At 45.5% G+C, this 144,179-nt stretch overlaps 1 pseudogene; it reads left to right on the top strand.

Annotated features, from left to right (window-relative positions):
* The first annotated feature begins 39,336 nt into the window (after nt 1-39,336).
* On the top strand, nt 39,337-115,787 carry LOC146863327 (uncharacterized; annotated as a pseudogene).
* Nucleotides 115,788-144,179: the final 28,392 nt, after the last annotated feature.

Raw genomic sequence — 144,179 nt, 5'->3', positions numbered from 1 at the left:
TGCATATGTAAAAAAAGAGGCTTTTACAGCTGCACACAGGTGTAGATTTTATAGAAAGAAATAATGTCTGCTTACGTAAACAAAAGGGATTTTACTGCTGCACACACAGGTGTAGATTTTTTACAAAGTATTAATGCCTGCGTATGTAAACAAAGGGGAACTTATGCACATATTGTTGTAGATTCTATAGAAAGTATTAATGCCTGCGTATGTAAACAAAGGGGCACTTATGCACATATTGTTGTAGATTCTATAGAAAGTATTAATGCCTGCGTATGTAAACAAAGAAGCTTTTACAGCTGCACACAGGTGTAGATTTTATAGAAAGTAATAATGTCTGCTTACGTAAACAAAAGGGATTTTACTGCTGCACACACAGGTGTAGATTTTTTACAAAGTATTAATGCCTGCGTATGTAAACAAAGGGGCACTTATGCACATATTGTTGTAGATTCTATAGAAAGTATTAATGCCTGCGTATGTAAACAAAGAAGCTTTTTCCTTTCTCTCTTCTCTTTCTCCGGCTTTCTGTTTGCTTTCTGTCTTAGTGCCGGGACACTCTTTTGAGTAGCTGTGCGCTCTATAAAAATACTTTAACATAACATAACTTTTACAGCTGCACACAGATGTAGATTTTATAGAAAGTAATGATGTCTGCTTACGTAAAAAAAGGGATTTTACTGCTGCACACACAGGTGTAGATTTTATAGAATGCATGAATGCCGGCATATGTAAACAAAGGGGCACTTACTGCTGCATAAATAGGTGTAGATTTTATAGAAAGTATTAATGCCTGCGTATGCAAACAAAGGGGCTTTTACTGCTGCACACACAGGTGTAGATTTTATACAAAGTATTAATGCCTGCTTATGTAAACAAAGGGGCATTTACTGATGCACACAGTTGTACATTTTATACAATTCATGAGCAAAGGGGCGTTTACTGCCGCACAAGGATGTATTAATGCCTGCATATGTAAACAAAGGGAATTTACTGCCACACATATAGTTGTAGATTTTATAGCCTGTATTAACACACGCATGCAATATCTTTACTTGCCAAAATAATGAAAGTATGCACGTGCCATCAGTATGGTTGGGTGGGGGTTAATAACAGGTCTAGAAAAGTGCATTGTTGAGTTAAGTGCTTGCTGGTAAAATTAAGACCACAAAGTCTTTGATTCGCCAGCAATACAATCTTTAAAAATGTATCAAGGCCTTTTTAAGAGTTTTAAAAGACTTTCTGACTTGTAAACGAGCATTTGCGATCCATTGCGAATCGCAAATTGGAGGGGCTGTGAAAGGCGTCCTCTTTCTATTTGGCATTTTCAGTGGAATGTATTGCAAAGGCCCACTGCCTGCTCCTGGCGATGCGTTCCCAATCGAGAAAGATTTTGTTAAAGCAGTGCCTTTCCCTTTATTGGACACAGGCTGCTTCTAAACCCTGCTTCCCTGCTTGGGCAGGCAAATGTAGGGACAGAGGTTTGCTGTCTTTTACGGGCTTCGATTCTTGCATTCGCAGCCAATCACTTGTAATCTGCCTAATTAATATTGAGCGGGCAGGTCCTTTTGTGACCACCTGAGAAAGTACAATTTACAGGTCGGGATTAGTACATCAGGTACATCAGTACATCAGGGCCCGGCTGTGATCTGCAGATCATGTGTTTGAATCTGGGCAAAGCCAAAACACCTTTTCATCTTTCCGAGGTTGATTAATCTTATGCCACTGAGCTGACCAAAAGCAACACCTATTGCGCTCTTGAGGCCTGATTCACAAATGTACACTCACACTTTTGTGTAAGTTTACATTTGCTTTGGAATTCTCAAATTCTGATTTAATAGTAAATTTAATGACTGCGGAGCCATATATATTTATATATATATATTTACTGAAAAAAATCAGAGGTTACAGAGATGTTATAGTTAGGCTCACATTTCACTCATACAAAACCAGTGAAATTCAGTAGTTTTAGTTACCTGAGCTAAATATAACTTATGCCCCGAAATGCACTACTTATGACCTTATATATTATATCACCCATGACACTGCCAGCAGTGACATCACTAATGACATTCAAATGACATCACTGATGACCTCATTCAGTGAATGCAAGTGTTTTCTAAAAGTTTATTAGCATTATATATATATATAACAAGGTACTCCAAAAGTTAAAATAGGATACTTTCTGTAATACTAATGAGTGATACTATTTGTAACATCTAATGTGAGTGGCTATGTGACTGTGTGTGTATCTGTGTGTGAGTGGGTGTGTGAGTGGCTGTATGGGTGAGTGGCTGTGTAAGGGGTTGTATGGGTGGGTGAGTGGGTGTGTAAGTGAAAGGATGGGTGAGTGAGTGGGTGTCTGGATGGCTGTATGAGTGAGTGACTGGCTGTATTGTAGAGTAAGTGTCTGTAAATGGATGTATGGGTGAGCGAGCGAATGTGTGAGTGATTATATGGATGTGTGAATGGGTATATAAGTGGTTGTGTTGGTGTGTGAGTGCTTGTATCGGTGAGCAGCAGGGCCAGACTGGGAACAAAAACTGGCCTGGCAAAGTGCTCAGCCAGCCCCTAGGGGGTTGGGGCCGCAGCTGAGCACTTCTGCCAAGGCCGGTTTTGGCCGATTTTGTTACAGGGACCAATATTGCAGCTATGCTGCAAAAATGGTCCTGTAACAAAAATGGCCCCCAGGGGCCCAAAACCGGCCCCTGCCCTGGCGGCCCGACGGGGATATGCCCGGTGCCCGCGTTCGGCCTGTCCGGCCCTGGTAAGCAGCTCACTGTGTTGATAGGCCTATGGGTTAGTGAGTGGGTGTGTGAGGTGCTGTATAGGTGAATAAGTGGGTGTGTGAGTAGCTGTATGGGTGACTGTGGCTCTGTGAGTGGCTGTATGGGTAAGTGATTGGTTGTATGAGTAACTTTATGAGTGAGTGAGTGGTTGTGTGAGTGCCTATATGAGTGAGTGAGTGGGTGTCTGATTGACTCTGTGGATGAGTGAGTGGTTGTGTGAGTACTTGTGTGGGCCTATGAACAGGTATGTGAGTGGTTGTGTGGGTGTGTTAGTGAGTGTTTGAGGGGTTGTATAGGGGTGTGAGTGGGTGTGTCAGTGCTTCTGTGGATGAAGTCATCTGTGACATCATTTGAGATGTCATCAGTGATGTCATGAGTGATATTACTGACCATGTCATGAGTGATGTAATATGTGAGGTCTTCAGCAGTGCATTGCAGGGGCATAAGTTATAGCTAGCTCATGTAACAATAACTGCTGAATTTCGAGTGAAATGTGAGCCTAACTATAACGTCTCTATAACCTCTGTTTTGTTCAGTGAATTTCAAAGATGTTTTTAATTCTTTTTCCTATCTGTAACCTTTAAAAATGAGTGTGTGAGTGAGTGGGTGTGTAACCGAGTGTGTGAGTGTCTCAGTGGGTCTTTGAGTGGGTGTGTGAATGTCTGTGTGGACCTGTGAGTGGATAAGTGGGTCAGTGAGTGTGAGTGGTGAGTTGCCAGGCCACATTTGAATGGTGAGGGGAGGCTCGCAGCCCCCATCCTTGGGCTGATTTTAGCACCGGACACCCCATCTCCTGGGGGCTTGGCCACAATAGAATGGGGTAGAGGGGCCATGCGCTCCCCCATACCCTGGGTCAATTTCGGCCTTGTGAACCTCATTCCCTGGGGCCCAGACTTTTGAATAATTTATTTTAAATAGGGGATGCGGCCCACACAGCCCCTCTACCTGAGCTGATTTTGGCCCCGGGGGACCCTATTCCCAGGGTCCGGCTATTAGACTAAGGGGATGGGGGCCACACAGCTCTCCCCTCCCCGGGCCAATTGCAACCCTGGGTACCCATATTTTAAATAGGGGAAGGGGGCCATGTGGCCCCCTTCACCTGGCCAATTTTGGCCCCAGGGACTCCTTCCTGTGGGGCCCAGATATTTGTACTGGGTGCCCCCAGGGCACCCAATGTGCTATTGAACCTCGGGGTAGCTTCAAGGCCCCTGCGGTGCCTGCTGGCTCCTCGCCTCCTGCGGGAGCCAACATTGCTTTCACACACAAGGAGTTGCTAAGCATGCAGCCCCTGTGTGTTAAAGCAATCCTATCCTCTGTTTCCCTGCACGCTTGACGGCAGGAAGGGAAACAGACAAAAGCTCTGCTTCCAGCAAGTGAGAGCATTTCTCCACTCTCATTTGCTGGAAGCTGTGTGTTTGGTGTGTTTTGGCGGGAGCGGTCAAAGCTCCCACAAAGCCACAGTAAACAGCCCTGTCCAAGGATGGCCACCCCGGGACATAGCAAGATTCGGCCCTGGGAGGTGGCGGTCCCCAGGGCCATTATTGGCTTTAGGAGGGGGGCAGCACGACCCTCTCTTATGATTTAGTAGGGCCTGTCCCGGGGAGGTGGTGGTCCCAGGGGCCGAGAACGGTCCGTGTGGGGGCCATGTAGCCCCCTCCCATTTTAAAAGTTTAATTTGACTCCGGGAAGTGGTGGTCCCCGGGGCCCAAGGTGGTCCATGAGGCTCCCATTACAAAGAAAATAGCCCCATGGAGGTGGTCCATTTGGGCTGGGGGGTCCGTGCATCCCCCCATGCACATGCCCTAGAAGGGGGGCCAGTGCACCTCCCCTCCTTTAATTTTGTCTTAGCCTGCATGCCCCTAGGACCTGGCCCACCCTGGGGCTAATTAGTAGAGAAGCGCGGGTGCCCGAAATTCTTTTTCTTTTTGATATTTTTGGCATGAGACGTAGATCCAGCTCAACTCCCGCTGAAAAAGAAGCTTTTTGCTCAGGCGGAGTCCCTGCGGGACCCCCAAGAGGCCTAGGTGGTCCGAGTATTTCTACCCTGCCCCCTTATCTTTTGTTTAAAGGTTTGTTTGGGGATTCAGCTGAAGCCAAGTCCCAAGAGAACTGCCAACACTTCCCAGTTGAAGTGTTGGCAGCCAATTAGATATGACCTCAGAACTATCGAATTTCCGTCCCTGTGTATATATATATATATATATGCTTTTCCTCCTCGCCCGCTGGGAAGTGGAAGGATGCGCTCGATATTCATATATATATATCTATACACATTTGTATTTCCCTTAGTATTTCCAAGATGAACAAACAGATTTACACCAAATCAGAAAAAGTCACTTCTATGGACCAATATCTACATTTTTGCCTAATTTGGTGTAATTCCGTTAAGCAGTTCAAGCTGTAGCTGTGTCTAAAATCCCCGTGGGAAATTAAATGGCGAAAATAAGTTTTGGGACCTCCCTTTGTCTCGGCCACCGCTTGACGGATTACCCAAGACAGCAGCTGAAGTGGCAAACTAGTTTTGAAAATCTCATGAGGATTAATCAAACTGCACCAAAGTTATTAGTAAAACAAAAAATCTTTTTTCTATGGAAACTAGGTCCTAATTATAACTACCTATATATATAAATGTGCGCCCTGCTTGGTGTGAGACTTTGCATCTGAGAAGCTCACTCATGAAGTCAAGACAGACTACATGTCCCACAATGCCACTGGACTCTCTTGCGATTTGTATTGGTAATGGACATCTTAGATTCATGGAGTTCAAGTGCCTTGTGTTTTAGAGGATTCCTTGCTGTCAATTGAGATACATAGTTGCTGGGGCCAGACACTTTTTGTGAGAAGTGGAATTTAAAGAATCATCTCCTAGAGTTAACAAAGACTTTCTGGATACAGAAAGATATTCTAGGACAAGACTTGTGACCAAAGATTTAGACTTGATACACACTATTTCTGAAATCATCCTTCCAACGGACGTGAACTCTAACTTTGCACTTGTCCCCATTCGCTTTTTAGACTACCTGTTTATGGAGTTCTACCATCAGGGAATTTCACCACCTGAGTCTCACTTACTGTGAGCTCTGCTCTAATAAATTGGAAGTGCTAACCCACAGTGTCTGCCTTATAAGATAAGATCTGCTGCTGGGAAGCTAGGTTAAGAGAATCTGGGCTGGTTTCATGCGAAAACATGCACACACATGTCTGTCTCCTAACTCAGTCCAGTATCTGAGCACAGGTAGTCTCTTGTAGAACAGACACTTCAATGATTGGCACTGACCTATACAGGCCTTATGAGTTTGTCATCAATAGTGTGAGAATGCATACCTATAGTGTAGTATTGTAAACTATGGGTGAAATCTGCACCAATATCTAGTTTCACCATAGTTAGGCAAGGAGACTCAGATAAAGCACCCATATTATGAAACATCAGGCTACCAAATGCAGATCTGATTATAATTTCTCCTTATCCACACTCCTTGAAAGACCTCAAGATTCATCATTCTTATCTGACTTTGCTCCAAATAAGTGTCAGAACTCTGATTCATTGCCTGGGCCAAGAAAATTAACCTGCTGGCCAGCTGGAGGATCAAAGGCCTCTACACACAATATGCTCTTTGGCTAGTAAATTAGGACTGTGCCTTGAAGAGAAGAGTGTGGGGATGGAATCTACATGTGCCAAATACACAGAAAAAAAGGGTAACCAGACTTCTGGAGCCAGTCACAGGAGGGGCTGCCCTTTGACGTTTTGGAGGGAAGGGACCAGGCGGTTGTGGCAGTGAGGTGCAGGTTCAGGCTCCCAGGATAGGTTTTACAACAGCAAGCTTAATGCTGCCATCTTGGACATTTCCAAAATGCTATGCAGGATGTGTTGGGCAGGGGTTGAGTGATGATGTGTAACCCTATGATTGGACAGTGGTACCTAGTTTCTGGAATGTGCCACTCCTACAAAACAACCTACACAAGGGAGAGAGTTGAAAACAGTTGGACCTGGACAAAGCAACTGTGGGGGGCAAGCCCAGCTGGAGGAGGGAAGACACCTGACCCCACGGCATTGATGAACTCAGGAACTTCTGATTTCAATTGGCACCCAAGGACTAGGACTTCTTTCTCCAGGAGCAGCGGCACTGCCCTCCCCACTCCACCCCTTCTGGGGCACAGTAAGGAGATAAACCTGCTGGGAGGATCCTAGAGGATACCTCTTCTGTGGAATGGAGCTGCAGGAGTGTGACCTCCGGATGGAGTTTGCTCCTGACTTCCACCCACCCCGGTGATCTGCAGGTGGGCCAAAGGAGGCAGTGGGATCTGCCTTGGGTTACTGGGGGTGATGCTGAGGAAGACCCTAAGCTCAAATGTTATAGTTAGGCTCCCATTTCACTCATACAAAACCAGTGAAATTCTGTAGTTTTATTTACCTAGGCTAAATATAACTTATGCCCCAAAATGCACTACTTATGACCTCACATATTACATCACTCATGACATCGCCAGCAGTGACATCACTAATGACATTCAAATGACATCAACGATGACCTCATTCAGTGAATGCAAGTGTTTTCTAAAAGTTTATGAGCATTATACAGATATATAACAAGGTATTCCAAAAGTTAAAATAGTATACTTTCTGTAATACTAATGAGTGATACTATTTGTAACATATAATGTGAGTGGCTGTGTGACTGTGTGTGTATCTGTGTGTGAGTGGGTGTGTGAGTGGCTGTATGGGTGAGTGGCTGTGTGAGGCGTTGTATGGGTAGGTGAGTGGGTGTGTAAGTGAAAGGCTGGGTGACTGAGTGGGTGTCTGGATGGATGTATGGGTGAGCGAGCGAATGTGTGAGTGATTATATGGATGTGTGAATTAGTATATAAGTGGTTGTGTTGGTGTGTGAGTGCTTGTATGGGTGAACAGCAGGGCCAGACTGGGAACAAAAACAAGCACTGGCAAAGTGCTCAGCCGGCCCCCCAGTGGGTTGGGGCTGCAGCTGAGCACTTCTGCCAAGGCTGGTTTTGGCCGATTTTGTAACAGGGGCCAATATTGCAGTTATGCTGCAAAAACGGTCCTGTAACAAAAATGGCCCCCAGGGGCCCAAAACCGGCCCCTGCCGGGGAAACGCCTGGTGCCCGCTTCTGCCACTCCAGCTCTGTAAGCAGCTCACTATGTTGATAGGCCTATGGGTTAGTGAGTGGGTGTGTGAGGTGCTGTATAGGTGAATAAGTGGGTGTGTGAGTAGCTGTATGGGTGACTGTGGCTATGTGAGTGGCTGTATGGGTAAGTGATTGGTTGTATGAGTAACTTTATGAGTGAGTGATTGGTTTTGTGAGTGCCTATATGAGTGAGTGAGTGGGTGTCTGACTCTGTGGATGAGTGAGGGGTTCTGTGAGTACTTGTATGGGTCTATGAACAGATATGTGAGTGGTTGTGTGGGTGTGTTAGTGAGTGTTTGAGAGGTTGTATAGGGGTGTGAGTGGGTGTGTCAGTGCTTCTGTGGATGAAGTCATCTGTGACATCATTTGAGATGTCATCAGTGATGTCATGAGTGATATTACTGACCATGTCATGAGTGATGTAATATGTGAGGTCTTCAGCAGTGCATTGCAGGGGCATAAGTTGTAACTTTTAAAAGTGAGTGTGTGAGTGAGTGGGTGTGTAACCGAGTGTGTGAGTGTCTCAATGGGTCTTTGAGTGGGTTTGTGAATGTCTGTGTGGACCTGTAAGTGGATAAGCGGGTCAGCGAGGATGAGTGGTGAGTTGCCAGGCCACATTTGAATGGTGAGGGAAGCCTCACAGCCCCCATACTTGGGCTGATTTTGGCCCCGGAGACCCCATCTAACAGGGGCCTGGCCACAATAGAATGGGGTAGAGGGGCCATGCGCTCCGACACTCCCTGGGTCAATTTTGGCCTTGTGAACCTCATTCCCCGGGCCCCAGCCTTTTGAATAATTTTTTTTAAATAGGGGATGCGGTCCACACAGCCCCTCTCCCCGAGCTGATTTTGGCCCCGGGGGCCCTATTCCCAGGGTCCGGCTATTTGACTAAGGGGATGGGGGCCACACAGCTCCCCCCTCCCCGGGCCAATTTCAGCCTTGGGTACCCATATTTTAAATAGGGGAAGGGGGCCATGTGGCCCCCTTCACCTGGCCAATTTTGGCCCTGGGGACTCCATCCCGTGGGGCCCGGCCATTTGTACTGGGTGCCCCCAGGGCACCCAATGTGCTTTTGGACCTCGGGGTAGCCTCAAGGCCCCTGCGGTGCCTGCTGGCTCCTCGCCTCCTGCGGGAGACATTGCTTTCACACACAAGGAGTTGCTAAGCATGCAGCCCCTGTGTGTTAAAGCAATCCTATCCTCTGTTTCCCTGCACGCTTGACAGCAGGAAGGGAAACAGACAAAAGCTCTGGCTCCAGCAGGTGAGAGCATTTCTCCACTCTCATTTGCTGGAAGTTGTGTGTTTGGTGTGTTTTGGCGGGAGCGGTCAAAGCTCCCACCAAACCACAGTAAACAGCCCTGTCCAAGGATTGCCATTCCAGGACATAGCAAGATTCGGCCCTGGGAGGTGGCGGTCCCCAGGGCCATTATTGGCTTTAGGAGGGGGGCAGCACAACCCTCTCTTATGATTTAGTAGGGCCTGTCCTGGGAGGTGATGGTCCCAGGGGCCGAGAACAGTCCGTTTGGGGGCCATGCAGCTCCCTCCCATTTTTAAAGTTAAATTTGACCCCGGGGAGGTGGTGGTCCCCGGGGCCCAGGGTGGTCCGTGAGGTTCCCATTACAAAGAAAATAGCCCAATGGAGGTGGTCCATTTGGGCTGAGGGGGTCCCCATGCACATGCCCTAGAAGGGGGGCCAGGGCATCTCCCCTCCTTTTATTTTGTCTTAGCCTGCATGGCCTTAGGACCTGGCCCACCCTGGGGCTTATTAGTAGAGAAGCGCGGGAGCCCGAAATTCTTTTTCTTTTTGATATTTTTGGCATGAGATGCAGATCCAGCTCAACTCCAGCTGAAAAAGAAGCTTTTTGCTCAGGAGGAGTCTCTGCAGCCCCCCCCCCCCCCCAAGAGTCCTAGGTGGTCCGAGTATTTCTACCCTGCCCCCTTATCTTTTGCTTAAAAGTTTGTTTGGAGATTCAGCTGGAGCCAAGTCCCAAGATAACTGGCAACACTTCCCTGTTGAAGTGCTGGCAGCCAATTAGATATGACCTCCGGGACTATCGAATTCCCGTCCCTGTATATATATATATATATATATATATATATATATATATATATATATGTATATATATATATATATATATACACATTTGTATTTCCATTAGTATTTCCAAGATGAACAAACAGATATACACCAAATCAGAAAAAGTCACTTCTATGGACCAATATCTAAATTTTTGCCAAATTTGGTGTAATTCCGTTCAGCGGTACAGGCTGTAGCTGTGTCTAAAATCCCAGTGGGAAATTGCATGGGGAAAATACGTTTTGGGACCCCCCTTTGTCTCGGCCCCCACTTGATGGATTACCCAAGACAGCAGCTGAAGTGGCAAAAAAGTTATTAGCAAAACAAAAAATCTTTTTTCTATGGAAACTAGGTCCTAATTTTAACTACCTATATATATAAAAGTGCGCCCTGCTTGGTGTGAGACTTTGCAACTGAGAAGCTCACTCTATGCGAAATAAACAAATGAAGTCAAGACAGACTACATGTCCCACAATACCACTGGACTCTCTTGCGATCTTAGATTCATGGAGTTCAAATGCCTTGTGTTTTAGAGGATTCATTGCTGTCAATTGAGATACATAGTTGCTGGGGCCAGAGACTTTTTGTGCGAAGTGGAATTTAAAGAATCATCTCCTAGAGTTAACAAAGACTTTCTGGATACAGAAAAGTATTCTAGGACAAGACTTGTGACCAAAGATTTAGACTTGATACACACTATTTCTGAAATCATCCTTCCAACGGACGTGAACTCTAACTTTGCACTTGTCCCCATTCGCTTTTTGGACTACCTGTTTATGGACTTCTACCATCAGGGAATTTCACCACCTGAGTCTTACTTACTGTGAGCTCTGCTCTAATAAATTGGAAGTGCTAACCCACAGTGTCTGTCTTATAAGATAAGGTCTGCTGCTGGTAAGCTAGGTTAAGAGAATCTGGGATGGTTTCATGCGAAAACATGCACACACATGTCTGTCTCCTAACTCAGTCCAGTATCTGAGCAGAGGTAGTCTCTTGTAGAACAGACACTTCAATGATTGGCACTGACCTATACAGGCCTTATGAGTTTGTCATCAATAGTGTGAGAATGCATACCTATAGTGTAGTATTGTAAACTATGGGTGAAATCTGCACCAATATCTACTTTCACCATAGTTAGGCAAGGAGACTCAGATAAAGCACCCATATTATGAAACATCAGGCTACCAAATGCAGATCTGATTATAATTTCTCCTTATCCACACTCCTTGAAAGACCTCAAGATTCATCATTCTTATCTGACTTTGCTCCAAATGAGTGTCAGAACTCTGATTCATTGCCTGGGCCAAGAAAATTAACCTGCTGGCCAGCTGGAGGATCAAAGGCCCCTACACACAATATGCTCTTTGGCTAGTAAATTAAGACTGTGCCTTGAAGAGGAGAGTGTGGGGATGGAATCTACATGTGCCAATTACACAGAAAAAAAGGGTAACCAGACTTCTGGAGCCAGTCACAGGAGGGGCTGCCCTTTGACGTTTTGGAGGGAAGGGACCAGGCGGTTGTGGCAGTGAGGTGCAGGTTGTAGGCTCCCAGGATAGGTTTTACAACAGCAAGCTTAATGCTGCCATCTTGGACATTTCCAAAATGCTATGCAGGATGTTTTGGTCAGGGGTTGAGTGATGATGTGTAACCCTATGATTGGATAGTGGTACCTAGTTTCTGGAATGTGCCACTCCCACAAAACAACCTACACAAGGGAGAGAGTTGAAAACAGTTGGACCTGGACAAAGCAACTGTGGGGGCAAGCCCAGCTGGAGGAGGGAAGACACCTGACCCGACGGCATTGATGAACTCAGGAACTTCTGATTTCAATTGGCACCCAAGCACTAGGACTTCTTTCTCCAGGACCAGCGGCACTGCCCTCCCCACCCCACCCCACCCCTTATGGGGCACAGTAAGGAGATAAACCTGCTGGGAGGATCCTAGAAGATTCCGCTTCTGTGGAATGGACCTGCAGGAGTGTGACCTCCAGAAGGAGTTTGCTCCTGACTTCCACCCACCCCGGTGATCTGCAGGTGGGCCAAAGGAGGCAGTGGGATCTGACTTGGGTTACTAGGGGTGATGCTGAGGAAGACCCTAAGCACAGAAACCAGGTCCAGGTGAGGAAGGGAAGCAATACAAATCAGGTTGGTCCCCCAAGAATAGCACTGTTTAAAGGCCAGGAGACCTGAAGAAATAACTCTTGGTGAGTGAAGTGTACTATCAGGAGCAAAACACATATTTCCCGGTGCTGTGAAATTTTACAGGCACAAATGAATATCATTGTAAGAGGGCACCATCCTTTGTGGTTTTAATGGCGTTGCATTGGTTTATCATGACATATTTCTGCTTCTCTTAATGTGGTGACACTCTGACAAATCAGCTGGCCTTCCTTTCGATAATTACACCTCATTATATTGTATCAGGTGTATGTGGTGAATATCATGTTGTTAAGGTTCAGGGCTCGCTAGGCGTCCAAACTGTTAGGAGTATGTCACAATAGTTATTTGCACCTGACATCATGTATATGTTTGTAAATTCATGCAGAGTATCATGTATTGAGAGTCAGGTGCTACAGGGAGGTACTTGGTTGCAGATTTATCACTTAAGAAGGACCCACGTCCTTCTTAATTAGTAACCCACTGTCTTACACCCCAATTCGCCTTGCCCCTTTTTGCTCAATCTTTATGAAAGCTGACATTCCTACACTGGCTTTAACTTGATAACTGCCTACAAATCTTCATGCCAGTTCTTCAAAAAGCACCAATGTTTTGTGCCCATTTTAACTCTGCCCTTCCCCAGTTGAGAGATCAGAACAAAACCTGCCACACCCACAAATAACTAAGAGCCCGATGTAGAGTTTGGCACACAGATTACTCCCCGCAAATGTGACGGATATCCTATCTGCGCCATTACAACCGCCACAGGATATAATGCACTTGGAGTAAGGTGGACGGGATATCTATCACCTTTGTGAGAGAGTAACCCAACAGCCAAACTGTAATTAGTCCCAAAATGTGTTAAATGCCTGCCAAAGTTCATGCAGGTTCATCAAGCAAACAAACAATGTTTCTCCCCTTTTTGTGCCCGCCTTGACGAATCTGCGCAAATTTAGAAGTACCAAAAGTAAGCTAAGCATCTGCTAAACTGCATGAAAAGTTGTTGACCTGCGCTAAAGATAAAGGCTATTAAATAGAACAGCTTTTAAAGCTTTCAAGCTATCGCTAGCTTTTTAATGATAGATTGAGAAAAATCAATTTCCCAGGTGGACTCTTGCAAGAAGGGTCTCTGTGCAATGGCCCCCTTTGCGCACACCTTAAAACATCTCTGGTCACATCTGGGGCTGAGCTCACTGGGTGCTGGTCATGGCCGAAGTCCAAGGCTTGCATCAAAGGCGCTGAGCACAGCTCAGGGTGGGTGGTGCTGAAGCTTCAGATTGAATCGTTGTAGCGGTCGGTGCCGGGTGTTCCCGATTGTGCTTCTGATCTAGATTCTATGATTTATTCCAGCTCTGGATCCTGTTTGGATGAGGATACTGATTGATCCATATCACGTTCTTTAACCATGAACTCATTTTCTTTTTGCATATTGGGACACTTAGGGTCATCTTTACTATTATTTCACACAACGTGGAGCAGCAGGGGAAAGAAACGGTGGGAGCAGAAATGCTCCATGTTTACAAAGATACGGACCATTCCAGCTCTCTCCTTGACCAGGAGCTGGTGCACTGTGTGCTGCCTAGCGCCAATGCAAGCACCCCTGCACTGAAGTGCAAGCGTGACTGTGTTACAGACAGGACTGTTTTTGTACAAGAAAGGATACCTTTATGGACATAAACAATCCACAGGGGCATTTTCCTCTTTCCATGCAGAACGCATCACACATAAGTTTAAAGAAAAGTTTATTGGGTAGAAGTATAAATTACAACAGTAATACAATACAATATATAATAATAATGCAGAAATAGAAAATATGCTATGTATAATAAAGAAGGAGAAATAAGAAGGAGAAAAGTGAAAAAGAAAAAAGAAGGAAAGATGGAAAAAAGGGGGGGAGGAGGAAGAAAAGTAAAAAAGAGTTAAACATCATAGTACTACAATTGAAAATATTGTTCCAAAAAATATAACATATATATCATAATGAACTCACTACTACAAACTTAAGTAAATAGTAAGAGCAAGCACAAAATATGACAATATTTAATTAACTATAATCTAAGGAGGTTTGGAGACTTCCTCTATAGCAGGAGAATGAGAAGGTAGTGATTGAGCGGATACATCTAGGAAATTAGTGACAGGTAGCCACAATAAATCACGCTTAATGGCCAATGTAATCGGGTGAACATAAGCTCTATCTAATCGATGGTTATAACAAACACCATACCACCAGGCCTGAAAAGAAACGTTTGAGGCATTTTTCCATGATTTAGTAATTTGTTGAAAAGCAACAGCTATAAGTAAATCAATAATGAGAGTGTTGAGGGATGTGGAAGAAGACCAAACTTCTGCAACACTACCTAGAAAAATATGAGAAAAAGAAAAAGGGATACAAGTGTGAAATATTTTGTTAATTTGGTGCCAAACCTGAATCCAAAATTGATGAATAACTGGACATGTAAATAGCATATGTTTAAGATGCGCAACAGGGGCTGGACAAGACCAACAGGTAGAGGGGAAAAAGATGATTAATCTGATGTAATTTGGCAGGAGTGAATAAAAGTCTATTGTATATGAAAAATAATGTTTGTGTGGTATTTGCTGCCCTAGAGGATTTCCTCAACTCAGTCCAAACTTTATCCCTTATTAAGGTGGAAAAGGAAGTGTCCAAATCAGATTCCCAGCTAGATTCAACTGCAGATTTAATCCGAGGGTGGCCAATGAGTCTCAATTTATTATAAATTTGAGAAGCTGAAGTGTTCACTGTTAAGGATGAAATTGGAACCGGAGAAGGAGCAATCTGTGAGGAAGAAGTCAGGAGTTTATCATAAGAACTCTGAGCAGCTAGGGTCAATAATATATATTTAGGATTGCAATATAGAGAAGGGCAGGCAGGTATCACCTAGAAAGAGCTGATGGGTCCATTTAAGACCAAAATTGAACCAATCTTTCCAAAAAAGAGTCCGATTTGTTATCCTAATGTGATTATTATACCAAATTGGCGATTGCAAGAAACGGTTCCGATCATCTAAACCATCTAGCATAAGAGGATGAAAAACTTTACGAGTATGCTTAAGGATGGGAAGAGAAAATGTTTGGGGGGTAATAGAGAAGGATACAAATTCCTTAAATGAAAAAGGATAAATAAAGTGAGATTCTATCTCTACCCACAAAGGTAAAGACAACAGATCAGTCGCATTTTGAGATAATAATGAAGAAGAATTCTTAAGAAAGAAGGAAGTATGATAAGATGCGAAATCAGGGAAATTAACTCCACCTGTGTTTAGGTTATTTAAGTTTGGAAAAAGACATCCTAGATTTTTTGTTCTGCCACAAAAATTTTGATAAGATAGTATATATTTTTTTGTAGCAGGCTTTGGGAATGTTAACCGGGAGATTAGACAAGAAAAATAAAATTACAGGGACCAACATCATTTTTATAGAGTCTAACCTACCCCACCAAGATAAAAATAAGGGGTGCCATCGCACTGTGGAAGTGGTTAACGTTGACTGAAGATTCTTAAGATTGAGAGCTACAGTATCTTTAATAGAAGGAGTAAACCATAAACCTAAGTACTTAATCTTAGTAGGACTCCAGTGAAAAGAAGATGAAACAAAATCAGCATGAAAACAATATTTATTTAACAGAAGAATTTCGCATTTGTCTACATTGAGTTTGTATCCTGAGACTGAGGAAAAAGAAGAGACTTCTGAGAGAAAAGCCGGTAAAGAGGACTGTGGATTAGAAAGAAATAAAAGAATATCATCGGCATATGCCGAGATTTTTAGATATTTATATCCATAAGGGAAACCAGTAATATTTTTGTTCATCCGGATTTTAGATAAGAAGGGTTCTAAAGCCAAAATAAACAAAAGGGGAGAAAGAGGACAACCTTGCCTAACACCTCGAAGAAGTGGGAAAGAAGAAGAAACAAGTCCATTAGCTAAAATAAATGATCTTGGAAAGGAGTAAAGTAGTGAAATATAGGAAAGAAATTTAGGACCAAAACCAAACCAAGTAAGAGTCGAAAATATAAACTGCCAGTTAACTCTATCAAAAGCTTTCTCAGCATCTAAAGCCACGGCTGCTAACAAAGCTGTATGGGAGTGAGATCTACTAAGAACATTGAAAAAGAGGTGAGTATTATCAGAGAGATGGCGACCTTTAATGAAACCACATTGTTCTTTACCAATTAAATGAGGTAGAACATTGTCCAGACGGAGCGCAAGAATCTTCGCAAACATTTTATAATCCAAATTGATTAAAGAAATAGGCCTATAATTCTTACATAACGAATGATCTTTACCTTCTTTAGGAAGAAGGAAAATCAGGGCCTCTTGAAATGAACCCTCAGAAATCCGGGAAGAAATGAAAAACAGGAATAACCTAAGTAATTTGGGGATGAGTAAGTTGGAAAAGTGAATGTAAAACTCTATCGTAAAGCCATCCGGACCTGGACCTTTCCCTTTCTTAAGTGACTGAATAGCGTTGAGAATATCTTTAGTATTTATATCAGACTCTAGAGAGGAGAAATCTACATCTAAAGAAGAAGGAGGAGGAGGAATAGAGGCTAAATATTGATCAATATCAGATGAGAGGGGTGTAGATTCTGGGGTGTATAATGATTTGTAAAAATTGGAGAATTCCAAAAGGATGTCTTCATCTTTATGACGGACAATATTCGCTGAAGATGTGATAGATTCCATTTTAGTACGTTCTTTTTTAACTTTGAGATAATTAGCAAGGAGATTACCAGATTTGTTTTGTGCACTATAGTATTTAGCGCTAGATTTAAGTAGATATAAATTTGCAGAATCGGTAGAGACCTTATTAAATGAAAGTTTGGCGCTAATGAGTTCTTTTAAGGTGGATTGGTTTTTTGACAAGTAATAAATGTGTTCCAGATTTTTAATTCGAAGATTAAGTGTCTGAGAGGAGAGAGAAGCCGCACGTCGCTTCTGGGCAACAAAGGATATGATAAAATCTCTAGATGCAGCTTTAAAGGAATCCCATACAAGTTGAGGAGATAGTTGAGGGGATTCATTTTCTTCAAAAAATAAGGAGGCAAACTCGAGAAAGGCTGGCGTGAATTTAGGGTCCAATAAAAGAGAGTTATTAAATCTCCAGCGTCTAGTGCCTTTAATGGGAGGAAGTAAGTCCAAACTCAAGGAAACCGGGGCATGATCAGAGATTAGTATAGAGCCTATGTCTGAATGAGAAATGTGCTGAAGTAAAGCCTTGGAAATAAAGAGGTAGTCTATTCGGGATTGCGAAGAGTGAGCAGGTGAATAATATGTATACTCTTGTACTGTGGGATGACAGATTCTCCAAGAATCTACAAGAGCTCTTTGAGAAATAGTGGAAGTGAATTTAGAGTGTATAAAAGAAGGGATACATTTGGAGTTGGAGTGTCTGTCAATAAAGGGGTCTACAACCATATTACAATCCCCCCCAAAAATCAAATATGCATCAGTACATTGCATTAAAAGTGAAAGAATTTGGGGCCAAAATAATTTATCCTGTGCAGTGGGAGCATAAACATTAAAAATAGTGAGAGGAATTTTGTTATCCAGTAAGGAAATCACCACCCATCTACCATCAGAGTCATTATCCTGTCTTATAAGCTGAACATCTAAGCATTTATGACAGAGAGTAGCAACGCCACTACGTTTTCCAGAGCCCGGTGATGCAAAAACATGGCCTACCCAGTTCCGTCGTAATTTAGTTATTTCACTATCCTGTACATGAATTTCCTGTAAAAGAGCAATATCCCCCTTTAAATTTGCAATATGTGACAAAACTCGTTGACGTTTGATAGGAGAACCCAAACCTTTAACATTCCAAGAGATAATATTTAACGACATTTAAATCTTATATAAAACTTATTCAAAACATTTCAAAAAAGCAGTTATCATGCATGCAAGCCACAATAAGATGAAGAATGTATCAAAATAAACACTCATTAATGTAAAGAGATAGCAGTGAGAAATACAAAAGATCATGAAACAGCAGAAAAAGTAAGGATACAGAAAAAGATGGTTTAAATGAGAAATATAGGAGACAAGCTGAAAGTATAAATGAAACAGGGGGAAAAGGAGAAAAGAAGGAAAGAGAGAAGATAACAGAAAACAAAAAACAAAAAGACAAAACAAGATTGCTAACAAAGGAGAAGACAATATGATAATAGAAAAACATACCACAAAAGAACAATCAGGAAGGGGTAGGTGGCACCACATGGAGAAGGTCAGACGCCGGATGAGAGACCGCAGGACGAGAAGCACACGCAGAGCATCATCCAGGCAAAACGAAAAGAAGACGGAAGAATAGGGGAACACAGAGACTGCAACCTGTTAAAAGGAAAAATAAGAAGAAGAATTAACATGGAAAGTGATAAAAACATGAAAGGTGATAATAACACCAACGTTTTCACATATGACTAAGACAAAAGAGAATCACAATGAAGGGCAAGCAAGTAACAAACAGTGAACATATGGAGCTAAGGCATTCGTATCAAATTATGATTTAGAAGTATCCATAGAGACTCCTCTACAAGAATCCAAAAATTTTTGAAGCACATCAGGGTCTTCATAGTTGGTTGTTTTGTTGTTATAAGTTACTTTGAAAAGACAAGGATGGAATAAGCCATAGCGAGCGTTCATGCTGCGAAGGATTGGCCTCATGCCCAAAAACTTCTTGCGACGATCAGCAGTAACTTTGGCATAGTCTTGAGCAAAGAAGAGATTAGAACCATTCCAAGATATCTTTCCTCTCTGCTTGGCAGCGTGTAAAACTTTAAGAAGGTCCGTATACTCTAGAAAGTACAGAATTACCCCACGAGGTTTCGATGAGGAAGTTGAAGAGCGGGAAATCTGACCCAGACTGTGTGCACGTTGAATATTTAATGACGGAGCTTCCGGAAAACCAAGAAGAGTTGGGAGAAAAGATTGAAAATAGGATATTGGGTCAGAACCTTCAAGTCCTTCAGCGCAGGCCATAAATGCGTAGATTATTACGCCTATCGCGATTTTCTAACTGCTCAACTTGTTGCTTGAGATGGTCAATTTCTCTGTGGATATGAGGAACTTGAGCAGTGAAGTTCTGAACCGAATCAACACGTTTCTCCAGAACATCAACCCCTTGTTCAGTATGAGACCAATTGTCTTCCAAACTCTGCAAACGAGTATTAGTTTCTTCCATATATGATTTGAGAGCACAAATCTCTTCAAGGATAAGTTCCAACGAAAGAGGCGAAGAAGGATTAGTGGGAGAGGGCGGATTCACTTTTCCTCTTTTTCTAGGCATGGAGGAAGCCGAAGACGGTATTTTGGATCCTTGTTTGGAGCCTAGTCGAGTTGTAGAGGAAAGGGAGCCCTTCGTAGGAACAGAGTCACTAGGAATATCATCCGCGCCATCCTGAAGGATATTAAAAGGATTGAAATCCTCTAATGTAGCGTCATTGGATAGCAGAGCGTCCTCAAGGGTAGACCGAGACGTTGCCATGACTAAGACGAGAAAAAAGTGTTGCTCAGCAAAATTCCAGTCAGAAAAATACAGCAATATAAAGTCACTGAAAGCAGAGTAACACACGATCCACTCTATGTGTTATATATGTAAAAACAGTACCAAGCTCTTTATTCAGAAAGCAGTATCACGCACAATAAGCGGACAGTAGCCGGGCGCTAAAGAATAGCATTACTGCCAATTCAAACTCCAAAACTGAGGGAATCCGTTATGCTCCAGACGTAAAAAGCAGCAAGCCTAAAAGGAGCCTCATGACAAACATTGTATCCACAAGGCAGTAGAGGAGCTGCAATAAAGTGCCTTAGACTCTTCGTTTTATAACCATCCCAGAAGAAAAATGCATTATTTGGAGAGAAACGTCGAAAAGTTCGAAAATCTCATTATGAGGAAAAAACAAAATGGCGGCCGCGAGCAAATCGCGACCTTCAAGGAGTCGAAAAAGGTCTTTTACGCTCACCATAAAAATTTTGATAAGATAGTATATATTTTTTTGTAGCAGGCTTTGGGAATGTTAACCGGAAGATTAGACAAGAAAAATAAAATTACAGGGACCAACATCATTTTTATAGAGTCTAACCTACCCCACCAAGATAAAAATAAGGGGTGCCATCGCACTGTGGAAGTGGTTAACGTTGACTGAAGATTCTTAAGATTGAGAGCTACAGTATCTTTAATAGAAGGAGTAAACCATAAACCTAAGTACTTAATCTTAGTAGGACTCCAGTGAAAAGAAGATGAAACAAAATCAGCATGAAAACAATATTTATTTAACAGAAGAATTTCGCATTTGTCTACATTGAGTTTGTATCCTGAGACTGAGGAAAAAGAAGAGACTTCTGAGAGAAAAGCCGGTAAAGAGGACTGTGGATTAGAAAGAAATAAAAGAATATCATCGGCATATGCCGAGATTTTTAGATATTTATATCCATAAGGGAAACCAGTAATATTTTTGTTCATCCGGATTTTAGATAAGAAGGGTTCTAAAGCCAAAATAAACAAAAGGGGAGAAAGAGGACAACCTTGCCTAACACCTCGAAGAAGTGGGAAAGAAGAAGAAACAAGTCCATTATCTAAAATAAATGATCTTGGAAAGGAGTAAAGTAGTGAAATATAGGAAAGAAATTTAGGACCAAAACCAAACCAAGTAAGAGTCGAAAATATAAACTGCCAGTTAACTCTATCAAAAGCTTTCTCAGCATCTAAAGCCACGGCTGCTAACGAAGCTGTATGGGAGTGAGATCTACTAAGAACATTGAAAAAGAGGTGAGTATTATCAGAGAGATGGCGACCTTTAATGAAACCACATTGTTCTTTACCAATTAAATGAGGTAGAACATTGTCCAGACGGAGCGCAAGAATCTTCGCAAACATTTTATAATCCAAATTGATTAAAGAAATAGGCCTATAATTCTTACATAACGAATGATCTTTACCTTCTTTAGGAAGAAGGAAAATCAGGGCCTCTTGAAATGAACCCTCAGAAATCCGGGAAGAAATGAAAAACAGGAATAACCTAAGTAATTTGGGGATGAGTAAGTTGGAAAAGTGAATGTAAAACTCTATCGTAAAGCCATCCGGACCTGGACCTTTCCCTTTCTTAAGTGACTGAATAGCGTTGAGAATATCTTTAGTATTTATATCAGACTCTAGAGAGGAGAAATCTACATCTAAAGAAGAAGGAGGAGGAGGAATAGAGGCTAAATATTGATCAATATCAGATGAGAGGGGTGTAGATTCTGGGGTGTATAATGATTTGTAAAAATTGGAGAATTCCAAAAGGATGTCTTCATCTTTATGACGGACAATATTCGCTGAAGATGTGATAGATTCCATTTTAGTACGTTCTTTTTTAACTTTGAGATAATTAGCAAGGAGATTACCAGATTTGTTTTGTGCACTATAGTATTTAGCGCTAGATTTAAGTAGATATAAATTTGCAGAATCGGTAGAGACCTTATTAAATGAAAGTTTGGCGCTAATGAGTTCTTTTAAGGTGGATTGGTTTTTTGACAAGTAATAAATGTGTTCCAGATTTTTAATTCGAAGATTAAGTGTCTGAGAGGAGAGAGAAGCCGCACGTCGCTTCTGGGCAACAAAGGATATGATAAAATCTCTAGATGCAGCTTTAAAGGAATCCCATACAAGTTGAGGAGATAGTTGAGGGGATTCATTTTCTTCAAAAAATAAGGAGGCAAACTCGAGAAAGGCTGGCGTGAATTTAGGGTCCAATAAAAGAGAGTTATTAAATCTCCAGCGTCTAGTGCCTTTAATGGGAGGAAGTAAGTCCAAACTCAAGGAAACCGGGGCATGATCAGAGATTAGTATAGAGCCTATGTCTGAATGAGAAATGTGCTGAAGTAAAGCCTTGGAAATAAAGAGGTAGTCTATTCGGGATTGCGAAGAGTGAGCAGGTGAATAATATGTATACTCTTGTACTGTGGGATGACAGATTCTCCAAGAATCTACAAGAGCTCTTTGAGAAATAGTGGAAGTGAATTTAGAGTGTATAAAAGAAGGGATAAATTTGGAGTTGGAGTGTCTGTCAATAAAGGGGTCTACAACCATATTACAATCCCCCCCAAAAATCAAATATGCATCAGTACATTGCATTAAAAGTGAAAGAATTTGGGGCCAAAATAATTTATCCTGTGCAGTGGGAGCATAAACATTAAAAATAGTGAGAGGAATTTTGTTATCCAGTAAGGAAATCACCACCCATCTACCATCAGAGTCATTATCCTGTCTTATAAGCTGAACATCTAAGCATTTATGACAGAGAGTAGCAACGCCACTACGTTTTCCAGAGCCCGGTGATGCAAAAACATGGCCTACCCAGTTCCGTCGTAATTTAGTTATTTCACTATCCTGTACATGAATTTCCTGTAAAAGAGCAATATCCCCCTTTAAATTTGCAATATGTGACAAAACTCGTTGACGTTTGATAGGAGAACCCAAACCTTTAACATTCCAAGAGATAATATTTAACGACATTTAAATCTTATATAAAACTTATTCAAAACATTTCAAAAAAGCAGTTATCATGCATGCAAGCCACAATAAGATGAAGAATGTATCAAAATAAACACTCATTAATGTAAAGAGATAGCAGTGAGAAATACAAAAGATCATGAAACAGCAGAAAAAGTAAGGATACAGAAAAAGATGGTTTAAATGAGAAATATAGGAGACAAGCTGAAAGTATAAATGAAACAGGGGGAAAAGGAGAAAAGAAGGAAAGAGAGAAGATAACAGAAAACAAAAAACAAAAAGACAAAACAAGATTGCTAACAAAGGAGAAGACAATATGATAATAGAAAAACATACCACAAAAGAACAATCAGGAAGGGGTAGGTGGCACCACATGGAGAAGGTCAGACGCCGGATGAGAGACCGCAGGACGAGAAGCACACGCAGAGCATCATCCAGGCAAAACGAAAAGAAGACGGAAGAATAGGGGAACACAGAGACTGCAACCTGTTAAAAGGAAAAATAAGAAGAAGAATTAACATGGAAAGTGATAAAAACATGAAAGGTGATAATAACACCAACGTTTTCACATATGACTAAGACAAAAGAGAATCACAATGAAGGGCAAGCAAGTAACAAACAGTGAACATATGGAGCTAAGGCATTCGTATCAAATTATGATTTAGAAGTATCCATAGAGACTCCTCTACAAGAATCCAAAAATTTTTGAAGCACATCAGGGTCTTCATAGTTGGTTGTTTTGTTGTTATAAGTTACTTTGAAAAGACAAGGATGGAATAAGCCATAGCGAGCGTTCATGCTGCGAAGGATTGGCCTCATGCCCAAAAACTTCTTGCGACGATCAGCAGTAACTTTGGCATAGTCTTGAGCAAAGAAGAGATTAGAACCATTCCAAGATATCTTTCCTCTCTGCTTGGCAGCGTGTAAAACTTTAAGAAGGTCCGTATACTCTAGAAAGTACAGAATTACCCCACGAGGTTTCGATGAGGAAGTTGAAGAGCGGGAAATCTGACCCAGACTGTGTGCACGTTGAATATTTAATGACGGAGCTTCCGGAAAACCAAGAAGAGTTGGGAGAAAAGATTGAAAATAGGATATTGGGTCAGAACCTTCAAGTCCTTCAGCGCAGGCCATAAATGCGTAGATTATTACGCCTATTGCGATTTTCTAACTGCTCAACTTGTTGCTTGAGATGGTCAATTTCTCTGTGGATATGAGGAACTTGAGCAGTGAAGTTCTGAACCGAATCAACACGTTTCTCCAGAACATCAACCCCTTGTTCAGTATGAGACCAATTGTCTTCCAAACTCTGCAAACGAGTATTAGTTTCTTCCATATATGATTTGAGAGCACAAATCTCTTCAAGGATAAGTTCCAACGAAAGAGGCGAAGAAGGATTAGTGGGAGAGGGCGGATTAACTTTTCCTCTTTTTCTAGGCGTGGAGGAAGCCGAAGACGGTATTTTGGATCCTTGTTTGGAGCCTAGTCGAGTTGTAGAGGAAAGGGAGCCCTTCGTAGGAACAGAGTCACTAGGAATATCATCCGCGCCATCCTGAAGGATATTAAAAGGATTGAAATCCTCTAATGTAGCGTCATTGGATAGCAGAGCGTCCTCAAGGGTAGACCGAGACGTTGCCATGACTAAGACGAGAAAAAAGTGTTGCTCAGCAAAATTCCAGTCAGAAAAATACAGCAATATAAAGTCACTGAAAGCAGAGTAACACACGATCCACTCTATGTGTTATATATGTAAAAACAGTACCAAGCTCTTTATTCAGAAAGCAGTATCACGCACAATAAGCGGACAGTAGCCGGGCGCTAAAGAATAGCATTACTGCCAATTCAAACTCCAAAACTGAGGGAATCAGTTATGCTCCAGACGTAAAAAGCAGCAAGCCTAAAAGGAGCCTCATGACAAACATTGTATCCACAAGGCAGTAGAGGAGCTGCAATAAAGTGCCTTAGACTCTTCGTTTTATAACCATCCCAGAAGAAAAATGCATTATTTGGAGAGAAACGTCGAAAAGTTCGAAAATCTCATTATGAGGAAAAAACAAAATGGCGTCCGCGAGCAAATCGCGACCTTCAAGGAGTCGAAAAAGGTCTTTTACGCTCACCATAAGCCATTAAAAGTACCCTGGTGACCAGAGCAGCACTTCCAACGATGCCTGCAGCAGTCTCCGTATTCCAGCGTCGAACGAAAACAGCCTGGAATAGCCGCGTCACCTCACGGCACCGCGGAGCTTTCAAAATCGGCGGCCATCTCCTAAGGCGCCGAAGCCACACCAGAACGCATCACACATAGAAAAAGTAAATAATGATAAGGGGAAAAAAATCGTTTTTCTGTGTTACGCTGTCTGCGGGGGGGACAACTCTGCCAGCCAACGACAATGGGAGCCTGTCCCACAAAGCTACTTTGTCTTCTAACCAATTAACGGCCCTGCCAAAATTTAGGTTCCAGAGTTCTTGCATATCTCGGCTAATCCATATACCTAAATATTTCACTGTGTCGTTTTCCCACTTTAGCGGGAATTCCGAGGTGACTGCCTTAGTGTTATCTGTGAGGGGAAATATCACCGATTTATTCCAGTTTATTGATATGCCCGACATGCCGCCAAATTTGATAAACTCCCTCAACACCACATCCAGGTTGCGTTCCGGGTTCAAGATGTACAGTGTGACGTCATCTGCGTATAGCAATATTAGCAGACTACGAGCGCTAAAGCCAATCCCCTTATCAGTATGATGTTGTCTAATGCGCGCAGCCAGCGGTTCCATCGCTATGGCGAATAGTAATGGGGACAGCGGGCACCCCTGTCGTGTGCCACGCGTAATCAGAAAGGGGTCTGAAATAAGATTATTAACGCGTACCCGGGCTGATGGTTTGGTATACCGGGTTGGAGAAACTTAAGTGCACATGTGTGTTTGGCTGGCCAAACACACATGCGTACTTAAATGTGCTCACCGCTCCTCCTCCTGCCATGCCTCTCCAACAGGATTGCCTGGCCTCGCCCTGCCTCAGTGAAGACTCACTGGTTAGCTTTTAGGCAAAAATGAAATGATAATCAAAAACTTTTATTCTCATTTAATTTTTCCTCTATCAGCAGGGGTGCTGTGTTCCTCCACCATTATGGAGAAGCTGCCCCTATGTTTATGAATATTTTAGTTTCAATTTTTTATGTTGTTTTAAAAAAATATTTTATAATGATTATGATATCTTTTTGTCAAGACTTAGGGCCTGATTTACGATGATGGGGACCGCCATGGCTTTTCGGAGGCCCTCTCGCCCGCTTCTTTTGGAGGTACGACCGCCCAATCAGGAAGTGGGCAGGAACGCCGCCTCAGGACCAGTTTGTCTCTGAATGAGTTATTTCTTCTAAATGTAATGCAAGGATTGGAGCCAATCCACTTTTCCATGTGCCCATCTGTTAGAAGGATATGCCAATTCCTTTTCATAATCCGTTGTATTTCACTTGATTGATCCCCAAATGTAGTGATGAATCTAGGTTTATCGTCCATCTTACCACGGTCTTTGAGGAGAAATACTAATTCACTGCAGTCTTTCTGAACCACCCTTATACTCACTTCTGCCAACACCCATACAGGATATCCTCTAATCTGATATCTCTTAATCAACTCTGATTGTTCCGTGCAGGGCCGGCTTTAGGGTGGTGCGATCGGTGCAGGTGCACTGGGCGCTGACCTGTGGATGGGGCTCTGACCTCAGGGGGGTGCGCTGTGTTTAGTAAAAAACTTATTATTGGAGAGATGAGGGGCACTTTTGCCAGTGTTAGTGATAGAATCTGAGGAGCTGGTCATGGGGCGTGGGGGCACCAAAAATGAATGTAGCACCGGGCACGACCAGCACTAAAGCCGGCCCTGGTTCCTTGATAAAATCCTTACCTGAGCTACAAATAAGTTTGATACGTGTTAGATTTGGGGGTCTATAGTTGGCATAGGTAGGTACCTGTGACAAATAGGGACCCTTGCGTCTAGTCAGCTTGCGTCTAGTCAGGGTAAAGGGGTAAATTCCTAAAATAACCCCTGCTCACCCCCTTGGTAGCTTGGCACGAGCAGACAGGCTTATCTCAGAGGCAGTGTGTAAGGCATTTGTGAACACATACAGTAATCAAGTGACAACACTACAGACGGACACCACTCAAGTTTTATATCAAAGATAAGTATTCTTTATATAGAAATATCACAAGACCACAAACGACAAAAATCCACAATACTGTTACTTTAAAATGGTAGAATTTAGCTTAGTTCTCTTAAGATGGGAAATGCGACAATCAGAGTTCAATGTACCTGAAGATGCGTAACGCAAGACAACGAAAGTGTTGCAAGGACTGTGATACGTTGAAGATCCGGTGCAAAGAAACAAAGATGGTGCTTCCTTCTTGACGCGACACGCTTCCCGGTGATGCGGCGGCGCCTGATGCGCCGTCGAATCTCTTCTCCGGCGATGCGAGATGTTTCCTCACGATGCGAGCCGCGACAGGCCCTGCGACACACTTCCCAGTGATGCTGCGGCATCTGATGCGATGTCGATCCTCTCCCCTGACGATGCGAGTTGCTTCCACAACGATGCGAGCAGCAACAGGCCCTGCGACATTCTTCCCGGTGATGCGGCGGCATCTGATGCGACTTCGATCCTCTTCTCTGGCGATTAGCCGTGACAGGCCCTGCGACACGCTTCCCGGAGATCCCATGGCGTCTGATGCGACGTCGATCCTCTTCTTCGGCGATGCGAGGCACTTCGGTGGACCTGCGATGACTCAACGATTCTTCTGTGACACGCTTCCCTGTGATGCGGCGGCATCTGATGCGACATCGATCCTCTTCTCCGGCGATGCAAGGCGCTTCGTGTTGTGAAGCGGCAGCGGCAGTTCTTCGACACGATTCTTGTTCGTGAGTCGCGCTTCCAGCTCCTTGCAACACGCAGTCCTTCAGAAAGCCTCGCAAAACAGCAGTCACTTCCAAAGAATTCTTGGGGAGCTAGTGGGTGAAGTCTGTTGTCCCTGAGACTTCAGCAGGAGGCAAGCTCTTTTCCAAGCCCTTGGAGATCCTTCACAAGCTGAATAAAGTGCACACAAAGTCCTTTCTCCTTTCTTTGGCAGTCAGGCAACCACTGTAGGCCAGTCCCTCAAGCTTAGGGATAGTCTCTCCTCAGTCTCTTCTGGTTCCGCTCCTCAGCAAAGGTTTCTTCTTGTTTCCCAAAGTGATCTAAAGTTCTGGGGTCTGGGTCCCCTTTTTTTACACAGTTTCTCTTTGTTCTATGAAGGCAGAGAGGCCTTTGCCTAGTCCAAACCAGTTCTGGTCAGTCCTGGAGCACTTTGTTGACATGACTCCTTCTTTCCTTTCACAGTGCTGAGCAGAGACATCAGACGCACCACAGGAGGGGGAGCCAGCATGGTGAAGGGAAAGCACAGCCCTATTCAGGTCCCAGGTGCAACTCCTCCCACCTATCTACATGGAGATCTCTCTATTTAGCCCTGTGTTGACTCACCCTGTCTCCGTGAATTCCCCAGCCCCCTGGAATTCCCCAGCCCCTGTCACTCAAACTCCAGACAAGGAATACACAACGTAGCAGAGGCAGTTTTGGATGGTTAGACAAGAAAATACCTACTTTCTAAAAGTGGTATTTTCAAACACAGAATGTTAAAACCAACTTCACTAAAAGATGTATTTTATCATTCTGAGTTCAGGCATACTAAACTCGAATTTCTACCATGTTCCCTGAGTCAGTTAGGATTATAAGATGTAATAGTCAAACTGCCCATTCTGGCCTATGGGGAACAGGTAACCTTGCAATAGTGAAAAACTAAAATGGCTGTAATTCACTATTAGTACATGCCACACACACCAGGGCATGTCCTACCTTATACTTACAATGCACTCTGCTCTTGAGCCTACCATTGCGGTGTCTGATATGAAGAAAAGGGAAGGTTTAGGTACTGACAAGTGGGTGCACTTGCCCAGTCAGCATGGCAGTACCAGACTGCGCACAGGCTCTGCAATGGCAGGCCTTAGACACACTTTTACAGGCTGCTTCTGTGGGTGGCACAACCAGTGCTGCAAGCCCCCCAGCAACATTTGGATTACCAGCCCTGGGCACTCCTGGTGCACTGTACTAGGGTCTGACAGGTAAACCAAATTAGCCAATCATGGAGTCACTAATTCATACATCAATTTTCCATAGGGAGAGCATTTGCACTTTAGCACTGATCTGCAGTGGCCCAGAGTCATAAAACAGCCAACAACAGGTCAGAAGAAATACAGGAGGAAGGCAAAAAGTTCAGGGATGACCCTGCAAAAAGGGCCAAGTCCAACACAACCCCCTTCCAGCCAAAACGCAGGGTAGACCAATCACTACCTTGATGGGCTTCCCTGCTTTGGGCGATAGAATATGGACCTGTCCCGCAACTGCAGGGGCATATTCCAGTTCTATGCAAATCTGAACACATTTGGATCCCTCTGTCCATACTCTCAGGGCCCACCAAGCTAATCCATGGGGAACCCTTCTCCTTACCTGTGGACACCACCTGTGCAGCACCTAACCTTAGCTTGCTCACAGGTGTGTCCCAACACAGTGGCCACTGACTGTAGTCAGGGATGAGACCCAGGCCTTATGCCTCTCAGGGCTCTCAAACCTCTGTGGCGTCAGAGAGCGGGGGGCAGTAGCCCCAGGTGCTTGGCACCCTTTGTCCATTCTCCCTCCTGTCAGGTCAGGTATGACATCCTGGCGCTGACCCACCAGCCCCAGGCCTATACCCGGTGGCTAGACAGGAGACTGGGGTAGGCTTTCCCACACCTAGTCATCCTCCTCCTTGTTGGGGCTCTGTACCCTCCCACCTGGAGTGGTACCCCCTTCCAGAATTGCCATGGCACCTGTGGCAGGTGTCCTGCTCAATTTGCCCACCAGTTCAGGGGTTCTATCCTGTAACTGGGCATCCAGGTCAGGGGGGACACTCTGAACCTGACCCTCCAACCTAGGGTCTAAACCCTCCAGTTGAACCGGGGTCAGAGGCGAGGACTCCCTCCCTCTGCACCCCGTCCCAGAGTGCTGTACCCTCTCACCTGGGGTGGTACACCTGTAAGACCAACCGGTCAGGACACTGTTTGCAGTAGTCCCTCCCTCCAGGTCAGACAACACCCAAACGTGGCTCTCCAACCTAGGGTCTAAACCCTCAGGCTGCACCGGGGTCAGAGGCGAGGACTTCCTCCCTCTGCACCCCCTTCCAGAGTGCTGTACCCTCCCACCTGGAGTGGTACACCTATAAGCTACATCGGTCAGGACACTGATTACAGTTCCCCTTCCTCCAGGTCAGTCAACACCTGAACCTGGCTTTCCAACCCAGGGTCCATCCCATGTGGTTGAACACTCGCCCGGCACACCAGGACTTCCTGGGGAGGATGCATGCCCCCCCTGAGGGTAACACATAACTCATGTGTTGTGTTATAGTCTGCCTGGCGCAGATCTCCCGACTCCTGTCCATCTGACAGTGCGCAGAGATCCCCCAGGACAGAAGTGGTGTCACCATGGTCATTCACTGGTGATGCAGCCCTTCTGGCTGGCCCCTGACCCACTGGTTCTTCCACTGGGGACTCTTTCCCCCTCTCACCCCTCAGTCTGGAGTTCTGCACCCTCCTCTTAGGAGTGGCACTGCCAGACACCAGAACTGATGGAGTCCTGCTTACAGACACTCGCAGTTCACCAGACACTAGGGGATCCAGCACAAAGGGCATCTCCTCAGGACAGACTATGCCCCCCACCTGGTGTTCCCTTAAAGAACCATCCAGGCTCTGAGACTGGGTTTCGGGCACCTTGGGACACGCAGCCCCACACTCACTCCTTCTCCACTGAGATAGGACGTGAGTCCCTACACCCCTCCCACTACACTGGGACCTAGCTGGGCTACACTGAACCTCTTCCCCCACTCTGGGTTAGAAGATACCTGAACCACTCTTCTTGGGATCACTCCCCAATGCTGACCCAGACCCTCTGGAATCCACCAAAAGGTCTGCCTCCAGTGTGAGCTCCCTGCGGTCAGAGAACTCACTCTTCAACAGGTGTTGGCATAGCTCTGGAAAACAGGGACTTACAATATGCTCCCACAATTGGATCACACAGCCCCCTACAAGGGTTAACCAAACTATCCTTCACCCCACAATCCAGTGCCTTGCACACGTACTCCACACCACTCTCCTGAGACTGGCAAGACAGTATCTGACTGTCTCTGTCACTCAACCCACACTCTTCTAGGCGGTCTTCACACTCACACATCAGGACTTCAACCATGGGGGAACCCCTCTCCCTGCACCTCTCATCTAGAGTCAGTAGAGTGTCCCTCCTGCCACTAGGACTATGAACCCCTGTGCCAGTTCCCCAATCCATCCCAGGGACACTGCGCACCACTGGAGCTACATCATATCCTTGAACCTCCTGGTGTAAATTAAACCCCTCCTTCAAGTCAGGCGCCACATCTCTGGGTGTGTGTACTACTCTCTTAGCACTAGATAACTCTATATTGCTGCCACCATCTGAGTTGGATTCCACCTCCTACTCAGCAAAGCTCACTCTCTTAGTTATACATATTTCTTGTTGCTGGCCTGAGACACTCATGGCCTGAAGCCTCTCGAGCTCTAACTTTAGCTCCCTCATTCTGAACTCATGCTCAAACTTTATTCTATTTTCCTCTAGGTCTAATTTCCTAATTTGCAATTCAAATTCAAACTGCCTGTTTAACTTGAGCTTGGTCAGCTCCATTTCGTGCATCCTACACTCTTTCCTGCCCTCCAACTCCTCTGGAGACAGGCCTTTGGCAGAAACACTGCTACCTGTTGGGGAAGATACTCTCCTCCCCCTGGACCCACTGGCCCACACAGCTGCTCCTCTGCATTCTCAACCTCTTCCTCATCATCAGAGGTATTTCTAGTTGCGACCCAGGCCCTCAGCGCCTTCTGGTACGCACAGTGGTCGAAGAGGGCGGGATCAGCAGGGCACGGCGTGCCCCTACTTTTTCAATTCCATGGATTCCGTTCCCCTACTTTTTTTATTTTGAAAATGCGTCCCAGGATGCAAGAAATCACCATCGCCTTTAAATAAAGCTCGGCGTTCCTGGCGTTCGTTGGAGGACGGGCGACAGACAAGTAACAGGACTCTGTTGTTTCCTTCTTGCCCAGAGAAGAAAAATACAGTGTTCCCTTTTGCTCTGCCGTTTCAGTTGCCCCCTCCACTCTTTCCTTCTTCCCTCTTTTTCTGTCTAGCATTTCTTCTCTTACTGAAAACCGTGACTTCAAGACGAAGTTCTCACTCTCTTTCCTCTCCTTTCTTTTATTTGCTCCCCTGTGAAATGGACCCAAAAAAGAAAACATTTTTGCTGGAAAATGTCGTATTTTTAATTCCAAAGTGCAGCATCTGGAATAAAAGGTTAAACATATGAAAAATAACTAAATAAAGTGAGACAGAGTCGTAGCAAACTGGCCAGATTCATTTTATTCATACCCAAACACATTAGGGCCACTTTTACAGAGTTTGCCAGTGAAGCACTATTTTTTGGTTTTCTTGTCTTTGTTTTCCCTGGGCTTGCAACTAGGGCACCAATCCTGGAGGTACTGCAAAGTGTGGATTGGAAAACAAAATGTGTACTGCGGCTCTGCGTCCAGTGATGTGGTCTTTTTACCATACTGCTAACGTTTTGTAAGGATATAAGCAATGGACATTGAAATGGGTCAATTCAGGGCCCTGTAGTCATGTAATTAACTTTTCAGGCAAAAGCACTCACTGATTTCTGAATAGTGAGTGTAAAAGCGTTAAGGTAACCATGTTGTTCCTGCTTACATTTCACATGGTTTGCTAAATTTTACATTCCCTATGAGTGTTTGCTTTTTCCAGGTGTTTATAGCCGGCAGCAATTGGGTTGCAGTTGAAGGCAGTGTGAGTTTTTCTCAGTGGGGCAGTATGGTGTTCAGTGGGGGAGAGGATGTGGCACTATGGCCAGAGCTGCTGAATTTGGAACTGTGGAACCAGGTTCAGCCTTAATAACTAGTCCGCCAGACCACTCTCCTGAGAGAGCACTATCTCATGCTGGACCTTAGAAGGCTTCGCAAGACATTAAAAGCCCCGGTGTCGTAGCACCAGCAGGTGGACCCTAGCATGACAAGTTTAAGTTAACCTTCAAGGTTTGTCCACCACAATCCATACTGAAGTTCACCTCCAGTCTTGCGGGCAGGCCTATGAAGCAGCACACCCCAGAACAACAGTGACTCTGTCACTGAGGTCACAGGACCCTTGAGAAGGGCCAGCTCTAGGGCAGTGCAACCAGTGTGACCGCACCGGGTGCTGACTTTGGGTGGAGGCATTATGTTTGCAAATATATTAAGGTTTTAAAAGCGCTTGCTGCCTCCTTCCTGGCCTCGAGCAATTTTCGGCAACAATAAAAATGTCATGATGACTCTGGTGTTTAATGTTCTTCCTAGAGAGAGATTATTTTGTCTAGTGGAAGTTTTGATTCATGGAAAGGTAGCTCAGAGGGTTAATGTGCCTGCTGCAAAGAACATGTACCATGCAGATCACAAAGTGCACATAATGTAAATAGGCCAGTGGGCTACTGCTTTTGTCAGAGAGATCCTTTTGTTACTTGCAGTTTATAAGTTAAAATTCTAACGTAGAACAGTGCGCTATTAACTTTCATCTAAGAGCTGCATACAAACTGCAAGGTATAAATTAGAGCGTTATGTTTTTTCCCCCAGTCTTTGATTATCCTAATGTTTCAAAAAGTGTTCTTTTAGACAGAAATCAATTCTGATTATTAAAGAGAACCCCCAACCATGGTATTACGTTTTAAATTCCGAGTTTGTGTTTCTCCAGACCAATCACTATTAAACTATACGGCCTACTAGTATGGTTGTCATGTGACTCCTACACCTTGTAGTTCTTAGTCTTATGTAACATTTTCTATACAGTGATTTACACACAAATTGATTGTCTCTGAGTAATGTGTGTGATGTAAAGTGCTCTGACACCCTACACTGGTATGAGTGGCACTGTAAATCAAATTCAATGCATCTGAGGGAGAGTGTGGATATGGAGACTTGAGGGGCACTTTTAAAGGGTGGTAGTGAGGGAATCCATGGCAGAGGTGGTCATTGGGGGGGCAATAACAAACATTAATACACAGGACACCACAAGTGCTAAGGCCGGCACTGCCCTTGAGGCCAGTCTGCCTCACCTATAGGTAGCTCCATTGGCCTTGTTACAGCAGTAGTAGTTGCAACTCACCAGGGATTGGCAATGCAGAATTTGCACGCACACTAAACTAAGTTTGTAAACTTCACAGTCTCTCGGCTTCATTCACAAGCACTTTTAACATGTGCTGCTTGCTGTGGGGCAACTGAAATTAATTATGCAGCAAAGGAGGACAACATTATGCCTCAGTGTTGACTAAATTATGCATTAAAAAAAAGGCTGCAGTGTAATTCAGTATATTTTCTGATATTTTATTCTTTTGACATGTGTACACATGCTAAGTCTTTGGAAAGATTTTGCCTTATTAGTACCAGTGTAACATACAAATGCAACAGTGAGAAAGGTGATCAGTCAACCTTTGCAATAAGTCATCCACTCCGCAGCAAAACAAGTCACATTTTGTTATTAACTTTTGATACGTTTGAGCTATAAACAATTTATTAGTTTAAATGGTCAGATCATGCATCAGATCTTGCATTAGGAGGCAAATATGGCAGAGCAATATTTATATAGAAAACATTTGCAAACTAGGATATTTTGCCATTCATGTTTAAACTGCTGTTGTGGAAAAAGAGAGAAGTGCTGATGACAAACTCCATGGCTCGGTGACAAATGGCTTGTGCTTCCACATTTTATCGTATTTGGGACATTCTTTGATTAGAAGCATATCCCACTTTGTGAATGTGTTAATGTCAATAACTCATTATAACCTTAAATAATCATGTGTATCCATTGGTTGATTAAACTGGGCAGTGAAATGGCAAAGAAATACAAAAAATTGGGATGTTTGCCACACCTCTGGCTCCGCCCACTGATCCAATCCTTGTGTTATTCCCGCCCTCTGATTCTCCGCCCACAGTTCCCCTACGTTTTCTCCCCCACTTCGACCACTGGGTACTCATCCATCTTGGAGAGACCGGTCATTGCAACTTTGAATTTCCTGCAAAAGTGCTTCAGCTGTCTGACAGTGTAGCATTCCAGTTTCTCCTCTTCCCAATCAAGATCAACAGATACTATGGATGCTGCTTTCTCAATGGTGGTTAAACTTGGCAGTTCTTTGCAAAAATAGAAAGTCTCAGAAAAACAATCTACCAAAAAGTATGCACTCGCTAGTAGTGTTCACCAATCACTGTACATGAGTCACAAATGCAAGTCCAAATCCTCACCGCTGGCCACCAATGTTAGATTTGGGGGTCTCTAGTTGGCATATGTAGGTAGCTGTGACAAATAGGGACCCTTGCGTCTAGTCAGGGTAAGGGGGTACACTCCTAAAATAACCCCTGCTCACCCCCTTGGTAGCTTGGCATGAGCAGACAGGCTTATCTCAGAGGCAGTGTGTAAAGCATTTGTGAACACATACAGTAATCAAGTGACAACACTACAGATGGACATCACACAAGTTTTATATCAAAAATAAGTATTCTTTATATAGACTTATCACAAGACCACAAACGACAAAAATCCACAATACTGTTACTTTAAAATGGAAGAGTTAGCTTAGTTCTCTTAAGATGGTAAATGCAACACTCAGAGTTCAATATACCTTAAGATCCGTAACGCAAGACAACGAAAGTGTTGCAAGAACGGGGATGCGTTGAAGATCTGGTGCAAAGAAACGAAGATGGTGCTTTCTTCTTGATGCTACACTCTTCCTGGTGATGCGGCGGCGTCTGCTGCGACGTCGATCCTCTTCTCCGGCGATGCGCGATGCTTTCACACGATGCGTGCCGCGACAGGCCCTGCGACACGCTTCCCAGTGATGCGTCAGCGTCCGCTGGGACGTCGATCCTCTCCCTTGGTGATGTGAGTTGCTTCCACAATGATGCGAGCCGTGACAGGCCCTGCGACACTCTTCTCGGTGATGCGGCGGCGTCTGATGCGACGCCGATCCTCTTCTCCGGTGATTAGCCACAACACGCCCCGCGACACACTTCCCGGAGACGCGGCGGCGCCTGATGCGACGTCGATCCTCTTCTCCGGCGATGAGACGCGACAGGCCCTGCGACACGGTTCCTGGAGATGCGGCGGAGTCTGATGCGACGTCGATCCTCTTCTCCGGCGATGCGAGGCGCTTCGGTGGACCTGCGATGACTCAACGATTCTTCTACGACACGCTTCCCGGTGATGCGGCGGTGTCTGATGCAACGTCGATCCTCTTCTCCGGCGATGCGAGGCGCTTCGTGTAGTGAAGCGGCAGTTCGGCGACACGCTTCTTGTTTGTGAGTCGCGCCAATCCCCCAAGCAGCACTTTAGCTTAGGGATAAACAAATGTTTATTGTTACCCAACTCAATGGTACTCATTTTATCAACCTCAGAAGTATGAAAGGCTGAGTGGACCCGCCGGGATATGAACATGTGACCATGAGGTCATGTGACCATGAAGTCGAACACAGTGTCCTACAGTAGACGCATTAGTCCACTAAGCCAAAAGACCCAGCTGTCTGCTCTGTGTCCACTGTGCTGTGCAAGGATAGCGCCTATCCCGACTGGGCTAGCATCAACAACAACCTCTGTATAAAGCTTCGGATTGAAGTACGCCATTTCTTTAGCATTCTCAATGGATTGTTTGATTCTTTTAAAGCTTTTCTCAAGTTTAAGTGACAAATAAAATGAAGCATTCTTTTTCCTAACTCTCTCAACCGAGCACTTACAGTGGCACAGTCTTGTATGTATCTGGAACAGTAACTAGCTTGTTAGTCCTTCAGTCTTTTGTTTTAGCTTACTTTTCACCCTCATGACAGATTCATTCTGGGCACCTCCGGCCTCCGTGTCACCAGCTTGTCTATCCGCACACTCTTCAGCCATTAACACTTCCTCCAGACTAAGAGTTTCTCTCAGCATTCATGAATGAATCTGACAAGCATTATGTCAAAAACTCTCAGACGCCTAGCTTCTTTATCATTAAATTCATTAAACTTACAATGTCTGATGAGCGTCAAATCTCTTCACAAATTCATCAGTGGTTTCACCAACTTTCTGGTGTTCTTAGTTGAAGTTCATAATCAGCACTTGGTATTGATTTAAACTTAAGATTTAATACTTCTTTAATCTGAAGATATGTGACTTCTTCATCAGTTCGCAGCATTTTCTTTATGACTTCTTTTACCCCATCACCAGCAAGATGTTTTAGATACTTAAACTGAACTGAACAGATACTTGATAATATTTTGTTCTCAGTCTCTTCAAGTGCATCAATGAAATCATCACATGTCTCTACTCAAGCAGTTCATCTTTCACCAATATTTTGCTTTTTTTTTGCTTCGAATGGTGGTGGTGGGTTCAGGAGAGCGGCTGTGTTGTAACCATTTCTGAGAGGGGTTGATATTGAAGGTGGAGCTCTCTCCCGCTCCCTCCGTGATTCATCTTGAAACGGTTCGTGTGAGATGTGCTGGCCTCTGGACTATCCTTGATGACTTTTAGAAAGATGGCCTTAGTCTTTGCCTACATTGGAAAAACAGAGTTTCACTATTCCAAAGGTTTCGGAGTCTTTGATGATTGTCGCGCACCTGTCAAACACAACCCATGTGCTTGGTCTGGGTTGCGGCCCCTGATGCCGAGGTCGTACTAGCTCACTTTACTCAGGTTCTGGTGAGTAAATAAGTGTTTTACTCTTTGGCATCTGTTTGCATGCACTTTGTCTTCACTATTTTCAAATTGTAATGTTATCTTGCAACTTGTGTATGTTAATAGCTGCTCTTTGAAAACCTGGTTGTAACTGCCTTCAGCGTTAGTGCCCCGAATTACATATGACTGTCTATTGCGCAGCAGCGCTGTACCTTTGTATACAGTTTGACCATCAGGTTCTCGGTCACCGATATGTGGATTTCTTTACAATGCTCTTGTTGTTTTCAACTTCTTTTTTTTTTTTATTTAACTTTTTATTAAACAATCATCGGCATATCATCATTTAAGTCAGTACAATACAAATATATGTATGACAATCAAGGCAGTACAATAGCAAATTACATGCAGTGAAGACTTTCAAGGGGGAAGCAAATCGTCAAGCTCGATACTTTGTGGGGGGATGCAAATAGCTCCACAATAGGAGTTCCACTGTGACCAAATGCGGGCCCATTTTTTGGGGCAGCCTTGGGCTGTAAACACTGTCTTTTCTCTGAACATGCACCAGTCCATATTGTTCTCCCACATGTCCAGAATAGGAGGGGCTGCCGCTCCCCAGGCCTGAGCAATGTTTCTCTTTGCCAGCATGAAGCCCGAAGTTGGCCATTGTGTTTGGTAAATGTTAACATCAGTCGGCTCCCATATGTTTAGTAGGCATCTACGTGCCTCCGGACGGATAGGGACAGTCAGTACCGCGCTCATCGCTTTGTGTACTTCCTTCCAGTACCTTTGGAATAGGGTGCATTCCCACATAATGTACATGAACGTGCCGGTGAGGCCACATTTCCTGCGGCATTCCCCTATTTCGGCTCTCCCCATCATCACCAGCCGAGGGCCAGTCATATATACTCTGTGCAGGATTTTAAGCTGGACGAGCCGTAATCGGGCCGAAATGGCCACCACCCAGGGCGAAGAGACAGCTTCCTGCCAATCCTCATCGTCCAATTCTATCCCATCAGCTACCCATTTCCCCCTCAAAGCTAAAAGAGGATCGTCCATGTGGTTTATTAATTTATTGTTCTTTAGCAAAATGGTCTTGTCTGGAACATGGCCATCTAATATTCTGTCCTCTAACGGGGATGAGTCGGGAAGGGATGTGCCTCTAGGGATGAGAGAATGTAGTGCATGGCTAACCTAATTGTATCGAAAGAGCTCGGCATCAGCAAGTTCGTACTGAGTCTGAAGGGCAGCGAAGGCTTTTACTCCACCCTGTACCCACAGATCCTTGACTTGTGATATGCCGATCAAGTCCCATTTATCAAATCCTTTTGAGGACCACAGATTGCCAAGTTGTGCAGAGTCCCATAAGGGGGTAGCCAATGTATTTTCAACTTCTTTACAGTGACTGGAGTTGCGCTTTAATTCCTCATGCATTAAGCATTGATTTCATACTTCGACTGCAACACACATGTCATGCACGAGCAGTTTGCTTGCACCACTGCAAGCTCTCTGGGAGAGCACTGCTGATTTTTGGGTTACTTATCCCCTAACTCGTCGCCAATTGTAGCGTCTTCCCCAGACTGGGTACCTGCCACAGGCCGCGGAGGCAAAGGGGCCCTGCTAGGGTCCCCTAAAGTCTTTTTCTGACAGCCTTTATGTGTCGAAAAGGACAGTACGGAAAGGCTGTTTGAACATCTTAATCCCGACGGCGGAAACGCCATCCATAGGCGATTACTTTGTGGGTCCGAGGGCCGGAAGACTCCAAGAGCCGGTCGGAACTGCGTTGGAATGACCTGCCGGTTTACGCTCCGACCGCCGACATCGTAATTCGGTGGTCGGACTGCAAACCGACTATGTCGGACAGAAAGCCTCCGGCCACGATCAGAAAGTTTCCGACTAGTGGTCAGAGGCTTCCCAATCAAGATCGTAATTGAGTCCCAAGTACTTTCTCAAATCCAATGTGCGTACAAATTTATAAAGTTCAATTCTTACATCAGTATATACATTACCCCTGCTTGGGCAAAAAGAAAAACCTAAATCCAAGGGGACAGATTTACAAGCCCCTTGCAACACTTTTGCGCCACTGTTGCGTCACTTTTGTGATGCAGTGGCGGCGTAAAAAATGCGGCCACTTTACACCTGCATCAGGTATAATGAATGCAGGGTGGGAGTTCCCACGCAGGAAAGCGTCGTAAAAGTGACGCAGTGAAATCTACAACATTTTCAGGACGCCATAAGGAGTGATGAAGTGTAGTGGGAATAGGCCTCAAAATGCATTGCTGTTCATTTGTTTGCATTAAATATTTTGATTGATTTAACTATACACACCCGTGTTTAAATTGTCTTCTGGAAGATTTCTCAAAGTATAAATAAGTTGATTCTAATTTTGATTGTTCACAAGTCAGTCACCAGTGTTGGGGTTGACCCAACAAATCCACTATGTGACAGCTTACCCTGCTACCCGTGTCATACTGCTGATATTGGAATTTGTGTTACTGCAATGATTAAGCTGATTGCTGTATGACTTGTAACATGCTAAAATCCAATAAAAAGGTTTTATAAAAAAAAACAGTGTTGGGGTTGACAATAGATTGACTCAAGCAATTGGTATTGTGAATACAGCATATCCATGATGAAGCGAGGGTTTCTCAGGTTGTCGCAGGGAAAGTGACACATCTCTACAGATGCGTCACTTTCTTGTAAATCTGCCCCAAGGTGTCCAACTCATCCTTAGTTAAACATCTGTTGGATAGGTTGATTACCGTCAGGTTATCTATCATTTTCTGTCCTTGCTGGACCTTGTTTGTATTCCCACTAGGGCTTTGTTTCCTTCCCTTCCTGCCTCTCCTGCTTTTCTTGATTTTCCTTGTCCTTTTCCGCCTCCATCTTATGGGCGGCCTCTCTTCTGTTTCGATTGAGTTCTACCCTTGCTTAAGAGAGTGAGCTCCTTAAAAAAAAAATGGGGATCTCCATTCTCCTTTCCCAAACCAGTGGTGGAAGGTTCACTGATGTCTGATACATCACTCTCCTCCCATGTATCTGACGTTGCTTCTGTGGTAGAAACAACATTTTTCTCCTTTGTTGAAATAGTAACTTTTGTTTGTAAATGTGGCCATATTTCCTAGAAAAGATCAACCCACATCCAGACTCATTATCATGAAAATCATGCAAAAAATGTCTCAGATTCTTTGCCTTGATCTCTGCCTCATATACATCTAACCGCTTGTACATATCCTCTTTAATTCCTCTACTGTTCTCTAATCCATTCGTTTTTGGAATTCCTGCAAAATTTAGGCTGAATACACATTCCAAAAAGAATCTCTGCAGCCATTTTCCTCTTGGCCTTCCGCCATGTCAAAATATACCCACGTATGTATTCCAATAGTCCACTGATGGTACTGCTGTCACCCTCAAAACTACTAAAAGGGCACCCGCCTTCCTCCGCCAGTTGAAGCTTGGCTTACCCAATCCTTATTTGCTTCTCGTTGGCGTTCTCCAACCCCTGGGGAGCGCTTTCCTGGGGGATGCCGCTGTGTAGACACACACTCGCGTATAAATCCTGCGGTGCTTTGTCTTCGGTCCTTGTTGACACAAGAATTCATCCAATGAGAGATGGGTCTCGGGATGGAAAACTGCTCATCATTCAGCCACTGTTAGGCCTTCCCATAGTCATCGCACTGACCCTCACTGCCAGGGTGACCAACTGGCATAGGTGCCAGTTCAGGACGGTGAGTGTAAAAATTCAGGACAAAGGGTCAAAATTCAGGACAAAAATTCAGGACAGATGGTATGTTTTGCAGACACGTCAGAGAAGGTCACTCATTAGTAAATAAGTAAGTAAATGGATAACAAACATAAGTACAGGGGTGCAGGAGAAAAACAGTGCTGTTCTCTATCGGACAAGCACAATCACTAAGTATGTGCTACTCTTGCCCATTAATTCTGTCCTAGCATTACAAGGTGATGGTTCAAACCCGGGTACAGGGTAAAGGAGCAGTGCTTTACAGAGATGGTTCAAACCCAGGTACAGGGTAAAGAGAAGTGCTTTACAGAGAGGGTTCAAACCCAGGTACAGGGTAAAGGAGCAGTGCTTTACAGAGAGGGTTCAGACCCAGGTACAGGGTAAAGGAGCAGTGCTTTACAGAGATGGTTCAAACCCAGGCACAGGGTAAAGGAGCAGTGCTTTACAGAGATGGCTCAAACCTAGGTACAGGGTAAAGGAGCAGTGCTTTACAGAGATGGTTCAAACCCAGGTACAGGGTAAAGAGAAGTGCTTTACAGAGATGGTTCAAACCTAGGTACAGGGTAAAGGAGCAATGCTTTACAGAGATGGTTCAAACCCAGGTACAGGGTAAAGAGAAGTGTTTTACAGAGATGGTTCAGACCCAGGTACAGGGTAAAGGAGCAGTGCTTTACAGAGAGGGTTCAGACCCAGGTACAGGGTAAAGGAGCAGTGCTTTACAGAGAGGGTTCAGACCCAGGTACAGGGTAAAGAGAAGTGCTTTACAGAGATGGTTCAAAGGAGCAGTGCTTTACAGAGAGGGTTCAGACCCAGGTACAGGGTAAAGAGAAGTGCTTTACAGAGATGGTTCAAATCCAGGTACAGGGTAAAGGAGCAGTGCTTTACAGAGAGGGTTCAGACCCAGGTACAGGGTAAAGAGAAGTGCTTTACAGAGATGGTTCAAATCCAGGTACAGGGTAAAGGAGCAGTGCTTTACAGAGATGGTTCAAACCCAGGTACAGGGTAAAGGAGCAGTGCTTTACAGAGATGGTTCAAACCTAGGTACAGGGTAAAGGAGCAGTGCTTTACAGAGATGGTTCAAACCCGGGTACAGGGTAAAGGGGCAGTGCTTTACAGAGATGGTTCAAACCCAGGTACAGGGAAAGGAGCAGTGCTTTACAGAGATGGTTCAAACCCAGGTACAGGGTAAAGGAGCAGTGCTTTACAGAGATGGTTCAAACCCAGGTACAGGGTAAAGAGAAGTGCTTTACAGAGATGGTTCAGACCCAGGTACAGGGTAAAGGAGCAGTGCTTTACAGAGAGGGTTCAGACCCAGGTACAGGGTAAAGGGAAGTGCTTTACAGAGATGGTTCAAATCCAGGTACAGGGTAAAGGAGCAGTGCTTTACAGAGATGGTTCAAACCTAGGTACAGGGTAAAGGAGCAGTGCTTTACAGAGATGGTTCAAACCTAGGTACAGGGTAAAGGAGCAGTGCTTTACAGAGATGGTTCAAACCCAGGTACAGGGTAAAGGAGCAGTGCTTTACAGAGATGGTTCAAACCCAGGTACAGGGTAAAGAGAAGTGCTTTACAGAGATGGTTCAGACCCAGGTACAGGGTAAAGGAGCAGTGCTTTACAGAGAGGGTTCAGACCCAGGTACAGGGTAAAGAGAAGTGCTTTACAGAGATGGTTCAAATCCAGGTACAGGGTAAAGGAGCAGTGCTTTACAGAGATGGTTCAAACCTAGGTACAGGGTAAAGGAGCAGTGCTTTACAGAGATGGTTCAAACCTAGGTACAGGGTAAAGGAGCAATGCTTTACAGAGAGGGTTCAAACCCAGGTACAGGGTAAAGGAGCAGTGCTTTACAGAGATGGTTCAAACCCAGGTACAGGGTAAAGGAGCAGTGCTTTACAGAGATGGTTCAAACCCAGGTACAGGGTAAAGAGAAGTGCTTTACAGAGATGGTTCAGACCCAGGTACAGGGTAAAGGAGCAGTGCTTTACAGAGAGGGTTCAGACCCAGGTACAGGGTAAAGAGAAGTGCTTTACAGAGATGGTTCAAATCCAGGTACAGGGTAAAGGAGCAGTGCTTTACAGAGATGGTTCAAACCTAGGTACAGGGTAAAGGAGCAGTGCTTTACAGAGATGGTTCAAACCTAGGTACAGGGTAAAGGAGCAATGCTTTACAGAGAGGGTTCAAACCCGGGTACAGGGTAAAGGAGCAGTGCTTTACAGAGAGGGTTCAGACCCAGGTACAGGGTAAAGAGAAGTGCTTTACAGAGATGGTTCAAACCCAGGTACAGGGTAAAGGAGCAGTGCTTTACAGAGATGGTTCAAACCTAGGTACAGGGTAAAGGAGCAGTGCTTTACAGAGAGGGTTCAGACCCAGGTACAGGGTAAAGGAGCAGTGCTTTACAGAGATGGTTCAAACCCAGGTACAGGGTAAAGGAGTAGTGCTTTACAGAGAGGGTTCAAACCTAGGCACAGGGTAAAGGAGCAGTGCTTTACAGAGATGGTTCAGACCCAGGTACTGGGTAAAGGAGCAGTGCTTTACAGAGATGGTTCAAACCCAGGTACAGGGTAAAGAGAAGTGCTTTACAGAGATGGTTCAGACCCAGGTACAGGGTAAAGGAGCAGTGCTTTACAGAGAGGGTTCAGACCCAGGTACAGGGTAAAGAGAAGTGCTTTACAGAGATGGTTCAAATCCAGGTACAGGGTAAAGGAGCAGTGCTTTACAGAGATGGTTCAAACCTAGGTACAGGGTAAAGGAGCAGTGCTTTACAGAGATGGTTCAAACCTAGGTACAGGGTAAAGGAGCAGTGCTTTACAGAGAGGGTTCAAACCCAGGTACAGGGTAAAGGAGCAGTGCTTTACAGAGAGGGTTCAGACCCAGGTACAGGGTGAAGGAGAAGTGCTTTACAGAGATGGTTCAAACCCAGGTACAGGGTAAAGGAGCAGTGCTTTGCAGAGATGGTTCAAACCTAGGTACAGGGTAAAGGAGCAGTGCTTTACAGAGATGGTTCAAACCCAGGTACAGGGTAAAGGAGCAGTGCTTTACAGAGAGGGTTCAAACCTAGGCACAGGGTAAAGGAGCAGTGCTTTACAGAGATGGGGCAGTGCGCGCTACGAAATTCGTTTTATTTATTTAATTGTTTACTTACCTCCAATTATCCATGTTCCAGTGTTTAGTACCCCCCACCCTGCCCCCGCCCCGCCTTTCCGCCCCACGGAACTCCCTCCACGGACCGCTGCTGGGTTCAAACCCAGGTACAGGGTAAAAGAGCAGTGCTTTACAGAGAGGGTTCAGACCCAGGTACAGGGTAAAGAGAAGTGCTTTACAGAGATGGTTCAAATCCAGGTACAGGGTAAAGGAGCAGTGCTTTACAGAGAGGGTTCAGACCCAGGTACAGGGTAAAGGAGCAGTGCTTTACAGAGAGGGTTCAGACCCAAGTACAGGGAAAGGAGCAGTGCTTTACAGAGATGGTTCAAACCCAGGTACAGGGTAAAGGAGCAGTGCTTTACAAAGAGGGTTCAGACCCAGGTACAGGGTAAAGAGAAGTGCTTTACAGAGATGGTTCAAATCCAGGTACAGGGTAAAGGAGCAGTGCTTTACAGAGAGGGTTCAGACCCAGGTACAGGGTAAAGGAGCAGTGATTTACAGAGATGGTTCAAACCCAGGTACAGGGTGAAGGAGAAGTGCTTTACAGAGATGGTTCAAACCCAGGTACAGGGTAAAGGAGCAGTGCTTTACAGAGAGGGTTCAAACCCAGGTACAGGGTAAAGGAGAAGTGCTTTACATAGATGGTTCAAATCCAGGTACAGGGTAAAGGAGCAGTGCTTTACAGAGAGGGTTCAGACCCAGGTACAGGGTAAAGGAGCAGTGCTTTACAGAGATGGTTCAAACCCAGGTACAGGGTAAAGGAGCAGTGCTTTACAGAGAGGGTTCAGACCCAGGTACAGGGTAAAGAGAAGTGCTTTACAGAGATGGTTCAAATCCAGGTACAGGGTAAAGGAGCAGTGCTTTACAGAGATGGTTCAGACCCAGGTACAGGGTAAAGGAGCAGTGCTTTACAGAGATGGTTCAAACCCAGGTACAGGGTAAAGGAGCAGTGCTTTACAGAGAGGGTTCAGACCCAGGTTCAGGGTAAAGGAGCAGTGCTTTACAGAGATGGTTCAAACCCAGGTACAGGGTAAAGGAGCAGTGCTTTACAGAGATGGTTCAAACCCAGGTACAGGGTAAAGGAGCAGTGATTTACAGAGATGGTTCAAACCTAGGCACAGGGTAAAGGAGCAATGCTTTACAGAGATGGTTCAAACCCAGGTACGGGGTGAAGGAGAAGTGCTTTACAGAGATGGTTCAAACCCAGGTACAGGGTAAAGGAGCAGTGCTTTACAGAGAGGGTTCAAACCCAGGTACAGGGTAAAGGAGAAGTGCTTTACAGAGATGGTTCAAATCCAGGTACAGGGTAAAGGAGCAGTGCTTTACAGAGAGGGTTCAGACCCAGGTACAGGGTAAAGGAGCAGTGCTTTACAGAGATGGTTCAAACCCAGGTACAGGGTAAAGGAGCAGTGCTTTACAGAGAGGGTTCAGACCCAGGTACAGGGTAAAGAGAAGTGCTTTACAGAGATGGTTCAAATCCAGGTACAGGGTAAAGGAGCAGTGCTTTACAGAGAGGGTTCAGACCCAGGTACAGGGTAAAGGAGCAGTGCTTTACAGAGATGGTTCAAACCCAGGTACAGGGTAACGGAGCAGTGCTTTACAGAGAGGGTTCAGACCCAGGTACAGGGTAAAGAGAAGTGCTTTACAGAGATGGTTCAAATCCAGGTACAGGGTAAAGGAGCAGTGCTTTACAGAGAGGGTTCAGACCCAGGTACAGGGTAAAGGAGCAGTGCTTTACAGAGATGGTTCAAACCCAGGTACAGGGTAAAGGAGCAGTGCTTTACAGAGAGGGTTCAGACCCAGGTTCAGGGTAAAGGAGCAGTGCTTTACAGAGATGGTTCAAACCCAGGTACAGGGTAAAGGAGCAGTGCTTTACAGAGATGGTTCAAACCCAGGTACAGGGTAAAGGAGCAGTGATTTACAGAGATGGTTCAAACCTAGGCACAGGGTAAAGGAGCAATGCTTTACAGAGATGGTTCAAACCCAGGTACAGGGTTAAGGAGAAGTGCTTTACAGAGATGGTTCAAACCCAGGTACAGGGTAAAGGAGCAGTGCTTTACAGAGAGGGTTCAAACCCAGGTACAGGGTAAAGGAGAAGTGCTTTACAGAGTGCAACTTCAGATAATTAAAATAACTGCCACCCTGTGAGATCGGCACACTTGCATACCATATTACAGTCGCGCCCCCCCCCTGCCCCCTCACGCACTATAAAATCTTTTACTTACACCGCAATTTGCGGGTCCGGGCTCACGGGGTCACGTGACGCACCGCCGCCATTTTGGATAGGTCTATGACACTTCCTGGGTTCGGGGGTTAGCGCTTTAGCGCTGTTGCACCGCCACATCGCCTATTTAAAGATCGCTTCGGCACGCAGCGGTGACGCGCAGCGGTCACGCCCTCGTTACGCCTGAGTCTAGCCAGAGTCCTGCCCGTCTGCGCCCGTCAGCGCTAAGGCAGGGCTAGGGCAGGGGACGCTAGTTTCCTCAGGATGATATCGGCCGATGCCTTGCGCAAACTGCGCTACGAGGTAGGAAGCTGCCACCATGATGCCATAGACCCTCTGAGCGGCCCTTATCAGTGCCCCAGGTGTTCCTTTAGGCTTCAAAGGCCTCAGCCAAGTTTAATAACTCGACCTAGTCCATCTATGCTGTACACAGCGGACGCTGTCGCTGAGCCTGCCTCTCGACCGTCAGTAAAAATCCTACATCTTAACGTCAGATCCTTGGTCTGCCACTATCTGGAAGTGTTCTCCCTGATTACGGATGAGAACCCTGATGTATTCTTTTTTACCGAAACATGGCTACATGATCAAGCCATGGTAACTATGAACTTAGCCCTACCTGTGGGCTATACTATGTACACGCTCCATCGTAACGCTAGATGGGGGAGGCATTGCGGCTGCGGTAAAATCATGTTACCCATGTGTTTGGCAGCCTGTCTCCATAGCGGGATGTGAGAGTGCTCAATTTAGCATCTCTATAAACCCCCATTTTACCTTTTCGGGTTTGCTCATATACAGGCCTCCTGGCCCTGATGCAGCTTTTCGTAACAGCCTCCCGGAGGTAGCCTCCTCCCTTGCGCTGAAGACGGCCAACTTCTCTATAGTTGGAGACCTCAACCTGCACATGGAGTCACTAAGTTCCAACGCTGTCAGCAGTTTTCTGGCTGATCTTGAAGCTCTTCAATTAGCTCAGCTGATTGAACAACAGACTCACACTGGCGGACATTTACTAGACCCCTTTTTGACTAATATTACTAATATTTCAGTACTCCAGCCTAAACCCATGGTCTGGACCGATCATTATCTGATCGAGATCCACATTGCTACATCTGCTCCCTCTTTTAGAAATAACATCTCTAACATCTTTAAACGACCATGGAAAAATTTAAACCTAGTGGATTTTCATCAGCTTTTGATGAAACACCACCTTCACCTCCCCACTGAAGTTACCCGTGGTTATGATAGTTTTTGTGAATGGCTAATTTTAGCTCTGGATTCGCTCATACCTGCTAGATGGTGCAGGACTCGATCAGGTCCCTCTAATCCATGGTATAACGACTCTCTTAAGCAGCTTAAATCTTCCTGTAAAAAGGCGGAGCGAGCCTGGCGTAAAGCGTACGACTCCGACCTCAAGTCAGCCTATAGGGCTTGTACTAGGTTATACCATCGGGCCATATGCAAAGCCAGAGCTACGTATTACTCGTTGGAAATAAAAAACAGCACTAATCCAATGAAGGTAATTTTTAAGGTGTGTAAAGATCTAACTAGTATAAAGACGGCAACCCCAGCTAAAGCCACCTTAGCCCACTGTGAAGATCTCGCCTCCTTTTTCGTTGAAAAAGTTGAGGCTATATATAGGTCTTTCCCTCGGTCCACCTCTTTAAATAAAACACCAGTTCATAAGCCTATTGCCTCAAAACTATTGTTATCTATTCCGGGCCCGACCTCTGAGGAGTTTAGATCTTTGGTTTCCAAAGTTAAGTCTGGTTCCCCTACGGACCCTCTAAGACCTGCTCAATTTCAGGATCTTGCAGAGTGCTGCTATCCTCCACTCCACAATCTTATTGAACTCTCTTTTGTTTCAGGTAATGTACCCACTAAGTGGAAGCAGGCCACCATCATTCCTATACTAAAGAAACCTTCCCTTGACCCCGCCAAACCCGAACATTACCGGCCCATTTCCCTTCTCCCCTGGATATCAAAACTAGCAGAAGCACATGCCAATAACATCCTCACTTCACATCTACAGAAAGCTAGCATTCTTGATCCTTCTCAGAATGGGTTTCGTGCAGAACACAGCACTGAAACCGCCCTTTTAGCAATTGTGGAGCAGATAAGGAAGATGCTAGACAGTGATCAGACGGTGGCACTGATCCTTTTGGATCTTAGTGCCGCCTTCGACACTGTCTCTCACTCGATCCTTCTCCAACGGCTTTCTGAGGCGGGAGTCGGGAAAACTGTGATGGATTGGTTCCGCTCCTTTCTTGCGGAGCGCACCTTTAGAGTCTCCACGCCACCCTACGAATCTTCTCCCCATCCTATTTTATATGGTGTTCCACAGGGTTCGGCTCTCAGCCCGACCTTGTTCAACCTTTATGTTCAGCCGTTGGCGGAGGTAGCCCGTAGGTGTGGTCTTACCATGGTGTCATACGCTGATGACACTCAGCTTGCGGTGGCACTTAATGGTGACACCACTATGGATGCTTCCGCCTTCCAGGCTGCCCTTAAAGAAGTAGCAGGGTGGATGTTGGAGAATTGTCTTCAACTTAATGCTACTAAGACCGAGGTCCTTGTCCTCGGCAAGGATACTAAGCTCTGGTGGCCATTAGAATTGGGCCCAGTCCCCACTCCCGTTACAGAGGTTCGAAATCTCGGGGTGTGGCTCGATGACAAACTCTCCTTTACTCCCCACACAAAGAGAGTGGCTGGTGTCTGTTTTGGCACTTTACAGTGCCTTCGGCCGATCTTTAAATTTTTCGACGCGGCTACCAGACAAATAATAGTCCAAGCCATGGTTCTCACCAAATTGGACTATGCTAGCTCACTCCTGCTGGGAGTGAATCAGGCAGAGCTAGCTCGCCTCCAGCGTGTCCAAAATGCGGCAGCCAGGATGCTGGTTGGCCTCCCTAAATTCTGCTCAGCCCGACGCACCATCCATGACCTCCACTGGCTGCCTGTAGGGCAAAGGATTAAGTTTAAGGCCTTATGTCTGACTTTTAAAATCCTTAAATTGGCCTCTCCTCCCATCCTTGCCCAGACTATCTCTTATTATACTCCTTCCAGAGCTCTCCGGTCATCAGGGCAAAACCTTGCCATTGTCCCACGCTACAAAAGAGCTAGAATAGGCGGACGTTCTTTTGCGGTGATGGCGGCCTCTCTCTGGAACACTCTGCCTACTTCACTCCGTTCTATACCCGATCTGTTTCTGTTTAGGAAGGCTCTAAAAACCTTCCTATTTTCCACAGTTTAAGCTCTCTTCTGTTGGAGTCTTCCCAAGGTTTGTTGTGTTGTGTCACCATCTCCTCAGCGCCGGGACGCCTCTTGGCTGCGGCATCTGTGCGCTCTATAAGATTATATAACATAACATAACATAACATAACCAGCTGGGTGCACTGAAGCTGGTCTAGTTCTCCCCACTCTTTCCGTCTCATTTCCCTCATCCCATTCTCTCACTTGCTCTCTCTTTCCTTACTCTTTTGTCCACTCTTCCTTCCTCAAACGTCTCTCACTGTTTGTTTTTCATTCTCTTCCTTTTTTGTCCCCTGCATTCTCCTTTCTTGAGTTTCCATCCATTCTTCTTCTCCTTTCTCTGTCCACTTTTCCTCCTTAACTTTTATTCTCTCCCCTGTATTCTCCTTTTATCTATCTCTCCTCCGACCACTTTTTGTCTTTCTCCTGTAGGGTCCTTTTTCACTCAGTTTCATCTTTTCTCTCTCTCCTCCATCCTCACTCTCCTTTCTCAGGCTCCTTTTCTTTCTCTCAAGCTTTCTTTCATAGCTCTGTTCTCTCCCTTCTTCCTTGATCCCTCCTACATCTTTTCTTCCTCACTCCTTTAGTCTACTTCTGCAGCAGTGATGGCATTGCTCACTATAATCTGTGGTGGGCAAGTATGTTGGCTTATGCACCCCAGCAACAAACTGCAGAGGCACAAATACACAAGAAACACCTCTGCAAAAACCACTAACATTTGACTCAAAAAAATCTGAATTTCAATTTAAAAAAAATCTAACCTCTGCTGAGAGGACTTCTTGGTCTCTCAATAGCACACAAGCGAAAATGAAATTCCTTTTTTGCTTTCTGCACTTGACGTTGAAGGCACTGAGCAAACTTAGTGCTGCACTACATCTATAATATACAAGAAATGCATTGCATTTGTTAATATCTCAGTGTTAATTGATCCAACTTTTGAGTGTCATGCTACATATATTAGCTGCAATTTCCACACTAGAAAATCGGAATTTTTCATTGAAATTATTTTTTTAATGTTTCCTTACCAGTGCTTTGATAGCCATAGTTAATTTCCCATTTAGGGCCCCTGTTCTCTTTTAAACTGCTTGTCATCGTTGGATTCAAAATAAAATCAAATAGCCCTGAGCACACTGAGCAAGTACTAAAATCTACAGAGCTCCTAAATTTAATGTGCTGTCAATGTCCATCTCACACAGGTTTTTAATTGCTGGATGGTAACCAGCTCTTAAGGAGACAGGCCTTTCGTTGTCTCCAAAGTAGTAAGGAAAAGGAGTGATGCATGCCGAAAAACACAGCCCCTGGCAACACGGAAGGTGCCTCATCCCCGGGGATTAATGTGCTTGATTTAGGTCGGGCTCTCAGTGAACAACAGGCAAATTACACAAGGCCGCAAGTTCCCCACAGTACTCTGATGGGGAAAAGCTCCTCTCCTACAGTCTTACTGGCTCCAAGTGAGTCACTGGCCTTCAAGGCCCGCACATGAGTGCGCAAGATATGTTAAAAGGCAGACGGCCCATTGTCATTGAAAATGTGGTAATCAGCTACCTGTCCACAGCCTGTGCAAGGTCGGGAGTGGCTGCGGCATCTTGTGAAGTTCAAAGAGAAGTGGGAATGGGCCCCAAGAACTTTGTAACTCCAGGGGTTTCTCGCAGGGGAACAGCACAGTTTGCTGAAATGCCCAGAATTACGGACAAAAGGCGTCCGTAAAAGGCACAACAGAAATGACACCAAAATTACGGACGGTCCGTGAAATTTGCCGACGGTTGGTCACCCTACTCACTGCAGTGGCACGCTGTAGCCGGTGGAAGAAACCAGATAGCCAATCTATGAAAAAGCACAGCCACAGACAGAAACAGCAAACTCCTGGTAGTGTCGTACATGATACATTTTATCGGCAGAAATGGTGTACCTTGACGGCTGCTGCCGATATGAAGTGGGGGGGGAGGCAGCATGTGCGGAAATTTTTTTTAAAAAAAAAAAAGTACACTTACCTTCCTGCAGCCGGCCGCCGCCGCTGTGATCCTCTGCTCCAGCACCTCGCCTCGGTGCTCCTCTGCTCCAGGAACTGCAGTTCCCATGCACAGGTTCTCAGACTCCCCTGCGGCCAATCCCGTGAGAAGCGCTGGGATTGGCCTGAGCTGGCTTGTTTTCCGCTCCAAAGGAACCTGGAAGCCTGTGCCTGCTGTTCTCTCCACCAGGCAATGTAGTTCTGTCGGGGAGATGTCAGTGCGCATGTCGGTTTGGCCGTCCTGAGACAGGCGGCCAAACCGACATGCACATTGACAGCAGTGCCCTGCGCCCACCGCTCCTACTGCTGATGGTCTCGCCCCCAAGACTTAGCTGATGGCTCATACAGGTTAAATAAAATGATAATAAAGCAGTTTTAATAATAGCCTTATTATGATTTTATTTATGTTTTGATGTACTGCTTTCAGCCGTGGGGCGATTATTCTCTGCCATTACGGAGGAGCCGCCCCTGTATGTGTATAACCCGCAAAGTGTTAGGGCAAAGAAGTCTTGGTCAAGGGTGCTCTTCAATGTCCACAAACATTCTTTTAAAGTTCACAAGATGTAGGAAATGTTCATAAACATAGGCACAGAAACCGATACTTTAGTTAAAGGAAAGAGAATGCTATTTTTGACAATGCTTATACACATTTATGTCAATGTTACAAATCTAAATTTCATAGCACATTTATAGTCTGGCGTAGTCACATTTACATGTCTAATGAAACTGTATCTCAGGATAATATTATTACTGTAATAATTCAGCCACTGTTAGCCATTGCACTTACCGTCATGGTGGTGGTGTGCTGTGGCCCGTGCAAGAAACCAGCTGGCTTATTTAGAAGAAACTGACGCATCGGCATAGATGCGTCATTTTCCCTGTGCCTGCGTGCGAAACCCTTGCGCCACCATGGATGCACTGCATTTACTATACGGTGCACCATGGCGCAAGGAATGACAGATACGTCAGAAATTCTTACGCATCGGTCAGCGCAAATAGTCACACATTGCAGGAGTCGTGTTGCAAGCACGACACAACTCCAGCAATACATCAGGAGGCCTATTCTTAATACACTCCATCACTCCTTATGCCTGCTCCAAGCAGGCGTAGGGTTTTGACGCAGTGGCGTCCTAGAAATTGCCGCAAGAGGTTCAAAGATGTTTTAATGCCATGCACTGTGCAATTTAATTTATGTGTTTGCTGTTGAGTGTTTGACGCACAGAAGGCTGAGTTCTTGGGTCTTGTGGTGCTGCTATTGTCTTGAATGTGTTAATGAAGATACTGAGGTCCGAAGACTTTCTAGTCCTTTCAAGTACATCAAGAAGGAGACTTATAAAAGATTTTTGCAGCGTGTTTGACATTTTCTGTTGTTTTTTGTGGGTTGATTTAAGCCTCTGTGGGGGATGACAAGTCACCCTAGACACTGAGGTGCAGAAGAGATCCAGTGCAAGTTCCCTTCACTGTGTGTGGGCTGTGTGATTTGCTGTTTGATGTTGGCTGTGACCAGCAGCTTCATGGCTTTTGAGGAAGCATCTTCTGGAAGATTAGAGTCACGTAGGAAGATGATGGTTGTGCGCACAGAGGCTTCCATGATAAGGGCACCTCTAAACAAACAAACACTATTCGTAGTCACTACGCACACCCATCACTGGTTCAAGGCTGAGTCTAAACCAAGCTAGGAAACCACACCACTTCGCAATCTTTCTGCAAAGGCACCAACCATATTTATGAGCTAGCACTTAATATAGCACCATCTCACATGTAAATAATGTTTCTTCCTAAAGATTTGCATCCTCAGATTGCATGCTGACACAAGAGCCTCCTCCCACTATCTTCCTAAAAACCTGCATGTCAAACTGACCTTTCCTTAAAACTTTCAGTTTTTCCTTCTCCTTTCTTCGTAATTAAGTCCTCCTTCCCTACATCCTGGGCACCCCTGCTCCATTTTTGAATAGCCTACTATAAGTCACACATCAGTCTACCTTAATCTGTTAATGTATTTCTGCAAACTGCCCACACCTCATCTCATAGGCCACAACCTCCCCTTGTTTGAAACAATATCCCTGCGACCTAGCAATGTCTAATCTCTTCTAACTTGTATATTCATCCCACCAACCATTTGCAAGAGCTCATATAGCCCCTACCTGGTGACCAAATCAATCAGTACCTGTAAAGTGCAGCTTATCACCGATAAGGGTATCCAGGTGCTTGGTGGCTGGGCTTAGCCGAAGAACCAGGTATTGAGTGTCTTCCTGAAGTTGGTCAGCGAAGGTGATGTTCGGAGGTAGAGGGGGAAGGCCTTCCAGGACTTGACAGCAAGGTAAGAGAAGAAACAGCCTTCGCTGTGGTGACAGTGGATGTGCAGTGTCTGTGCGAGGGAGTCTGAGCAGTGGTTTCTGGATGGTTGGTGGAAGTCCAGTCGGTGATTCATGTATTCGGTTCCTTGGTCATGGAGAACTTTGTAGGCGTGCATCAGTAACCTGAATTGGCATCTTTTCTGGACGGGGAACCAGTGGAGGTTTCCAAGGTGTTGGGTGATGTGGGTCTGCTTAGTCAGTTTGAGCAGTCTGGCTACTGAGTTTTGTGCTGTCTGGAGCTTTCTCATGAGTTTGGTGGTGGTTCCGGCATGTAGCACGTTACCGTATTCCAATCGACTGGTGATTAAGGCTTGTGTGACTGTTTACCTCATGCTGATGGGGAGCCATTTGAAGATTCGTCTGGGAAATCAATGAGTGTGGAAGCTGGTGGAGGAGACTATGTTCATCTGTCGTTTCATGGTGAGTTTGCTCTCCAGTATGATGCCGAGGTTGCTGGCGTGGTCTGTTGGTGTGGAAGTGGTTGCCAGAGATAAAGCCTTCAGTCATGTAAATATCGAGCTTCAGGGAGTTGTCATTCATCCAGTCTGTGACATTCTTCATTCAGTTGTGGTAGTTGGTCTTAGTGGTGGTGGGGTCTGCTGAGACTGAGACGATGAGCTGGGTTTCGTATGCATAGGGTATGAGATTGTGAGTTGTGACGAAGTGGGCTAGAGGAGTCATGTAAGTGTTGAAGAGGGTGGGGCTGAGGGATGAACTTTGAGGGACGCCGCAGATGGTGCTCTTGGTTTCTGAAGTGAAGGGAGGTAGGTGGATTCTCTGCGTTTGTCCTGTGAGGAATGATGCGATCCACTTTTGTGCATCTCCCTTGATCCCTATCTGATGCAGTCTTCTGATGAGTGTGTGGTAGAATACAGAGTCGAAGGCTGCTTAGAGGTCGAGGAGGATCAGGGCCGCTGATTTATCCCTGTCAAGTAGGGTGTGGATGTCGTCCGTGGCGGCGATCCATCTTGGTGCTGTGGTTGGCGCGGAACCCAGATTGGGAGGTATCTAGTAGGTTGTTTCTCTCAAGGTGTTTGGTAAGCTGCTGGTTGTAGGAAAGTGGGTTTCTGTTGCATTAACCCCCCCCCCACACACGTTTTGCTTGACACTTGATGCACTGTGACTTGATGTGCTCTGGGCTCCAGTCAATCAGGTTCTCAGGGCCTGTGTCTTTACCCAAAACTGTACATTCATACTCACAATTAGCACATCTCAGGCCAAAGGTAAGCCCCTTGTAAAAGGTACTATGGGTACCAAGGGCACTGTGACCAGGGAATGCCACTGAGGGCTGCAGCACCTATTGTGCCACCCTTAGAGACCCTGCACCTTAACACCCACACTTTGAAATAGCAGGTTTTGTGTTTTGGTGCATAGAAAAGTGAAGAGTCGACATGACACACATCCCTGTGTGCCATGTCTGCAATCCACTGCCTGAGGCCTAGGTCAGTCACTTCACTACAGGTGAGAGTACAGGTGCACAAGCCCTGTACCCCTACAGTGTTTAAGTCCATTGTTAGACATTGTAAGTGCAATAAAGCCATAAAAAGTATCTGGTCTGGGAATTTTTCATTACAAACTCCACAGCTCCATAATGGCTTTACTGAAACCAGGGAAGTTTGGTACCAAACTTCTCAGCACGTTAAACCCACACTCATGCCAGTGTGGGATTTAATGTAAAATGCACTCAGAAGGCATCTTAGAGATGACCCATGAAAAACGACCAGTCCTATTGGGGTTCATGAATGGCTGCCTGCCAATTGCCACCACCAGACAAGTCTCTGGACCCCTGGGTAGAGGGCCTCCTCTCTCTGGGTCCAGAAACAAAGCCCATCCTGGGTAGAGGTGTCATGCCTCCTCCCCCAGGATGGGGCGGTACAAAAGGGGGTGGTGATGGACGGAGCGTCAGAACCAATCAAACACTCACACCCAGTCAACAGATCTGGGTTTGATCAATCACCGTTCTTTAGCCCACTCTGCCACCCCAGTTCAGACATGGCCATATGCAAATCAGTCTGACCCTGTGCCTCATGGGAACAGTGCAGCCCGAACTGCCAAGTCATGCCTTCCCTGGACCGGAAACAAGCTTCCTAGGACCGGTTTCTGGCATTTCAGCCGTCTTCAGCCAGGCTTGCTTGAATCCAGTGGCAAAGTGAGCAAGGGACTCACGTCTGAGCATACCCTGCCAACTTATGGCGAACAAAGCGGTACAAAAGGGGGTGGTGATGGACGGAGCGTCAGAACCAATCAAACACTCACACCCATTCAACAGATCTGGGTTTGATCCATCACCGTTCTTTAGCCCACTCTGCCACCCCAGTTCAGACATGGCCATATGCAAATCAGTCTGACCCTGTGCCTCATGGGAACAGTCCAGCCCGAACTGCCAAGCCATGCCTTCCCTGGACCGGAAACAAGCTTCCTAGGACCGGTTTCTGGCATTTCAGCCGTCTTCAGCCAGGCTTGCTTAAATCCAGTGGCAAAGTGAGCAAGGGACTCACGTCTGAGCATACCCTGCCAACTTATGGCGAACAAAGCGGTACAAAAGGGGGTGGTGATGGACGGAGCGTCAGAACCAATCAAACACTCACACCCAGTCAACAGATCTGGGTTTGATCCATCACCGTTCTTTAGCCCACTCAGCCACCCCAGTTCAGACATGGCCATATGCAAATCAGTCTGACCCTGTGCCTCATGGGAACAGTCCAGCCCGAACTGCCAAGCCATGCCTTCCCTGGACCGGAAACAAGCTTCCTAGGACCGGTTTCTGGCATTTCAGCCGTCTTCAGCCAGGCTTGCTTGAATCCAGTGGCAAAGTGAGCAAGGGACTCACGTCTGAGCATACCCTGCCAACTTATGGCGAACAAAGCGGTACAAAAGGGGGTGGTGATGGACGGAGCGTCAGAACCAATCAAACACTCACACCCAGTCAAAAGATCTGGGTTTGATCCATCACTGTTCTTTAGCCCACTCTGCCACCCCAGTTCAGACATGGCCATATGCAAATCAGTCTGACCCTGTGCCTCATGGGAACAGTCCAGCCCAAACTGCCTAGCCATGCCTTCCCTGGCCCGGAAACAAGCTTCCTAGGACCGGTTTCTGGCATTTCAGCCGCCTTCAGCCAGGCTTGCTTGAATCCAGTGGCAAAGTGAGCAAGGGACTCACGTCTGAGCATACCCTGCCAACTTATGGCGAACAAAGCGGTACAAAAGGGGGTGGTGATGGACGGAGCGTCAGAACCAATCAAACCCTCACACCCAGTCAACAGATCTGGGTTTGATCCATCACCGTTCTTTAGCCCACTCTGCCACCCCAGTTCAGACATGGCCATATGCAAATCAGTCTGACCCTGTGTCTCATTGGGAACAGTCCAGCCCGAACTGCCAAGCCATGCCTTCCCTGGACCGGAAACGAGCTTCCTAGGGCCGGTTTCTGGCATTTCAGCCGTCTTCAACCAGGCTTGCTTGAATCCCGTGGCAAAGTGAGCAAGGGATTCACGTCTGAGCATACCCTGCCAACTTATGGCGAACAAAGCAGTACAAAAGGGGGTGGTGATGGACGGAGCGTCAGAACCAATCAAACACTCACACCTAGTCAACAGATCTGGGTTTGATCCATCACCGTTCTTTAGCCCACTCTGCCACCCCTGTTCAGACATGGCCATATGCAAATCAGTCTGACCCTGTGCCTCATGGGAACAGTCCAGCCCGAACTGCCAAGCCATGCCTACCCTGGACCGGAAACAAGCTTCCTAGGACCGGTTTCTGGCATTTCAGCCGTCTTCAGCCAGGCTTGCTTGAATCCAGTGGCAAAGTTAGCACGGGACTCACGTCTGAGCATACCCTGCCAACTTATGGCGAACAAAGCGGTACAAAAGGGGGTGGTGATGGACGGAGCGTCAGAACCAATCAAACACTCACACCCAGTCAACAGATCTGGGTTTGATCCATCACTGTTCTTTAGCCCACTCTGCCACCCCAGTTCAGACATGGCCATATGAAAATCAGTCTGACCCTGTGCCTCATGGGAACAGTCCAGCCCGAGCTGCCAAGCCATGCCTTCCCTGGACCGGAAACAAGCTTCCTAGGACCGGTTTCTGGCATTTCAGCCGTCTTCAGCCAGGCTTGCTTGAATCCAGTGGCAAAGTGAGCAAGGGACTCACGTCTGAGCATACCCTGCCAACGTATGGCGAACAAAGCGGTACAAAAGGGGGTGGTGATGGACAGAGCGTCAGAACCAATCAAACACTCACACCCAGTCAGCAGATCTGGGTTTGATCCATCACCGTTCTTTAGCCCACTCTGCCACCCCAGTTCAGACATGGCCATATGCAAATCAATCTGACCCTGTGCCTCATGGGAACAGTCCAGCCCGAACTGCCAAGCCATGCCTTCCCTGGACCGGAAACAAGCTTCCTAGGACCGGTTTCTGGCATTTCAGCCGTCTTCAGCCAGGCTTGCTTGAATTCAGTGGCAAAGTGAGCAAGGGACTCACGTCTGAGCATACCCTGCCAACTTATGGCGAACAAAGCGGTACAAAAGGGGGTGGTGATGGACGGAGCCTCAGAACCAATCAAACACTCACACCCAGTCAACAGATCTGGGTTTGATCCATCACCGTTCTTTAGCGCACTCTGCCACCCCAGTTCAGACATGGCCATATGCAAATCAGTCTGACCCTGTGCCTCATGGGAACAGTCCAGCCCGAACTGCCAAGCCATGCCTTCCCTGGACCGGAAACAAGCTTCCTAGGACCGGTTTCTGGCATTTCAGCCGTCTTCAGCCAGGATTGCTTGAATCCAGTGGCAAAGTGAGCAAGGGACTCACGTCTGAGCATACCCTGCCAACTTATGGCGAACAAAGCGGTACAAAAGGGGGTGGTGATGGACGGAGCGTCAGAACCAATCAAACCCTCACACCCAGTCAACAGATCTGGGTTTGATCCATCACCGTTCTTTAGCCCACTCTGCCACCCCAGTTCAGACATGGCCATATGCAAATCAGTCTGACCCTGTGCCTCATTGGGAACAGTCCAGCCCGAACTGCCAAGCCATGCCTTCCCTGGACCGGAAACGAGCTTCCTAGGGCCGGTTTCTGGCATTTCAGCCGTCTTCAGCCAGGCTTGCTTGAATCCCGTGGCAAAGTGAGCAAGGGACTCACGTCTGAGCATACCCTGCCAACTTATGGCGAACAAAGCAGTACAAAAGGGGGTGGTGATGGACGGAGCGTCAGAACCAATCAAACACTCACACCCAGTCAACAGATCTGGGTTTGATCCATCACTGTTCTTTAGCCCACTCTGCCACCCCAGTTCAGACATGGCCATATGCAAATCAGTCTAACCCTGTGCCTCATGGGAACAGTCCAGCCCGAGCTGCCAAGCCATGCCTACCCTGGACCGGAAACAAGCTTCCTAGGACCGGTTTCTGGCATTTCAGCCGTCTTCAGCCAGGCTTGCTTGAATCCAGTGGCAAAGTGAGCACGGGACTCACGTCTGAGCATACCCTGCCAACTTATGGCGAACAAAGCGGTACAAAAGGGGGTGGTGATGGACAGAGCGTCAGAACCAATCAAACACTCACACCCAGTCAGCAGATCTGGGTTTGATCCATCACCGTTCTTTAGCCCACTCTGCCACCCCAGTTCAGACATGGCCATATGCAAATCAGTCTGACCCTGTGCCTCATGGGAACAGTCCAGCCCGAACTGCCAAGCCATGCCTTCCCTGGACCGGAAACAAGCTTCCTAGGACCGGTTTCTGGCATTTCAGCCATCTTCAGCCAGGCTTGCTTGAATTCAGTGGCAAAGTGAGCAAGGGACTCACGTCTGAGCATACCCTGCCAACTTATGGCGAACAAAGCGGTACAAAAGGGGGTGGTGATGGACGGAGCGTCACAACCAATCAAACCCTCACACCCAGTCAACAGATCTGGGTTTGATCCATCACCGTTCTTTAGCCCACTCTGCCACCCCAGTTCAGACATGGCCATATGCAAATCAGTCTGACCCTGTGCCTCATTGGGAACAGTCCAGCCCGAACTGCCAAGCCATGCCTTCCCTGGACCGGAAACAAGCTTCCTAGGGCCGGTTTCTGGCATTTCAGCCGTCTTCAGCCAGGCTTGCTTGAATCCAGTGGCAAAGTGAGCAAGGGACTCACGTCTGAGCATACCCTGCCAACTTATGGCGAACAAAGCAGTACAAAAGGGGGTGGTGATGGACGGAGCGTCAGAACCAATCAAACACTCACACCCAGTCAACAGATCTGGGTTTGATCCATCACTGTTCTTTAGCCCACTCTGCCACCCCAGTTCAGACATGGCCATACGCAAATCAGTCTGACCCTGTGCCTCATGGGAACAGTCCAGCCCGAACTGCCAAGCCATGCCTTCCCTGGACCGGAAACGAGCTTCCTAGGGCCGGTTTCTGGCATTTCAGCCGTCTTCAGCCAGGCTTGCTTGAATCCCGTGGCAAAGTGAGCAAGGGACTCACGTCTGAGCATACCCTGCCAACTTATGGCGAACAAAGCGGTACAAAAGGGGGTGGTGATGGACGGAGCGTCAGAACCAATCAAACACTCACACCCAGTCAACAGATCTGGGTTTGATCCATCACCGTTCTTTAGCCCACTCAGCCACCCCAGTTCAGAATGGCCATATGCAAATCAGTCTGACCCTGTGCCTCATGGGAACAGTCCAGCCCGAACTGCCAAGCCATGCCTTCCCTGGACCGGAAACAAGCTTCCTAGGACCGGTTTCTGGCATTTCAGCCGTCTTCAGCCAGGCTTGCTTGAATCCAGTGGCAAAGTGAGCAAGGGACTCACGTCTGAGCATACCCTGCCAACTTATGGCGAACAAAGCGGTACAAAAGGGGGTGGTGATGGACGGAGCGTCAGAACCAATCAAACACTCACACCCAGTCAAAAGATCTGGGTTTGATCCATCACTGTTCTTTAGCCCACTCTGCCACCCCAGTTCAGACATGGCCATATGCAAATCAGTCTGACCCTGTGCCTCATGGGAACAGTCCAGCCCGAACTGCCTAGCCATGCCTTCCCTGGCCCGGAAACAAGCTTCCTAGGACCGGTTTCTGGCATTTCAGCCGCCTTCAGCCAGGCTTGCTTGAATCCAGTGGCAAAGTGAGCAAGGGACTCACGTCTGAGCATACCCTGCCAACTTATGGCGAACAAAGCGGTACAAAAGGGGGTGGTGATGGACGGAGCGTCAGAACCAATCAAACCCTCACACCCAGTCAACAGATCTGGGTTTGATCCATCACCGTTCTTTAGCCCACTCTGCCACCCCAGTTCAGACATGGCCATATGCAAATCAGTCTGACCCTGTGCCTCATTGGGAACAGTCCAGCCCGAACTGCCAAGCCATGCCTTCCCTGGACCGGAAACGAGCTTCCTAGGGCCGGTTTCTGGCATTTCAGCCGTCTTCAACCAGGCTTGCTTGAATCCCGTGGCAAAGTGAGCAAGGGATTCACGTCTGAGCATACCCTGCCAACTTATGGCGAACAAAGCAGTACAAAAGGGGGTGGTGATGGACGGAGCGTCAGAACCAATCAAACACTCACACCCAGTCAACAGATCTGGGTTTGATCCATCACCGTTCTTTAGCCCACTCTGCCACCCCTGTTCAGACATGGCCATATGCAAATCAGTCTGACCCTGTGCCTCATGGGAACAGTCCAGCCCGAACTGCCAAGCCATGCCTACCCTGGACCGGAAACAAGCTTCCTAGGACCGGTTTCTGGCATTTCAGCCGTCTTCAGCCAGGCTTGCTTGAATCCAGTGGCAAAGTTAGCACGGGACTCACGTCTGAGCATACCCTGCCAACTTATGGCGAACAAAGCGGTACAAAAGGGGGTGGTGATGGACGGAGCGTCAGAACCAATCAAACACTCACACCCAGTCAACAGATCTGGGTTTGATCCATGACTGTTCTTTAGCCCACTCTGCCACCCCAGTTCAAACATGGCCATATGAAAATCAGTCTGACCCTGTGCCTCATGGGAACAGTCCAGCCCGAGCTGCCAAGCCATGCCTTCCCTGGACCGGAAACAAGCTTCCTAGGACCGGTTTCTGGCATTTCAGCCGTCTTCAGCCAGGCTTGCTTGAATCCAGTGGCAAAGTGAGCAAGGGACTCACGTCTGAGCATACCCTGCCAACGTATGGCGAACAAAGCGGTACAAAAGGGGGTGGTGATGGACAGAGCGTCAGAACCAATCAAACACTCACACCCAGTCAGCAGATCTGGGTTTGATCCATCACCGTTCTTTAGCCCACTCTGCCACCCCAGTTCAGACATGGCCATATGCAAATCAATCTGACCCTGTGCCTCATGGGAACAGTCCAGCCCGAACTGCCAAGCCATGCCTTCCCTGGACCGGAAACAAGCTTCCTAGGACCGGTTTCTGGCATTTCAGCCGTCTTCAGCCAGGCTTGCTTGAATTCAGTGGCAAAGTGAGCAAGGGACTCACGTCTGAGCATACCCTGCCAACTTATGGCGAACAAAGCGGTACAAAAGGGGGTGGTGATGGACGGAGCCTCAGAACCAATCAAACACTCAGCCCAGTCAACAGATCTGGGTTTGATCCATCACCGTTCTTTAGCGCACTCTGCCACCCCAGTTCAGACATGGCCATATGCAAATCAGTCTGACCCTGTGCCTCATGGGAACAGTCCAGCCCGAACTGCCAAGCCATGCCTTCCCTGGACCGGAAACAAGCTTCCTAGGACCGGTTTCTGGCATTTCAGCCGTCTTCAGCCAGGATTGCTTGAATCCAGTGGCAAAGTGAGCAAGGGACTCACGTCTGAGCATACCCTGCCAACTTATGGCGAACAAAGCGGTACAAAAGGGGGTGGTGATGGACGGAGCGTCAGAACCAATCAAACCCTCACACCCAGTCAACAGATCTGGGTTTGATCCATCACCGTTCTTTAGCCCACTCTGCCACCCCAGTTCAGACATGGCCATATGCAAATCAGTCTGACCCTGTGCCTCATTGGGAACAGTCCAGCCCGAACTGCCAAGCCATGCCTTCCCTGGACCGGAAACGAGCTTCCTAGGGCCGGTTTCTGGCATTTCAGCCGTCTTCAGCCAGGCTTGCTTAAATCCAGTGGCAAAGTGAGCAAGGGACTCACGTCTGAGCATACCCTGCCAACTTATGGCGAACAAAGCGGTACAAAAGGGGGTGGTGATGGACGGAGCGTCAGAACCAATCAAACACTCACACCCAGTCAACAGATCTGGGTTTGATCCATCACCGTTCTTTAGCCCACTCAGCCACCCCAGTTCAGACATGGCCATATGCAAATCAGTCTGACCCTGTGCCTCATGGGAACAGTCCAGCCCGAACTGCCAAGCCATGCCTTCCCTGGACCGGAAACAAGCTTCCTAGGACCGGTTTCTGGCATTTCAGCCGTCTTCAGCCAGGCTTGCTTGAATCCAGTGGCAAAGTGAGCAAGGGACTCACGTCTGAGCATACCCTGCCAACTTATGGCGAACAAAGCGGTACAAAAGGGGGTGGTGATGGACGGAGCGTCAGAACCAATCAAACACTCACACCCAGTCAAAAGATCTGGGTTTGATCCATCACTGTTCTTTAGCCCACTCTGCCACCCCAGTTCAGACATGGCCATATGCAAATCAGTCTGACCCTGTGCCTCATGGGAACAGTCCAGCCCGAACTGCCTAGCCATGCCTTCCCTGGCCCGGAAACAAGCTTCCTAGGACCGGTTTCTGGCATTTCAGCCGCCTTCAGCCAGGCTTGCTTGAATCCAGTGGCAAAGTGAGCAAGGGACTCACGTCTGAGCATACCCTGCCAACTTATGGCGAACAAAGCGGTACAAAAGGGGGTGGTGATGGACGGAGCGTCAGAACCAATCAAACCCTCACACCCAGTCAACAGATCTGGGTTTGATCCATCACCGTTCTTTAGCCCACTCTGCCACCCCAGTTCAGACATGGCCATATGCAAATCAGTCTGACCCTGTGTCTCATTGGGAACAGTCCAGCCCGAACTGCCAAGCCATGCCTTCCCTGGACCGGAAACGAGCTTCCTAGGGCCGGTTTCTGGCATTTCAGCCGTCTTCAACCAGGCTTGCTTGAATCCCGTGGCAAAGTGAGCAAGGGATTCACGTCTGAGCATACCCCGCCAACTTATGGCGAACAAAGCAGTACAAAAGGGGGTGGTGATGGACGGAGCGTCAGAACCAATCAAACACTCACACCCAGTCAACAGATCTGGGTTTGATCCATCACCGTTCTTTAGCCCACTCTGCCACCCCTGTTCAGACATGGCCATATGCAAATCAGTCTGACCCTGTGCCTCATGGGAACAGTCCAGCCCGAACTGCCAAGCCATGCCTACCCTGGACCGGAAACAAGCTTCCTAGGACCGGTTTCTGGCATTTCAGCCGTCTTCAGCCAGGCTTGCTTGAATCCAGTGGCAAAGTTAGCACGGGACTCACGTCTGAGCATACCCTGCCAACTTATGGCGAACAAAGCGGTACAAAAGGGGGTGGTGATGGACGGAGCGTCAGAACCAATCAAACACTCACACCCAGTCAACAGATCTGGGTTTGATCCATCACTGTTCTTTAGCCCACTCTGCCACCCCAGTTCAGACATGGCCATATGAAAATCAGTCTGACCCTGTGCCTCATGGGAACAGTCCAGCCCGAGCTGCCAAGCCATGCCTTCCCTGGACCGGAAACAAGCTTCCTAGGACCGGTTTCTGGCATTTCAGCCGTCTTCAGCCAGGCTTGCTTGAATCCAGTGGCAAAGTGAGCAAGGGACTCACGTCTGAGCATACCCTGCCAACGTATGGCGAACAAAGCGGTACAAAAGGGGGTGGTGATGGACAGAGCGTCAGAACCAATCAAACACTCACACCCAGTCAGCAGATCTGGGTTTGATCCATCACCGTTCTTTAGCCCACTCTGCCACCCCAGTTCAGACATGGCCATATGCAAATCAATCTGACCCTGTGCCTCATGGGAACAGTCCAGCCCGAACTGCCAAGCCATGCCTTCCCTGGACCGGAAACAAGCTTCCTAGGACCGGTTTCTGGCATTTCAGCCGTCTTCAGCCAGGCTTGCTTGAATTCAGTGGCAAAGTGAGCAAGGGACTCACGTCTGAGCATACCCTGCCAACTTATGGCGAACAAAGCGGTACAAAAGGGGGTGGTGATGGACGGAGCCTCAGAACCAATCAAACACTCACACCCAGTCAACAGATCTGGGTTTGATCCATCACCGTTCTTTAGCGCACTCTGCCACCCCAGTTCAGACATGGCCATATGCAAATCAGTCTGACCCTGTGCCTCATGGGAACAGTCCAGCCCGAACTGCCAAGCCATGCCTTCCCTGGACCGGAAACAAGCTTCCTAGGACCGGTTTCTGGCATTTCAGCCGTCTTCAGCCAGGATTGCTTGAATCCAGTGGCAAAGTGAGCAAGGGACTCACGTCTGAGCATACCCTGCCAACTTATGGCGAACAAAGCGGTACAAAAGGGGGTGGTGATGGACGGAGCGTCAGAACCAATCAAACCCTCACACCCAGTCAACAGATCTGGGTTTGATCCATCACCGTTCTTTAGCCCACTCTGCCACCCCAGTTCAGACATGGCCATATGCAAATCAGTCTGACCCTGTGCCTCATTGGGAACAGTCCAGCCCGAACTGCCAAGCCATGCCTTCCCTGGACCGGAAACGAGCTTCCTAGGGCCGGTTTCTGGCATTTCAGCCGTCTTCAGCCAGGCTTGCTTGAATCCCGTGGCAAAGTGAGCAAGGGACTCACGTCTGAGCATACCCTGCCAACTTATGGCGAACAAAGCAGTACAAAAGGGGGTGGTGATGGACGGAGCGTCAGAACCAATCAAACACTCACACCCAGTCAACAGATCTGGGTTTGATCCATCACTGTTCTTTAGCCCACTCTGCCACCCCAGTTCAGACATGGCCATATGCAAATCAGTCTAACCCTGTGCCTCATGGGAACAGTCCAGCCCGAGCTGCCAAGCCATGCCTACCCTGGACCGGAAACAAGCTTCCTAGGACCGGTTTCTGGCATTTCAGCCGTCTTCAGCCAGGCTTGCTTGAATCCAGTGGCAAAGTGAGCACGGGACTCACGTCTGAGCATACCCTGCCAACTTATGGCGAACAAAGCGGTACAAAAGGGGGTGGTGATGGACAGAGCGTCAGAACCAATCAAACACTCACACCCAGTCAGCAGATCTGGGTTTGATCCATCACCGTTCTTTAGCCCACTCTGCCACCCCAGTTCAGACATGGCCATATGCAAATCAGTCTGACCCTGTGCCTCATGGGAACAGTCCAGCCCGAACTGCCAAGCCATGCCTTCCCTGGACCGGAAACAAGCTTCCTAGGACCGGTTTCTGGCATTTCAGCCATCTTCAGCCAGGCTTGCTTGAATTCAGTGGCAAAGTGAGCAAGGGACTCACGTCTGAGCATACCCTGCCAACTTATGGCGAACAAAGCGGTACAAAAGGGGGTGGTGATGGACGGAGCGTCACAACCAATCAAACCCTCACACCCAGTCAACAGATCTGGGTTTGATCCATCACCGTTCTTTAGCCCACTCTGCCACCCCAGTTCAGACATGGCCATATGCAAATCAGTCTGACCCTGTGCCTCATTGGGAACAGTCCAGCCCGAACTGCCAAGCCATGCCTTCCCTGGACCGGAAACAAGCTTCCTAGGGCCGGTTTCTGGCATTTCAGCCGTCTTCAGCCAGGCTTGCTTGAATCCAGTGGCAAAGTGAGCAAGGGACTCACGTCTGAGCATACCCTGCCAACTTATGGCGAACAAAGCAGTACAAAAGGGGGTGGTGATGGACGGAGCGTCAGAACCAATCAAACACTCACACCCAGTCAACAGATCTGGGTTTGATCCATCACTGTTCTTTAGCCCACTCTGCCACCCCAGTTCAGACATGGCCATACGCAAATCAGTCTGACCCTGTGCCTCATGGGAACAGTCCAGCCCGAACTGCCAAGCCATGCCTTCCCTGGACCGGAAACGAGCTTCCTAGGGCCGGTTTCTGGCATTTCAGCCGTCTTCAGCCAGGCTTGCTTGAATCCCGTGGCAAAGTGAGCAAGGGACTCACGTCTGAGCATACCCTGCCAACTTATGGCGAACAAAGCGGTACAAAAGGGGGTGGTGATGGACGGAGCGTCAGAACCAATCAAACACTCACACCCAGTCAACAGATCTGGGTTTGATCCATCACCGTTCTTTAGCCCACTCAGCCACCCCAGTTCAGACATGGCCATATGCAAATCAGTCTGACCCTGTGCCTCATGGGAACAGTCCAGCCCGAACTGCCAAGCCATGCCTTCCCTGGACCGGAAACAAGCTTCCTAGGACCGGTTTCTGGCATTTCAGCCGTCTTCAGCCAGGCTTGCTTGAATCCAGTGGCAAAGTGAGCAAGGGACTCACGTCTGAGCATACCCTGCCAACTTATGGCGAACAAAGCGGTACAAAAGGGGGTGGTGATGGACGGAGCGTCAGAACCAATCAAACACTCACACCCAGTCAAAAGATCTGGGTTCGATCCATCACTGTTCTTTAGCCCACTCTGCCACCCCAGTTCAGACATGGCCATATGCAAATCAGTCTGACCCTGTGCCTCATGGGAACAGTCCAGCCCGAACTGCCTAGCCATGCCTTCCCTGGCCCGGAAACAAGCTTCCTAGGACCGGTTTCTGGCATTTCAGCCGCCTTCAGCCAGGCTTGCTTGAATTCAGTGGCAAAGTGAGCAAGGGACTCACGTCTGAGCATACCCTGCCAACTTATGGCGAACAAAGCGGTACAAAAGGGGGTGGTGATGGACGGAGCCTCAGAACCAATCAAACACTCACACCCAGTCAACAGATCTGGGTTTGATCCATCGCCGTTCTTTAGCGCACTCTGCCACCCCAGTTCAGACATGGCCATATGCAAATCAGTCTGACCCTGTGCCTCATGGGAACAGTCCAGCCCGAACTGCCAAGCCATGCCTTCCCTGGACCGGAAACAAGCTTCCTAGGACCGGTTTCTGGCATTTCAGCCGTCTTCAGCCAGGATTGCTTGAATCCAGTGGCAAAGTGAGCAAGGGACTCACGTCTGAGCATACCCTGCCAACTTATGGCGAACAAAGCGGTACAAAAGGGGGTGGTGATGGACGGAGCGTCAGAACCAATCAAACCCTCACACCCATTCAACAGATCTGGGTTTGATCCATCACCGTTCTGTAGCCCACTCTGCCACCCCAGTTCAGACATGGCCATATGCAAATCAGTCTGACCCTGTGCCTCATTGGGAACAGTCCAGCCCGAACTGCCAAGCCATGCCTTCCCTGGACCGGAAACGAGCTTCCTAGGGCCGGTTTCTGGCATTTCAGCCGTCTTCAGCCAGGCTTGCTTGAATCCCGTGGCAAAGTGAGCAAGGGACTCACGTCTGAGCATACCCTGCCAACTTATGGCGAACAAAGCAGTACAAAAGGGGGTGGTGATGGACGGAGCGTCAGAACCAATCAAACACTCACACCCAGTCAACAGATCTGGGTTTGATCCATCACTGTTCTTTAGCCCACTCTGCCACCCCAGTTCAGACATGGCCATATGCAAATCAGTCTAACCCTGTGCCTCATGGGAACAGTCCAGCCCGAGCTGCCAAGCCATGCCTACCCTGGACCGGAAACAAGCTTCCTAGGACCGGTTTCTGGCATTTCAGCCGTCTTCAGCCAGGCTTGCTTGAATCCAGTGGCAAAGTGAGCACGGGACTCACGTCTGAGCATACCCTGCCAACTTATGGCGAACAAAGCGGTACAAAAGGGGGTGGTGATGGACAGAGCGTCAGAACCAATCAAACACTCACACCCAGTCAGCAGATCTGGGTTTGATCCATCACCGTTCTTTAGCCCACTCTGCCACCCCAGTTCAGACATGGCCATATGCAAATCAGTCTGACCCTGTGCCTCATGGGAACAGTCCAGCCCGAACTGCCAAGCCATGCCTTCCCTGGACCGGAAACAAGCTTCCTAGGACCGGTTTCTGGCATTTCAGCCATCTTCAGCCAGGCTTGCTTGAATTCAGTGGCAAAGTGAGCAAGGGACTCACGTCTGAGCATACCCTGCCAACTTATGGCGAACAAAGCGGTACAAAAGGGAGTGGTGATGGACAGAGCGTCAGAACCAATCAAACACTCACACCCAGTCAGCAGATCTGGGTTTGATCCATCACCGTTCTTTAGCCCACTCTGCCACCCCAGTTCAGACATGGCCATATGCAAATCAGTCTGACCCTGTGCCTCATTGGGAACAGTCCAGCCCGAACTGCCAAGCCATGCCTTCCCTGGACCGGAAACAAGCTTCCTAGGGCCGGTTTCTGGCATTTCAGCCGTCTTCAGCCAGGCTTGCTTGAATCCAGTGGCAAAGTGAGCAAGGGACTCACGTCTGAGCATACCCTGCCAACTTATGGCGAACAAAGCAGTACAAAAGGGGGTGGTGATGGACGGAGCGTCAGAACCAATCAAACACTCACACCCAGTCAACAGATCTGGGTTTGATCCATCACTGTTCTTTAGCCCACTCTGCCACCCCAGTTCAGACATGGCCATACGCAAATCAGTCTGACCCTGTGCCTCATGGGAACAGTCCAGCCCGAGCTGCCAAGCCATGCCTTCCCTGGACCGGAAACAAGCTTCCTAGGACCGGTTTCTGGCATTTCAGCCGTCTTCAGCCAGGCTTGCTTGAATCCAGTTGGAAAGTGAGCAACGGACTCACGTCTGAGCATACCCTGCCAACTTATGGCGAACAAAGCGGTACAAAAGGGGGTGGTGATGGACAGAGCATCAGAACCAATCTAACACTCACACCCAGTCAACAGATCTGGGTTTGATCCATCACCGTTCTTTAGCCCACTCTGCCACCCCAGTTCAGACATGGCCATATGCAAATCAGTCTGACCCTGTGCCTCATGGGAACAGTCCAGCCCGAACTGCCAAGCCATGCCTTCCCTGGACCGGAAACAAGCTTCCTAGGACCGGTTTCTGGCATTTCAGCCGTCTTCAGCCAGGCTTGCTTGAATTCAGTGGCAAAGTGAGCAAGGGACTCACGTCTGAGCATACCCTGCCAACTTATGGCGAACAAAGAGGTACAAAAGGGGGTGGTGATGGACGGAGCGTCAGAACCAATCAAACACTCACACCCAGTCAACAGATCTGGGTTTGATCCATCACCGTTCTTTAGCCCAGGATGGACAGGGCCACGAAGGGGATGCTTCAAAGGCCTGCCTCCTTTATAAGCTGTCCCTACCTTTTGCTCCCCCGGGAACTGGCTCCCACCTGTTCTGACCCTCACTTTGGGTGGAGAATCAGCGGGAAAACTAAGTTAGGAGGAGAGATGTGCCCACCTTTTCCAACCCCACCCGTCAGGTGTGGGAGGTGAGGTGAAGCACACTTCTGAGTCCTGTCCATCTTGAAGTTGAGGGTACCCATTCAATTAGAGAGAGACTCATGCCACCCTCCCACCGGAGGGTGGCATAATAGGGGGTGTACTCACCCAAAGGAAGGGACCTATTGGTTGTAACCTGCACACCCCTGTAACACCCCTAAATGTAGTATTTAGAGGGCAGGGCCGGACTGGCCGTAGTGGGCACCGGGCGTTTCCCCAGTGGGCCGCCAGGGTGGGGGGCAATTTTAGAACCCCAGGGGGCCATCTTTCTTACTGGGGCGGATTTGCAGCACAGCTGCAATATCGGCCCCCTGCAACAAAAGCAGCACAAAGCTTTCCACTAGCAAACCCCCCCACTCCCCGGACTGGGCGAGCTCTTTGTCAGGGCCAGTTTCGATTCCCAGTCCGGCCCTGTTAGGGGGACCCTGAACCTTCCCTCTCTAGATTCCTGCAACTTACGAAGAAAAATGACGTAAGAAGTCGCACAGCAGAGGAGACTGCAGAGAATAACTGATTTGGCTCCAGCCCTACCGGCCCGTTTGCAGTTTCTGGAGATCCTGCTCCAAAAGTCAACTTGTCCTGCAGCCAGTAACCTCCAGAACCCCTAAGAGGACTGACTTCCTTCAGCAAAGACCGGATCTCCTGCAAACAGCAGCTCTGTTCCAAAGAAACTCCAAAGAAAGACTGTAAGCCTCCTGAGGACAAAGAAACTCAATGCCTGGAACCACTACTGCACCACTCGCCTAAGGCCCGAGCCCAAGTGGCCCACTGGTCCCAGCGGGGTCTCCCTAGTGCTTTAGTGTCCAAGTCCACCGTGGGTTAACCCCTCCAAGACTCCCCGACATCACCTGCAGCCTCTGCACGGAGACCCCCCAACCGCTTGTGGCCCCGTAAGGTGAAGTCTGACCTCAAAAGGCACCTCTGCACACTAGAGAAGAAGACCTAAAGTACACATACGTTCCCCAGCCCTCCAACTTACCTACCCAGCTGTTGATTCCTCCCGGAAGACTTCCTGCACCGAGCCTGCAGCTAAAATCCCAAACCGGCAACGTCCACTGGATTGCATTGGGCTCCCGACCCCTCCTCGACACCCTGCACCTGGCCGCCTCTGCGCTGCTGGTGTGGACTTGTGTCAACCTGAGACCCCCTTTGCCCTTAACCCTAGAAGCTGGGCTCCCAAGAACGAGTGGCCTGCCCGTGAGCAGCCGCCAACCGAGGTGCCCCACAGCCCCATTTGCTAACATTGGGCCTCTGCACCCTGCACCCGTCCGCGCTAGTGCTGCTGGTGGTGCGATTTGAGTGCCTAACTGGACCTTGGAGAACTTTGGTCCTAACATCTAAAAGCCATACTTGCAGGACGTTTACTTACCTGCAAACCGATAACCTTCTTTTCCTCATAGGAACCAATGTTACCAGTTTTTGTCCCTAAAAATGTGTTGACCTGTGTTTTGTATGAAAGAAAAGTAACTTTGCTTTAAATCAAAAAGTGTCTTACTTTCCTTTGTATTGTAGGGTCCACGGTGGGATATCTAGGCATATCACACAGAGTAATCAATGTAATCCAAAAGTAATCTAAAAGTATTTCAAAGTCATCTTTATGTATTTTAAACTGTTTTAAAGGCAAATACAAACCTGCAACAATTGCAAATTCAACCACAACTGCATTTCCTTGTAAAGTCTTGCATTTGAGAATATATTTCACATACCTCTGCCAAGTCCTATTGGTCTGGATTCAGTCTCAGAGTGCGTGCCATCAGCCTTGATCGTGTGAAATACAATAAATGCTTAACACACCCTTCTGATAAGCCTAACTGTCGACCACACTACCACAAACAGAGCTGTTAGTGATCATCTAATTTAGCCTCTACGGTACCCCTGGGGTTCCACTGGACTCTGTGCACACTATACCTTACTTTGGTATAGTATATACAGAGCCAGCTTCCTACACCGGTTGATGTCTTTCTCCAGGACTTGAGCGGAGAAAGGGAGCAGCGAGGTGGCCGTTAGTTCTGGCGTTTGCTCAGGCTGGCGGAGGGTTCCTTCAGGAGGGGTTGGACTTCAGTGTGTTTCCATGCGTTGGGAAAGGTGGCTGTGGTGATGGATGCGTTGAGGATGGTGGTCAGTTGGAGGCTGATCTTGTTACTTCCTAGGTTGAAAAGGCAGTGGGGTCAGGGGTCGTGGGTGCTCCCAAATGGATGGAGTTCATGATTTCTGTGGTGTCCGGTATAGTGAGCCGTTCCCAAGCGGAGAGGCGCTTGTCGGGGGGGGCTTCAGTTGGAGTGAGGAGGCTGAGAAGCTTGGAGGGTTGGGGCTCGAAGTTCCTGGAGGTACTTTTTGTTGTGAGAGTAGTATGCGGGAGCATTGTATAGTTCCTGTGAGGAGGGAATTGTGCTCTCTGTGGCTGTGGGGCCGGAGAACTCTCTGGCGATGGTGAAGAGTTCTTTGATGTGGTTGCCGCTTGCCTCAATTCGGTTTGAAAGGTCGTCCTTTTAAGCGTTGTGAGTCTTTGGTGGTATTCGTTAAGTGCTGACCTGAAGGTGGCTCGGTCTGTAGTGTCTCTGCTGGTGCGCCAACTTCTCTCCAGTTATTTGCAGCTGTGTTCATTGTACTGAGGTCAGGTGTGTACCAGTTGGCTCGTTTGGTGGATCTGTGGGCTTTGGCTGGTTTGATGGGTGTGACTACGTGGGCGGCGTTGGACTGCTTGTTCTAGGTTGGTTGCTGCGTCCGGCTGGGTGGTGTTGAGTGTTTCCATCCACTGAGTCTGTTTCACTTTGCTCCAGCTGCGGAAGGAGGCGTTGGGGCGGTTGGTGGCGGTGCGCGATGATCCTGCAGTGGTGAACTGGACAATAGAGTGTTCGGTCCAGCTGAGTTCTGTGGCATGGCTGTATTTGACTGTGTTGCTGGACGTGAAGATAGGGTCCAGTGTGTGTCCTGCTTTGTGTGTGAGGTCTGTAACCATTTGGGTAAGGCCGATGTTGTCCATTCGTTCCAGGAGGTTGGCGGGGTTAGTGTCTGTGAGGTCAAACCTGGCCCACCTGGTCTATTAATCTAATCTACTATGAATAAACGCATGGAATGGCTTCCTTGAGAGCAAAGGCAAACTTTACTTCTAACCTTTTGTTCCAGAGGAGTGTGGCCACCGTACGTAAAGCGCCTCAACACGCTTAGTAAGCGCTATATAAATGCATTTAGAATGCAATAATAGTCAAATACCTTTATCTGCTCTCCCTTATCTGCCCGCAAAAGAGACATTAGAAACAGGAAGTGCGTCGGAATGCCTCACTTCGTATATATTGGGCAACCTCCGATACTGTACGGAGCACTTAGGAACAACTGCCCCAGCTAAAACCTGTCAGCACGTGACCTCGCGCCTCAGAACACACGGAGGGCGCGAGGCGAGGCCTTCCGCGCAGGCTCTGCGCACTTTACTGATTACACGCGCGCCTTCATTACACGCCGCATAATTCTGGACTTTCCAATCTGTGGTATCTGAGCTCCATATCTGTGGCCCTCGAGGAGAGGGCAAAGTGTACAGAACCGAATCCCTCATCCTCCCCCACCGCCGCTCCGCCCCCCAGGAGCGTTCACATCTCCCCCACCACCTGTTAATATGTAACACGTCTGCCCCCATCAAAGGGCGCATTATGGAAAATGAAGACAGCAGAAACGCCTACAGTCAAACGGAGGCCGCGAGTTTGATGGGACATTTAGGGCCGACACCACTTCAAAGCGCGGCCCATTTCCTTCCAGCCCCGGTTATTAACTTTATTTTGGCCGGAATGTTATCTCGGCCGTTTATCGGCTTCTCCCCTGCGCGGAGCTGCCTGTCCCCGGAACACCAAGTTTGCAGGCGACGTGAAGTCAGCCTGAGGTCGCTGCTTGTAAATTTGTTTTTTTCGGAAACACCACTAGACTCTCCAGTTGCTGCGCACGTTCAAGAGTTGTGTTTTGGGTGCAAACTTAGTGCCACATTCTCACCCGTTTTCCCCGCAGGCCTAGGACTCGTCACTGTGAAATATAACTTTTGCTTTTCCATTTGAACCGATTATACAAGTTCCTGTCTATTCCAATTTGTGTAGCGCGCAGTGCTATTGCTAATTAGCATCGTGACACTTTTTGATGGCATGACTTTCCTAAGGTTTCCACTGCAGACCAGTCGTTTGTTTTATAGACGTGTGCGGCCTGTAGGCTAGTGCTTAAATTGAACCGGTGTTTGCAGGTGGTGGCACCGGAACAAATTTTTCGAGACTGGCCCTTATTTTTCATCATCTGACTTTGTTCCAGAGCTGGAGAGAGAATGTCAAAAAGGGATTCCATTATTCAAAATATATTTCCCTCTGCAGATGTCCTATATGAAGTAATCTGCGATTTCTCTAGTGATAGTGTACACAGCTGACATCGGAAAAGTTGGAGGAAGTTCTGAAATCAGGAGTGAACTGCAGACAGACGCCTCATGGCTGCGTACCCTTCACTACGTATTTACACACACACACACACACACGCACGCGCACACACACACATTCAGTACACGCCCTCTCTATCCTCATCTTTGACATATATGTACTTCCCGTATATACACCTAGTCTTGGTTGTACATATACAATCTCCCTCCCTGTATTGCATATCATTTGACATGTACATGCTAGAGAGTATCTACACACACCTTTAACATGCATGTCTGCTTCCACACCCTTGTAACACACACATTCTGTAGGAATGTTCTTGGGGCACTTGTGCTCTGCTCACACTTGTTTGATGTTTGGGTTCTCCGTTTCCACTCCACACAAGACTCATCCCTGTGCTTTCCACAAATCTTTGCACTACTTGTCGCATGCAGATACCGTTAACATTCATGAACTGTGAATAAACTCCTGTAAAACACGTGTAATCCACGGATTCTCCTGACACCCTTGTGCCCTCCCACATGATGCGCGTGGACTTCTTTTACCACTGCACTGCCTCGTGCACGACAAAATCTAGATGCAGTCAATGCTGGTTGTGCCTCAATCCTCCAATGGGCGACCCCGTTGCATCCTCCCGCCCTATCAGCTGGCTGCGTTCATGGGTGCTCTGCTTCTGTCTAGACAGAAGGTCCCTGTCCTGGTGTTCATCTTCAGTGCCTTCCTATCATTAGTGCCACATGACAATCCCATGACACAGCGTGGTTTGTTGCTCCTATGGGGTCTGAAGGAAACGTTCCTATAGCGAAGGATGACGTTGGCCCATTCACTGCTGATGTCTTGCACCAACAGCTGATGTGGAGTGGACATTTTACTGCCCCAAACAATTCTGGCAAAACCATAGAGGACCCAGATTTGCAGTTTGCCTCATCATCATTTTATAGGTGATGCAACCACATCTCACCTGCAAAGAAATCCCTACACCAACTGACCAATCGAATCACGAGGAATTAGGTGAGCAGGCTTCAATGTCTCATGCCTGGCGCCCACAATAGGGCCAAAACTAGGACAAACATGTTCTCTTTCTTTGAGTTTGATACAAAGATCAGAAAAACTGCTTCTGCCAGATCACCTTAAAATAAAGGATTGATGGGATCTGATCACCTTAAAATAAAGGATTGATGGGATCTGATCTGATGGGATCTGATCACCTTAAAATAAAGGAATGATGGGATCTGACCTAGAGGTGTCTGAACTTGAAGAGTTCTGAGACTCCCAAATGCAGCCATACAGCCGCCCATTAGCTCTACTCCCGGGAAACAAACAAGTGGGCAGTGAAATGGTGGGTGAACCTCTTATTTCCCAAATATTACCATAAGATTTATCCATGCCATCTTTACCATAGCCTTTTAGGAGTCTGATACTAACTGCACCCAGGTAAAGGCTGTTTCAAATGGAATGGACTTTTACTGTCGAGAAGTAGATTTCCACCATTTACAGAGGCCCCGCAGATCTTTGGTCCATCCCTCCTGCGGAAAGAGAAGAGCACAGCAGCCTTCCTGACAGTCCTTTGTCTCTGTTTACATATGATAGCGGTGGAAGGGCGACCGCCCCTGCTCCACTCCCCTTTCCTCCTATTGGCCCCTTTTCCTCACTGGCCTATCAGACTTGAGATTGGGCGTGGCAGCTACTCTGTGGCTCCTCTCCATGTATATGAGCTTTCCTCTTTGTAACAGTCTTCTAGTGTGTGGATGCAGTGGTCCTAGGGAGGATTATGAGAACTCAAACCTGTTTGTGTCTCAGTCAGGTAAGTATTGGCGATTCCTACTGTTTTGTACCTGCTCCCGGCCCATTCAAAACATCGCACCCGTACCTGCTGCAGGAGTCGCCAGATCAAAGTACATCAGGCTCTCGCTCACTTCTCCTTTTAGACCTTGAAAGTCTCAGTGGCCTTATCTAATGTTATGTTATGTTGATTTGTATAGCACACTAATCACCCAAGGGGATATCCAGGCGCTTGCTAGAGTTACAGTGAGGCCTAAATTCTGTCTCTTTCTCGAGTGTGATGGCGCAAATCTAAAAACCTTCCTTTGTGCAAAACCCCTCTTTAATGTAGCAGGCGTGCATCACAGTTACATACATCCATGGCGCATGCCTTGCAAGCTAAGTTGGTTGAATTCACTATACACAATTGGACACCTGTCTAGAATTTACCCCTTCTCCAAAACGCCACACCTTTAACAAGTTTTACTTTGAACTACTACCCTGCCACAAGCCCCTAGGGCCACAACTATTAACCAAACCTCACCTTGGACTAATCTGAGACAAAATCCTAAACTTACTACTTTGGGTATTCACCAAAGGCATTTAATAGTAGTACAGTTAGTAGTCCTAACTTTACTACTACTAAATGCCTTCTGTGAATACCAAAAGTAGTACGTTTAGGATTTTGTCTCAGATTAGTTCTGTGAATCGGCCCCCTTGACTTCATACCTATTTCCCAACTTCCCAGGTCCCACCCCCACACTCCCTGCCCCCATGCTGATCTGCCCAACCAGTAACAAGACCAACCATGAATGCATCCTAAGAAAAGACCTTACTTAGTGAATGAGGTTTTCTCCTCTTGCCCCATTGAATGACCATCAGCACTTAATCCCCAACAAGGCAGCTGATGTGGCCCATGTCTTCCATAAGTAAAGTTCTATGACCACGCCCATGAAGCACAAGTGAACTCCATCATCTTGAAAGTATAAATTATCTTCTAAACTAATCTTTCTCCAGGCCTATACTCTCTGCCCTAAAAAACTCAGCATCTCTCTATTAACCTTAATAGCTGCCTGTTTCAATGCACCTCTCCACATTCTCTCCAAACCGTAGAGTTCCTCCAGTAAGTCTTCTTATATCTTTCTTCATTTGTTTCAGAAATGCTAAACTCTTCAACTGAACAGATCCTTCTCACCCAAATGGATGAGGAATACACCAGGGTGCCCTCCAGCCTTGAACAAACCTGCCAACAAAGGTAAACCCCAGTGCAAGCCCTTCCTACCCCACTAATGTATCTGAACTGTGGTACCATGGAATCGCTGTCTTCTAAACCGCCTCCGTTCCACCTGCTTCACTGCCCACTTCATAAAAGAGTGACCGCAAATCCACAATGAAATGACAGCGGACTCGGACCCGGCAACACTACCTAATAGAAAAAACCTTATGTCACTCACCTGTTCCCACCTACATGTTGCCTGTAACAATCTGATCTCCGCCCACCCAATCTCTGATTGGCCTCCCCCGGATCACCCCTGACACTGACTTCTGTCACTGCCCGAATGCGAAAGGAATGAGTATCAAACTCCGTTGTCGACAATCACAATTCTGCTAAGGCCATCTTGAAAACTTGTCAAATCAGAAACACCAACACGCTCTAACACTCCCCTTCCTTACCCAAAACTTGCCCAGATATTATCATGCGAAACTGCCTCAGGACAAACGTCCTTTGCTGGATAAGGGCTCAGCTTAACCGCTTTACCGTGTCCTCTCTGTTCCATCTTAGTCTTCCACAGCCACACCACCACATTGTTCCCATCAGAAAACAAACCTGTATTTCCCCTGCCCCCAACCAATTCTGGCACTCTACATGCCCAAAAAAGAGCCAAGATGTCGTGAATGACGCAAACTCCTTTATTTATCATTAAACCACACCAATAGCAAAACCCCTCGCAACCTCCTGAACAATGCCACTGTAAAGGGCAGCCTAGCCTTGCTGCCCACGGTGGCCTCCCTTGGCCATCGGTCCAAGATGCTCCTACTCATCTCTCTAGCAATCAGCCGCAACTCCTTAGCAGTTCACCATAAAAACTCCTTCCCTCCTGCTTCCCTGTAAAGGTCAGAGTGGCAAGCATTTGCCAATCATGTTCATAATAACATTCACCATATCACAACCTCCTTCAATTTCACACCTAGTGTCATCTCTCAATACTTAGCCCCTGACGTAACAAGCTCAATCCACGCTTGTCAGTATGCCTTCTTTGTCGAAACTGTCAACGACCCTTCGATCATCCCATCGCTCTCAGAGACCGAGCAACCACAGCACCTTTGGCATCTCCATCCCGAGCCAGTCCACCTTTGGGGCTAGCCCATGGAACCACTGAAATTGAGTTGGTGCATCCGTGACATCATTGTTCGCAGCAGGCACATGCCGCACCCTAAAAACAATGTTGTAGAGCAAATTTCCCAAAACCAACATCCTCAGGAATTGCCACTCCTGTAAGTCCTGTACTGGTTGTGTGCCTGCGTGCATAGGTGTACAACTGACATGTTGCCTACATTGAAATTCACCTTCTTGTTCCACACAAAATCAAAGCCACCAATAGCGAGAACTCTAAAAATACTATGCTCCTGCCTGTCACCTTCCATACCTCCAGCCACCTTTTGCACACCACTTCCTGCTGGAAAAGGCCAAAGCCAGCTCCACCCACGGCATTAGAAAGTATTTCTGTGCTCCACTCCGCTTCATTACCTAGATTTGCCATTTGTATTCCATTGAAGTCTTTCAAAAAAGTCAACCAAACTCTAAAATCTGTTTTTACACTTGCTGATAACTGAGCTCTATGGTGCCAATGCCTGTGACCTGATAAGCCAAGCCTAGTGCATACAAAAGGTTCTACATGCCTGCAGAACTCTGTAGGCAAAGTTCAAGCTGCCCATCAATATGTGGAAATATGGATTTTTCTGATCAGTTATGTCCCCTATCTTGGACCCCAACGGTTTCATGTATGAATCACAAGTACATGTATGTTCCCTCCAGTTCCAGTTATAAAGACGCAAACTCATGTGCGTCCACCGTCAACATGTCCTCTTTCAGATCCGCCATGAATAGGCTGGATATTCCATTCCTAAGTATGAAAGGCCACCGGCTTTATATGGTTCACTTATGCCATTTTACAGTCCAGGCAAATAGGCCCTGATTCTGTCATCAAGCTTTTCTTGCTTTCTGTCTCTGAAGCTCCAGTCTGAGCCTGCATCTGTGACCATGAACTTTGTCTCATTCCCTGCGCGGCTCACGATGCCTGACATCAGCCTGTTGCCTGCCAAGAAACTGTATTTCACCTTCGAAATTATCTGCTCCGCTCCCTGCCCAATGCATTCCTGTCTAGTAGTTTAAGTAAACATTCTTCCAGCTACCGAGCAAAGGCCCGGCTTCTCTGTCTTTATGCAAGTAATTCATAGCCTTATTATTATGGAAGACTTCTGCCCTCGCATCTAGTGTAGACACTTAGACGCTTGTACACGCACTAACAGTCAGTATAGTCAGTATAGAATAAGATTCTACTCTAAGAGACCTCTCTTTTGGATAACATAGTTCTTTAAACATAGGATGTTAGATATGATTTGGGATTAGGTTGACTTGACCCTCCAGACATCTGTCGCCACATGTAGAGCTAAATGTCAAGTCCCCTTCACCCCCTAGTTGCACGTCAATCACACGTCATGCTGCTGCGCGCGCATTTCTGCCAAGTATTTCTGCTAACGTTGCGAAATTCTTTCATGGAAACACCCTATTATGACATCACACTTAATGACGTTCTTTAGTTACACCCAGTTACACCTACTTTTGCTACGTATGTATGTTTTATCTACACTATCAATTGTTACGCCTCCTGCATTTGCTTCACTGTAATGCCTATTGTATAAAAGTGATTAATTATCAATAATGTATGTACTTCACTTCCTGAACCTCCGTGGTGATGGAACTTGGAGTCACCGATTCGAATCGTCCATTGGAATAAAGCCCATTCCGAACCTCTAATACCACGGATTCTGCCTCTTATTTATTGAGCTATTTTTATTATGTTTCTGTATCAAATTAAGTCCCGGTAATTAAATTATTTACCACATGAATGGCGCCCGAACAGGGACACTTTCTCATCTCACGCGCCGGAGGTGCGTTGCAGGCCCGGTCTCCTGCCACAGCTGGACGGACAACAACGAGTACCAGCAGGATTTCCTGTATCTCCCTCCGGTCAAGCGGGGGCGACTGAGGCTGCGATCAACACCCAGACGAGGCGGTGAGAAGTGCGAAGTATCCCGACCAGAGCCTAGCTGAGAGAGCAAGATCCGAGGTATACAGAGGCCCACCAGGTTTCCGATGTCCCGAAGTGTCCGAAGTTTTCGAGTCGAGTCCAGTCCGGTCCAGTTCAGTTCAGTTCCGTTCCGAGGCCTTCCGTTCCGAGCTACCCGGTGAGTACCATTACTGGGGAGGCGTTCTGACGTGCACATAGGTTGTGCCGGTCAAGACGGGTTTGGGTACACAAATCCGGTCTGCACTGTTTTAGCAGTGTATCTGTACTGTTTAGCAGTATATCTAGTATATCAAGTATATAAATTCAGAATAATTCAGTTAATGCCGAGTATTATGTTTAGTGATTAAGTTTCCTTAGATCGTCATCATCATTGTTGCTCATTTAAATGTTAAATGTTAAATGTGTTAATACGTCCTGCATATTGTGGTGTGAATGACTGTTCATTATCGTGGTTTATTGTATTAAGTTTGTTCAAGATCAAGTATCAGATCAGTTCTCAATATGCCGCTCTTTTCGAAATTAAGACAGTTCACAACTAGAAAAGGGGTACTCGAAGAAGCTGTTCCTATTCCTCCTAGGGACACTCCAGGGTACTTCATGTATCACAAACACGGCTTAGACGCTATATTATTTCTTGATTTATGGGTAGACTACACCAAGGAATTACCAGAAAGTCAGAGGTGGCCCGCAGCTGGGACCTGGGATGCAGAGTGCATCATGAAAGTAGAGGAAGAGTTATGGAAAAGGAAAGCCAGACAGTCACAGAAAGACGCCGTTGAGTTATGGCGCAAAGAATCTCATAGACGTACAGAAAAAGCACTCCGACAGGAAGAGAAAAATAAAGAGAATTCAAATAAAGTCCGAGAAAATCTATTAATTGAAGAAGGTACACGAGTGAAATCAGAACAAGTAGACAGACAAAGAAATGCCCTTATGAAGGGTATGTATCCCCTTCTGGCCGAGGGATTACCTAAGGCTACTCCGGGGATACCAAAAGACTTGCCACCCCCATTATTTCCAATAAAAGTACATCCTAAGGGGCATCCTAGAACCGCAGAAGATGTTTTTCTTTCCTCATATTTAGATGACGCAGCTCCCGAGTATGCTAACCCCGCCCCACATAGACCGTCGGCCGGGGAGGTTCAACGCCAAGATCCTGTATCTGTATCTCTACAACAACAAATCCTGACACAAATTCCGGCAAGCACATCTGTTTCCACATCTGTTCCTACAGCTACTTCTATAGCTGTGTCCACACCTATAGTTGCTGTATCGCGTTCTACGAATCCTTTCACGCCCGATACCCCAGACGGGGCTACTGGAGGTGCTACCAACATTTTTTCTACGCCACCCAGAGTAAATAAACTTATCTTTCAAGAGTCAGCACATCCACGTACCCCCAAACTCATAAATGCCCGCACGCTTAAGGAACTTCTTATAGATTGTAGATATGACCCTGTGCCCGGCAAAGAGGATGAAATGATCATGGCATCATTACGTATCAGACGAGCCGCGGTGTATTTAGGGAAGTTACCAGGAATGACTATGCATCTAGATAATATATACCATTTTGTCCAAACAGGGCGAGATTCTGAATGTATTAACAGAGCTATGGAATACCAGAAAGTGGAAATACAGGGGGAACTGTTACGTTTCCTCATAAATTGTGTAATCAGAAATCAAGATCGACCGGGGGTAGACCCGGAAACAATGGAAACTCTTACCAGATGGAGCCAGAATATATCAGAAGGGAGACATGATAGGCAAAAATGTATAATAGCCATGTGCAGAAAGATCCGTAAAGAAATAGAACGCCTACACGAAGAGAGATTAGCGGTAGACCAGTTTGAACAAAACGAGGAGGAGGAAGGATCAGGACTGCCCACAGGACAGTCAGAAACCATAGCCTATGTAGGTAGAGGAAGATCTTGTAATAGTACTAGATGCTTTACTGACCCGATACGTCCGATATGTCCAGATAATAACAGGAATTTCCAAACACCTATAATAAATATAAGGTCCCCCGAGCATTCGTTCCAAGCCGCTGACAAATTACTGCGAGAACGAAGGGGTTATCATTTACTCGATTCTATGGATGAACAAGAATTAGCCAGGTCAGCCGTTCATTGGGTTGACAGTCCCGGAAAATATGGTGATGATACAGTAGCACACACATTTTTGAACCTCACCCCAGATGAACAGCGTTTAGCTGGGATTTATATGATTCAACAACTTCTTATACTATATAAAAGCCAACATTCAGATCCTGGTCCCTTACCTGATATATTGACTGAATTACTCACGAATAGATGGAGAGGTTCAGGTACTAAGCTAATTAAAGAAATACTAGAATCAAGAAAGCAGTACATTCTTTTTGTATGTCCAGAACATGTCTCACTGCCCATCAAGGAAAGACCGATGTATTACATGGACAGACAGAATCCCTTACGAGAAGTACACCCAATAAAGGGCGAGGACAATCAGTTTAAACGTGTATTTGTATATACGCCCATATCGAAAATAGAATTGTTAGAAATGAAGAAAGTGGTACCCAGTCATGACAAAGACCCAGCGGGTTTCCACCGAGAAATTAAAGACATGTTACTCATGGGAGAGTATACCTATCCCGACATTATGACAATATTAAAGGTATTAATGCCTGCTGGCATTTATGAAAAACTCAAGGAAAAAGAGTGGGAGGTGGGAGACCAAAAGATAGATTGGACAGCATTAGAAAATGAAGAAAAGGCCCGAGGTCCAGGTTCGGGGCTTGGGGACAAAACTAAAGCACTACCAGGTTTACTAGTACAGGTACTGCCGCGTTTATTAACTACGAAAAAGGAAGACTGGGGTGCAATCTCAGCCTGTAAACAAAAGCAAGATGAAGACACTAGTGATTTCTATGCCCGATTCGAAAAATGTTTTGGTATAAATAGTGGTATAAAAGCAAGTAGCGAGTCATACCCACATCTGTTTGTGACAAAATTAGTTGAAAATTCCTTGCCCCAAGTGAAGAATAGAGTATTAAAATTCGAGAGTACCTGGCAAGGTAATACCCCATCACAAATGTTACAAATGTTACAGTACCATTACAATAGAATTAGAGAGGAACAAGAACATGAACAAAGACGCATGAAAGACACGAAAATGAAAATGCTAGTCTCTCAGACAGTTCCAGCTGAAGGACATAAAAAGGGTACGACACATTCCGGTGATTCAGCAGGACCTGTAAAAGGGACATGCAACTATTGTAAACAGCCAGGACATTACATACACGATTGCCCAGTCCTGAAGCGTAATATCGCCACAGGTAAAACACAGGAAAGACCACGGCCACCTAGACAGGATCAGAATGAACAAGGAGCCCCGCAGCATGCACAGTCCATGCCAGCTCCACAACAGTCTATACAGTTTGTGCCAGCTGCACCAGCGCTGCCGGTTGCTGCCACACAAACCACGACACGACAGCTGTACCAGACCGCACAGTATGACTATCCTGATTATCAACGATATGCATGAACCAGCCTAGAGAGGGAAGTTGACTTACCCCTTATCGAGGTCCCTGTAGACCAAGAAGGACCTTATGTACATAGTGAATTATTAGGCCAAGATAGAAAATTTTTACTTGATACAGGGGCAAGTCGAACAACAATAAAACACAGTGAAGTTCCAGGGGCACCCCTCTCAGGCTCACAGAATATTTCCCTTGGTTTTTCAGGAAAACCTATTGTTAATGAAGTATCACAGCCTCTTCCACTTACGATAGGACCCTTGACCAGAAATACAGATTTATTGCTTACTAAATCATGTCCAGAAAACTTGTTAGGTATAAAAACACTGAAAGCTCTAGGAGCTATAATATGTTGTTCTCCGGAAGGAGTAAGATTGTTTTTACGTGATTTCAAAGGTCACTATGTGTCTCGAGACATGGATCCCCGACTGCAGACTTTACCTACACATTTATGGGCACAAGGCCCTACTGATGTTGGTTGCATGAATATTACACCATATCGAGTTACACTAAGGGCAGGAGTGGTATTACCACGAATGCGACAATACAAGTTACCACCAGATGCTGTAGTGGCTTTACTACAAATCATTGACGAGCTCATTGCCCAAGGAGTGGTTGTAGAAACAGACTCCAATGTATGTAATTCCCCGATTATTCCGATTCTTAAACGAACAGATCCAAAGGCCCCGCCAGTATATCGATTGGTTATTGATCTGCGCGAATTGAACAAATGCATTGTGCCACAATTCCCTGTGGTCCCAGATATCTCGTCATTACTGACAGCTATTGATTCTGAAGCAACATTCTTTACTGTAATTGATCTCAAGAATGCCTTTTTCAGCGTCCCTATAGATCCGGAAAGCCAATACTTGTTCGGATTTAGTTTAAATGGACGTAGCTTTAAATTCACACGCGCACCTCAAGGATTTACAGAAAGCCCCAGCATCTATAGCCAAGCACTGAAACGAGAACTCGACAGTATCCACATGCCAGTAAACACTGCCCTGCTTCAATATGTCGATGATCTGCTGATCACCGCTAGAAGCGAACCTGAATGTGAGAAAGCATCACTGACAGTTTTACAATTTCTAGCCGAAAAAGGGCACAAGGTGTCCCCTTCTAAGCTGCAATTCTGTGTCCAGCGAGTTGTTTATCTTGGACACTCGCTGTCCAAGGAGGGAAGGCAGCTTACACCCGACCGCATTCAGTTAATAGCTAACATGCCAATACCCAAGACACAAAAGGAGGTGCGGGCTTTTATAGGCCTCACTTCATATTGTAGGCAGTGGATCCCTCAGTATGCATTTCTAGCAAAACCACTCATTCAATTGACAACACAGGAGGCAGCCACATCGACTGTTCTCCCTTGGACTCAGGAACATGCACAAGCTTTTGAAAGCCTAAAGAAAGCCTTATGCCAAGCACCGGTTTTAGCAACACCATGTTACAATAAACAGTTTACACTCTTTGTTACAGAACGCGAAGGTACTGCCTTGTCAGTACTCACACAGGAACAGGCAGGATCCCACAAACCATGTGCCTATTTTTCTAGTACATTAGATCCCGTAGCTCAGGCTTTGCCTGCATGCCTAAAATCAGTGGCAGCAACAGCTTTAGCAATCAGACAAAGCGATGCCATAGTGTTAGGACATCCATTGACAGTTCAAGTACCACATGCAGTAGAGGTTCTTGTGAATCGAACGCAAACACAACATTTGACTATAGCGCGACTTACAGGGTATGAATTAACATTGTTTCAGCCACATATAGAAATCAGACGTTGTAACACATTGAATCCTGCCACACTTTTACCTGTAATCGGAACAGACCCACTAGCTCATGACTGTATTGAAGTTATTACAATCACGACGAAACCCAGACAAGACTTGACAGATGTCCCATTGTCAGACCCAGACCTAACGTTGTATGTAGATGGTTCATGTATGAGAACAAGTACAGGAGAGTTAGTGGCCGCTTACGCAGTCACAACAGACACTGAAATCATTGAAACAAATTGCATAAATACCTTGTCCGCTCAAGCAGCAGAGCTCGTCGCTCTGACACAAGCCTGTATTCAAGCCACAAATAAAAGAGTCAACATATACACTGATTCACGTTATGCATTCGGAGTTGTACATGACTTCGGCGTGCTGTGGCGAGAGAGAGGTTATTTAACTTCTCACGGTGCCCACATTCAGCACGGACCCCTCATTCATGCCTTATTAGATGCAATACATCTACCCACTGCAATATCAATTATGAAATGTAAAGCTCATACGAAAGTTACTGATATCATTTCTCAAGGCAATGATCTAGCTGACAGAACAGCTAAACAGACTGCTCAAACTCAAACATCCGACATGACAAAGACAATAGTCCCGACGCCAACACATTGTATGACGATTAAAGATCCCGCTCTTGATGTAATTGACATACAGACACATGCTACTCCAGACGAAATAAAGAAATGGACTGAATTAGGAGGGATTCAAACGGACCAAGGATGGATGACAAAGGAAAAATCTGTGTGGTTCCTTCCTGATTCAATGGTCCAAGTTATTATTAACACTGTACATAGTCCAGCGCATCTAGGAGAAAAAGCTATGCTAGACAGCATTCAACACATTTGGTTCAACAAACATTTACGAGCAGCAGCCAAACAAAAAGTTCGTACCTGTATGATCTGTTGTCAGTTCAACCCAGGAAAAAGCATTCCCGTAGAACAGGGTGGATTTCAGCCTCCTGATCACCCTTTTGAAGTCCTCCAGATGGATTATATCCAGATGGAACGATGTCGAGGATTCAAATATGTTCTCGTAGTTGTCTGTGCTCTTTCCCGTTGGACAGAGGCATACCCGGTTTCAGATTACACTGCCCCGACTACTGCCAAACAGTTAGTTCGAGAATTCTTCCCACGATACGGTTTACCACGTGTTGTCTACTCAGATAACGGCCAGCCGTTCTCATCCGAATTAATGAAACACGTTTCACTTTTGTTAGGTTATCAGTGGAAGTTTCACTGTGTCCGACACCCCGAGGCAGCAGGTCTCGTGGAAAGACATAATCAAACTCTGAAAATTAGATTGTCCAAAATATGCAGGGAGAAAGGTGTCGACTGGGTAGTAGCGTTACCAGTTGCACTCTTTTACATGAGAATGGTAGCACACTCTCGAACAGGGCTATCCCCGTATGAGGTGATCTTTGGCAGACCACCAAATATGTGGGGGACGCCTCTACCACGTAAAATAACTGATATTGACTGTAATATGCTGACAGATTATTTGGCTTCCTTGATGTCTGCACTACAATCTTGTCGTTCACAGGTAGCTGCAGCTTTTCCTGACAACACTGAGGTGAAACCCCATGACGTAGTTCCGGGGGACCTGGTCTTGGTGAGGAACTTTGATCGAAAGACTCAGCTGGATCCTAGGTGGAGGTCGCCGCAACTGGTCTTGCTCACCACAAGGACAGCCGTGAAGATCGAAGGCAGGAAAGGCTGGGTACATTCAAGTCATATCAAGAAATTTCATGGACTACCATCGGATGTAAATACCACACCTCGTGTGTCTTCACCCATTGACTCAAAACTTCCTTTGGTTGAATCAAGTAGTCACGAACAATATAAACTAAAACTCAGATCTAACCAGTCGGGCAATTTGATTGTTTAAGTCCTCTCCAAGGTGAAGCGGTTGAATTTGTCTCTGACATGTATCCCTTAGACCTGAATAGAGAAAAAACCCGAAAAATGTTGAAACGACATGCATACTGTAAATCACTGCGTAGTCATTGCACAGTGACGTTATTAATTTTGTTTTTCTTAAGTCTTTTAATAATTACTGCAAGTATATTGTTGCACATATATTATCCTATTTCTAGACATGTTTATAATGTTACTGCTGAACATTCTTTTAGTGAATTACCTCCGCATGAGTTGTCTTATAGATTTGCGCTGCGCAATAATACGTTTATTAGTATGTTACATCATTCCCATCAGGTTAGCAATGCTACAAATTGTTGGATATGTGGCCGACTCCCTCCCTATCAGAATTATAAAGGAATTCTACCTCTTTTTCCATACCCATTCACACACAACGGCTCCTGTGGAGCATGGTTTAGTTTAATTAATTCCCTAGATTCAAATTCTGCAGTTTATCAAGACAACTGGGTATGGGGAAATTTGAACTTAGTTTTACTTAAAGTCTGCTACCCTAACAAGGAGGGACTTCCCAAGAGAACAGGAACTGATCTAGAAAATGAAGTTTATGGATTAGGTAATTTTACGCCTAATCTTATGATCCTAAATATCGAATCCGAAGCTACTCCAATTTTGCCCGCCATGTCAGTATTTCCAGTAAAAGGTGAATTATGTGTAAGAAAGAATGGTTCCATACATATGGGCCATAGTAGATGCACCACTGTAATAGAATTCAGTGATCAAGGCAAGTCGACATTTAGAGCTTCCCGCCATTCCTATTTTATATGTGGTCAGACCGCATATGTACGTTTGCCTCTAGATTGGGATGGTACCTGCTACATTGGATTCCTTTTGCCACCTGTTTTCCTAGCTCCTCCCGATTATCACAGAAATACTCATTTAGTACACAATAGAGAAAGGAGAGATCTCCCAATAGTCGATTACACTGAAACAGCATGGGAAAAATACACAGATTTCAATAAAGGTCTCTTTCCCTATATAGGTACCGTTACTAATAGTAAGTTGATACGAAGATTAACTAGAACCCTTGAAGCAGTAGTGAACGAAACTATTTCCGCCTTAGGCAATTTAACAGAAGAACAGTCTGCTATGCGGATTGTTGTGCTTCAAAATCGTCTTGTCCTTGACGTCATCCTGGCCGATAGGGGCGGAGCTTGTAGGGTCATCGGATCAAGTTGCTGCATTTTCATACCAGAAAATTCGCCATCTGTATATAAAGCCATAACTCGCCTTCATAAAATTGTAAGCCAGATACACCAGAATCCAGGCACCTGGACTTGGTCCGGTTGGTTTTGGAGTGTATTATCTACCTTTGGATGGAAGGTCCTATCCTTCCTAGGTATTGGCTTTCTCATACTATTCAGTTGCTGTCTATGCCTACAATGTGGACCAGCGATTTGTGGTCTGTGTGCCACATCGTGTATTCCATCACCAAGATTTCATTCGTCCCAGAAGAAAAAAGAAGAACAAATGATGCTATATGAACAGATCAATGGATTGATGAAGATTGATATCTCTTGACGGGCAAGTAGGGGACAAGGAGGGAATGTGGAAATATGGATTTTTCTGATCAGTTATGTCCCCTATCTTGGACCCCAACGGTTTCATGTATGAATCACAAGTACATGTATGTTCCCTCCAGTTCCAGTTATAAAGACGCAAACTCATGTGCGTCCACCGTCAACATGTCCTCTTTCAGATCCGCCATGAATAGGCTGGATATTCCATTCCTAAGTATGAAAGGCCACCGGCTTTATATGGTTCACTTATGCCATTTTACAGTCCAGGCAAGTAGGCCCTGATTCTGTCATCAAGCTTTTCTTGCTTTCTGTCTCTGAAGCTCCAGTCTGAGCCTGCATCTGTGACCATGAACTTTGTCTCATTCCCTGCGCGGCTCACGATGCCTGTTGCCTGCCAAGAAACTGTATTTCACCTTCGAAATTATCTGCTCCGCTCCCTGCCCAATGCATTCCTGTCTAGTAGTTTAAGTAAACATTCTTCCAGCTACCGAGCAAAGGCCCGGCTTCTCTGTCTTTATGCAAGTAATTCATAGCCTTATTATTATGGAAGACTTCTGCCCTCGCATCTAGTGTAGACACTTAGACGCTTGTACACGCACTAACAGTCAGTATAGTCAGTATAGAATAAGATTCTACTCTAAGAGACCTCTCTTTTGGATAACATAGTTCTTTAAACATAGGATGTTAGATATGATTTGGGATTAGGTTGACTTGACCCTCCAGACATCTGTCGCCACATGTAGAGCTAAATGTCAAGTCCCCTTCACCCCCTAGTTGCACGTCAATCACACGTCATGCTGCTGCGCGCGCATTTCTGCCAAGTATTTCTGCTAACGTTGCGAAATTCTTTCATGGAAACACCCTATTATGACATCACACTTAATGACGTTCTTTAGTTACACCCAGTTACACCTACTTTTGCTACGTATGTATGTTTTATCTACACTATCAATTGTTACGCCTCCTGCATTTGCTTCACTGTAATGCCTATTGTATAAAAGTGATTAATTATCAATAATGTATGTACTTCACTTCCTGAACCTCCGTGGTGATGGAACTTGGAGTCACCGATTCGAATCGTCCATTGGAATAAAGCCCATTCCGAACCTCTAATACCACGGATTCTGCCTCTTATTTATTGAGCTATTTTTATTATGTTTCTGTATCAAATTAAGTCCCGGTAATTAAATTATTTACCACAAATATCTGTGCCGTACTCTTTCCAAATTTCCCTTCTGGGAGCCTGGCCTCCCAAGTACAGACTTAGTCACAAGTTCCAGAAAGGCCAGCCTTTTAACCAGCCCCACCGTCTGCTAGGGGGAACTCCATTGTCCTCCATCAAAGCCTGAAACATCTCCTGGGCTCCTTGGCACAGTGGTTTGTACCCAAATCCTACAAAGAAGAAATCATCCAGATAATTGTAGCCATATCCCAACCTGACACGTGTGTAAATCACCATTGCAAAAAAGTGTAAGACATTGAACACCCCATAGGCAGCGCCTTGTCAACATAAAACCTCCCCTAAACTGAATACCCAACAGTTCCAAATCAGCCGGATGCACCAGCAAAAGATGAAACGCAGACCTAACATCACACTCTACCATGAAGGTGCCTACACCTGCTGTCCTCACCATCTCAAGTGCATCATCTGCTGAAGAAGAACATACAGCTGTCAACTCCTCAGAGATAAAACCATTCACTGAGGCCCCTTCTGGCCAAAACAAATGCTGAAGAAGATGAAACAGGCCCTTGTTTTTCTTGGTCAGCACGTCAATGGGTGATCAATCAAGTGCTCCAAAGACAAGCCTGGAAACGACCCCATCATCCTCCTCTCTTACTTCTTTGTCCAGTTTGCATTGTATTACTTCAGAGTGATCAGGTGCAGATTATACATTTTCTGCCCGGTGCCTAACGAAAGGACCAATTGTCATGTATGTTGAAGGTGCAGGCCTCGTAGGAGCCATCCATTGTAACCATAAAGCAGTACCTAACTCATCCCACTTAGCATAAGCATCCTCAGCCAGCCTGGCCCAAAATTCCTTCTCAAACCGCACCGACACAAACTCACCAACAGTCAGGTGCGCCTTCCTTATAACAAGGGGAACTGGAATTATGGGGGAAGGGAGGGCAACATTATTTGGCTGGGTTGACTAAATTATGCAGCAAGAAAAAGCAAATTATGCGGCATAATGCAACACATTTTGTGATAGTATTGCTTCAATATTTTGTAATTTTTACACTTGTTAACACTGCTTGGAAATTTCTTGCACCGCATTATTAACATTTAATACCCAAATACTGCAATAGGCAACAGAAAGGTTACCAGTCAATCTTTGGAAAAGGCCTTCCAGTGCGTGGCAAAGACACATGTTGCTGCATTTTTATTAACTTTTGAACTGTTTGAGCTAGAAACACTTTTTTTAAATCTGCCAATTATGCTGCAGGTGATGGATTATATGGCAACTGTAGCAAATCTATAACAATCGCATAATTCAAGTGGCTCTGCTTATAAAATCCATGTATTTAAAAAGTGCTACACTGTGCTCCAGTAACTTCTCACAATAAACTCTTTCATGTATGAGGCACTTTAGACCTTATGGTCTAAGCTCTTCCTCCTACTCTTCTTTCGCCCGCACTTCTTTACATAGTAACTTGAAAAGCTCAATATAATTCCCCTTCCAAATATTTTCTTTAGTTGACACCATCAATTGAGCCCCAAATGGCTTTGTAATACTGATGTACACAAATGTCTTAGGCTCTATGTCTTTGCTCTCTTTGTTAGCGCCTTCTCTCTCTAACTCCCCCACAGTGTTTCTGTTGCACTTCCTTGTTACCCTCACTTACCAATCACCTCACCCGTCGCAGTTTATCCAGGTCAAAATTTGCTTTTTTTAACTTTCCTTCTACCATATCCTCCCCGTCACCCTCAACCCCAATCGTGAGCCTCCACAACAATTCATGCATGTCCAATGGCGCAGTACCCAAATTCAGTTTCAGGGCCCGCTCCGAAGCCATCAGCACACAAGACACCACCCTGTCTTCCATTTCTCCTCTGGGAAAGGCAATTTTTCCTCTGCCTTTGTGCTTGTAAAACGCAAACCTCTGTGCCTTTGTTAAGCACTATGGGCCCGATATGCAAAGGTAAACTTAAACCTGAAATCTAACTTTGCACCTGAAGTCTAACTTTACACCTGAAGTCTAACTTTACACCTGAAGTCTAACTTTACACCTGAAGTCCAAGGGCCCGATTCACAAAGCCGCTGCCTTCCCTTGCCTTTCCCATTGCTGCACACTTTCTGTGGAGTTATTAACAATCTCTCTTCTTCAGCCTCCACCAGATCCTCACTATCCAACTGTGTTTCATCCACCTCCTCCATATTACTCATCACAGCCATTGCACTAAAAGTAGCAGGCAACACCCGCCCCTACTCCACCTCCCCAAAAGCGACAAGCTGAAGTAGAAAGCTGTGTTACCTTCTCAAAGAGACTTAGCCCACTGTCTGTCTGTCCTGACTTGTCGCTGCTGTTGTCAGGTTGGATGCCCGGGAATAAACCATCCCTTTTTACCAGCCTCTCCGATCTCTGTGGTCGCTGGGGAACTTAGCTTATAAACTCTGAGCCGGACCTGCCTGCCTCGATCCTAACTACCACTACCTCCATATTCCTTAACTCACCCTCTTTTGTACCTTCGCCCTCAAAATCATCTTCTAGCAACACCTATCTACCTGCTCTACTCATTGCCTCTACTGAATCTCCCCTTCTGCATGTCACAGCACCTACTCCGCCTCTTCCCTACTGCCCCCTAAACTCTGTTGGTGATTCTTTCCTACTATCCCATAAACCCATTGCCCTACATCTCTCGCTTCCCAGTCGCTTCCAAATAATCCTTGGTGTTCCACCACTATTAGTGGGTGTATCAACTCATCACCCCTTCCTCCATCTCGGTGGTCTGCTCCATGCTTGCATCGGCCCCCAGCTGTCCTTCCTATCCACTAATGCTATCCGGCACCTAACTGGTGTCTCTGAGTTCTTTTAAAATGGCCCCCTCTGTGTGCACTGTGCCCATTGACTTCTCCCCCCACCCCGCAATTGTCTGTCTCCCCTCTCTTTCTAGCGCTGCATTGCACGTCTTGGTCCCAAACGAGGGCATCATCCGCGTCAGACGCATGTGCACCACACAGAGGTGGCAGACATGCAGTGCGTTCACCAAGGACGTCACTCTGGAGGGTGGAAAGAGGCTTTCCTTGGACATCCCAGACATCCCCCTGCAGGCAGGTGTGGTCACTCACTGCACCAGCCTGTAGGGCAATCTCTGTCACCCCTTTAAGTGCAGGGTGGGTACTGCCTGCACAGTGAAAGATGGTGCGGCTGCTTCAAGCAAGTTCACATATTCCTTGATCCTGCTTAAGGTGCAAAGAGGAACAGTGCATCAGTGCAGATTAAAAACCCAGGTCATTTTTGGGAGCCCATGATACTTTCTACTGCAAGAAATGTGATGGAGAAAGACTTGAATTAACAATCTAGATCAACAGTGCTTAATTTGTAAAAGAATAAATGCTAGGGTCCAAAGTATTAACCAGAAGCCTGCGAGCACCACGGCTGTATGTCAGGTTTGTTGAATACCAAGTGTGGCTTCACCTAGTTCCAGGCCACGCCTCTTTCATGCACCACCATTTTCTCCGACCCCATTTATCTCACTCTTGCCGGTTCTTTTTCATCCCAGCTCACTTCTTCTGTCACTTCTCGCTGTCTGCCTTTCTCTCTTTTGGTCTGGGTCAAAGACTTGATAAAAAATAAATTCCGGTCCCAAAAAGAGTGCCGGTGGGCCCCACCTGCAACCACTGGCTCAAATTAAGCGCTTATTGCTCCCTTTGTTCATGCCTTTTCTGCTTTTGCTTTAGGTGGTAGGGTCAGGTGGAGTTAGGGGACGGGTGATTACCTGAATGAAGGCTAAGCAGTGTTCTCTTAGCCTCAGACATACTATGAGCCTGGAGTAATAACTTTTCTATGTAGTGCTTTAGAATGTGTCTTATTTAGATTTTTTTATATATGCTTTGCACGCCTCCCTGCAGCAAGTGTTTAACACATTCAGCTCTCTTATTAGTTTTACTAGATTAAGCCAAAAGAATCCCTGGAGCTCTGATGTTACTGATGTGGCATATGCTGAGTCCTGACCCAGTGTGCCTGAAACTCATCGTTGGGCACTCACCTTCCCAATCCTCCACGTCAAATTGTATTCAAAATATATCCCGTTTTCACTACTAGTGCTACTGTTCTTTAAATAATACATTTTTTCAGTATTTTGCAATTAAGTTTTTGGGTTATAGCTACCTATCTAGCTGCCAAACCAGTTGTTCAGAAATCCCACACAGATATGATCAAAGTTTCTGGTCCAGTGAATTTTAAAACCCACCAATCTGCACTCATTTTCCCAAACATTCTGTGGTGTAACCACATCAACTCATAAACTCTTTTTAGTACATTATTTAATATTTATTACGTTTTCATGAATATAATTGCTTTAAAATTCACAATTTGGCTCTCAATCTTCCAAACATTGCCATCAAAGGCTACCCATCCTCCCAGAATAACTTGTCCTAAAATCCCATCCAGGCTTCTGAAAGTTAGCGGTCCTGTGAGATCTATGTGAAACTAAAGAACACCAACGTTAAGACATACACTAATAAGAGACGGGAAACCCAAGATGAACACCCCTTAATAACAATTGTTTTAATTAACATTAGAGTGACTACAATGACAAAACCATGCCTGATTCTAGAAAGACAAAAAAATCAAGGCACCCTCTCTAACCCCGCTTGCACCCTTACTCTCACCGCAATGGCTGTGGTAATCCCACTCTGAATCTCAGAGTTACCCTTAACAGTAACCCAGCTATCACCTTAATCCTACATCAACAGCTGAGGTAATACCACCATGAATCTCAGTGTTACCCATTACAATACCACCTCTCTCAACCTTACTCTCACCACAATGGCTGTGGTAATCCCACTCTGAACCTCAGCGTTATCCTTAACAGTAACCCTGATATCACCTTAATCTCACACCAACAGGTGAGGTAATCCCACCGTGAATCTCAGCGTTACCCATTACTATAACACCTCTCTCACCCTTACACTCATGGTAATGGCAGTGGTAATCCCACCGTAAACCTCAACGTTAACCTTCACAGTAACTCCGATCCCACCCTTACTGTCACCGTAATGGTGGTGATAATCCCATGATCAATCTCAGTGTTAACCTTAAAAATAACCCCACTCTCACCCTTGCTCTCACCGTGATAGCTGTGGTAATCTCACCGTGAACCTCAACGTTACCCTTACCAATAACCCCTCTTTCATTCTTGCGCTCAAGCAACGACTATAGTAATCCCACCGTGAACTTCAACGTTAACCTTGAAATAACCCAGCTCTCACCCTTAATCTAACCGCAATGGCTTTGGTAATCCCACTGTGAACCTCAGCTTTAACTTTAACAATAACCCAGCTCTCATCCTTACTCTAAACGTAATGGGTGTGGTAATCCCACTGTGAACCTCAGTGTTAATTTTAACAATAACCCAGCTCTCACCCTTAATCTAACCGCAACGGCTTTGGTAATCCCACTGTGAACCTCAGCGTTAACTTTAACAATAACCCAGCTCTCATCCTTACTCTAACCGTAATGGGTGTGGTAATCCCACTGTGAACCTCAGCGTTAATCTTAACAATAACCCCGCTCTCAACCATGCTGTTATATTCTGTATTAGATAGAATGCATTCCCTTCCTATTTGCCATGATACCTGCTGCTCAGCCTCTGAGTGTGATGTCACAGAATGTTTATGTTGGTCAGTTAGAGAGAGCGGGCTGAGCAGCAGGAGGCTGCTCTTGGTGGGGCATTAATATGGCCTTTACGTGACATCTGTAACCTGTAACAAAGACAATTATCTCCTATTAAACTTCATCATAAAAACCTACCTGACCTGCCTACAGAGGATCATTCTTTGATTGCAAATATGGGAACGACTGGAGAATTTACCACCCCGTGAAGAAGGGCCAAGTCTACATGAAACAAGGTACAAAAAGGATTACAGGGTGGATAAAGACTACAGGCGAAAAAGAGATTTCAGCAAAAAAAGAAAGAGAAAAAACGCCCTGAAGTGCCATCTGCATCTGGCAGCCTGCTGTCCACTCAAATTGTGAAGGGCATTCTGGACTTTGAAATGTATGCTGACTCAGTATCGTGATTCTGGTACCCACAAGGTTGGAATTGGATTATACTACATTATGCAGCTTTGTGGTGAGTGAGCCTGCAGCCAACTGCAAAGAAGGAGGTTCGCGCTGTGAGGCAGCATTTAAAAAAAATCCGCTCTCGTTCGCAGTCTCTTTGCAGAGTACTCGCAACGTTGGCAATGTATGCATGCATGCTTTAAATTATACTGCGGGCGGAGTGTGTGCGGTCCTGTGTTGGTGATTTTACCTGGCCAGAGCTTTTGCTGGAGCAGGGTTTTCTATTTAAACCCGAATAGCAGTTTCCTGGTAGCAGTATGATGGTTTTGATTATTGTCTTGATCTGATAGATTGCTTGTACATAGGCTTTTGGATTTATTGATTGATGTTGATATATGTACTAACACTAAATGTTGAAATCGTCGTATTGAGTTATATGTAGTGTGTACGGCTTCTGGAACGTAGGGAGCTGGTGACAGTTTCGTAGTAGGGCAGAGGGAAGTGAGTGCTGCTCTCGGGAAAGGCGAAATTGTTGGCCCTGTACGTATGCAGGGAAAAACGTGTGACAATTGAAGTTGCGCGTTGCATTGTCTGGGTTCGATTCAGTGACATCGTCGTGTGTTACTATTAGAGACATATTTTCTGTATAAGAGAAGTGTGTATGGTTGCGAAGGTTATCTGTGAAGTTCTGGTTTTAGGTACCAGGGATCCTTTTAGGATTGCCGTTATCGCTTATCACTGGAAAGGTAATAGGTATTCTCTGAGCTTGTTTGAAGGATTGAGCAGAGGTAAGCGCTGCTTGGTTAACGTGTGTTATAATTCTGTAGCAGGACAGATTGTTCGCTGTTCTCGGGAAAGGCAGGATTCTGTGTAAATGTGCTACATTTTCTGGTGTGAAAGTGCATGAATGTATGAGCATTAGTTGATAGTAAAACCCTTAAGAGCATTCTGGGGGGAAACAGTTAATGGATGCATGTTAGAAGGGCAGAGTAGAGCGATGTGCTACTGTGTCAACGAAAGTAATAATTCCGTAATAGGGTAGAGGTAAGCGCTGTTCTAGAGAGAAGCGGGATTCTTGTGAAAGAGGTCTTTACTATCCTGTGGTTAGCGGAGCAGACAATGGAGATGTTTATATGTCGTAACTAATAGATTTGTACATCAGAGTCTACCAAGAAGGCTTTGTAAAGGAGGGGTAGACGAGTGACAGGAGGCAAGAGTAGAAGCGACTGCAGCGACTACTGACGTCAGAAAAGACCGCGCTGTGATTGGACAGTGGGTTAGAACAGTGTTTGCGCTGTTATTAGTGCGTTGGTGTGAGCCGCGCAGGGATTGGAAGGAGTACAGGGTGACGTAGACGCTCCAGGATTGGTGCGTTAGTGTGAGTCGCGCTGTTATTGGACAAAAGATCATACGGTTGCGGAAAGGACTAGAGGGTTGTGGTAAACGTGAAAATGTATTACCAAACAGAGGAAAAGAAGAAGAAATCCTTGTTCGGTAAAATTAAAAAGTGGTTCGACAAGGATAAGGACATCATAACTAGAGAGGATGAATTGCTACCTCCGATGAGGACTCCTGCATCCTTCATGGTTGCGAAATATGGGTATCATACCTGTATCTGGTTAGACAATTGGGCTAAGTACACTTAAGAATATGGTGTTCTAGCATTCCCGGAACATGGTTCATTTAATCTGGCCGTTTTGAGAAATTTACGGGAGAAGATGATGTGTCTAGAGCCTAGACCAAGGCCGACACAGTTTGAGGCATTAGTGGAATGGGAAGATGAGGTACATGAGCGAGAAAAGCAGAGGAGTGGAGCTAACTATAGGTACATTTTTGGGAGGAAATATGATCGTGAGACTCATCATGATCGAATGAGGAGATGGCGAGATGCTAGTATGTCAGAGGGACTATATCCTATGAGAACTGTTGAGGAAACAGAAGGGAGGAAAGGTACGGAAAAGGTACCAGATGCGGAATTGAGGAGGTATGGGCATAATGAATATGAGGATGAAGTCTTGGATGACATGATTTACAAGAGACCACCTCCATATAGACCAGAACCAGAAATGAGAACACCAGTTGCTACTCCAATAAGAGATACTTTGAAAATCATAAAAACAGAAGTTGTGACCCCTGATCTGAAAAGTGGTAGCTCTTTCACGGAAAGGGAGGGAGAGAGAGAGCGAGAGAGAGAGAGTGCAATCGGGAATGAGAAAACAAGAGAATTAGCAAGAACGACATCTGAGTTGACGGAGAAGATTAGGGAATTGACGAAAAATCTAGAAGCTGTTACAGTGCCTGTAACCATAGGTCCGGTTGTGCCTATTTTTGATAAGCAAAGAATGGGTGAAAGTGGTTTAACAGTTCCATATGTAGGAAGTGGACTAGTTGGTTCTTCGGGAGAGTCAGGAATGAGGACGGGAGAAAATCATTTGAGACAGATGAAACATGACACATGTGGTGGAGAGTCAGATGTACGGCCTAATTCAGGATTGAATACTGGTTGTGTAGAGAGAAATGTTATGATGGAAGGATCGATTTTGGAACCACAGAGGATGGCAGAGCAAGTGTGTACAGTGAAAAGGTCTACAGAAATAACGGCTGAGGATTTGAATGATTGGTTGAAGGTTCTCCAAAAGAAAGACAAAGATTCTCAGGCAATTGATGTAGCCAGGTTGCGCATAGAATTGGAGGAGCTCATAGCAGGGACAATTCCTACAGAAATACTGAAAAATCATCATGATGGAGAGTTGTTATTCATGTGCAAGAGTATCACCTGGAGGGCTAAGAGTACACATGACAGGTTAAAAGGAATAGCGAGTGAAATGGGAGTTGACATGGACAAGGTGAAAGCTTTGCAGAAGCCTTACCGAGTGGATTTTTCTGATAAGGATATCGAGAATCTAAATGGTGTTGGTAGAACAGGGCAGATTAAGGAAATTATTTCCTTATTGCGAAAATGGGGTGATGTAGAAAAGTGGAAGGATAGATGGTACAAGAAAAGAGAAGATTCAGTGGACAGGACTTACTCAGCATTTCCCATGAGAGAAAAGGAAAAAACAGTGGATGCTTATCCTATGAGAGAGATTCCTGGAGGAGGATATGTACATGTCCCATGGACTAGACAGGATATTTTGTCATTTACGAATGATTTCCCTCGACTGAGAGAAAAGCCCGTTGAGTGGTATAGGCAGGTAGATAGGTTTGTGAAATTGTCAAAGGTGCTGTGGATTGACCTGAATAGTCTGTTTGATATAATTGTTCCAGCAGACTTGTGGGCGGAGTGTAAAATAGTCATAGATTGGCCCACTAAAAAATACCCGAGGGATCAAAAGACAGGAGCTCCAGACCCAGAGGTAATGAGGAAATACGAGCAGGTTATTGTGTTCCTGAAGAATAAGGTACCCCCTAAAGAGACAGACTGGGTTATGATAGATCGAACACATCAGGAAGCAAAAGAATCAGTTCATGCTTTTTATGAGAGGTTAATACTGGCTTTTAAACAGTTCAGTGGAGATGAACATCTGGGTGATAAGGATTTGAGTCATTTTGTATACAGATTTGTATATGGCTTGAGATCTGAAATCAGTGAAATGATTCGTGAGCACACAGTTGATTGGCAGAGTAAGAAGATTGATGAGATCTTGAGACATGCGAAGTACTTCAGTGATGAAATTGAGGCGAAGCAAAGAAAGCTGAAGGAAAAAGCGATGTAGGCACAGGTGAAGGTTGCAGAAAGACAAGAAGCACAGCTGGTTGAACAAGCAAATAATACAGGAAATAGGCCTAGATTTGGTACAGGAAAAGGAAAGGGGAATCTAGAAGAGGCGAAGAAGAAGTTCCCATGTCACAACTGTGGACAATTGGGGCATTGGAGATCCGAGTGTACGAATCCACCATTAGTGAGTAATGAGAATAAATCTTTGAATCAGCAGGTGCAGAACGAGGGGTGTAATCATCAGCAGCAACAGCAGAAGGTTGTCAAGCAGCAGAGTCAAGAGCCAAAACCGCCCTTGCCACAGAACAGAGGGTCTCAGAAGTATAACCAGGACTCAGGATTCTACAATGATGAGCAGGTAAACAAACCGAGACGTACTAACCCAGTACAGCAATACTGGTTAAAGAATGAGGGGAATGAGTCTGAAGGGGACTATTGACGGTGCCGAAGAGAGGAGAAAGAGTGCATACTTGGTGCAACTCTAGAAATAGACCAGGCAGGACCATTTGTAGATGGGAAAATAAATGGGGAAAGTGTTACTTTTTTAGTAGACACTGGAGCGACGAGATCAACTGTCAGGTCAGCAGATATAAGAAATCTTCCTCTCTCGGACGAAGCAATCCAAGTGGTTGGTGTGTCTAATACACAGATTAAGACTCGTTTTACTGAACCAGTAAGGGTAAGGATAGGGAAATTTTCAGATATGCACCGATTTGTGGTGTGCGACACTAGTCCAGTGAACTTGTTAGGTAGGGACTTATTGTGTAAAATGAATTGCACAATTTTTTGTACTCCGGATGGAATAGCTTTTGAGACACCAGATGAGGATGTTTTGTACAGGATGACTCTAGATAATAGAGAAAGTGAGATTGTTGGAACATATCCTGTATTTAATCCAGAGGATTTGCCTCAAGAGTTGAGAAACACAGTAAAAGCAGCAGTTTGGGATTTTACTGGAGAGGATTTGGGATTGATGAATAATGTAGATCCAGTAAAGATTACAGTGAAAGAGGGAATCACTTATCCTAATATTCCACAATACAGATTGACACCAGAGATAATTGAAGGAATAACACCTATAATTGATAAGATGATCCAGCAGGGAGTTTTGAGAGAGTTACTGAGTAGCCCATGTAATTCACCAATAATGGGGCTGAATAAACCCAATGGGAAGTTCAGGATAGTACAGGATTTGAGGAAAGTGAATAAAATTGTGGTATCGTGCTGTCCTATTGTGCCAAATCCATCAGTGATTTTGTATCAGATTCCTCATGATGCTGAATGGTACACAGTAATTGATTTGTGCCATGCTTTCTTTTCGATTCCATTGCATCATGACAGCCAGGCGATTTTTGCATTTCGGTTTGGACAGCGTATTTTGGCATGGTGCCGTATCCCACAGGGGTATATAGAGAGTCCTTCAATATTCAATCAGTTGCTGAAAAAGTCTTTGGAAAGTCTGACAATGCCTGAAAGCTCAGTGCTAGTACAATATATCAATGATCTACTTGTGGCATCGAAGACACGTGAAGCTTGTGAAGTAGATACCATAGCTTTACTGAATCATCTGGCAGATGGAGGATTAAAGGTATCTCCAGCCAAGTTGCAGTTTTGCAAGAAAGAAGTACATTATCTTGGACACAATATTGAGAAAGGTCTGAGAAAAGTAACCAATGATAGGATCAAAATTATCAGAGGAATGAGAGCTCCAATGACCCAGAGAGAAGTGAGAATGTTTCTGGGGATGGTGGGTTATTGTTGACAGTGGATAAGTAATTTTTCCCTGATAGCAAAGCCACTGATTAAATTGACCAAAAGTGAGGTAAAAGACCCATTGGAACTGAATGCAGAACAAATGGCGGCATTCGAAGAACTAAAGAGCAGATTGTGTGAAGCTCCTGCTCTAGGAATGCCAGACTATGAGAAGGAGTTTGAACTGTACTGTAGTGAGAGAAATGGATGTGCACTTTCAGTGTTAATCCAGAAACATGGACGTCTGAGGAGGCCAGTTGCGTACTTCTCATCAACACTTGACCCAGTAGCTGTGGGTTTACCAGGTTGCCTGAAAGCAGTAGCTGCTACATGCAGAAGCTTGGAACAGAGTGAGGGTATAATAATGGGATATCCTGTAAGGGTGTTCGTACCTCATGATGTGGCAATTCTTTTGACAAGAAGCAGAACTCAATATATGTCACATAGTCGGCTGACTAAATATGAGAAAATCATTCTAGGAGCATCAAATGTGACTCTGGAGAGATGTGTGAATGTGAATCCAGCGACATTGTTGCCAGATGCTGAAAATGTGAGTGTGAGAGATGATGTTGATCATGATTATCTGGATGTGCTTGATTACTGTACAAAACCGAGACCAGACATAAGAGATCTGCCACTGCCTGAGAGTGATCATGTATTGTTTGTGGATGGATCATGTTTGAGAACAGAAGAAGGTGTGCTAAGTGCAGCATATGCGGTGTGTAAAGTCTCAGAAGTTATGGAGGCTTCATCTTTGAAAGGAGTGAAATCTGCTCAAGTAGCTGAATTGGTGGCACTGACAAAGGCTTGCAAGATTGGGAAAAATATGAGAGTGACTGTAATGACTGATAGTCAATACGGATTTGGAGTTGTTCACGACTTTGGCCAGCTTTGGCTACAGAGAGGTTTCCTGACCTCGAGTGGAACTCCTATAAAGAATGCAGAAGTGATTGGGAAATTGCTTGAGGCGATACAGCTGCCTAAAGAACTAGCAGTTGTAAAATGTGCTGCTCATGGACAGGGAGATGATTTTGTTACTCTTGGTAATCGGTTCGCCAATGACATAGCAGAGTATTGTGCAAAGAACAATCATTCGATTAACAAGGGAAGAGAAAAGGAAATGTCTTTTTGTTCTGTGATGTTTACTAATATACTGGAAACATGGGACGAATTGAGGCAGTTGCAGGATGAAGCAGGAGATGAGGAAATGAGGGATTGGATCAAAGCAGGTTGTGAACCGAGGGAAAAAGATCATGTTTGGATCTATAGAGATGGAAGACCAGTTATGCCAAATTCCATGCTGTCAACAATGGCAAGAATGTATCATGGCCAGGGACACTTGGGGAGGGATGCTATGATTAGGTCCTTTAAACAAACCTTGTGCAATGCAAAGTTCAGGCTGATTGCAGAGAGCATCTGTCAAAGATGTTTGATTTGTCAGCAATTCAATACTGGAAAGAAAACAGTGGTGAGCCTAGGAACAATAGGCAGAGAAGGAGGTCCATTTACCAGAATGCAAATAGATTTCATTGAAATGCCCCAAGTCAATAGACTGAGGTATGTTCTAGTGGTAGTCTGTTTGTTCTCAAGGTGGGTGGAAGCTTATCCAACTAGAAGAAATGATGGAATAACAGTGGCCAAGTTGCTGTTAAGAAAGTTGATTCCTAGGTACGGGTTCCCAGTGACAATTGAGTCAGACAGACGGGGACACTTCTACAATGAGCTCATGAGCTTAATTTGTGAAGCATTGAGCATACAGCAGAAGCTACATTGTGCATACAGACCAGAGGCTTCTGGCGTTGTTGAACAGATGAATGGCACAATCAAAAACAGAATTGGTAAGATGTGTTTAGCCACTGGAATGAAATGGCCTGATGTCTTGCCTCTAGTGCTAATGACTATTAGATCTACTCCAGACAGAACTACAGGGTTGAGTCCACATGAAATATTGATGGGACGTGCTATGAGACATGCATTCGTGCCTGTCAATAAGCTGATGACTATAACTGATGACATGATTTTGGATTACTGTAAAGGCCTGGCTGACGCAGTTCATTCTGTGTTTCACCAGGTTGGAGAAGACGCTACCACACTTGAAAAGAAGCAAGCCCATGATCTGAGTCCAGGGGACTGGGTGAGAATAAAAGTGCACAGGAGAAGAAATTGCTTGGTTCCAAGGTGGGGAAGGCCAAGACAAGTCATTCTGACTACAACGACTGCTGTGAAGTGTTCTGGAGTGAAGAACTGGGTTCATGCGAGTCATACTCTGAGAGTTCCAAATCCAAAGGACGGGACTGGGAAAGAGTATTTTGAAGAGTCAGATTCCAGTGATGATTCAGATACTGAAACAGTGAGAAGAAAAAAGAATCCTGAAAGGGGGGAAGGAGAGTCAGAAAGAGAGTCAGGTGATTCTTTTTTCTTACCAAGAGAGGCTTCAAGAGGGACATTGAGGGCCTCGGAGGAAAGTTCGGATTCTGTAAGAGTGCCTGAAGTTCCAACAAGCAGTGGAGAAAATAAAGAGAAAGAGAGAAAAGAAAAGAGCAGTTCCACAGAGACTATACCTGAGTCAAATGAAGAGATTGAGAATCCACCTGAGATAACATCTGGAGAAGTAGGGTCAGAAGAAGATAGAGAGGGACAGATTGCGGAAGACCCCCGAGGAGGTGTAGGGAACATTCCTGATAAGCTAGGTGAAGGGACAAGTAGACAGCAAGAAGATTGCGTGTCGGAGACCCGAGGAGGGACAGTAGCAGGGAAATCTCAATCGGTGGAGAAGAAGACTGTGGAAAAAGAGAAAATTGTTGATGAACAAGAGGCAAATGAGACAGAATCTGATGAGAGTGAGAATGAGATACCAGAGGGTCGAGTTCTGAGAAAGAGAACTTGGATTGGAGAAAGAAACAACAGAGAAGTGAAACAGAAAAGAAGTGTTAAGGGAGATCTTTGGCCTAACAAGATAAAGAGGTTGAGATATCGACTGACACGAGTGAATTCATCGAAAGCTGAACAGGTGAACGAAGTGTCAAGTCAGAATCAAGCAAAAGGAGAAGAACAAAAAGAGTCAAAAGAACCAGAGGAGATCAAAAGAATCAGAAAACCCAACCAGAAGTACAGGTCACCGGAATGGACGTATGTGGCATTGCCTGAAGAAGAAGTAGAGGCAGAAAGTCAAGGAAATCCAGAGGGGACCTTACGGAGAGTGGTTGAGGAGGAGAACGCTGTTGGAATCCTGAAAGTTATCTTGACTGACATTGGAGAAGAGTCAGATGCTCAGGATATTGAGGATTTGATACAATTTGATGTTGCTGAAGAAGAAGTGAAAAGTGATGAAAACCCAAATTGAATGAACTAAAAGAGTCACTTGGAGAAGAGTGAAGAAGAGTTCTGAAAATTAATAGATTTTAACAGTCCAGTGTTCTAGAGATTCAGTAGTGGAGTAGTAGAGGCTAAGTCAAAAGACACTGCCAAAGAAATAGGATGGCTAACACAGAAAATAATCAAAGTAGATGTGCCTTCTTGAAAAGATGGTGTAGAATGTGCTGCTGCTGTACAGGATTATTAATGCTACTATGGAGTGTGCTTGCTTTATTAGTTACCTTTAGAGTTACAATAGACACTTTGGGAATACATACTGGGAATATGACTAATATAGGGAAGAGTTAACAGAAAGTAGTACCAACTAGAATTAGTAACATATACACACATAGGGATAGATCAATTAATGATTTTTCTAGCAATGTTTTTCCAAAATTATTGTATGAATACGTGAAGACAATGGAGGTAAGGGATTGCTACGTCTGTATGCAGTTACCTGCATCTGTGTCAGAGGGAGTTACTTATCATCATCTTCCGGCTACGTATGGGATTTCATGTAGTGTGTTGAGTAGTATTTTTTATCTGTTAGGGAAAATAGATTATGATATGTCTAATAAAAATAACATTTTTGGGCAATTGCCTATGAATAAGAAACTGAATCCTGCTAAAGAAGCTAACATTTTTGGTGAGATTTTTATTGAAACAGAAGAATTAACAATAGATTACATTTTTAGAAACAATTTAACTTGTAGTTTGAGAGAAGAGGAAAAAGCTTTTCTAGACATGGTAGAGAAAATGAGAATGAGCATGCATGATATGACAGGAGGATATAAAATGAGTGAGACAATATGGGACATTGAGATGGGGAAAGAGTTGAAGAATGGGGCCAGTCCAACTTTGGCTTTAGATGTACCACAGAAGGGTAAACTTTGCATTACCAGAAGGAAATCCCAATATGATCATTACTTTGTTGGGACTAGTGGGTGCCATGATACATACTTTATTGCAACGGGATGGGGATTCAAAGGAGGAGAAGATCCGGTTTTCCCGGGAGTGTATTATATTTGTGGGAATAAGGCTTATTACAGGTTGCCTGACCATTGGTATGGCACATGTTATGTTGGCCTGGTCTTTCCAAAGATTTTCCATATAGATAGAATAGAAGATGCAGAACAAATTAATTTACTAACTCGCTTTAGAAGAGAAACTTGGTCAGAAATTGTAGGAGATATTTTTGGAGCTTTGATTCCAGCAGTGGGAATTTCATTGAATGCATATGGAATTCGGAAGCTGTCAACAGTGGTGGATCGCTTATCGACAAGCACCGCTGGAGGGTTTCTATTGGTGAATACAGAGATGGTTGCCTTACGCGCTATGTCTATGCAAAATCGACTTGCCCTTGATATTCTATTGGCAAAGGAGGGTGGAGTCTGTGGAATGCTGAAAGTTCAACATTGTTGCACTTACATTCCTGATGAAAGCAAAGATCTAAAGGTCTATATCAAAAATATTACTGATTTGCATGAAGAATTAGTACCACTGGAAGCTGAAAGTATCTGGACTAAAATGGCTAATAAGATAATTGCAGTTAAGAATTTTATTGTTAAGATAGGTAGTACCATTATTGGTAAGGTATTATTTCCATTGACATGTGTAATTGTTGCTTTATTGATCCTTAGATTAGGGTATTTATGTTGTAGACATAGAAGAAATAAAAAGAAAATAATAAAAGAAAATACTAAAAAGAGACAAAAGAGGTCAAAAAGAGACCCACAAGAAATAGAATTAGAAGAATTTAGGGAAAGCCGATACCTTGAAATAAAAAGAGATGATGAAAAAGAAACTGGGGTTTAAATATAAAGGCAAAAAGACATTTGATTTTCTCCTAAGGAAAAGGGGACTAAATTTTTGGGTTGGATTTTTGTGGTGATGATATATCACCAAAGGGGGGATTGCTGGAGCAGGGTTTTCTATTTAAACCCGAACATCAGCTTATATGTTTTTATGTCTTAATTAAAATTACTAATAATTAATCACTAGATATTAAGTTTTGTCAGGTGTGTTCTAACTAATCAACCTTACTAATAAAAGAATTACACGTGGGAGTGCAATTGCATGGCTTAATTAATAAGTGAACTAAGTTGGTGAGCAAATTAATTAAATATGTGTGGCTAAAGTGTTATTTGTTATGTGTTTGCGCTTTAAAATAATATGCCTTAATGCTTCTTTATGTCGCAAATGGCTAGATAAATACATACACATAAGGGTATTAGTGGGAATTAACACTGTATAATCAGTACGATGTAGTAACGTTGTTTGTGTTTCTTTTAATTAAGATTGTCCATTCTGGCCTATTGAAAGATGGCCGACATCTACAGCCTGCATTTGAGTAGATGAAATATGAAGAGAGGCCTCGCTGAATATGGTTGAAAACATGACCTCGGCCTCTGACGGAGCTAAGAGTTACAGCAGCTCTGGGCTCGTCGCCAGCTATCTATCCTTGGAAGAGAACAGTAGTCACAATGAACATTTGATAAGTTGGCGGTGGCTTCACTATAATTCCGGAGAAAAGCATCCATGGATGTTGCAAATCTAGTTGTGACTTCCTTCTTCCTTGTTTTATTTTTGAGATATTCGAGAGCGGAGACTTTTCTAAATGTTGCGAGCTAACATCCTTTCCTGCTCGCTCTGCTCAACGGACAACGGACGTTTGGAGTTTGTTTGTAACTTTTAATATGCAAATTTCAGTATAAATATTCCTAGACTAGAGAGGGTCTGGGGCCACTTCTTCCTGAACCTATGCTCAAGAGGATCGATGCTGATTGAAAGGACGGCAACTCGGGAGACTTTACTGAGAGACCTGTCCTGACCTAAATACGACATTTAGCTAGAATTGGTAACTATGAGAATAATGATTTTGCTATTGGATGACTTTTCATTTGAATTAATTTAGATAAAATAACCTTTGTTTGAATTTCAGTGTCGGGTGGTTATTTCTTTGTCATTTTTATTGAGATCTCAAATGTGTTCTTATTGTTTAAATCATGACTCGAGACAAATCAATTAGGTTACATTGACCTCAGTTTAGATGCAGATTGATTCAGGTGTTCTCTCGTATATTCAGTGTGGATAGAGTATTAGAATGAATGTTGGTGTGATGGGCCCTAGCGTATGGTGAGTGTATGTGCGTATGACTGTGGAATTACTCTATCCATGGAAGTAGGGAGAATTTATAAGCTCTGATCTGCAGCACTTTCTCTTTGTGACACTTCATCTGCAAGGCCAGCTCGATCAGATTGCAGTGTTGAGCGAGGGCAGCTGTGACATATTCCTTTGGAACATGGAACTAGGAATACTATTGGCTCATCATTGCAGCCAAGGAATGGTGCTGATTGGAAGGTGCATGATAGCGCTGCTCATGATGGTGTCAGACCACAACACTCGAAGATTACCGAGCGTGTAAAATATTGGATTTCAGTACCGGTCTGGGAACTGTGAACATGCAAGTGAGGTGTGTGTATTTTGGCCTCACTCAGGGCCGGAAACAGAAAGGGACTACTTTATTTCGTTTCTGCAGCTAGAGTGCGATTATGATGTGTTCGGGTGAGAAAACACCCACCAGTGTGGAGGACTTGACTTTATTTGCACAGAATGTTGTTAAAATTTGGAATGTCAAGAGTATTTTATTAATGCGAGCTGGTTATTTAGGAACCATGGCATGCCGCTATTTGATACTGGGAGGGGAATACTGTAGTATATGCTATGTTATGTTTTTACGTAATGTCATGCTGAAGGTGTTGCCTGAGGATATTTTTGATGTTTTCAGAAGTGGCTACTGTTGTATGTTTTAATTGACACCTTGTTGAATTTGTATATGCAGGAGAGGATGTGTGTATGTGAAGTGTCACTGGTCCTGCGTGGGATATTGTGTATAATGCAAAGATACTTTATTTTGGAATGAGTGGTTTTAAATTTGTTTACTGTTCTTGGTCCTACAAGGTATGTGGGAGAGGGTGTGTGTACTGCTGTAGTTAGAAGTGATAAACAAATTGCCATTTATTTTAAGTTGATGTAGTATCCTGTGGTTTTAGGGACTTGCGAGGGTTGAGAGATACCCTTTGACTACTGCCTGAGTGTTTGAGTGAGGGACTGAGTTTATGTAGTATCCTTTGTAAGGATGAGCAAGTTTTATAGTTTCCGTCTGCCTACTATTTTTATGCAGTTGAAAGAGACCCTTTTATATGTTCACAAGATGCCCTAAATTGGGGTGAGTGTGGGTTGAGAGACATCCTTAACATTTTATGTAGTGTCCTGTGTAAGGATGAGCAAGTGTTGAAGATACCCTTTGCCAAATGTTGTTATACGGTTGAAAGAGACCCTTTTATATGTTCACAAGATGCGCTAAATTGGGATGAGTGTGGGTTTGAAGATACCTGTTGCTTACTTTTTGGATTAGAGTTGAAAGATACCTTTTATGTGTGGTTATTATTTCTAGGGGGAAATGTGTTTATTCTGTAATAGATATAATGCATTCGCACCCTAGTTGCCATGATACCTGCTGCTCAGCCTCTGTGTGTGATGTCACAGAATGTTTATGTTTGTCTGAGGAATCAGTTAAAGAGAGCGGGCTGAGTAGCAGGAGGCTGCTACTTGTGGGGCATTAATATGGCATTTACATGACATCTGGAACCTGTAACACAGAGTATTATCTCCTAATTTCATCATAAAATCAACATGACCTACCTACAGAGGATCATTTTTGATTGGAACACATACTCTCACCGTAACGGCTGTGGTAATCCCACCGTGAACCTGAAAGGAAATGTTAACAATAACCCAGCTTTGAGCATTACTCTCACTGTAACGCAGTGGTAATCCCACCATGAACCTCAGCATTAACCTTAACAATAAACCCGCTCTAACCCTTACTTTATGGTAATAGCTGCAGTAATCCCACTGTGAACCACAAGGTTACCCTTAACAATAACCCTGCTCTCATCCTTACTCTCACCGTAAAGCCTTTGGTAATCCCTCTGTGAACCACAGAGTTAACTTTAACAATACCCCCGCTCTCATCCTTACTCTCACCGTAATGCCTTTGGTAATCCCACTGTGAACCACAAGGTTACCCTTAACAATACTCCCGCTCTCATCCTTACTCTCACCATAATAGATGTGGTAATTCCACTGTGTACCTCAGCATTAACCTTAACAATAACCGCACTCTCACCCTTCCTCTCATCTTAATAGATGTGATATATCCACTGTGAAACTCAGCATTAACCTTAACAATAACCGCGCTCTCACCCTTCCTCTCACTTTAATAGATGTGGTAATTCCACTGTGAAACTCAGCATTAACCTTAACAATAACCACACTCTCACCCTTCCTCTCACCTTAATAGATGTGGTAATTCCACTGTGAAACTCAGCATTAACCTTAACAATCACCGCGCTCTCACCCTTCTTCTCACCTTTATAGATGTGGTAATTCCACTGTGAAACTCAGCATTAACCTTAACAATAACCGCGCTCTCACCCTTCCTCTCACCTTAATAGATGTGGTATTTCCACTGTGAAACTCAGCATTAACCTTAACAATAACCACGCTCTCACCCTTCCTCTCTCCTTAATAGATGTGGTATTTCCACTGTGAAACTCAGCATTAACCTTAACAATAACCACGCTCTCACCCTTCCTCTCAACTTAATAGATGTGGTATTTCCATTGTGAAACTCAGCATTAACCTTAACAATAACCGCGCTCTCACCCTTCCTCTCTCCTTAATAGATGTGGTAATTCCACTGTGAAACTCAGCATTAACCTTAACAATAACCGCGCTCTCACCTTAATAGATGTGGTATTTCCACTGTGAAACTCAACATTAGGCTTAACAATAACCGCGCTCTCACCCTTCCTCTCACCTTAATAGATGTGGTGTTTCCACTGTAAAACTCAGCATTAGCCTTAACAATAACCGCGCTCTCACCCTTCCTCTCACCTTAATAGATGTGGTATTTCCACTGTGAAACTCAGCATTAGCCTTAACAATAACCGTGCTCTCACCCTTCCTCTCACCTTAATAGATGTGGTATTTCCACTGTGAACCTCAGCATTAGCCTTAACAATAACCGCGCTCTCACCCTTCCTCTCACCTTAATAGATGTGGTATTTCCACTGTGAAACTCAGCATTAACCTTAACAATAACCACGCTCTCACCCTTCCTCTCTCCTTAATAGATGTGGTATTTCCACTGTGAAACTCAGCATTAACCTTAACAATAACCACGCTCTCACCCTTCCTCTCAACTTAATAGATGTGGTATTTCCATTGTGAAACTCAGCATTAACCTTAACAATAACCACGCTCTCACCCTTCCTCTCTCCTTAATAGATGTGGTAATTCCACTGTGAAACTCAGCATTAACCTTAACAATAACCGCGCTCTCACCTTAATAGATGTGGTATTTCCACTGTGAAACTCAACATTAGGCTTAACAATAACCGCGCTCTCACCCTTCCTCTCACCTTAATAGATGTGGTGTTTCCACTGTAAAACTCAGCATTAGCCTTAACAATAACCGCGCTCTCACCCTTCCTCTCACCTTAATAGATGTGGTATTTCCACTGTGAAACTCAGCATTAGCCTTAACAATAACCGTGCTCTCACCCTTCCTCTCACCTTAATAGATGTGGTATTTCCACTGTGAACCTCAGCATTAGCCTTAACAATAACCGCGCTCTCACCCTTCCTCTCACCTTTAATAGATGTGGTATTTCCACTGTGAAACTCAGCATTAGCCTTAACAATAACCGCGCTCTCACCCTTGCTCTCACCGTAATGGCTGAGGTAATCCCACTGTGAAAGACAATGGTAATCCTAACAATAACCCCTACTCTCGCCCATACTCTAACCGTAATGGCTGTGGTAATCCCACCATGAACCTCAATGTTAAGTTTGACACTAACCGCGTTCTCATCCTTACTCTCACCGTAAAGCTGTGGTAATCCCACTGTGAACCTCAGCGTTAACCTTAACAAGTACCCGAGGTCTAATGGGGCAATTCTGACTTTTTTTGAGGATACAATGTCAAGGCAGAGATGCAGTCTTGAGAAAGAGAGCTCAGCCACGGAATGCTGCCTGCACTCAGTCTCTCTGTCGCCTGCCCACAGTTTGTACATTCCTTTTTGCAAGGAACATTCTAGACACACATATATAACAACCCCCCCAAAAATCTCAGAACGGATGTATGCCATCATGCAATAGGGCACGAATACTGGCAATTGTGGTAAAAGCCCGGTGAAGGCCTTCATGGGCTGGATGCGCTGGCTCTCAGCATGCCGGCGGCCTCCTCTGCAGTAAAATCACCCATTTATTTATTTATTTATTAACTTGTGTTTTTCGCAGTGGTTTTTAAAGGTTGAGCTAGGCCCCCTTTGTGTCTGAGTACCCGACATAAAAACAAAACAGAAACAAAAGCACTTTAGTTTCATTACATTATAATTTCAAGTTGAGGGGTACATTCAAGCACAATCTCTTTCTTCAAGGCAGTTTGTGCATGTGTAGGTTACCAGGTCCAAAAAGCTGCAGAATGAGAGCATCCAGATGTATAGTCTGCCTCTGCACTAGGCGGGAACATCTGTCTTCATGGACCGGCCCCCGGTCCTACCCAGAGTTCCCTGCTCCCTGCACTGCTAGAGAGAAGGCAGTCCAAGTAGGGGTCCAGCTGCATTGTGTCCCACCGTTCCTGCTAATTGAATGACCCTTGATTTGTGGCAGTAGATGCTCTTTGCAAACTAATAAAATGGCCTTGGATTGGAATAGATTTGTAGGAGGAGTGGGCGGAATGTTTCATTTCGCCCGCGAAATCGGTGGAATTTTGGTCCTTCCGTGTTTCTTCTTTAACACAGAGATCTGGCCAAATTCTGACAATTGCTGTGTGGTGACATTTTTCTTCCAGGAGGCTCTAGGAACACAAGCTGGCGAGATATATTTGCCAGTCCCCTAGCTTGATTTTCTAACGTGGTCGGTCTCAGGCAGTCCCGAGCAGTCGCAGTCCGAGGGCTGCAGCTCGAGGAGATTTCAGTCGCGGACGGTGCAGGTAAGAGCGGTGGGACATGGCGGGGTGGGGGGGTCGATGGACGACAGAATAGGAAGAATAACATTTTAAAAAAAGAAAACCACTTACTTTGCGCTCGCCGCATCGCTGACTCGGCCCGCCTTCGCCCCTCCCCACCGCTTGCACAGGCACTAGCCACACCTAGTAGATTTGCTGCCACTCGAGTAGATTTTGTACTCGAGTGGCAGCAAAATCAACTTGCATGGCTGCATGGCTCTTGCGCAACGCATGTTACCTTTCGTGCTGATTTTTCAGCGCTACTCACGCTACCAGCGCTAAATTGCAGTGAGAGTAGCACAAGCTGTATATTTACTGCCAGTTGGCGGAATTCTGCGGAATCTCACAGAGTTTTTATGTCACTCAGCAGAATTTTACAGAATGAAGCTCCATGAGTTTCTCCCATTTACAGTAGCTCACACTCTTGGGCAGCCATTTTTACTTCCAACATAACGGTCACCATTACTAGCTCGCATTACGCCAGTTCAGTATACAAAAAAAGCCATGGGTGTGATGCAGCGGATTACCAGCTTGGGTTACTCACACACCATATACTCACCTGGGCCCATAAACATTCATACAAATAAGCTAGTAGTACCACCGGAGTCAATTTTGTTTACCTGCAAGATTTTGTTATTTTACCCAAATCTTACCAATCCAATCCCCTTGACAATAAATTTCCTCTGGTCAATGAATCTAGGGCAGGGGTACTCACAAACTTTCTCTCGGGGGCCAAATTTACAGTGTGGTTTCTGGCTGAGGGCCGCACCGGTGGGGGCGGGGCCAGTGGGGGAGGGGGCGGGGCTAGACCCCCACAAAAATCTATGACCATGAGGTTGAACACAGACCCCTGCAGCGGACGCCTTTGTCCACTGAGCCACCAGACCAGGCATTCACACATATCTATCTATCTATCTATCTATCTATCTATCTATCTATCTATCTATCTATCTATCTATCTGTCTGTCTGTCTGTCTGTCTGTCTGTCTGTCTGTCTGTCTGTCTGTCTCCCTCCCTCTGTCTCCCTCCCTGTCTGTCTCCCTCCCTGTCTGTCTCCCTCCCTGTCTGTCTCCCTCCCTGTCTGTCTCCCTCCCTCCCTGTCTGTCTCCCTCCCTGTCTGTCTCCCTCCCTGTCTGTCTCCCTCCCTCTGTCTCCCTCCCTCTGTCTCCCTCCCTCTGTCTCCCTATCACTCTCTCGCTCTCTCTATCACTCTCTCGCTCTCTCTATCACTCTCTCGCTCTCTCTATCACTCTCCCTCTCTCTCCGTCTCCTTCCTTCCTTCCCTCTCTCTCCCTCTGTCTCCATCGGGAGCTTCGCGGGTGTTTCTGGGGGACTGCTGGCATTGGGGGGGCTGGTCCTTGCACCTTTCACAGGGGAGGCATCCCTCGGGGCAGCTGCTGTAGGACTCGGCCTCTCCACCGCAGGGGGAGTCACCTCTGCAGGGGCAAGTGTGGTGGATGCGATCAACAGCAAAATAGAGAAAGACGAAGTGGAGGGGCTCTTGAAGGAGTGTGAAAGGGGGCTGGAGAGAATCAAAGAACACATGACGGCTGCCAACCAGCTGGCGGAGGAAATCAGAGATTTGGCCGAGACTGTAAACCCGGATTTTGGGAACATGTGCTTCGGAGTCAGCCAGGCCGGCCTCCATCTCTCCAAATTAGTTAAAACCGTCCAGGTATTGAACAGTGGCCGCCTTCTAGCCTGAATAGCCGGGAGCACAACCGTAGTGTTCAGTGCTTTCTTCGTGGTGTTTGATCTGCTCAGCCTCATACACTTCAGATGACATTCATTCCCAGGCAGAGCCAGGCGCGATGAGAGGGGAGGCGGGGCGGGGCACAGAGTGGACAGAGCGCACACAGCCGCCGCACCCAAGTACTTCACGGGTCTTTTAAAGACCATTCACTTGTTAATGAGGCTTTGTTGTACTTCACCTCTTCTTAGCGCCCCTGCATCTCCACTCATTCAGAGGGGAGATGCAGGGGCGCTAAGAAGAGGTGAAATACAACAAAGCCTTATTAACAAGTGAATGGCTTTTAAAAGAATCACCCGGCCCGGCCCGGCCCCCATAGCTCCACGCTGCTGCAACCACCGGCACGATGTCTGCAAGGTCCGCGGGCCGCCAAGGAAGGCTTGCCGGGCCGCTGGCGGCCCGCGGGCCGTACTATGAGTATCCCTGATCTAGGGGCTAGAAGTATAGGCAGGAATAACATTAAAGGGTTTCTCCAATAATCACAGACTCGAAGAGTTTTAAAAGTTTTATCTAATCAATAATTTTGTGAGTCAAAGATCAAATACATGTTAACATCAAATTTCATTCAGGAAGAAATCAGATTTAGTTCAAATAATAAGTCTCAATATAATATTGTGATGACAGTACCTGTAAAGGGAGAAGAAGAGAGCAGGTACAAGGACAGATTTCCCAGAATTATATTTACCTAAGGTGATAGATGAAGCCAACTCCTTGAAGATGGGCCCAAAGCTTTATTCGCACCCGCATTTCATATTATGATCAATACAATTTATACACTTTGTTTCACACCTCTGTTTTCGACCGGCTCCAAAAGCGCAGAGATACTCCACCAGGAGTCGATTCCAGCGCTATATAAACCAGCAAATATATAAATAAATAAATAATTGTTGCTTTTGTCCGGGTCGATGGGTTATGTTCTCATGAGATTCTCCCCAGCTTGTCCTTGGCTGGGTTTCAATGGTGTCATCATGGTTCCGGGCAGAGTTTAGTGCGCGTGCACACAGATTAGGTGGGGTAGGGATTTCAGTCACTTTCCGAGTCCCAAATACGAACTAATAATAAAGTCAGTGAAAAACATGTTAGAATACGAAAATAAATGAATTCACTGTATACCACTTATTACTACACTAATCCCATTTACTTATAATAATCTTTTGCATTAGCAATTAGTAGAATTTGCAAGGTTTAGTTTACGCAAAACATGCGCATTAGCATGTGAGTTTCAAGCGGGCATTTTAAACGCTATTGCGCAGCTGCAAGCCCCAAGCATAGAAAACGTCACACCACGTAAATGCAGGAAACGCATGCGCAGTGAAATTCCCGCGAGTTGTCGGCCATTTTAAGACACCCGGGTTACTGGTTAGTAATACACATAGGAGAGCTTCCCCTAGATACGATATATTGTGTGTAATGCAATATTAGTATTTACAAACAGGTTGATTAAATTGTTGCGCGTTATTTGGGAGGATTGCATCCAAGCAAGTTTCTTCTTTACGAAACCTTGCTCCATCAGGTGGAATACCTGAATTAATCTCAGGCTCTGAAAATTACCGGGCCCACATCCTAGTCTATCGTTAATTTGCACACCATACCATCTCAGTTTGAACCCAGCTGATTGCAAATCAGTGGACTCAACCTAAACCCTACTGACAAACCCCAAGTAAGGCGATCTCTTTTGGAGGTGGTCTTGCCTTGAAGTTCAGGATAGACTGTTCCCATGAGAAGCAGGGTTGGCACTTTTTTGCATAAGGTTGGCCTTTGTCAGGAGTGAGTGAAAAATGATGGACTGGAATGCGGCTTTGATTAATTTGGAATTCCAGCTATTACCTGGTTGTTGTTGTAGTTTTGCTGGGTAAGGTCAGTCTTGCAGTTCACTTGTTTTCAGGATGTAAAACCTACCATCTCAGTCTCCAAGCGCTACAATGCCCATCAAAGAGTATGGCCTCTGGAGTGTGATCAAAGTATGGTCAGGAGCACAAGTTATTTCTTGTCACATTGCCTCAGAACACATGACCTTAAATGGTAGCATGCAGCCTGCGTCTACCGCAGTTACAGTCAATGACTTAAAGATAGGACCCCATAATGGCACCTGCAACTGGACACAACCTCTTAAATGAATTCAAAGGAAAATATGGAACTAGACCCAGAACACACAAAATGGTCAAGGGCAAACCTTGCAAACTTGGACATTGAAGGACAAACCCTCACAGTTACAACTACATGTGCTGCACCCAAGAAACAGAAGCTTCGACCTGGAATACTAAGTCATAAACCCTTGCAGCTACCATGACACATACCGCACCCAAACATGCTAGAAACATGCAACCTTGAACACTTTGGGTCGGATTTAGTTAAAAATGACACAGCGCCGTGCAGCAATCAAGGTTGCTGTGTTGCGTGGTGTGAAAGGGAGACAGCAGGGAAGTACCATATCTATGAAGCTATGGCACTGCATCTGTCATCGTCTGTGCCGGTGTACGTTTGGCAGTGTTATGCCACGCATACCCCCTTTCACCATAGTGCAAGTACAAGGGTGTGTGTGTGTGTGATGTCTATCTTAGGTGATGTCCTGGTAGGTGGCCCTGGCAGTAAGATACAATGCTTAGACATAGGGCCTAATCTAGATTTTGGAGGAGAGGAATACTCCGTCACAAATGTGACAGAGATCCCGTCCGCCGTATTACGATCCCATTATATCCTACGGAGATCATCCGCCGAGATTTAAATAATGGCCATCATTTAAAACTTCGCCAAGTTTGTATGTGTGCTGCACATTACAGCACACACGCAGAGATAAAAATAGGTTTAGAAAGTAAATATTTTTTGAAATGCTACACCTGCTTCAACGAGACATACATTTTGGCACAAAGCCCTTTTAAAGTTGATACAGCTGTGCGTCAGAACCCAGGAGTGGTTGCATGGGAACACCCATGTACATCCCACGGGATGCCTCCTTGATGCAAAATAGAGCACAGCGGTCATGCAGGGCTACATTCCAGCGCAAAGCAAGTTAAATCTCAATTCAGGAATCAGCGGCGGTTTACATCACTATTGTGTGACACCGGAGTAGCATAAAACCTTGAAAAATCTGTCCCTTTGTGATAAACCGTCGCATCTACCACTACATATACTACCCTTAAAGAATCCTAGAAATATGCACCTGGAAGACTGAGGACAAACCTTCTGCATGTATTGCACTCCAGGAGCACAAAACCTAAAATGAGGAGCCTTCCAGATACACCCAAGTGCAGGTGCCAAGATTACTAAATGCATACATGCCAACCCTCCCGATTCAGGCGGGAGACTACTGATTTCAAGGCTAGTCTCTCGCCTTCCGATCCCTCGATGGGCTTCTGCCGACAGGGACTGGTCTTGTGTGACTCGGAGTATGCACTGCTAGTAACCTGCTCCGGAAGGCAGTGAACAACAATTTGATCACGCTTTCTCTGCCTGCCATAGCGCTTTCGCTGTGCTCCTGACAGGTAGAGAAAAAGAACCAATATATTTACATTTAGTTCCATGCATGACAATAGACCCCATTCAGTTCTCAATAGAAGTCAATGGGAAAAATACATTCTCCCGATTATTTTTAAAACATCTTCCACATTCCTTTTCTAAAATGTTAGGATGTAACAAACATCTGTTATTCAGCGCCAAGATACCCGTAGTGGTGAACGTGCGCTTTACAAATACACATGTTATGTTATGTTATGTTATGTTATGTAAATGTAGCAATGAGGAGAGCATCACAACTCTTGAAGCCTAATCTACGTGAACTGCAACAAACATCTTGCACATTTGCATATAAGAATACTTACACACCAGAGGTTACATCTGTGAGCCCCTGCAGGCTCGCCGCTCCGGCTTGGAGGCCATAGACTGAACATATTGACCGCTTCTAGCTAATTCACAGGAAACTCTAACTCATACTGTCACTGTGTGTCACCGGTGTTCGAATGACGTTAATGCGAATCCATTGACCATGTTGTTGATTTGTTTATTTCTGCAAATAAAAAGAAATTAAAAAAAAAAAAAAAAAAGAATACTTACACACAGTGCTTAATTTGTCAAAGAATAAGTACCAGTGCCCTCGTCAGGAGGCCACAGCAGCTTGCCCTTCCAGTGCTGCCAATGACAGAACTAACACAACTATTGGCCATCACACTCCTAGAAGTGTGACGATTCAGACTCTTTCAGACCATCAAAGGTATAAGAAAGGCTCGGGGTGAAGACAGGACTAGATGTGATAAACACCGGACGGCTGGGAGGGACATGCCTATGCGAGAGGGTTTGAAACCTTTGTACCTACTTGGTGAGAGCAAAATATGTTATCTTAAAACTCAATAAAAGTTTTTCTATTAAAAAAAGTATTTCTTGGAGACACGTTTTAGTGTTTTTATTATGTATAATGAATGAATTAATGCATATTAGCCTTATAAAGCGCCCACTTTGTGTATATTGTTGTTGTTCTCATTTCTAAATTGGACAGACAGTTCCACCACGTGGCAGACTGTCATAAGTGCCGGTGTTGAAAATTAAGTGCTGGTGTCGAGCACCAGAAACCACCGGCTCAAATGAATCACTGTACATTAAACAGTGTAAATATATTCTGTAGCACACACCCTTCAAATCACAGCCAAAATTGGTTGAACAGATGTATGTGGTAGACTCTTACACAACTGTATGCAAGATTTATTAAACACATATCAGGTTCCATTATAGGAGATGGCTTAGGGGTTGCACCCCATTAGGAGCTATGTTGTTCTGACCCTTCACCTATGACCTCTACAAGTTTAAAGCAATAATCCAAGCACATACATTCTATAGTAACATCACACATTCCACAAGAAGCACACATCATGATCCAAGACAGCACATGGGCAGAACATAACACAAAGCCCCACCATAATAACTCTCGTCTTACACCTTTCAATTAACGTTGCATTGATATTTTGGAAATAAATAGCCCATATTTAATAGCTTAATGGTCCTCATCTTCATCTTTCTTCATTAATACATTTATTCGTTTTGATTTCTATATTTTCACCTTATTTCAGTCCAGTATGCTTTGCAATCTAACCTTTCTCAAAATATTTTCCTATGATAACTAGGTGGATGTTGCACCTGTAGTGCCTGTTCTTTGCAGATTTAACCAACGTTCCTAGTTCACTGTGCTTTAAAATGTATCAATGGTTTTTAATTTCCCAAAATCTTTCTTAATGTAGGATAACACTGATAATAAACAAGTAAAAGCAAGCACTGGCAATTCAATTGGTCTGGCTTACAACTGAATGTTCCTCTTCAGTCACTGATGAGTTTAGGCACTCACAAATTGACCATGCATGCACTCCTTTGGTGATCCATGCACTCATGCAACCATTCAACCACCCACTGACCTCTGCTTGCTTTCAACCACTTACCCATCAGCAAGTAAACAGACACACAGCCCCCTTGAAGCATAAGGAACATACATTAAAAGAATAGAATTGGAAAGAAGAAACGAGGCAACCATATGCTTGCACTGAAAAAATAAAATAAAACAGCAGCCATCTTACAATGGTATTGTACACAGTGTTTTGTTTTGTTAAAGATCCAGTGTAGCTGCTATATTGAGCAGCAACGTGTTGGCCATCTTGGAGCAGCAAAAACAATGATACATTAGGCACAATATCATTCCAGAGAAGTTGGCAAGTTAACATGACCCTGGGAGGACGTATTCAAATACTGCTGTGTATAGTGGCTCACTGTTGTAAAGTGGCCAACATAATGCTTCCACACATGGTCATGTATGGGAACGATTCAACAATGATACACTGTGGACAATACCATTCAAACCCAGTGTGGAAATGGTCACGCAGGATGTGGCATACTGCAGACGAAATGAGCGAGAGCGAGGAACCCGATAGGGCTGTCTGGGGAGCTGCTGGATGCTCACAGAGGAGAAGGAACATGATGACAGGACACATAGAAGAGGAAAACATGGAAATTAAAGGACTGGACACCAGCCCAAACACTAAAGAGCACTCATCTTCAGGGGAATGTGCACATGTGAGCACACAGAGTGATGTCACTCAGAGGGCAATAGAGCCAATGGCAGAATTGGGCTAAACCATTACCTCATGCAGCATGCTGTCAAGGGGAGAAGCAACATGTAAATGCCACTTGAATAGACAGTAGAGGGCTGACCAAAAGACCCTTTATATACGTATATGTATGTGGAGGTTTTTTTAATTATAAGAGCCTGCCCCAACAACTGCACCTGCCAGGCCCTCCATAGAGGGTGTAGCAAGGTTCATAACTATGCATATTGTCTACCCCTATGACTTGTCAAAGGAAGTAGCCAATACCAAAAATCTTTGCTTACTAAGGGAATCTGCAAAATTCCATGTAACAAAATGCCTGTATAAAGGCATTATCACAGTGTAATATCAATCCGACCTTGAAATTCCATTGGCTTTAGCACAAAATAAGTTTATCCTATTGCGCATGTTCACTGGCTCGTCACCATTACCACCTCATACCCACTACATTATGCATAACTGTTTCTACAATAGAACCCTGAGGTACACAGACATAAAAGTAGAAAAATATGCAAAATGAGAGCTGGCAAAACAAATATATCACCCATCATAAGAGAGCCTTATAAGAGTCCTCGCAGTGCAAATCTTATACTTCCGGGTTTGTCAGAGAGGTGGCCAGCACCAGACCCTTCGCCTATCATAGAAATATATTAGCTTTCATGTTACGTTCTACCCGTCTACAGGCTTTAAGGCTGTGTAATAACAATCCACTCTTAAAGACCTATCGAATTTGACACATGCTTTTCACAATAACTATGTGTGGCCTACTGCCTTTGTCATAACTTTTCATAAATAAACAAATTAGACCTACCGCTTGACTCCATAAGCCGTGAAGGCTTTCGTTAGCTGGCAACCATCAGGCACAGTAACAATAATGTGTATTGTTTGAACACAGTGCAGTCTGGCAAGAATATAGTTCAAATCAACTCAATTTGTTTATAAATTCACTAATGCTTCAACAATATATTTCAAAACAACACTGGTTTATTCAAAATTCATGTGTTCTTTTTACTTTTTCCACCTTTAATACAGCAGTTCATAGATATGTCCATCAGATTCTTCTACATGTTCCCAATGCGTTTCGTGCTTATTGCGCTTCATCAGGAGGATTCTGAAATCAATTAGAGAGAAGACTCCATCATACCGTACTGTCAATCTATTCATTGATAATATCACATCCCTCTGCAAAATCCCTTAAAAAAACACAATGTGAATGTCTGACTTATCACACATGTATTGAGAAATACAATTCCCTCAATTGAGTTTAAATCAAGGATAATGGTTTAGGATTGTAGAAGTGAAGCCAGATGCAGTAGTATTCATTTGAAATATATGTCTGGCATGGTACATTATGTTTATTGAAAGGATTTTTAAGAGGGATGTGGTTTGCAAATGTGTTTAGAAAGAGAATTTATAAACTAATTGAGTTGAATTGAGCTACATTGTTGCCAGACTGCTTTGTGAGTGCAACAGATTGTACTGTTCAGACAATACACAGTGTCAATAGACCAAAGAAATACACTTAAAAGCTATTAAAGGTCCAAAAGGTTTTGATAAGTCCACAACTGCTACCAGGAGGTGGCAGGCAAGGATGGGCATGGTAAGAGCGATGGGGCAGTGGGGCGGGGGGAGTAAGTTGACAGAAGACGGAATAGTGACACAAAACAATAAAGAAAACCACTTACCTTGCGCTCGCGGCATTGCCGACTCCGCGATGTAGCACAAGGAAAGTGGTTTTTATTAATCTTCGTATTTTGTTTCCCGATTCTGTCGTCTGTTGATTTACTCCCCCCTGCCCGCCTCACCGTTCTTACCTGCGCCAGCCACCCTAGGTAGGTTGGAGTTTGAAACTAAACCATCAGTACCAGTCCGAGACTTTTAAATATTTTTTTAAAATAGGCAAAACAATTTAGAGTCTCTCTGAAAAGGCCCTAACAAGGATTATCATATTGCAAATCTTTACCTCTAAATGTTTGTGAGAGGGGGTATCCAACACCATAGCCCTTGCCTTCTACGGTAATCTGTGAGATTCCAGGTAACTAATAAAATATCTGTCTACAGCCTTAACAGAGTGTAGTGACCCGTAAAGACCTTCATATATACACTTTTCACATCAAACTGGTCATGCTTACTGCTAAGGTTCTAACTTTTCATATTAAACATTTCAGACCACTGGCATCTGATATAAATGTTCTCAAAGAACCTATCAGGTTTAGAGCCTTTATCATTAGCGTATCCTCATAAGCAAACCCAGGCCTACTATAGTCCACATAAGCTTTACCACAAGGCAACTATCGGCATGCAGTCAGAAAAGTACAAATATGTACAAAGTTACAGTCGGCAAAGAATACATAAGGCCTTAAAATGGCGATAAACAGCACCAAACCTTTGCCTACTATGGTAATCTGCATGGTTCCCTGTAATAAAATACTAATCTACAAGCTTTGACATAGTGTAAGGACACTCCACTCTTGATGATTAATTGATGTGCGCATACGGTTTTCACAATAAAAAAAGAACACCTACTGCCTTTGTCAGAACGTTTCATATTAAACAGATCAGGCTAATATCCTTCATCAGTAGCTTGCCACCATAACCAACTCAGTCCTGCTGTGTTTAGCATTAGCTTTCCCACAAGCCAGAAAAGTGGGTTACACACCTCTTTCACAGCAGATACACACAATTTCTATTCAATCAAAATGTGTGCTCAGGTGACTAGATCTGTTGGGTGAAGTCTAAGCCCCTCTCACATTAGTGCTTCTTAAAGCTTTTTTTCTGTTGGTTTCATAAGGTCTGTGACAACTGGGCAATCAAGCCAGACCTAAAACGCCATAGTTTACTTTAACATTTTGCTGTTTTTCATCTTATTGTTCCTCAGCATCCTGTGGGGAGAACTACTGATTCTTCTAACAGCCCCTTCCATGTTGTTACTGGGAGCAGTGCCCCACAAAGCACGTGCTCCTTGCTTACTGCTCCCCAGAGTGAGGACTGCGACCACCATCGCTGGTAGGCCTCATGTTGTGAGTTGGAATTGTCCTCTCTGGGCAGAAAATGAACTTCCCTCTCAGCTCTTATTTGCAGAGCTGGTGACAGAGGAGAGCTGTTCAAGTCTTTACTAAAGCAGGCTGAAATGCAGGCAGTGATCGTAAATTCATTACAATTTCAGGAGTAGTGGCATGACCCGCCTGATTTAAAAATAAATAAATATATTTTTATTGGTTTACAAACTATGCAGAAGCAACAGTTAAAATATTATCACATATCTTATAATTATAATCCGTACATAATTGTGTGTGACCGTGTCCATCTCTCACTCACAACGTCTCCAAACTACCCCCCACGTGCTCTCTGTTGGAGACCAATTTTATCCATCCCAGCCAAAAATGTGTAATGAAATATATAGTAATAGGAAGCGCCACCGAGCTATCTGTGTAGGGCAATGGTCATTGAGCAGGGGCGCAAGTGTGGCTGCTAATTCCACTAGGGTGTCGGGGTCCTCGAGCCACTGGGGGACGGCGGATCTGGGTCCTTCAAACAATCCACCAGCGCCTCCCATGTCCTGGCCCCAGCAACGTGCCTTGCCCTTTCTTGCTTGTCTACGCAAGACCTCGCCTTTGTATTCCACCCATCTCTCCAGCTCTCTACTCCACACCATGACCCGTGGGCCCCCAGCTGCCTTCTAGTGTCTAGAAATTTCCAGTTCTGCTATGATGAAGGCCTCGTCCTGGAACCTACTAGTAACTTTGGTCTTAGCCATGTGTGGGAACCAGCTAAGTAAGCAATGCGCAGGGGCTTGGGGAATCTCCTTCTTGGTAATGTCCGCCACTGTGGTCGTGACTTCTTTCGGGCTCATGGTTACGCACCTGCGCGCTACAAGAGGTACTTGACCTGATAACGATTTTAGCAGCTTACACAGCAACCCTACACACTTTCCTACTCCCTGCTGACGAGAGGCAACTACCTCGAAACACGTGTCCAGGGATGGCTAACGCTACTCATACTTGCATGCATTACACGGGCATAGGCGTACTCGCCGACGCTGACCTCAGGGACCATTTTTCATTGGGGTAACACGCTTGGTAGGTGGAGCAGTGTGCGACCAATTAGACTTAACTTTATTTCAGGCTCCCTTGAGCCGTTGGAGCCGACGGGCTCATGGTTACGCACCTGCGCGCTACGAGAGGTACTTGACCTGATAACGATTTTAGCAGCTTACACAGCAACCCTACACACTTTCCTACTCCCTGCTGACGAGAGGCAACTACCTCGAAACACGTGTCCAGGGATGGCTAACGCTACTCATACTTGCATGCATTACACGGGCATAGGCGTACTCGCCGACGCTGACCTCAGGGACCATTGTTCATTGGGGTAACACGCTTGGTAGGTGGAGCAGTGTGCGACCAATTAGACTTAACTTCTTTCCAGCAGGACACCAGCTGTGGGCAGTTTCGGAACATAGGTAAAAAAGTCGGGGAACAACCTTTACAACGCAACTTTTACAACGCACTACCATTACAACGAAACTCTTACAATGCGAGTGCATTGACAACGCAGGACAATACAACGCAAGTCTTTACATCGACTTGCACTAGATGGCATGCTAACATTAAAAATAGTGTAGTTTACTATCCCAACACCTTCCCTACTGTTACGTGGACTGGAGTTGGAATAGTAAATTACACTTTTTTAATGTTAGCACGCCATCTAGTGCAAGTCGATGTAAAGACTTGCGTTGTAATGTCCTGCGTTGTCAATGCACTCGCGTTGTAAAACTTTCGTTGTAACAGCATGCATTGTAACAGCATGCGTTGTAACGTCATACATCCAAAAAAGTCAACCCCAACTACTCCCCATCTCGGGCATGCTGCCCCAACTGTGTTAAAATATTTATTCACCCTTCCATGGGTAGGGTGAGCCTCACGGTGATACTGTAGGATGTGACACTACATGGCTTTTACCCCCCAGTGATATCCCAGGAAATGACATCATGTGACCTTTAGCCTTCATGACATCACTTGTAGGGATCCAAAAAGACAGACAAGGCACTTCAGCCTCCTATTGGAATTCATCTTTGTTTTGGAAGAGCAGTGAGATGCCTATAAACGGACATGTTTATAGTTCACAATTGTATATCCAAATATGGCGACAGGCTCAAAAACGTAAATTATTTAAAGGCGTTTGGTTCTTTTTGCAGCTCTCACCTTCCTATTGTGGTGTCCTCATTTTGCAGCTGAGTACATGACACTGCTCTGAAGACAATGTCTAGTGTGAGTAATGCAAGTAAAAGGATCAGAGGCCACAGTTAACATTTATCAGGCAACGCAGCAAGACAACTTGCTGCTCTGTGTTGTGCTGCGTGGAAGGGAGAGGGCAGGAATTCGACATTTCTATCAAGAGTTTTGCATTTCTGTCCTCTACATTTGCTGGTGCACAATCTGCAGCCTAGGGCCAATGCAGGCACTCTTGCACCATTGAGCAATGGTGTGTGTGTTACGGGCAGGATTTTATTGGTGCAGCAAGGGACGTCTTCCTGCACAAAAACAATCCATAGAGATATTTTCCTCGTTCTAAGCTTGCTGCAGAATACAGCACAAGTGGAAAGAGGAACTCATGAGATAAAATAAGGATATTTCTCCTTGTAGCTCCTCTGTTTGGAAGGCGTACAATTCTGGCACAATCCCAGGTCTACCAGTGTTGGTAAATTTAGTTATGTTTCAGAGTACATGAGTGAATGCGCAGGAATGTCCATGCTCCTCCCACGGAAGGCAGCAACTAGTGCTGCCTTGCCTTACTCTAGATCTATCAAGATACGCAGGTCCGCGGAAGGTGGCCTTGCGTGACTTGGTAAATCTCATTTTAGGTTTTGCGTCGCCATGCGTCCACTTGCATGGCACAAAGGCAACACAAAACCTTAATAAATCTGGGTCCTGACGTCTCACAAAGAATTGAGGCATAGAATCAGAAAGTGATACCAATCACTAGTGACCAGTGATAAATGAAGACATCGGCCCTTTTAACGGCATTTTAATGTACACATGAGATTATTTTATGCTTCATCATAAAGTGATGAGTATATGTGCAATTAGTTTGCTATTACTTGCCTCAACCAGCCATGCCCCTGACCTGCCACATCTTCTATTCTGACTCTAGCCATAACAATTATGGAGCGAGTACATGTTGCGGCCATGATGTCCTCGGAGTGGTCCTGCTGATTTATGGAATTTGTTGATGTGTAAGTTGTCACTGTGTATGATGGGTTCCACTTACAGCCGCACACAAATGGTCAATAAATATTCCAGTGCGTGCTTGCCTTTACCTTCAAAGGTTTTTACTTGAAGTGAATTACAAGATTGGCTGTCAAAGGCTGTGTCTAAATGTCCACATTGCTTAATTTCACTTAACAACAGTTGTAAAATGTTCTGAACATCAGAAGGGAAGATTTCTTGGCAGCCAGGGGGCTTTCAGAGGTGGACATGGATGCAAACAGGAGCACAGGAGTTACCTGTCAACCCCTTAAAAATCTGCACCTGAAAGTTGGTTTTCAGGTGCTAAGTGGCATCTGTAACTCTTATGTTGAGCAGAGAGGCATATCTTATGGATGGGATGACATAGTATGGCATCCATGTGGCAAGGTCATTGCAGTGGTCTGCTGGGCGGATTTCCCCAGGTCAGGTAGACTGCTTGGGTCTGTCTTTTTGGCGTGGTTTGATGATTGGGGCTGTTCCAGAGCTCTGGACTGTGCGTATTCTGGTAGAATGGCCACCGTTCTGGATTCTATCCTAAGATCAACAGATGACGAAATTATCTTGGGACCAACCATGTTTTCACCTCGCTTCTAAACTTTAAATGCTCCTGGATGACTCAAATATAGAGCTTGGCGACTTGCGCCAAGACAGCGGAGTCTCCTGTGTATTTCTTATTGTGAGGCAGCATGCCGATCTGTGGTGCTAGTGTGGAGCGTAGTGTCCTCTGTTAATATTACTACTTATAGTGGTCATTTTCCCTTCCTTCTTTGAGTAAGTAGCTCTGTGGGCAATGTAAAGTACCTTACACATGTACAGTCTAGGTTACAAGGTCAGCAAAGTGTTTGCAGGTCATGTGTTCACTGTGGTGAAAGCAGAGGAGGAGTTTTGCCACAGCATTATCTATTTTGGATATGCTGAAAAAGGGGCACAAATGTATAGTCTATTGGCATAGTCAAGCCTAGAGATCACAAGTCTGAGTATAGGTTGTCGTTTTTGTTGGTAGCCAAGGGACGAGGTATGGGAAGATGATGCCGTGCTTTCATCGTTAAGAAGGGGTCTTTGTGAGCTCTCTGGCATGTGGTATCAGAGAAAGATCTGGGTCCCTGGTTGCTCCTAGGTTGGCTGCCAGGGCATCAGGTCCCTTGAGCTATATAGCCATAGGCTGGCTTTTGAGCCATGACCTCTGTCTTAAGGGTGTGAAGCTTTAGGTAGTTACTCATCACCCGTGGTGTGGAGGTGGTCATCAAGCCTTGACTTGTAGAGGTCTTCTCAGCCATTCATTTTTAGAATGATTTGCATATCATCTGCATATCTGTACCATGTTAACCTGAACCATTTTCTCAGTCTGGTCTGATAGGGGGGTTGGGTACAGGGTGAATAGGAAAGCTGATACACAACTGAAGAATGCCATGATGTTGGGTGTGAGAGGCAGATGTGAAAGTTGTTAGGAATGCCATCCTCTGCCTCTGTCTTTAAGGTGTGAGGCAATCTATTTTAAAGCTTTTTCATGGTTTTATTGCTCGCACCAGCTCTGGAAATTTCTCTTTGCTACAAATTAACTTATCATTCATACCAAGGGAAAAGTGAGAGCACACGTTCTACAAAGATTGCTTTATGCAAATGACATTGCATAATTTTCTGATACTAGAGCAATGGGCATAAAGCAGCCCCAAAATCCATGCTGATGATTCCAAATTATTCGCATAAGCACTGTGGTGCCATTCACTATTAAGAGAGGGGTCACCAATTATGCACTGGGAAGGTGTGCTTATGTGAGGAAAGCAAAAGACACACAAATGATAGTCCCAGGATGCTTGTTTCTGGTCCAGGGAGGACCTGGCCTGGCAGTTCGGGCTGGGCTGGTCACATGGGGAGCAGGGTCAAGTCTGATCTGCATATGGCTGGGTCCACACTGGGGTGGCGTGATGAGCCAAAAAACAATGTATTAAACCCAGATCTGTGACTGGGGGTGAGTGTTTGATTTTTTCAGCATTCCGTCCAACATTTGCATTTTTTGCTTGTGTGGTGAAAGGCAGGAATCGCGAATGTTTGAAGGAAGAACTAAGCCCAATGCTTTCATTGCTTTGTTAGAAGCAATTCTGGACCGGGTCATAAAACATTTTTGACTGGCGCTATTTCATGGCTGTGGTGGTAATTTAAGGCAGTGCTTGGTGTGAACACTTTTTTCAACTGTAATATGAAAGCAGGCTTCTGGAGGTGGAAATATGTGGCAAGAATGTTTGTAGACAGTTGTGTGGTATTTTGTTATGGTGGTGATGTGGTCTGTTGCTTGTTGTGCCTTTGAGATTTTGTGCTGCATTTGTACACTGCAATGTTGTGGTGTTGTTCTGTGGTTGTTGAGTTGAGTCCTTTGTTGCATTGTACCCTGTTATTTTTCAGATGTACTGTTTTCCTTTCTGTATGGCAATGTGTTATGTTCTGCAGTTTGTTTGAGATGGGTAAACAAATCCTGCTGCATCTTCAGCAAAAAGCCAAGCTTGCCCATAAAGTTCCAGTGAGAAGCAACCATCTAACACGGATTAACCCCTTGACCCTGGGGCCTTTACATGTCTTTGGTGAAGCTGTCTCATGCAGGCAGACCTGTTAGGACTGGTTACACAGGAAGTGATGTCACACAGCATTTGACAGCAGGAACATTACAGGAAGGGGCACCAATGGAATCATGAAATGTTTTTTATACTAAGTGTAAAATGAATAAAGTAACACCAAACCACATGATGTACCATTGCACTGAAAGGGTAATCCATGCATATGGCAGATTAAATGTGGAAAGCAGAAAAGATCTCTAGTGTGTCCAAGATGAGTACTTCTGGTGGTGCGCGCGAAGGCTTCCTGTAGTGTCTTCAGCTGTCAAGAGCTGCCTTACAAGCAGCCGGGATCTCCACAGAGTGGAGGTCAGTTTCCAGCCCACCTAGCTATGCGTCTTATAAAGCCTAGTGTGAGACATCATCCCGGCATCCAAATGTGTGAGTCTCACTCCCAATGAGTGTCACTTGAGGTCTCTGTAGAAAAGGTTCTTGATGTGACCTTTTATGCAAGGGATTTATTATTTTAAATATCCGTTTCCCATAGATTTTTCCACGTGTACATTTAATTGCCATTATAGGGCTATTAAAATAAATATTTCGGGTGAATGATGGTGATTAGGTAGGAACATTCTGTAAATAAATATTATTATTATTTCTATTAATCAGTTTAAATCCGCAATATCTTACTTTTTTATCCCAGATTACTACAAGTATGTAGTGGAACTTAAACTGCTTCAGAATATTCCTTTACACTGCTTCACTGCACAAATTTATAGTCACCATATCCATCAGCTAAAATGATATCACAAGCACCCTAGCCCTTGATGACATCTTAGAGTTGACTCTCAGTCCCTCTTTTATCCCCTCAACAACCCTCTATTTGCTGTTGAAGTGTTAGCTGAAGGAAGAACAAGGAGGTTGTGAAAGTAAGTATGGCTGTGACGCCCATGCTTCCCTTTTGTTCTTGTCACCACCCCTTTAAGACCTTGAGATAAGCAGAAGCAATGACAATTATTGGGGCAGCCAAGGGCAAACCAGATGGGACAGTTGCTACCCATTGCTACTCTTAATAGCAGTGCTTAATTTGAGCCAGTTGTTTCTGCTGCTCAGCGCCGGCACTTAATTGTCAATACCGACTGTATGCCATAAGGTGGCACTGTCTGACTAATTTAGAGAAGATCACAACAACAGTTAATTATTAATTCAGTATACATTAAAAATGACTATTACATGCCCCCCAAGCCATTCTTATAGATTTTGGGGCTAGAATAGATCGAACTGTCACACATATACGAGTGTGATGGTTAGTAGTTGCGTTGTTACTATCATTGGCAGCGCTGCCAGGGCCAATGTGTTGCAAGCTGAAGTGGCCTCCTGACTAGAGCTCTGGCACTTAATTCATTTTAAAAATGAAGCTCTGTTTAATAGATACTGATGACAGACAGGTTGAGGGGCACTTTCAAATATGTTCTATGGCTGTCTTCAGTTTCCACTCCACCAATGGCTGCTTGCAATTCCCCCTTTTCTATGTTCATGCTCATGATTTCAGTGTGTGAACTGGTAAAACGTACGTGTCCTCATCTATTGGGAACTGTCACTCCTATTAGCACTCACTGTTTATTAGCAGACTGCTGCTTCAGTGACATACAGAAGCAGACTATAGGGGCAAAGGTTAGTCAATGTCACTGCATGTGGTGCCATGGTGTTCAAATGACAAGTCATAACAACTTTCCCTATAATTTTGGTGAAGATATTCCACGCAAGAGACTCCTGTAGAAGTGCCACAAGAGAGACTCCTGTTGACATGTCACACAAGAGACTCCTGTAGATGTGCCATATGCCACACAAAAGACTCCTGTATATGTGTCACACAAGAGACTCCTGTAGATGTGCCATATGCCTCTAAATGTGCCACACAAGAAACTCCTGTAGATGTGCCCCACAAGAGACTCCTGTAGATGTGCCACACAAGGGACTCCTGAAGATGTGCCATATCCCACAAGACACTCCTGTAGATGTGCCACACAAGAGACTCCTGAAGATGTGCCATATGCCATACGAGACTCCTGTATATGTGCCATATTGAGGTTCTGTAGCGATCCGAACCCGTGAATTTGGTATCGTAGTACTGACACGATTTCGGTACCAATGAACCGCAAATGATCCATTATATGCATGACAGTGTTTTCGCTACGCAACTAGCATGAATTCACTGAGAAATAGGGCATTCTGTTGTAAAGTCATGGCATCCATTTTAGTTACGGCATCCATTTTGTTTCTTGCCCTCACATAGTCAATGAACGGGCGATGACCCCGGCAGAGTCACCTTGTTAAGGACACGTAAGCTCGAGCACCGAGAAAGGCTGACGCTGCATGACTAGGCAGAATCAAGCTGCCTCCCTTGCCTGAGGCCAGTCCTGCTATACTGGTTCTCATGTCCGTTGTCCTGACTGAAAGGCCGAAGACGGTAGCCATGCCCGTTTATGATCCATAAACACCTCTTATCCTACTTTTCAATCCTTTGCACCTGGCTCTGCTCCTCTCCTTCTGGGCTTTTACAATGGGGAGGTTACGATTTTTATGATGGGGAGGATCGGGCAAAGAATGGAAAACTGTCAAGGGGACCTGATCGAATACCGAAAACCTACGACTAATTATTGTTTGATGTCTATTTACTGTTTGTTTGGGATACCGGGTTGGGCATGAGAAATATTCGTGTAATGTTGCCTAAAGACATTTTTCGTGTATTTAAGGAACAACCCACTTAATGCAATTTGAACAGTCTCGTAGATTCTGCCTCTGTGTGGTTCCTATGACTTCTGTGTCCCTGCAGTGAATAAATCTTGGTCTCTGACGCCACCATCGAGAAACCCGCGTCTCTGTTCATTTGTGCACCGAGACAGGAAGGAACTCAGGGGTCTTCGGGTGTTGTTTCCCTGACACCTCTGGACTCTTAAAAGTCCAGAACCTCAAATTGGCGCCCAACGTGGGGCGACGTCATCCGGTACCGGTCCAAAGCCTAAAAAGTTCGAGAAGTTTCGTGTGAAGATTCCGGAGGGAGGTACCCCGCTTCATCGATCCCTGCATGTCGTAAAAGTGGCCCGACGATCTCTTCCACGAGGGTTCCCGTTCCCAGACGGCTACAGAGGACCGCTGCCCTGACTGTCGCCCTGTCTTGGACCCGAGGTGCAGACCTTAGTACGGCGAGACGTAGACGGGTTCTCCTTGGTGACGTCTTCCACATTTCAGTTAAGTATTAAGTGGGTTACGCTCAGTTTGGTTGTTCTTTGTTGCTCTGGTTTAATTCGTAGATTATCATTGGTTGCTCTTGTTTAGATAATCTTTGTTTTGGTATTAGTTCATTTTGGTAGGCCTAAGTTCTCTGCGCATTTTGGTTGGAATTTGTCTTTGTTTGTCATGACTACAAGTAGTAATTGTTTCCTGTCCTGGTTACGTTGCAACGGGGATTCCCGGTTGGAGGATTCGTGTTCGGTTCCTCCGATTGGAACTCCTACATATGAGCTCTATTGTAAACATGGTGTGGGTCCTATTGCGTATAACGAAGTATGGGTCCATTATACCAGGAAAGATGGTGTCCTTAGTTGGCCACCGCATGGTAGCTTCGAAACCGAAATACTAGACAATCTAGAAATGAAGTTGTTTAAGAGAAAAGCCCGGCCGGCAATGTTTGATTCTTTTCGCGTATGGCGCAAAGAAGCCAAACAGAGAGAAATTAGGAAGACGAAGAAAGAACAGAAAGAGAAAGGGTTGACTTTAATGGAGTCTGCTAGGCAGCTGCATGTCAACGAGACTGAGAAAGCAATGGAGATGGCGAATAGAAAATATAATTTGGCAATTGATAAATGTTACCCTGTATTGCCATCTTGTCCTACTAAGTCGATGGAGGATCATGAAAAGGATCCTCTGTTGTCTTACCTGTTGAATTCACCTCCACCGTATGCACAGGGTATTACAGCACCACAGTTACTACCTGTTGTACAGCCAGCTGCTGGTCAGCCTGGAATAGTTGCTCCACTTCCTTTGATTCCAGCTCCTGTCCTTCCCGTGGTTAATGTTCCTTCGGCACCCCCTCTTCCTGGGTCGCCTGTTCTGCCTTTGCCTGTTGTTTCGCAAACTGCTTTACCTGCTACTCCCACCCTTACTATTTCATCTGCTTCAGCTGCCCTGCTCCCGAACCCTGTGAACATTCTGACTCCGCTTTCCGTTCGTTGGAAAATAACCGACTCTGTAACTAATATCTTAACTCCTCTCTACAGGTCTTTAATTGGGACCCCCGTTTCTGACCCTATACAGAGACGTAGCCAGCTTCCTGGTCCTCAGGAACGAGAAATGTTAGATTCGACAGCTCTTAGGTGGATGTCGACAGCTGTGAAGTATGATGCACGAAGAGTGTTAGATACCTTTATGCAATGGAATGAACCAACTCAACGTTATGTTTTTGACGTGATGTGTTCTCTTGTGCGTGAAGAATGGGAAGATGATGACTTAGATTCCGTCCCCTCAGATCTAATAAATGTTCAGCAAAAATTCGCCGCAGGAATGGTGATAGGTTCAGAAGTAAGGGGAGCGATAGAACTGATTTTAGCTTATAGGGATGATTCCCCTCTTCGAGCGACAAGGGACCCTGATGGTTCACCGATTATTAGGAAAAGACGAGGTCAATATCCGATGAGGGAAGTTCCACCGATATGGCGTGATGCAGTTCAAGCTGATGCGGCTCATGGTATTGCAGCTGCTCCGGCACAATTCCAGAGAGTGTGGATTCACATCCCTTGGAAGCGGGCCGAAGTATTAGCAGTAAAACAGGCGCTGCCGGACCCGCGTAAAAATCCTGCTGGTTATTATAAAGAGTTAACGCAGACAGTTCAAGCATGCGTCATGAATTTGGCAGACATTGAAATGCTATTTGGTAATGTAGTGCCACAGCCTATATGGGCCAAGATTCGGCAAGAGAACCACCCAGTCGCCTTAGGAGGTGATTGGCCAGCTATCGTAGCAGCAGATGGGCAACAAGTTGGCGGTGCTAAACCTGAACCTCTGATTGCTGCCTTACCTGGTAGAATAATTAATCTGATGAAAACGCTGATGCCAGCGTTACGAGTTAATTGGGATAAACTATCGGCATGCAAGCAAAAGAAGGACGAAAGCGTCTCTGACTTTTTCACTAGATTTGAAGAGACCTTCGTAGACTACAGTGGGCAAGATATGAGTACTGATGGAGGCCGGAGGTTGTTTGTCGACAAGTTCGTGTTTAATTTACTACCTGAGCTTAGCAACAAGTTAAAGGATTCTGAAAGTGCATGGGCAGTGTCGACGACAGCACAGATACTTGCAACTGCTCAGTATTACGAGAATAGAGAGAAAGAAGAGAAGGAAAAGTCAGAAAAGAAAACGAAAGATTTAAAGACTAAAGTTCTTTTGCAACAGGCATACCCGCCTCGCTCCATTCAGTCAGATTCACAGCAGCGACCCCAGTTTCAGCAACAGCCACAATTCCAGCAAGGGACGTCCCAAAGATTTAATTATGGTTTTTCCCGACAACAGTTAGCATGGAATCAGTGTGCCTATTGTAAAAAGGAGGGTCATTATAAGAATGAGTGTCCGGTACTGCACGCACAGACTAGTGGTGTCCCAGCTCAGAGAGGTAATGTTGGGTTTATGCAAGCTCCTAGAGGTAGAGGACGTGGTACAATGACACCACAGGCTGATCGCCCATCAAAATATTTCGATCAGCGAAATGTACAACCTGCGCAACCAGGTAGATCTCCACAGTATCATGTTGAAGATTATTATGATCATAATGAAGAGATTCAGAGAAGCGAGTACTAGGACAGCCACAGGCAAAGAGAGGGAGTTGTATCAGTTCCAGTTGATCAGAGTGGACCTTATGTCGCAGTAGTTACATCAGGCGTGGTCGAACCGTTTCTGTTGGATACTGGTGCGGCAAAAAGTTCAATTATGCATGCGAAACTCCCTGGCGCACCTTTGTCTGGCTTAACGAACACTTCAGTAGGTTTCTCAGGCGCCCCTGTTCACAATCCTGTTTCTAGTCCTTTATCAATATCTGTTGGGCCATGCGAACTAGAAGCACCCCTTATTCTAACAACCGGTTGTAATGAGAATCTGCTTGGTTTAGATCTGTTGAAACGCCTGCATGCGACACTGTACTGTTCTCCTTCGGGAGTACAGCTCACATTAGGCAAAAGAGTCATCTCTCCAATGTATATGTCGATGGATAAGCTCCCACCGGAGCTGCGTTCTCTCCCTGATACTCTTTGGGCGACTGGTCCTAACGATGTAGGCCTCTTGGAAATTCCCCCTTATGTGGTAAGTCTGAAAGCGAATGTTAAATTCCCACGAATCCCACAGTATCGGATTTCGAATGAAGGTGAACGTGCACTCTTGCTGATTGCGAAAGACTTAATACAGAAAGATGTGATAGAGGAAACTAGAGGAAATGTCTGCAATAGTCCTGTTCTGCCGATTTTGAAACGCACTGACCCGTCCAAACCTCCAATCTACAGATTCGTGATTGACCTCAGAGAAGTTAACAAAATAGTGATTCCGCAGTTTCCTGTGGTACCAGATATCACTGCATTGTTGACGTTGATTCCTGCCTCAGCTTCATGGTTTACAGTGATCGATTTGAAGAATGCCTTTTTCAGCATTCCGATAGCCGAGGAAAGTAGAGACATTTTTGGTTTCTCCTTAGGAGGTCGCAGTTTCAGATTCAAACGCGCTCCACAAGGTTATTGTGAGAGCCCTTCAATTTACAGCCAAGCATTGAAGAGTCAATTAGATGCTCTTGTACTTCCTCCTGGTGTTGCTCTGATCCAATACGTAGACGATCTTTTACTGGCTGCTGATGACAAGGAAACCTGCAAAATAGCTACAATTTCTTTATTACGTCATTTGTCTGACTTGCATCACAAGGTTTCACCTTCTAAACTGCAATATTGTTGCCAATAAGTGACCTACTTAGGTCATCTTTTGTCAAAGGAGGGAAGAAGGTTGACCCCAGAGAGAATCAAAGCAATTTCGCAGATGACTGTACCAAGCACACAGAGAGAAGTACGTGCGTTTTTGGGTATTACGTCATACTGCAGGCAATGGATCCCAAATTTTTCTCTCATGGCGAAACCATTGGTAGGCCTGACTGGAAAAGGTGTTCCGAGCCCTTTGCCATGGTCTGAGGAATGTCAACAGAGTTTCTCCGACTTACGTGATGCGCTGTGTTCAGCTCCTGTGTTGGGTACTCCTGACTACAGTAAGCCGTTTACTTTATATGTCCATGAAAGAGAAGGTTGTGCGTTGAGTGTATTAACGCAACAATTTGGTGACAAACAGCGGCCTTGTGCATATTTCTCATCCACATTAGATCCGGTAGCCAGAGCATTGCCAAGTTGTTTGAGAGCTACAGCAGCAGCTGCAGTGTCTATCCGACAGTCTGCTGGACTAGTCATGAATAACATGTTAGTAGTCATGGTTCCACATGCTGTGGATACATTCATGAATCGAACGAAAACTCAGCACCTGACCAGTGCTAGACTATCAGGCTATGAGCTGACGCTTTTGGCAAGTCACATTCAGATCAAGCGATGCAACATATTGAATCCAGCAACGCTGTTGCCGACTACTCAAGAGTCGAGTGATTCAGAGCCCCATGATTGTTGTTTCAAAACTGAGGAAGAGACAAAAGGTAGGATTGATTTAAAAGATACTCCGTTACTAGATCCAGACGGCACTTTATATGTCGATGGGTCGTGTTTCAAACTACAGAATGGTGATGTGACGGCCGTGTATGCAGTTACGACTTTGAGTACGATTGTTGAGACTGCAAGAGTAAGTCAGAATTCTGCCCAAGCTGCAGAATTAATTGCATTAACAAGAGCGTGTGTTTTAGCTGAGGGAAAGAAAGTGAATGTGTTTACTGATAGCCAATACGCCTTCGGCGCAGCACATAGCTTTGGACGTCTCTGGAAAGAAAGAGGTTTTCTCACGTCCCATGGGACTAATATCTAACATGGACAGTTAGTCAGCGATCTATTGGAATCCCTGACCCTACCGAATGAAGTTGCGATTGTGAAGTGCAGTGCACATCGAAAGATTACGGATGATGTTGGCCGTGGGAATGCGTTTGCTGATGAGGTCGCTAAAGAAACGGCCAAGAATATGACGAGCCGAATGTACGTTGCAACGTCTGCAAGATGGATTGCTGAGTCAGGGATGTGTGAGAATACGATTGAAAGTGTGAAAGCAATCCAGAATGAAGCAACTGAAAATGAGAAGAATGAATGGAAGGAGAAAACGGGTAAAAAGGATTCAAGTGGATGTTGGGTTGATTTGTCTGAGCAGCAGCGTTGGATGTTACCTGACGCGTATGTGCTCGCAGTAGTCACGATGGCGCATGGAGCGGCGCACATCAGTTCGAAAGGGATCTGTAAAATGTTAGCTCCAGTATGGAAGAATGATGGAATTACTAAGTGTGCGGAAAGAGTGGTGAAAAACTGCATGATATGCCTGATGCATAATCCTGGCAAGGGAACCCCAACCCCAACTGGTCATTTTGCTCCCCCTTCTTGTCCCTTTGAAGTGATTCAGTTGGATTTTATCCACATGGACAGGTGTAACAATCTTAAATATGTCCTAGTGGTAGTCTGTGCCTTTTCAAGATGGATTGAGGCATATCCATTAAAGGATAACACTGCTATGTCCACTGCCAAAATCCTCCTCAAAGAATACTTCCCCAGGTATGGTATGCCACGGATTGTTTGGTCGGACAATGGAAGTGAGTTTGTAGGGAAAGTCATGAAAAGTGTGTGTACGGGTCTGGGTATTACCCAGAAATTCCACAGTGCGAATCACCCACAGTCAGCAGGTTTGGTTGAAGGGTACAATGGTACCCTGAAGCTGAAACTTGCTAAAATTCAAGCTTCCACTGGTCTATCTTGGCCAGATGCACTGCCTTTAGCTCTATTGTCCACCAGAGCGACTGTACACTCTCGAGTAGGGCTTAGCCCATATGAGATTGTGTTCGGTCGTCCTGCTAATGTTTGGGGAGTCCCTAGGCCAAAGGAATTCAAACAGATCGAATACCCAATGTTGATTGATTATCTTTATGACCTGACTGCTAAACTAAGCCTTATTCATCAACAGGTATTCGAATCCTTGCCTAAACTGCCAGAGAGTCCAGGCCACACGTTGAAACCAGGCGACCAAGTAGTGGTGCGGAATTTTGAGCGAACTCGGAACCTCCAGCCAAGATTCGTGGGTCCGTTCCAGGTACTCCTAACAACGAGAACTGCTGTACGCCTAGCTGGAAGGAAGAATTGGGTGCACGCTAGCCATACGAAGCGTGTCCCTCTCCCACTCCCCTATGACAACTGGGTTAGACAGGGATTTGGTGTATCCGAGACAGAACCTGTTCCTAGGCACATCCCTTTCAGTGATGCAGAGTACATAACGGACCCACGAACTGAAACACAGAACTTTGACACCTCAGCAGGAACCGCTCTTTTGAATCCTGGACCGAGTGTTGTACAAAGTGAACAGTTGTCACCTGTGGAGTCGAACATTTCCGCACCTGTAGACCAGCTATTTCAAGATCAGACAAGACCCGGAAAGTACAGATATAATCTACGTTCTCATGTTATGAACTAATGACATTGCATAATTACCTTTCTGTTTGAAAACTGTTTTGATCTTATTGCATTCCATTCAGTCAGGAAGTTTGCTCTAAATTTTTATCTTTTTGTTTTTGTTGTTTCTCTCACCTTGCCGTCTGGGTTACCGTAGGGTCGTAACGTGTGCCTTGTTTTAATTTGCAGGGAACCAGACACAAGGTCGGTTTCTTCTGTTTATTTTGGGAACTCCCAGGGTAAACAGAGGCAAGTTTTTAACAGGTACAAACCATCCGTTGCGAACGGTTGTAGAAGATGGAGCTTCCTGAACTGCGACGGGTTAACGTCATAAATGTGCACAAGACAAAACTATATGACATATTGTATAGCAAATGTTTTCTAATGCAATGTGCTCTGACACTTCTAATTGTTTTAATAACTTTGGTAGGCGGAATTATTTTTGGTATTCAGTTGATCTTTACACCTGTTACATCTACAGTATCTCCCCATGTTCCTGTTTCTCCGACTGTTGTTTCTCTTCATTCTTTCCATCCTTTTCCTGCCCACGAGCAAGCTCGACGCTCTGAGTTTATAAATAACACTTTCCTTCAGCTCTTGCACCAACATCAACTAGTGGTTAACACAACAAACTGCTGGGTGTGTGGTTTGATACCACATACCATGGACAAGGGCATCCCTTATCTGGTCCTGCCTTTTAGTTATAATGGATCATTCTGGGCATTTCAGACCATGTTCGCTTATGCCCTAGAGACCTATCCTCCACGACCTCCGCGTTCCACTAGGTATAACTCTGCTAATAGAGCCTTGGTAAAAGGAATCACTTGCATGGTTAGAGATGTCAATAACACTCCGTTCATTCCCAAGGATGAATTGCGAGTTTACATGGGTTGGAATGTTACGGAATATGGCATTACTCTGGGTGAGAACAAACGTAAAAGCTCGACTCCGATCTGGGTCGTACCCCACCAAGGTCAGGTCTGTTTGCAAGGAAATGGGAGGAATCCGAAAGCTCGACTAGGGAAGAGTGACTGTATCGAAACATATGTTTTCCCGTCACAGTCTTCCCCTGCATTCTTAGCTGCTAAGGGTACCTATTTTGTTTGGCAAGACAGAGCATACACATGGCTGCCTGCTGACTTCTCAGGCTCATGTTATATCGCTCAACTGTTACCTCCGACATACACTGCTGCACCGGACTATCACAAAACTAGAGTTGTGAGAGGTGTTTTCAGTAAAGAAGATACTGCTGGCCAAGAAGCAGGAGACTTCTTCAAAGGTTTCCTTCCATTCTGGGGGCCTATGGCCAACAGTAGAAACTTACGTCAACTAACACAGGTAGTTGAATCCACTATCACCGAAACTGCAGGTGCCCTTAGTAACCTGACAGCTGAGCTTCAAGCGGATCGCCTCATGACGTTACAGAACCGTATGGTCCTTGATGTGTTACTTGCAGATCGAGGTGGAGTATGTAAGATGATCCAATCGAGTTGCTGTGTTTTTATCCCAGATAATGCGCCAACGGTATACAAGGCCATCTCTAAGTTACACAAAATCTCTGACTCTATTCATGTAGAGGAAGGTGACTGGTCATTAATGGGATGGTTCTGGAGCCTGTTATCTGCGTGGGGATGGAAGGTTCTGATAGTCACTGGTGTTGCGTTGGTATTTTTATTTTCGTGCTGTCTCATTGTTCAGTGTGGTCCTGCCTTATGTAGTCTCTGCGTTTCAACATGCGTAAGAAGACCACCTGTTTTTAGAGATACGCCACGGGATAGAGTAATGCTTCAACAACATATCAGTGACCTGATGAACATAGATATGGACTCTGTCATAGAGTAAGTTATTGCCTATGTAAGGGCAAAAGGACGGTCTGAGGTTCTGTAGCGATCCGAACCCGTGAATTCGGTATCGTAGTACTGACACGATTTCGGTACCAATGAACCGCAAATGATCCATTATATGCATGACAGTGTTTTCGCTACGCAACTAGCATGAATTCACTGAGAAATAGGGCATTCTGTTGTAAAGTCATGGCATCCATTTTAGTTACGGCATCCATTTTGTTTCTTGCCCTCACATAGTCAATGAACGGGCGATGATCCCGGCAGAGTCACCTTGTTAAGGACACGTAAGCTCGAGCACCGAGAAAGGCTGACGCTGCATGACTAGGCAGAATCAAGCTACCTCCCTTGCCTGAGGCCAGTCCTGCTATACTGGTTCTCGTGTCCGTTGTCCTGACTGAAAGGCCGAAGACGGTAGCCATGCCCGTTTATGATCCATAAACACCTCTTATCCTACTTTTCAATCCTTTGCACCTGGCTCTGCTCCTCTCCTTCTGGGCTTTTACAATGGGGAGGTTACGATTTTTATGATGGGGAGGATCGGGCAAAGAATGGAAAACTGTCAAGGGGACCTGATCGAATACCGAAAACCTACGACTAATTATTGTTTGATGTCTATTTACTGTTTGTTTGGGATACCGGGTTGGGCATGAGAAATATTCGTGTAATGTTGCCTAAAGACATTTTTCGTGTATTTAAGGAACAACCCACTTAATGCAATTTGAACAGTCTCGTAGATTCTGCCTCTGTGTGGTTCCTATGACTTCTGTGTCCCTGCAGTGAATAAATCTTGGTCTCTGACGCCACCATCGAGAAACCCGCGTCTCTGTTTATTTGTGCACCGAGACAGGAAGGAACTCAGGGGTCTTCGGGTGTTGTTTCCCTGACACCTCTGGACTCTTAAAAGTCCAGAACCTCAATATGCCAAACAAGAGGCTCCTGTGGACGTGCCACACAAGAGATTCCTGTAGATATGCAACACAAGAGCCTCCTATAGATGTGCTATATACCACACAAGAGACTCCTAGAGATGTGCCACACAAAAGACTCCTGTAGATGTTCCATATACCACACAAGAGACTCCTGTAGATGTACCAGACAAGAGACTCCTGTATAAGTGCCACACAAGAGACTCCTGTAGATGTGCCCTATACCACACAAGAGACTCCAGTAGATCTGCCATACTAGAGACTCCTATAGATGTGTCACACAAGAGACTCCTGTAGATGTGCCATACAAGAGACTCCTGTAGATGTGCCCCACAAGAGACTCCTGTAGATGTACCACACAAGAGATTCCTGTAGATGTGCCACACAAGAGATTCCTGTAGATGTGCCATATACCACACAAAAGACTCCTGTAGATGTGCCCCACAAGAGACTCCTGTAGAAGTGCCACACTAGAGGCTCCTGTAGATGTGCCCCACAAGAGACTCCTGTAGATGTGCCACACAAAAGACTCCTGTAGATGTTCCATATACCACACAGGGGACTATTGTAGATGTGCCAGACAAAAGACTTCTGTACATGTGACACACAAAAGACGCCTGTAGATGTGCCCCATACCACACAAAAGACTCCTGTAGATGTGCCATACAAGAGACTCCTGTAGATGTGCCCCACAAGAGACTCCTGAAAATGTGCCACACGAGAGACTCCTGAAAATGTGCCATATGCCACACAAGAGACTCCTCTAGATATGCCACACAAGAGACTCCTAAAGATGTGCCTCATGAGAGACTCCTGAAGATATGCCATATGACACACAAGAGACTCCTGTTGAAGTGCCACACAGGAGACTCCTGTAGATTTGCCACATGAGAAACTCCTGTAGATGTGCAACATGCCATTCAAAAGACTCCTGTAGAAGTCTCACACGAGAAACTCCTGTAGACTTGCCACACAAGAGACTCCAGTCAGCGTGTCACATAAGAGATTCCTGTGGACATGCCACATGAGAGACTCCTGTAGTCGTGTCACACTAGAGACCCCTGCAGATGTGCCACACAGGAGACTCCTGTAGATATGCTATATACCACACAGGAG

Source organism: Triturus cristatus, chromosome 2_2, assembly GCF_964204655.1.
Source record: "Triturus cristatus chromosome 2_2, aTriCri1.1, whole genome shotgun sequence".
Lineage (NCBI taxonomy): Eukaryota > Metazoa > Chordata > Amphibia > Caudata > Salamandridae > Triturus > Triturus cristatus.
The sequence above is the reverse complement of the archived record's forward strand: the minus strand, read 5'-3'. Positions and strand labels throughout refer to the sequence as shown.